This window comes from Apium graveolens, chromosome 2 (genome assembly GCF_009905375.1).
Source record: "Apium graveolens cultivar Ventura chromosome 2, ASM990537v1, whole genome shotgun sequence".
Taxonomy (NCBI): domain Eukaryota; kingdom Viridiplantae; phylum Streptophyta; class Magnoliopsida; order Apiales; family Apiaceae; genus Apium; species Apium graveolens.
In genome coordinates this window covers 89,066,263-89,210,441 of record NC_133648.1, presented here as the reverse complement: position 1 = coordinate 89,210,441, position 144,179 = coordinate 89,066,263, and the positions used below count along the sequence as shown (strand labels likewise).

Genomic DNA, 144,179 nt, shown 5'->3' with positions numbered 1-144,179 from the left:
TCCCAAGGTTTTATGGAAAAACCAGATGGAGCTCAAGTTCTTGGAGCTAAAGCAGAATAACTTATCTGTTGCAGAGTACGAAGCAAAATTTACTGAGTTATCAAGGTTTGTGCCGAAGTTTGTGAGCACCGAGGAAAAGAAAGCTAGGAGGTTTTCAGCAGAGACTGAAACCGTGGATTCAGAATAGGGTGGTGTTAGTCCCTTAACAATATAACAAGAATTACAGAAGGGGGGTTGAATGGAATTCTTGAACCTTTTTCTCGAAATAAAAATGTTCAACTCGAATATAGATATAATGTTTTGATTAGCACAATGCGGAATAAAAACTTAATTGAATCAAAACATAAGTAATTAAAACAAGAGTCTTTAAAAACTTTCTGGTGGATTTAAACAATTCCACCAGAGATATATATAATATATCGAGAGGACTCTGTGTGCAAGAATGCTCACAGCTGCTTACAAAAGGAACTACTGAGAATACAGGAAATGCTAATGATTCTGCTTACAAAGATTTCTCTGTTTTTGTGTTTCTCAGCTATCTCAGTTGTTATTTCTATTTGTTACACTCTTGGTTTATATAATACCAAGATTACAAAGTCAAAAAGACTGGACAAATATAAAAACTATCAGTCTTAAGCTTTGCTGCTTTTCGTCCTCTATTACCCAGTTAATGGGCTTCCACAGTGTATTTGTATACATCTCGACGGCTGTGTGTCAGCTTTCACTGTTCAACTGCTGTTTGAATTTTTCATATGATCATCCGTCGATTTTCAGAACATCCATTGATGGTTTAATTGATCATCCGTCGACTGCTATATTAAACATCCGTTGATAGTCACTTGATCATCCGTCGATGGCTTTGTTAATCATCCTTCGGTAGCTATTTTGGCACTTGACTCTATTTCACTTATGCAGAATTACAAGACATCATTTATGTACAATTAATCAACCTATTCTGCATATCTAGTTAAAGTCAACATGACCTATATGCTACTACAGATTCTATACAAAGGTGCATACATAACTGTGCTACAAACTTATTATTACATAAGCTACTCACTCGATGGATAATAAGTTAATCATCCGTCGGGACTATAATGAGTTATCCGTCGGGACTATAATTCTTATCCGTCGAGTGCTACATAATTTCACTAAGTAAATTCTACTTAGATGTTTTGTTTATGTAATCATCAAGTACACAACATATGCACAACAATCTCCCCCAATTTATGTCTACTGGAATTGTAACCATAAATTAAGAGATACTTGATGATAACAAAACATCCTGAACATACATCTTTAAAGATAAGTAGATAAACTGAAAGTGCTTCAATTAAACAAAATGTACAAGGTTTGGCTCACAGTCAATTCAAGATGCTCCTCTAGCCTGAGCAGATTTTTCTAGTTCCTTGAAGGTCTGGATCTTCTTCCAAGCTTTCTGTTATTTTCCTCAATTTGATTCTGGAGCTGCCTGTGGAATTCCAGTTCATCAGATTCTGAGAGATCTAGCTTTCTTGCATTTCCAAGAGAGTCTCATTGCTAGAGATACTCAGTTGGTCTTCTAATCTGAAGATCTTCTCACACCCTTGTCATCCATGAACTCCATCAGCCAGTAGGGCCTTAGATGCACTCTTCTCCCTGTATATGGGATGATTAGTGTCTTTGGGAGTGCATCCTTAGCTCTAACACTCCTTAGCTCTTCAATCTTCTTCAATACTAGTCTTCTTGCAGTTACATTGAACCCAAAGTTTTTCTTGAAGGATGAATAGGCTTTAATCAACACAGCTTGGCTTTCTTGAAGAATCCTGTGAAGTGGCCACTGAATCTCCCTTCCTCTTTTGTACTTGAACACCAAACTTTCAGGTAGCATCAATTGCCCTTACTTTATCCAGTTCATCCAGATAAAGATCTGAAAATTCTTTGATGTCACACAAGTACAAGTAGTCTCCCTTGTTGACCTTGGGTTGAGCATTAACTATCTTTAGTTAGGTAGTTCTCCCGACCGTAAGACCCTTTATGAGTAAGGGGAATCGAAGGCCGGGGAATTTGTATTGGTGGCCAGTTCCCCTTCTCTTCCAACCGTAACGTAGATTTGTCTGACTTGGATTTGAGAGGTGACAACTTCACTTTCTTGACTGCCCTTGACTTTGTCCCTTTTGGCTTGCTAAGGATTGGTAAGTTGAAGTCAGGATTTGGTATGTTATCCCACTCTATTGGCTCATCCTTTGGCACAATAGGTTCACCATGTATGTTCCTGTAGGGATCTACCACCCTTATGTCTTCAAATACCACAGAGGGCTTTGATGCTTGAGTTGTAGCTGGTGTGGATTCCTTAGGAAATTGATCTTCCAATTCCTTGTCAACAACATCCAGTTTCCTTTTTGTTCTTCTAGCCAATTCTTTCTTCCTTGGGGATTTCTTCTGTTCTTCAATTTTCTTCTTTGATTCAGCAGCTTCAGATAGTTGAGAGGGAATTTGTTGAGAAGAGTTTACAGCCTGTAGCTTGACCAAGATAGCAATCTGTTCTTTCTTTTGTTTAGACTTCTTTGCATCTAAAGCAGCTTGCCTCTTTTCCTGCTTTAATCTGGCTTTTTCTTCTTTCTTTGCTTGAGCAAATTGTGGATGTCCAGCTACCACACAAATTTCCTTTTCATTTCTGAATATCTTAGCAATTCTCCTTTTTGAAGCTGAATCAGCTGGATCTTTATAGAAGACAATAGATCTTGACAGAAGCTTCTTTTTATCAGGCTTGGGTGTCTCATACACAGTATCCATAGGGTTCTTCCAAGATGATTTTGGATAATTTGCCCTTGGTTTAAGAATTGTTTCAGCCTTTGGAGACTTGATACATGAAGATTATCCTTTTTCCAGATAGTTCATGCTCATCTCATTCACACTAATTGGCTTGACATGAGAGTGATGGATGGCTGACTTAACCGGCTCCTTGACTAGTTCAAACTTTTTCTGTATCTCCTCATCAATCTTATTCCAGTTGATCAAACTCAACTTTCCTTTTTCAGCAACTTTCAAATTTGTTGCTGCTGCTTTAATTACATATATACCATCTGCAACTATTGGCTTGGAGACAGTAATTGAAGGTACAATTACTTTGCTGATTTGTACTTGAAGTTTCTCCCCCTCAGTTGGTCATTTCTCCCCCTTACTTGATTCTCTCTCCCCCTTTTTGTTATCATCAAGTTGAGGAGTTAGGCCTTGTGCTTTAGCCAGTTGCATGAGAAGATTTGTCTGAGTCTGTTGATTTTGAAGAAGGATAGTCACTGAATTCTCAATAACTTGAACTCTGTCTTCCATCTTGGCTAGCTTCTTTTCAGAATCTGATTCTCTCCTTAGTCTCATTAATAGATCTTGCATGGTACCATATGGCATTACTGAATCCAGCTTCTCAGAATTATAAGTTTTCAAGTCAGCTATATCTCTTTTTAGTTCATCCAAACTCAGATTCTGTCTTAAGTGCTGGATCTTCATAAGATGTAGAGAGTCTAGGTGAGCTTGAAGAATAGCCTTGGTACCAGCATCTGAAGTTTCCTGAAGGGCCTTTTGAATAGCCATCACTTGCTTGACCAAAGATACACCAAATTGTCAGCTTGAGAAGGCATCCTATTGACAGCAGCTTTATCTCTTTGAAGAGATTCTGAGGTGTGTACTAAATTCAAAGTATGTTCAGCCTCCACATTACCCTGAGCAGCCAATAATTGATAGGCTGACACAGGATGAGTATAAGTGTCAGCATCCAAGGAAATGTTATCAATTTCAGCTTTGTAATGTTGCTGAAATTGTCTTCCCTTTTCAGCATCATCCACAATCATTGACTCACTAGCAATGGATGGATCCACCCTTATTTCTCCTGTACCTACCTTTCTCTCATAATCTCTCTTTTGTTGCATCAAGCTCTCACCCTGGCTCCCCACCCTCACACCCTCACCTTCACCTACTAAGGTGGGACTCCTCTCACTCACTTTTGCCAATCCTGAATAAATGGATTGCTGAGATTCACTCTTTTCCTCTCCTTTTGCCTGAGAGCAACCCAACCTCTCACTCAATTCACTCTTCTCTCTCAGTCATAAGAATGACTGTATTACCACTAAATCTTCTGCACTAGAAATAATTGAAGTTTGAAGTTGTGCAGAGACACTCGACGGATAAGTGATATCCATCGGGTGAGTGGTAAAGCTATCCGACGGATAACTGCTGTTAAGCTTATCCGTCGGGATACAATCACTACTCGACGGATGAGAAATATCCATCGAGAGAGTAGAAATGAATGAGGTGGGAAGAGAAACTATTGTTGACTCTGTGTTGATTGAAGTTATCTGAGGCACAGATGTCACAATAGTATCTGAAAGAATTGGCAAGTGAGCCAACAAATCATCTAAAAGATGATGCTTACTTGCACTAGATTTTGGCTTCCCCAACAGAGTTAAAGAAGGGGAATCAGGAATTGAAGTGTTTATCATATCCACTTCCAGTGAGTTTGTTGGTGAGTATGGTGTTTCAGAGGCTTATATTATAAGAGATTTTGGCAGTGACTCCACATTTATTGGAGCCACATCAAACTGAATTTGAGAAAGTACAGGGACTGTGTCTTTAGCACCAGTTTGCACTGTGTGTGCCCTGTGCATCCCCAATGGTTTTGGATTTTTTCTTTCTTGTGTAAGTTTGGGGTGAGCTTGTGTCCCAAACCCTTTTGGCCTGTGCTCTTGGCTGAGAGCTTTGTTTAATAGCCACATCCTTTTGGGAGGATGCAGCTAGAAGTGAGCTTTTGTCCTTTTTAAGCACTACAGTTTGTTGGGAAAATGCAGTGTGGCTAGGCTGGGATTCACTCAACTCTCCAACCTTATCCTTGGGGCTTCTTTGATGTTCACCCCTTCCCTCACCAAACTGACCCTCCTTCACACTCCCCTCTTTGGCTTTGGTAGATTTTTCAACTGGTACCTTTTGAGAGATACCAGAGGGGGTTTTCTTTGACTTGGATTTAGAAATTACAGTTGTTTTGGCAGCTTTGGTAGGCAACTGTTTGGTCATTGTCACAGTTGCCATAGTTACTCCTGAACTCAAAGAAATTGAGGAGATTGGAATAGTTGAGGGTATGGATGAACTTACCTCACTTACCTGAGGTGTCTACATTACAGGAAAGTAGAACATTGGCACATCCCTATGATGGTTGGCTCTGTTCAAATCTGCAATGATTCTTCTCTCTTGAACCCAACAAGCTAATTTATTGTTTGGGTTCTCAAGTACAATCTCTTGACAAAGATGGTTAGCCAATATCATGAAAAATCTAGCAGAATATACATTATTTCCCCTTTTGGCTAACTCACCAAGTTTAAAACCTAACTCATACAAGACAAGGTCACTGAAATTGTAAAATTTATCTGTAACTAGCATGTATAGCATGTTAAGCATGGAAATGTTCACAGAATCAAAATTACTGATTTTTCCAGAGAAAACTTTAGTCACAACATCACACATGAAACTCCATTCCTTCCTAAGACCCAATCTCCTAATATCACTTAGCTTAGTAGTAGGAAGTGCATAATGCATGGAATTAAGCATATTGATAATATCAGTGTCATTGTGTGGTGAAGTTACATTATCATCAGGAATTTTGAAACATGCTTTTATCACATCACTATTGATACATAACTCATTACCTTTGATAGTTAGAGTGATGGTTTTGTCAGTAGAGTTATAGATTGCAGTGGTCCACATCTCTTCAACAGCTTCACAGAAAATTGTGGGTGATTCAAGCATGGCATAACTTAACTTGCAGTTCTTCACGAAGTCCATCATCTTGTGATAGTCTTCTGATTGCTGAATACCCTTATTGACCAAAGCAGTGAAGTTGTTCTTCTCATAAATGAACCCAGTCTGAGACATAATCTTTACTACAGATGCCATTGTTAGAGGATGAAAGCTTGAAGAGAAAGAGAATATTTGCTTGAGAGAGAATGAAATAAGAGCAGTTGAATTTGAGAATGATAAAAGAAAATAATTGGAATGAAATAAGCTTTTATACTATCTCAAAAACAACGGATGAAAATAATAAAGAAAAGTAAATTACCCAATAGAAATTGCCTAAAATAGCCGTTTTAAAAATAAATTGAAAAAATTCCACCCATTATCCGTCATGTAATGCTTACAACTGTAAGTATACTTGATGCATAATGTTCAGGGAATTAACGGTTAAGATTTAGATAATTTGACGGATGAGGATAAACTGTTATCCGTCGAGTTTAAAAGATTCCAGAAAAGTAATTGATTTTTATTTGCAAATAGTATATCGACGGATGACTCAACTCGATGGATAATGGTCATCCGTCGAGATGCAAATTTTGACTTAGCCAAAATTTCATCCATGACTAAAAATCAGCTAAATTTCTGGCTACATTTCAACTTGCAAAATAACTCAGATAAATTCAAAAGTAATTAAGCATACCTAACTCACTTACCAACCTTGAAAAGGTGGATTCATCCAGTGGCTTGGTAAAGATATCTGCAAGTTGCTTCTCACTTGGAACAAAATGTAACTCTACAGTACCATTCATTACATGTTCCCTTATGAAATGGTATTTGATGTCTATGTGCTTTGTCCTTGAATGTTGCACTGGATTTTCAGTGATGGCAATTGCACTTGTGTTATCACAGAAAATAGGAATCCTCTCAACTTGCAAACCATAGTCTAGCAATTGATTTTTCATCCATAAAACCTGTGCACAGCAACTGCCAGCAGCGATATATTCAGCTTCAGCTGTAGAAGTAGAAACTGAAGTTTGCTTTAACTGTGCCAGGACACAAGCTTGTTTCCTAGAAATTGACAAGTTCCTATTATGCTTTTTCTGTCAATTCTGCAACCTGCATAATCTGCATCTGAATAACCAGTTAGATCAAAACCAGAATCTCTAGGATACCAAATGCCAAGTTTTGGTGTTCCCTTGAGATATCTGAAAATTCTCTTAATAGCTATCAAGTGAGATTTTCTAGGATCAGCCTGAAATCTAGCACATAAACATGTAGCAAACATTATATCTGGCCTAATAGCTGTTAAGTACAGAAGTGAGCCAACCATGCCTCTATAGCTTGAAATATCCACAGACTTTTCAGTAGTGTTTAATTCAAGCTTAGTTGTAGTGGTCATGGGAGTTTTGGCAGATGTGCAATCCATTAGATCAAACTTCTTTAAAAGATCAAAAATATATTTATTTTGACTAATGAATATTCCATCACTAACTTGTTTAACTTGTAAACCAAGAAAGTAAGTTAGTTCTCCCATCATACTCATCTCATACTTACTTTGCATTAGTTTGGCAAACTTTTACAAAGTTTCTCATCTGTAGAGCCAAAAATAATATCATCTACATAGATTTGAACAAGTATGCTAGAGCCATTAACATTTCTGAAAAATAAAGATTTATCTACAGTACCTCTTGTGAAGTGATTTTCCAAAAGGAACTTTGATAAAGTGTCATACCAGGCTCTAGGTGCTTGCTTCAGTCCATAAAGTGCTTTCAGTAGATAATAGACATACTCTGGAAAATTTGGATCTTCAAAGCCAGGAGGTTGACTAACATACACTTCTTCCTCCAAATCTCCATTAAGAAAGGCACTTTTGACATCCATTTGATAGACCTTGAAATTGGCATGGGCTGCATAGGCTAAGAAGATTCTCATGGCTTCAAGTCTTGCAACAGGAGCAAATGTTTCATCAAATCTATTCCTTCTTGCTGGCAGTAGCCTTTAACAACCAATCTGGCTTTGTTCCTTACTACTATGCCATTTTCATCCATCTTGTTTCTGAATACCCATTTGGTGTCTATTGGATTCTTTCCTTTAGGCTTGGGTACCAGCTTCCATACTTTATTCCTTTCAAATTGGTTTAGCTCCTCCTTCATAGCTAAAATCCAATCAGGATCTAACAAGGCTTCTTCTACCTTCTTTGGTTCTTCCTTTGACAGAAAGCTGATGTATAGACATTCTTCCTGAGTTGCTCTCCTTGTTTGAACTCTAGAAGAAACAACACCAATAATCAGTTCAAAGGGGTGATCTTTTGTCCATTTCCTTGGTTGAGGTAGATTAGCTCTAGATGAAGAGACCTCATTGTTATCTTGATTGTGATTGAGTTTTGATTGCTAGAAACTCCCCCTGAGTTTGTGGATCTTTGATTTGAGGAAAGGGGTACTTTCTATGGGTGATCTACCTTGACTTCCTGCTCCTTTTGATAACCCGACGGATGGTGAATTTTGAGTACCGACGGATGAGGCAGGTTGTCTTCTGACAGATAACACAGATTGCCTTTCGACGGATGAAGCATTATGCAACTCGACGGATGTGAGTTTTGTGCTTAATTGGTGGTAGATTTGTCTGCATTATCCTTAGACACTGTTTCTTGATCACTCTCATCATCACTTTCATCACTGACCATCTCAACATTGTCGAATTTGAGGCTCTCATGGTAATCTCCATCTTTCAGTCCTTCAATCTTTTTATCATCAAACACAACATGTATAGATTCCACTACAATGTTGGTTCTTAGATTGTAGACTCTATATACTTTACCAACAGCATATCCAACAAAAATTCCTTCATCTGCTTTAGCATCAAACTTCCCATTTTAATCTGTTTGATTTCTCAGAATATAGCATTTACAGCCAAAGACATGAAGAAAGTTAGAGTTGGCTTCTTGTTCTTGAGCAATTGATAAGGAGTCATGCATCTTGCTTGATTAATCAGAGAGATGTTCTGAGTGTAGCATGCAGTGTTTACAGCTTCAGCCCAGAAATATGTTGGCAATTTTGATTCTTCAAGCATTGTCCTTGCAGCTTCAATAAGTGATCTGTTCTTCCTTTCCACTACTCCATTCTGTTGTGGAGTCCTTGCTGCTGAGAACTCATGTAATATTCCATTTTCCTCACAAAATGCTCTGATGACATAGTTCTTGAACTCAGTTCCATTGTCACTCCTGATTCTTCTAACTTTGAAATCAGGATGATTGTTAACTTGCCTTATGTGATTGATGATGATTTCACTAGCCTCATCTTTAGACTTTAAGAAATATGTCCAAGAGAACTTTCAAAAATGTAATAACCCCAATTTTTGGAAAATTTTTGAAACCCTTATGAATAGTGTTTTGCTGAATGAGAAAACTTTTCATGCCACACTAGGTAGGGGTTCTTTTATGGATATTCTGAGATTTTATTGGCACTTTATATGGTATATAAGTGTATGTAAAGATCGTCAGAATCCAAATTCCGAACACTTTGATTTTTCCCGGAAATCCACTAGATACGGAAAGAATTGAGTATAAGGTAACATGATAAAAAGGATTTAAATTAAAGGATTATAAGAGAGGATCATAAAAGGAATACAATATATTGAGAAAGGTTAAGGGAACCTAAGTAATAAGATCCCGGGTATGATCCCTTAAACGATAAACGAAAACGAAAGTTAAGCGAACCGTATAACAGATCAGCGGTCATTAGGCAAACAATTAGAACCTAATCAAAGAGATTAGAAGGGATGATGACATAGCAATGTGACATAAGCATGACATAAGGGGAAGGAGATGTGGTTGATTTAAAACCACACAAAGTCAAGGCTAGAAAGGTAATTAACCAAAAAATAAGACAAAAAGCAACCAACCAAGCCAAAACATTTCATTTTCATCAAAAAACACAAACCTCCATTTTCTTCATGAAGCTCTCGGCCCCTTTTCTTAAAAAATGAAGATCCAAGCTCCACCACTTACTATTTAGCAAGTTATTATCTAAGCTTCCCCATGGATAGTTACATACTTCCTATAAGTTTAAGCTTCTAATTCCAAGCCAATCTTTTTCTATAAATCATGGAAGAAGATGGTGAATAGTACTTTCTTGAAATTAATTTTTGTGTTCTTGATTTCTTTGAAAGAACAAGCTTGTAAGAGGTTAGATTAAGGCTTCCATGGGCATTTCAAAGGATCTTTCATGGATTAAAAGCTCCAAGGAAGGTATAAACTCCAAACCCTAGCTTTGGTTTTGAGTAATTAGGAATGAATATGATTGATATAGTATATGTGAAGCATGAGGCTTGTTTGTTTAAAGTTTGGTTGAGTTTGTAGAGATTAGTTGGTTTTGTGGTGTTTTTGGAGTTGTAAATCTTGTTAATTAGTTAATGAACTTAAGTATAGCTTTTAGTTCATGTTTGAGGGTAGTATAAAGTTGATAATATTGAGTTGTTGGGGCTGTTGGAGTGTGTTTTGTATGGATGTTGGTTGTATGATTTATTTGGGGTTGATTGGTGGTTGTTTTGGAATGGTTTAAATTTGGGAAATCGCGTAAACATAGCCGCCATAATGCCCGATTTACCGTAGACTGTTTTTGTTCTTAACATCAGAACCCTTGAACTCACTGCTAGGTTTTGACCATTGCCATATTTAGATAGTTCATGTTACGAGCTTCGTTTTGATATGTGGTTCGTTTGATTCCGATGAACGGTTTAGGAGAAACGGCCGTTTTAAGTAACGACGTTTCGCGAACGAACCCTTACCCCTCGCCTTACTTCGAAACATAGGTTAAAGACCTTAAAGGACTAATTGAAGTATGAAACATTTATGTAAGGTGTAATAGGCAGTTGGTAAGACACTCGTGAAGGAATCGCCTTAAAACCCGTAATGGTTAATTTATTAAAAATGGTGGAGCCGAGGGTACTCGAGTGACTTAAGAGAATCAGTAAGCGCAAAACAAGCGTTAGAGTCTAAGTTGGTTAATGTATAGAGTTAAAAGTGACTTTGGCTTAATTCCAACTTACTTGTTGTTTATAGGTTACCAGACTCGTCCCGAGCCATTCGTAACCCCCAGTCGCTCAGGCAAGTTTTCTATCCCGTTATACTGTTGTTGTGATGTATACTATGTATATGCATTATCTTGTGATAGATGCATGACGGTTACATTAGCAAATTCTTGCGATATATTGTAGCAGTTGATATGGTACATATGCATGCCTGTTTCGTATTCTTGCCATATATATCTGTTGGTTCAGTTGATAATACCTATGCTAGAGAATAGCGGTAATTTGCATATACCCTTAGTATAGGGACCCAAACGTGAAAATATTTTCTAAAACCGGGAGTCGAGGATCCCGAGTAGATTTTATATATATATATATATATTTATATATATATATATGGTTATAGTTTTCAAAACTATTAATCGAATAAGGTTTATTCGATAACTTTATTTTATTAATGAATATTATCTTGAATATTCATTCGAGGACTTATGACTCCTTTATATTATTTATTGAATATTACTTGGATATTCATTTGAGGATGTATGACTCCTTTATTTTATTTAATGAATATTATTTATAATATTCATTCGAGGTATTATGACTCAGCTTATTATTTAATGAATATTATTTCGAATATTCATTCGAGGGCTTATGACTCAGCTTATTTATTTATTGAATATTATTTCGAATATTCATTCGAGGGTTTATGACTCAGCTTATTTTATTTATTGAATATTATTTCAATATTCATTTGAGGATCTATGACTCCGATTATTTGCTGAGATATATTCCTTATTTTATTAAAGAATAAGGTGTCGATAATCAAACTCACTTTTGATTATTCAAATAAAGATAGTACTTTCGTATAGGTATATCTTTGCATATTTAATATTCATTTCAAGTATAAGTTTCAAAACTTCTACTTCAATTATTTTTATAAAGATTATTCTTTATGGAAATATTATTTAAATAATAATATTCAGATATTTTCTAATATATTGGGACTGATTTATTTTGTTAAATCAGCATCACTCCAAACATTCTTAAAAATGTTTTGCGAGTCTTCAAAATGATTTTTAAAAGTTAGAGTGGATCCCAAAACTAATTTTTATATTTAAGATCCTCCTTTCGAAGGGGATTTAAATACTCGCTCAAAACCTGAGGGATCCGGCTCTGTGGTGTGTTTTATATTCGCAACAAGGTTGTTGTTTTGTTAAATGAATCGATTACTTACCCAACACTCGGGAAGTAAAATTCTTGGAACAAGTTAATCCATTAACAGGCATCGCCTGGGAAATATCGGTGAGTTCTCCTTTCCAACTAGATATGACTTCTTGGTGGAGTCGTATCAACAAGTTTCTACTTGGGGAAAGGGGGAACGAGCTTTACGTTTCAGAGTCATGGATTTCATCTGAACTAGGAGTGGCGTAAGTGGTCGAGTGGCGCCGGCCCAGCCTTATTATATTGGCCCAAATGGCCTGGAAGTTCCGCTAAGGCGGTCCATTCCTTAGGAGTTCAGTGTTCGGTTGACAAGTAAATCCGACAGGTTCTCCTCTACATATAGAAAATGGTGGGGTTGCACTACTACGACTGATCATCGTAAGTGGTCTTCCTGGCGCGGCAAACTCCCGTAATGAGTTCATCATCCAATTGGATATTTCTGCAACACTACCCAGAGCACTTCGATAGAAAGGCTACGGTTGGGCGATTGTTGAGTGTTGGCAGGGTCAAGTTTTCAAAATGATGTTTGCATCAAATGAAGTATCTCGTAACTTTATTTTATTTTGATGATATTTTAAATATTTAATCTATTCAAATCTGGTCTTGTAGTCTCATCTACGTGATGACTTTTGAAACTAATTATAACTTAAACGGTGGTAGTTCAAGTAGTATTTGGAAAAGATATAAGTATATTGGAGTATCTTGTAACTTCATCTTTTAAACTTATATCTAGTAAATGATTATCTTATGCATGACAAAGATTTTCAGAAAAAACGTTGAGACAAGGTTAGATATATGAGATCACCTTGCAACGATATTTTTATACAGTTATACACTGGAACTCTGTGTATATTATGCATGGAAGAGGACTTCCAAGATTTTGAAAAGTATATATGTATATATATTGAATATTTTGCGACTTCATCGCATTAAGATATCAAACTTGGTTCATTTCTTTTGACCAAGACTTTCAAGAGTACTATGAGAAGGCTCATATATTGTAAATTATTATACATATTATTTTGGTGGGGTTGCTGCTCACCCTTGCTTTCTTCTTTCATCACACAACATCAGATAGACAAGATGAACAGGACCAAGCTCCCAATTCGCGAGCGGATAGGAAACGTTCTGCAGCTTCCTATAGGCATTGAAGTCGCTGTAGCTAAGGTGGGAACTACCAATAGACTAGGCTTCAACTTTTGATGTACCAGATTTATGTATACTTATGAATTGTAATAATGGCAAAGAAAATGTAAATTTATTCAGAAAACCTTTTAAGGTGTATTGGCAGATAATTGTGGAATAAAATGACTTGTGATTATTTTTGGATGTTCATCTCTGAGACTATAACGTGTGGTGTGTGTGTTTATTGTGGGGTCACAGTACAGAGTAGTTGATTAATTATTAAGATTGGGTGTTATTAAGGGAAATGGAAATCGTGACAAGCCGGATCCCCGACCCCGGATTTGGGGGTGTTACAGAAGTGGTATCAGAGCTAAGTGTTATAAACCTCAGAGATGATGCGACGTTAAGATAATAAGTTCACTAAGATAATAAGAACTCTTGCCAAGTTCATAGTCGGGCTACCTAACGTAGTACTGACAGTTAAAACCCTTATGGGAACCCTTATAAATATCGTGATAGAAGCGTAGTTCGTTATCGTATATGGTAGCGGGACTCCGAACCCTGAGGTTGAGGAGCAACAACGCGATGATGTTTTATTACTTATTGGAGATCAGATTATGGATCCGATAGAGCGTCCTAACGCGGGATCGGATGATGTTCATATTGAGGATGTAGCGGTTGAGGATGTTGTCCTAGAAGGGACAGTTGCTGAGGAGGATCCCATGGAGGATCCTGACAAGAATGAATAAAGGACCACTGATGAATTGATGACCATGGTTAGGTCGACTACCAGAGGTAGGATTGGTCGATCACTACCGGAGGTTCGTTCAAGTTTGTAAAGATAGTAGCCCCCTTTAACGTGGCTTACTCGTAAGACTGAGAAGTTTGAATGGACAGAGAAATGCGAGAACAGCTTTCAAGAACTGAAGCAAAGGTTGGTGACGGCCCCTATATTGGCGTTGCCGGATGGAAAAAGGAGATTTTGTGGTTTGTATTGACGCTTCGCATAAGGAATTAGGGTGCTCTTATACATCACAACAAGGTACTCGCGTACGCGTCAAGAAAATTAAGGGAATATAAAATTCGATATCCCCACCTATGAGCTTGGGTTCATGGCAATAATTTTACCCTAAAGATTGGAGGCACTACTTGTATGGAGAGAAGTGCGAGAATTACCTAAGCCATAAGTGCTCTAGTACATTTTCACACAGAAAAGAGCTTAACATGCGCCAAATGAGGTGGTTAGAGCTAATCAAGGATTACGATTATGAGATTCTTTATCATTCGGGGAAAGCCAATGTGGTGGATGATGCCCTTGGTAAAAAGGAGAGACTCAAGATGATAATGTCTTTGAGAGAGTTTATAAGAGATTTTGAGAAAATGGAAATAGAAGTGAAGGTAACCGGAGCCGATACCGAAAAGATGTTTGAGATTGCAATACAGTCTGAATTATCGGAAAAGAACATATTGTGCCAGAAAAAGTGATGAATGAAGGCAGAAAGCCAACAAATAGATATGAGATTAATACTGAGAAAGATGATAAGGGAATAATGAGGTATTCCTATAGAATTTGGGTTCCAAATGTTCAAGAGCTTAAAGATGAGATCTTAGATGAAAGTCATAGTTCAAGGAATAAGATTAAGGGCAAACCCTGAATGTTATAGTCAGGGAGGTTGCCATCAAGAAAGAAAGAACCCATAACATAATAGAGTGGAAAAAAAGGTTTTTAACGTATAAGATAACCCCGATTACGGGAGAAGGTTGAAACATTTCATACTAAGGAAATAGAAAGTCGAGTAAGGAAAGGAGACCCGAGATGGTACTCATATACGACAATTTATGGACCTGTCTAGACAGATATTAGACTATTATCCCCAACCACCACCCTGAGGAAACAATGCGGTGAGAAATTCTTTCAGGACCTTTAAGTCGCTAAGCTCTCAGAGTTCCAAGGAACAAGCTGACCTAGTCGAGGCAAGAGCCTGGCTAAAGGAAATACAGGAATCATTTGAGATTCTAAATGATTGACGAATCACAAAAGACTATTTTTGTCACTTACCCTCCTAAGAGAGAGGCCACCCACTGGTGAAAGACCAAGGAAGGCACGGAGCAAGAGATTATAATAAACTGATTTAAGTTCAGTCAATTGTTTTTAGGAAAGTACTTCCCAAGGTTAGGGAGATAGTGTAAAAGCTTTAGAGACAGAACAAAGGCAGAAGAGTATGATGAATTATGAATCTAAGTGGTAAAAGTTGTCAAGATTCGTTCTGAGGACACGAATCCAGAATGACGGGATGTTTGAAATCGATGCTTATGTTGGGTTGGTTCATGAAATAATGATAAGAGAAAGGAAAATAAAAAGAAACTGAAGTGGAAAGGAATATAAAGGCAAGAGAGTTTGAGGAATGATAAGGGAGTTGGGTATGAGGAAACCCTAAAGACTCGTAGTAATAGAAATAGAAAAGTATGTAATCGTCAGGATGAGGGTGATTCCCCATGAGTTAAATTGATGGTTGAAGGTATAAGAGATACATATATTTCATCCAAGGATTCGAGGAAACCTTGAGATAATTCGAAGGATAAATAATGAGACGCGGATAGACTGAGGAGACAAGGAAGTAAGAAATTAGGAAAAATTGGATGAAGGAAGTGACCTTCAAGAATGTGAAGTGTAAGACCGGTGGCTTGATACCCAGAAAGGGAGACGCCATGTATGAAAGATATCCCAACATTGAGGTGACTGTTAAGATAAACAACAAAAGTAAATAAGGAATTATTAAGAAGAGGTTCACGTTGAACACGACCAATATCTTCCAGAACATCCTTGTTATCGTTACCAAATTAGGCAAGAAAAGTGGATAACCGTTGTTATCTTTTGAAGGCCATATGGGTTGACCTCAATTTGAATACAGATGTTATTATGAAATTAGACATGTACTATCGAGGTGGGAATGATTGAATAAGACACCCTTATCAGGGATATATGACTTGAGTTATCCATGGAAGGATGCAGGTACCTTTTAAAGGTGGAATTAAGGATAGAACATCGGTAACTTAAAATGAATCCTAGGGGAATGCATAAAGGTTGGCATTTCACCCTTAATAGGGATAGTATGAGTTTTGATAGTATAGAATGAAGGATTAAGGTAACAACAACCTTTAAGGATCAGTGGAGAAATTTTTCAGAAGTATATAGACAATGGTTCTAGTATTAGTAAATGGTATTTTGATATGCCCTGTATATAGGGAATACGGGAGGAATGATTGAAGGATAACCTTAGAGGTTTTACAAGGAGAAAGGTAATATTCAAAATTCTCAAGAATAAAAATGTTGATAAAGGAAATATGACGTAATTATAATGATGCCAAGTGGGGCACGTGTTAAAGCACGAGAAAGTATGGATCGAACCAGTAAAGGTCGAATTTGTTCCAGGCAATTAGGACCTAAGATTAAAGATGTTCTAAGTATGATTGAGAGTCAGTCGTGACAGTGATTAACCTCTAAAGACTGAGGCAATAACTTATGGAAAAATGGTGATTTTTTTTTCTCATCAGATTTTAAGGAAAACATCTTCACATAAGCTGTGATTGAAATGAGGTAGAAAATTTATTTGGAGGTGGTTAAAATGACATTGACTGTAAGGAAATTTTACTATCAGGAAAGGCCAAAGAGGTGGCCGACACTTTAAAGGTAAGAGGATAATTATAGGCGCTTGTGCCAAAGGAATACAGTGATGATGGTTAAAGCTATGAAGGTTGTATTATGGTTTGGAAGATTGACATTCCTTCTGATGACTGTGCAATACCCAACCGTAATAGTAGTTGGTAAAGGTTTAATTCGTGTAATCGCCATGAGCGGTCTATCTATCTCAGAAGATACTATCTTGAGATAAGCCAGGACCATGTTTCAAAAAGGACTAGACGAACCCTTGAGTTAAGTCTTCTATTTAAGGCATATGATTAAGAATGGTATTAACCTGCTATCGTTGCTTTGACTGAAACTCTTCTGCAATTTTATCTACTTCATGTCATGAAAGTACGTCAGAGTTTGGAGTGTTCTTCATGAATTATGATTGGTGATTATGTTAACTCCTTAGAAGTATTCTATACGACATGTATGGACTCCATATGGTTAGATATTAAGATTTCATGGAAAGTGAATGACGACAGTAGGTCGGTGGTGGACCATAGTAATGCAGCAATGATTCTGCGAGTAATGAGCTGATTACAACCGTGAGAGTTGTATTGGAATGGATGTTGAGATTGAGTACCACTAATCGGGTCGTGGTAGTGTATAAGTTATCATTGATAGACTAATTAAGTAGAGTATCTACCTATTGAATATTTATTCCCTCTTATGAAAAGAGAGTCGTATTACTATATGAGGAAGGTTGCGGTGCAAGCATAGAATTCTAGTAACGATGATGTCTAGAATGAGATCCCAGATTCGATTTTCGATATCGAGGGAGTTTCAAAGGTGATTGTGTATAAGCTCGAGGAAGAGCATGGGTCCATAGAACGATGGACGGAATAGCAAAAATATTTAGGCATGTGAAATGCGATGCGATAATACTTGATATATATACACATATGTTTTATTCTCCTATGACAAACCTCTACAGTTCAGAGGTAGGTTCCAAGCCAGATATTTTGTGGCAGTATATTTTTTTCATATATACAATTCTCTTCAATTCGTTCTTTTCTCTTCTTTTCATTTCATATAAACTGAGAAGAACAACCCTTCCAGAAGGGGAGGTATTGCCGAATGACTATCTATCTTTGTGATAGAAGCCTAGTAGGATACCACATGTTGTTTAATTGCTTGTCAAGTACTAAAGGCTGGCCACCTTCTGTACTAACTATGCGATATAACAAGTGTTCATGATCATAGTGATCTCTCAACAAATTCCTTTACTTCTATATGATTGATCAAATTTTGGAAAATAGAAACAGCTGAAAAAAGAGTAATAAAGTTGTGGTAGTATTCGGAATGGAAACCCATTTGTGATACTAAGGTTGACGTGGTTGTTAAAAGGTTATAGAACGCTAACGAGCAAAAGTATAACTAGAATAATATTAGGAACGGCAGGTAGTAGCGATTACGAACTGGAAAAGAATGGGTATTGAGAAGCAAAAGCTCTAATGTTAAAAGCTATAATGAGAGTCTGTGCAATAGACTTGAAAGAATTTGGAATGATCACTTAACGCGGATTAAGTTATCTTACGACAATAGATCATATGTCAGTATTGAGATATCGCCTTAGGAGATCCTTGAGGGAAGACAATGTCGATCTCCCTTATGTTAGGATGAAGTTGTAGAGCGCAAGATGCTCGGACCAGCAGTGGTCCAAAGGACCAAGGATATGATAGATCTAATCAGAGGACGGCTGGTAGTAACCCAAGATGGACATAAGAGGTATGCTGATTTGACTCAAAAGGACAAAGAGTATGAAATAGGGGACCTAGTAATGTTATAGGTATCCCTTGGAAAGGATTGATGAGGTTCAAAAAGAAAGGAAAGCTAAGCCGACGAATTGTTGGACCCTTGGATGTATTAAGAAGTATTGGGAAGTTAGCATATGAGCTAGCCCTACCGCCGAACCTGTAGCAAGTTCATAACGTGTTTCACGTATCAATGTTAAGGAAGTGTAATTCAGATGCCAGATAAATAGGGGCATATGAGCGCATAGACATGCAACCCGACGTAACCGATAGGGAGCAACCAGGAAGGATTATAGAGTGAAAAGGAACAAGTGCTTAGGAGAAGGATTATCAAACTAGGTAGAGTTGGTGGTAGGACCACAATGTGGGAAAATTTACTCGAGAGTTAGAAAGTGCAATGCTAAGAGAGTATCCCTATTCATTTTCTATCTGATTCCGGGACGGAATCCTTTTAAGGAGGGGAGACTGTAATAACCCCAAATTTTTTTCGAAATTTTTGAAACCCTTATGAATAGTGTTTTGCTGAATGAGAAAACTTTTCATGCCACACTATGTAGGGGTTCTGTTATTGGTCTTTTGGGATATTATTGGTACTTTATGTGGTATATAAGTGTATGTAAAGATCGTCAGAATCCAATTCCGAACACTTTGATTTTTCCCGGAAATCCACTAGATACGGAAAGAATTGAGTATAAGGTAACATGATAAAAAGGATTTAAATTAAAGGATTATAAGAGAGGATCATAAAAGGAATACAATATATTGAGAAAGGTTAAGAGAACCTAAGTAATAAGATCCCGGGTATGATCCCTCAAACGATAAACGAAAACGAAAGTTAAGCGAACCGTATAACAGATCAGCGGTCATTAGGCAAACAATTAGAAGCTAATCAAAGAGATTAGAAGGGATGATGACATAGCAATGTGACATAAGCATGACATAAGGGGAAGGAGATGTGGTTGATTTAAAACCACACAAAGTCAAGGCTAGAAAGGTAATTAACCAAAAAACAAGACAAAAAGCAACCAACCAAGCCAAAACATTTCATTTTCATCAAAAAAACACAAACCCCCCATTTTCTTCATGAAGCTCTCGGCTTCTTTTCTTAAAAAATGAAGATCCAAGCTCCACCACTTACTATTTAGCAAGGTAATTATCTAAGCTTCCCCATGGATAGTTACATACTTCCTATAAGTTTAAGCTTCTAATTCCAAGCCAATCTTTTTCTATAAATCATGGAAGAAGATGGTGAATAGTACTTTCTTGAAATTAATTTGTGTGTTCTTGATTTCTTTGAAAGAACAAGCTTGTAGGAGGTTAGATTAAGGCTTCCATGGGCATTTCAAGGATCTTTCATGGATTAAAAGCTCCAAGGAAGGTATAAACTCCAAACCCTAGCTTTGGTTTTGAGTAATTAGGAATGAATATGATTGATATAGTATATGTGAAGCATGAGGCTTGTTTGTTTAAAGTTTGGTTGAGTTTGTAGAGATTAGTTGGTTTTGTGGTGTTTTTGGAGTTGTAAATCTTGTTAATTAGTTAATGAACTTAAGTATAGCTTTTAGTTCATGTTTGAGGGTAGTATAAAGTTGATAATATTGAGTTGTTGGGGCTGTTGGAGTGTGTTTTGGATGGATGTTGGTTGTATGATTGATTTGGGGTTGATTGGTGGTTGTTTTGGAATGGTTTAAATTTGGGAAATCGCGTAAACATAGCCGCCATAATGCCCGATTTACCGTAGACTGTTTTTGTTCTTAACATCAGAACCCTTGAACTCACTGCTAGGTTTTGACCATTGCCATGTTTAGATAGTTCATGTTACGAGCTTTGTTTTGAGATGTGATTCGTTTGATTCCGATGAACGGTTTAGGAGAAACGGCCGTTTTAAGTAACGACGTTTCGCGAACGAACCCTTACCCCTCACCTTACTTTGAAACATAGGTTAAAGACCTTAAAGGACTAATTGAAGTATGAAACATTTATGTAAGGTGTAATAGGCAGTTGGTAAGACACTTGCGAAAGAATCGCCTTAAAACTCGTAATGGTTAATTTATTAAAAATGGTGGAGCCGAGGGTACTCGAGTGACTTAAGAGAATCAGTAAGCGCAAAACGAGCGTTAGAGTCTAAGTTGGTTAATGTATAGATTTACAAGTGACTTTGGTTTAATTCCAACTTAATTGTTGTTTATAGGTTACCAGACTCGTCCCGAGCCATTCGTATCCCCCAGTCGCTCAGGCAAGTTTTCTATCCGTTATACTGTTGTTGTGATGTATACACTTGTATATGCATTATCTTGTAATAGATGCATGACGGTTATATTAGCAAATTCTTGCGATATGTTGTAGCATGTGATATGGTACATATGCATGCCTGTTTCGTATTCTTGCCATATATATCTGTTGGTTCAGTTGATAATACCTATGCTAGAGAATAGCGGTAATTTGCATATACCCTTAGTATAGGGACCCAAAGGTGAAAACATTTTCTAAAACCGGGAGTCGAGGATCCCGAGTAGATTTTATATATATATATATATATTTATATATATATATGGTTATAGTTTTCAAAACTATTAATCGAATAAGGTTTATTCGATAACTTTATTTTATTAATGAATATTATCTTGAATATTCATTCGAGGACTTATGACTCCTTTATATTATTTATTGAATATTACTTGGATATTCATTTGAGGATGTATGACTCCTTTATTTTATTTAATGAATATTATTTATAATATTCATTCGAGGTATTATAACTCAGCTTATTATTTAATGAATATTATTTCGAATATTCATTCGAGGGCTTATGACTCAGCTTATTTATTTATTGAATATTATTTCGAATATTCATTCGAGGGCTTATGACTCAGCTTATTTTATTTATTGAATATTATTTGAATATTCATTTGAGGATCTATGACTCCGATTATTTGCTGAGATATATTCTTTATTTTATTAAAGAATAAGGTGTCGATAATCAAACTCACTTTTGATTATTCAAATAAAGATAGTACTTTCGTATAGGTATATCTTTGGATTTTTAATATTCATTTCAAGTATAAGTTTCAAAACTTCTACTTCAATTATTTTTATAAAGATTATTCTTTATGGAAATATTATTTAAATAATAATATTCAGATATTTTCTAATATATTGGGACTGATTTATTTTGTTAAATCAGCATCACTCCAAACATTCTTAAAAATGTTTTGCGAGTCTTCAAAATGATTTTTAAAAGTTAGAGCGGATCCCAAAACTCATTTTTATATTTAAGATCCTCCTTTCGAAGGGGATTTAAATACTCGCTCAAAACCTGAGGGATCCGGTTCTGTGGTGTGTTTTATATTCGCAACAAGGTTGCTGTTTTGTTAAATGAATCGATTACTTACCCAACACTCGGGAAGTAAAATTCTTGGAACAAGTTAATCCATTAACAGGCATCGCCTGGGAAATATCGGTGAGTTCTCCTTTCCAACTAGATACGACTTCTTGGTGGAGCCGTATCAACAAGTTTCTACTTGGGGAAAGGGGGAACGAGCTTTACGTTTCAGAGTCATGGATTTCATCTGAACTAGGAGTGGCGTAAGTGGTCGAGTGGCGCCGGCCCAGCCTTATTATATTGGTCCAAATGGCCTGGAAGTTCCGCTAAGGCGGTCCATTCCTTAGGAGTTCAGTGTTCGGTTGACAAGTAAATCCGACAGGTTCTCCTCTACATGTAGAAAATGGTGGGGTTGCACTACTACGACTGATCATCGTAAGTGGTCTTCTTGGCACGGCAAACTCCCGTAATGAGTTCATCATCCAATTGGATATTTCTGCAACACTACCCAGAGCACTTCGATAGAAAGGCTACGGTTGGGCGATTGTTGAGTGTTGGCAGGGTCAAGTTTTCAAAATGATGTTTGTATCAAATGAAGTATCTCGTAACTTCATTTTATTTTGATGATATTTTAAAGTTTAATCTATTCAAATCTGGTCTTGTAGTCTCATCTACGTGATGAACTTTTGAAACTAATTATAACTTTAACGGTGGTAGTTCAAGTAGTATTTGGAAAAGATATAAGTATATTGGAGTATCTTGTAACTTCATCTTTTAAACTTATATCTAGTAAATGATTATCTTATGCATGACAAAGATTTTCAGAAAAACGTTGAGACAAGGTTAGATATATGAGATCACCTTGCAACGATATTTTTATACAGTTATACACTGGAACTCTGTGTATATTATGCATGGAAGAGGACTTCCAAGATTTTGAAAAGTATATATGTATATATACTGAATATTTTGCAACTTCATCGCATTAAGATATCAAACTTGGTTCATTTCTTTTGACCAAGACTTTCAAGAGTACTATGAGAAGGCTCATATATTGTAAATTATTATACATATTATTTTGGTGGGCTTGCTGCTCACCCTTGCTTTCTTCTTTCATCACACAACATCAGATAGACAAGATGAACAGGACCAAGCTCTCAATTCGCGGGCGGATAGGAAACGTTCTGCAGCTTCCTATAGGCATTGAAGTCGCTGTAGCTAAGGTGGGAACTACCAATAGACTAGGCTTCAACTTTTGATGTACCAGATTTATGTATACTTATGAATTGTAATAATGGCAAAGAAAATGTAAATTTATTCAGAAAACCTTTTAAGGTGTATTGGCAGATAATTGTGGAATAAAATGACTTGTGATTATTTTTGGATGTTCATCTCTGAGACTATAACGTGTGGTGTGTGTGTTTATTATGGGGTCACAGTACAGAGTAGTTGATTAATTATTAAGATTGGGTATTATTAAGGGAAATGGAACTCGTGACAACCCGGATCCCCGACCCCGGATTTGGGGGTGTTACAACGCACATCCTCCATTTCCCATTCGACTTCTTCACAACCACCACATTGGCTAGCCAGTCGGGATACTCGATTTCTTCGATAAATTTGGCTTCTAACAATTTTTCCACTTTGGCTTCTATTACCTTCTGTCGTTCGACTGCAAATGTCCTCTTCTTCTGCTTTACCGGCTTGGCCTCGGGCTGCACATTCAAGCAGTGCGTTGCCGTCTTGGGATCCAATCCAGGCATATCTTCCGGCCCCCAGGCGAACACATCATGGTATTGCCGGATGACAGCTATTACCTTTGCCTTCAGATCCGCCCCCATGTTTTTTCCAATCCAAACCATCTTTCCCGAATGGCCCGCGTACAATTCCACTTCTTCGGTCTCTGCTGCGGGTTCGGCAATTGGGCTCGAGAGATCGGCCCCAAATTTTTCCAGCTCGATGATCAATGTTTCCCGGCTTCCGCTGGGTTCGGATTCTTCCCGCTTCCTCTTCCCGGTTCCATCTGGCCCTTCATATTCCTGATCCTTCTCAAGGTCTTCGAGCATTATGATTCGGGCGGTTTTCTGATCGCCCCTCATTTCTCCTACCCCTTTTTCAGTGGGGAACTTGAGTTTGAGGTGGGGTATAGACTCCACTGCTTCAAAGGTTGATAAGAAGGGCCTGCCAAATATTGTATTGTACGGGCTTTCAATCCGAACCACATAGAACTTCACCAGCTTCTCGACGGTATACGGCAACTTGCCCAGGAGGACCGGAAGAGTAATCGTTCCTTCGAACTGAATAGGATGTCCTCCGATGGCATAAAGGGGAGCCTCGTTACACGGCTCTAGTTGCTCTCCCGCCAAGTTCATCTTGCAGTAGGTTTTGTGGAACAGTATATGGGTCGAGCTGCCTGTGTCCACCATCACTTTCCATATCTTGTTCTGCCCGATGATGGGATTGATGATTAAAGGGTCCTCATGCGGGCGAATGACATCCTCGTAATCTTCAGTGCTGAAAGTCATGGGCATGTGGGGTTTTGCCTGTCCGGATTGATACAGTTTGTACACCTGTCGGGCATACTTCTTCTTTGCAGTCTTGCTATCCTTATCCAGGATGCTTCCCCCAGATATAGTTTTTACTTTGCCCCTTATCCTGTCCCTTCGCTCTGGCTCATCGGCCTCTACTTCCTCCTTTTGGTTCTCCTTCGGCCCCAACCTATCTCTCAGATCTCGGAGGAACTGATTAAGCTCGCCGTCTTTGATCATGCACTCAATGAGCTTTTTGAGGTAATAGCATTCATCGGTGTTATGCCCCTTGTCCCTGTGATAGTCGCAGTACTTATCGGGGTTTTTCTTGTGGTTCGGTGTAACACCCCTAAATTCGGGGTCGGGGATCCGGGTTGTCACGAGTTCCATTTCCCTTAATAACACCCAATCTTAATAATTAATCAACTACTCTGTATTGTGACCCCACAATAAACACACACACCACAAGTTATAGTCTCAGAGATGAACATCCAAAAATAATCACAAGTCATTTTATTCCACAATTATCTGCCAATACACCTTAAAAGGTTTTCTGAATAAATTTACATTTTCTTTGCCATTAATTTATAAATATACATAAATCTGGTACATCGAAAGTTGAAAGCCTAGCCTATTGGTAGTTCCTACCTCAGCTACAGCGACATCAACGCCTATTGGAAACTGTGGAACATTTCCTATCCGCTCGCGAATTGGGAGCTTGGTCATGTTCATCTTGTCTATCTGATGTTGTGTGATGAAAGAAGAAAGCAAGGGTGAGCAGCAAGCCCACCAAAATAATATGTATAATAATTTACAATATATGAGCCTTCTCATAGTACTCATGAAAGTCTTGGTCAAAAGAAATGAACCAAGTTTGATATCTTAATGCGATGAAGTCGCAAAATATTCAATATATACATATATACTTTTCAAAATCTTGGAAGTCCTCTTCCATGCATAATATACACAGAGTTCCAGTTTATAACTGTATAAAAATATCGTTGCAAGGTGATCTCATATATCTAACCTTGTCTCAACGTTTTTCTGAAAATCTTTGTCATGCATAAGATAATCATTAACTAGATATAAGTTTAAAAGGGTGAAGTTACAAGATACTCCAATATACTTATATCTTTTCCAGATACTACTTGAACAACCACCGTTCAAGTTATAATTAGTTTCAAAAGTTCATCACATAGATGAGACTACAAGACCAGATTTGAATAGATAAATCTTTTAAAATATCATCAAAATAAAATGAAGTTATGAGATACTTCATTTGATGCAAACATCATTTTGAAAACTTGACCCTGCCAACACTCAACAATCGCCCAACCGTAGCCTTTCTATCGAAGTGCTCTGGGTAGTGTTGCAGAAATATCCAATTGGATGATGAACTCATTACGGGAGTTTGCCGCGCCAGGAAAACCACTTACGATGATCAGTCGTAGTAGTACAACCCCACCATTTTCTACATGTAGAGGAGAACCTGTCAGATTTACTTGTCAACCGAACACTGAACTCCTAAGGAATGGACCGCCTTAGCGGAACTTCCAGGCCATTTGGGCCAATATAATAAGGCTGGGCCGGCGCCACTCGACCACTTACGCCACTCCTAGTTCAGATGAAATCCATGACTCTGAAACGTAAAGCTCGTTCCCCCTTTCCCCAAGTAGAAACTTGTTGATACGGCTCCACCAAGAAGTCGTATCTAGTTGGAAAGGAAAACTCACCGATATTTCCCAGGCGATGCCTGTTAATGGATTAACTTGTTCCAAGAATTTTACTTCCCGAGTGTTGGGTAAGTAATCAATTCATTTATCAAAACAGCAACCTTGTTGCGAGTATAAAACACACCACAGAGCCGGATCCCTCAGGTTTTGAGCGAGTATTTAAATCCCCTTCGAAAGGAGGATCTTAAATATAAAAATGAGTTTTGGGATCCGCTCTAACTTTTAAAAATCATTTTGAAGACTCGCAAAACATTTTTAAGAATGTTTGGAGTGATGTTGATTTAACAAGGTAAATCAGTCCCAATATATTAGAAAATATCTGAATATTATTATTCAAATAATATTCCCATAAAGAATAATCTTTATGCAAATAATTGAGGTAGAAGTTGTAAAACTTATACTTGAAATGAGTATTAAATAACCAAAGATATACTTATACGAAAGTACTATCTTTATTTGAATAATCAAAAGTGAGTTTGATTATCGACACCTTATTCTTTAATAAAATAAAGAATATTAATAAATAATAAGCGGAGTCATAATACCTCGAATGAATATTATAAATAATATTCATTAAATAAAATAAAGGAGTCATACATCCTCAAATGAATATCCAAGTAATATTCAATAAATAATATAAAGGAGTCATAAGTCCTCAAATGAATATTCAAGATAATATTAATTAATAAAATAAAGTTATCGAATAAACCTTATTCGATTAATAGTTTTGAAAACTATAACCATATATATATATATAAATATATATATATATATATATAATCTACTCGGGATCCTCGACTCCTGGTTTTATAAATGTTTTCACCTTTGGGTCCCTATACTAAGGGTATATGCAAATTACCGCTATTCTCTAGCATAGGTATTATCAACTGAACCAACAGATATATGTATGGCAAGAATACGAAACAGGCATGCATATGTACTGTAACACCCCCAGATCCGGGGTCGGGGATCCGGGTTGTCACGGTCTTTCTTTCCACAATATCACTTCACTTAATTAATAATAAATAACCTCATGCTGTGACCCCACCCTAACACACACCACAACCCGTTATAGTCTCAGAGATGAAATTGAAATAAGTACAAGTCTTTGAATCCACAATTTAAAATTATTACAACCCAAAATGATTACTTGATAATTTACAGTTAATTGCCATTATCTGCCACAAGTTATAATTATACATAATTTGATTCTCAAAAGTAGATGGTCTGAACTACAATGGATCTACCTCTGCAGCTATAGCAGCTACAACATCATCGGGAAGACGCGGGACGCTTCCCACGCGCTTGCGCTGGGTCTGCTGGAGTCTGGCCATCTCTCCTAACTGTTGTTGTGTGATGAAGAAATAAAGCAAGAGTGAGCCTTACAGCTCGCAAGATAATACATAGTGATAACAATAATATAAGTATCTAAATGGATACTCACTAGAATCTTTATCGTGTGTAAGATAATTACTTACTAGATATAATGTAAAAACAAGGAATGAAGTTACCAATACTTCACCACACTTATATCATTTATAAAGCTACTTGAACTACCACCGTTCAAAGTATTATAAGTTTTAAAAAAAAACATCCCATAGATGAGACCACAAGTTAAGACTTGAATAGATTCAATCTTTGAAATATTATTGAATGAAAAAGTTATGAGATACTTTATTTAGTCCCGATATATATATATCCACATATATATATCTCTAAAACATTTCCTGGAACCTCTGTTATGTAAAGTATGAACAGAGTTGCAATATCCAATGAATTTGGAAGGAAAAGAAAACCTTTGGCATAAACCAGATATCTTGCTGATCAGGCAAAGATACCCATAAGTAACCTTTTCTACTAGTAGATGGACGAATTCCCCACTGGTCATCACCCTGGCCGCATTAGGACCTATGCTGGACTGCCACTCAGCCACTTATGCATTTGATGGACTCCCACTGAGCCACTTACACTATCATGGACGCCCACTGAGCCCATGTTGCTTATGCCGACTCAATAGATGGACTTACTTCCCGAACGATGGGCAAGTAATCAAGATGTTTTCTCAAAACAGCAACCTCGTTGCGAATGTAAAATACACCACTGAGCCGGATCCCTCAAGTTTTGAACGAGTATTTAAATCCCCTTTAAAAGGAAGATCTTAAATATAAAAATGAGTTTTGGGATCTGCTCTATCTTTTAAAAATCATTTTGAAGACTCGAAAACACTTTATAGAGTGTTTGGAGTAAAGCTGATTTAATGAAGTAAATCAGTCCCCAGAATATTTAGAAAATGACTGAATATTATTAATTAAATAATATTCCCATAAAGAATAATCTTTATAAAAATAATTGAAGTAGAAGTATTGAAATTTATACTTGAAACGAGTATTAAATAACCAAAGATATACTTATATAAAAGTATTATCTTTATTTGAATAATCGAAAATAAGTTTGATTATTTACACCTTATTCTTTAATAAAATAAAGAATATATTTCAGCAAATAATCGGAGTCATAGATCCTCAAATGAATATTCAAAAATATTCATTAAATAATATAAACTGAGTCATAAGCCCTCGAATGAATATTCAAATAATATTCAATAAATAATATAAAAGAGTCATAAGTCCTCGAATGAATATTCAAAATAATATTCATTAAATAATATAAAAGAGTCATAAGTCCTCGAATGAATATTCAAAATAATATTCATTTAATATAAAGGAGTCATACGCCTTCGAATAATATTCGAAATAATATTCAATAATAAAATAAAGTTTAAAGTTATCGAATAAACCTTATTCGATTAATAGTTTGGAAAAACTATAACCATATATATATATAAATATATATATATATATCCATATCCATATATACAAAATGTACTCGGGATCCTCGACTCCCGGTTTTAGAAAATATTTTCACCTTTGGGTCCCTATACTAAGGGTATATGCAAGTTACCGCTATCCTCTAGCATAGGTATTATCAACTGAACCAACAGATATATATTCCAAGAATATGAAACAGGCATGCATATATACCATATCACATGCTACAATATATCGCATCATTTGCTAATTATCCAACATGCATCTATCGCAAGATAATGCAAATACATATATTCATCACAACAACAGTATAACGGATAGAATACTTGCCTGAGCGACTTGGGGGTGAGAAAGGCTCGGGACGAGTCTGATAACCTATAAACAACAAGTAAGTTGGAATTAAACCAAAATCACTTGTAAATCTATACTTTAACTAACTTAGACTCTAACGCTTGTTTTGCGCTCACCGATTCGCTTAAGTCACTCGGGTACCCTCGGCTCCACCATTTTTAATAATTTAACCTTTACGAGTTTTAAAGCGATTCCTTCGCGAATGTCTTACCAACTGCCTAACACACTTACCATAAATGTTTCATACATTAATTAACCCTTTTTGGTCTTTAACCTACATTTCAAAGTAAGGCGAGGGAAAAAGTTTCGTTCGCGAAACGCCGTTACTTGAAACGGTCGTTTCTCCTAAACCGTGCATCAGAATCGAACGAACTACATATCAAAACGAAGCTCGTAACATGAGCTATCTAATCATGGCAGTGGTCATAATCTAGCAGGGGGTTCTCGGGTCCTAATGCTATGCACAAAAACAGTCCAAAGAAAATCGGACGTTACGACGGCTATGTTTACGCGATTTCCAAATTTTAAACCATACAAAACCAACCACAAACCAACCTCAAATCCAACATACAACCAACATCCATCCTTATCACATCATAACAACCCCAACCAATTCAATTTAATCATTCATACTTATGCTTAAACTTAACTTTAATCATACTTAAGTTCCTTTAAATCAAAACCACAACAATTACCATTCCATTTCACTACCATTCCAAATCCCAAACTCTAAATCATAACAACAAGCTACAATATCATCCTACTAATCAAAATCATCTTATAATATATAGGAATCTAGGGTTTGGAGATGGTATACCTTCCTTGAAGTGGTGGGTGGAGCTAGGAAGCCTTAAGAAGCTTTGAGAAGTCTTAAGAATGCTTGGATCTTCAAGAAAAACAAGAAAAAGTTCAAGTTAAAAACTTGAAAACACTATTCATTGTCTTCTTCTTTGATTAAATGAAGAATATTGAGAAAGAATTAATGGCTTAAACTCATGATATAGTCCTAACTAAGCATGAAGATGATTAGGGAATTATCTTACCAATTTAGGAAGCTTGGATCTTTGAGTTTTGAAATTCTATGCCTTTAAAAAAAGCTAAAAGCCGAGAGCAAATGAAGAACTCATGCCTTGGTTGCTTTTGATTTTTGATGAGAATGATTTTTACTTGGCTTGGTTGACTTGTTTTGTATTTGATTTAGTCAATTACTTTCTTGCCCTTGAAATTGTGTGGTTACAAAGCTACCACACCTCCTTCCTTCCCATGTCATGCTTATGTCATCCTCATGATGTCATCCTCCCTTCCTTGTCCTCTTTCTATTGGTTGGATGACATCCTTCCCACTAATCCCTTTGATTAACTTCCTAATCGTTTGCCTAATGACCGCTGATCTGTTATACGGTTCGCTTAACTTTCGTTCTCGTTTATCGTTTGAAGGATCATACCCGGGATCTTATTACTTAGGTTCCCTTAACCTTTCTCAATACATTATATTCCTTTTTATGATCCTCTATTATAATCCTTTAATTTAAATCCTTTTTATCCTGTTACCTTATACTCAATTCTCTCCGTATCTTGTGGATTTCCGGGAAAAACCAAAGTGTTCGGAATTGGATTCTGACGATCTTTACATACACTTATATACTTCATAGAGTACTAATAATATCCCAGAATATCCATAACAGAACCCCTACATAGTGTGGCGTGAAAAGTTTTCTCATTCAGCTAAAACACTATTCACAATGGTTACAAAAAGTTGAAAAATTTTGGGGTTATTACATGTACCATATCACATGCTACAATATATCGCAAGAATTTGCTAATATAACCATCATGCATCTATTACAAGATAATGCATATACAAGTGTATACATCACAACAACAGTATAACGGGTAGAAAACTTGCCTGAGCGACTGGGGGTTACGAATGGCTCGGGACGAGTCTGGTAACCTATAAGCAACAAGTAAGTTGGAATTAAACCAAAGTCACTTGTAAATCTATACTCTAACCAACTCAGACTCTCACGCTCGTTTTGCGCTTAACGATTTACTTAAGTCGCTCGAGTACCCTCGGCTCCACCATTTTTAATAAATTACCCATTACGAGTTTTAAAGCGATTCTTTCGCGAGTGCCTTACCAACTTTCTAATCCACTTAACATAATTGTTTCATACTCCAATTAGTCCTTTAAGGTCTTTAACCAAGGTTTCAAAGTAAGGCGAGGGGTAATGGTTCGGTCGCGAAACGCCGTTACTTAAAACGGCCGTTTCTCCTAAACCGTTCATCGGAATCAAACGAACTACATATCAAAACGAAGCTCGTAACATGAACTATCTAAAAATGGCAATGGTCAAAATCGAGCAGGGGGATCTCGGGTCCTAATGTTATGAACAAAAGCAGTCTAAAGTAAATCGGACATTACGACGGCTATGTTTACGCGATTTCCCAATTTTATACCCTTCCAATTCAACCCATAATCAAGACACAATCACATCCCAATCCAAAATCCATCCATACCACATACTAACAGCCCCAACAACTCAACATTAACAATTTATACTATTCTTTATCATGAATTTAAACTACACTTAAGTTCATTAATCAACAACCAAGATTTACAACTCCAAAAACATCCCAAAACCAACTAATCTCTACAAACACAACCATCAAGCCTCTCATGGACTATAATACTCATATTATGCTTTTAACATTCAATAACAAATCTTGGTTAAGAGATTATACCTTCCTTGAAGCTTCTTAACACAACACAAGAGCTTTGAATGCCTAAAGAACCTTGATCCTTGCTTGTATAACCTTAATCTTTCATAAAAATTCAAGAAAACTAAAGTTATTTCTTGAAGGTTACTATTCACCATCTTCTTCCTTGATTTATTGGAAGAGATTGTGAAGGAATTAGGAGCTTAAACTTATAGCATATCCATATCTATGTACAAGGAACCTTAGATAATTACCTTGTGATTTAACAATGCTTGGAACTTGATTTTTGGAAATTTCTTCTTTGAAAAAGAAGAAAAGCCAAGAGCAAGCTTGGAGAAAGAGAGATTTTTTTGTGTTTTTGCTTTGATTTGATTCTTTGTTTGGTTGTTTTTGATTTGTTTTTGGTTAATTACCTTATTAACCTTGAAAATTATGTGGTTAAAAACCAACCACACCTTCTTCCTCCCTATGTCATGCTTATGTCATCATGTGATGTCATCATCCCCTCTTTGTCCTCTTCTCATTGGTTGGATGACATCATCCTCTCTAATCTCTTTGATTAGCTTCTAATTGTTTGCCTAATGACCGCTGATCTGTTATACGGTTCGCTTAACTTTCGTTTTCGTTTATCGTTTGAGGGATCATACCCGGGATCTTATTACTTAGGTTCCCTTAACCTTTCTTAATATATTGTATTCCTTTTATGATCCTCTCTTATAATCCTTTAATTTAAATCCTTTTTATCCTGTTACCTTATACTCAATTCTTTCCGTATCTAGAGGATTTCCGGGAAAAATCAAAGTGTTCGGAATTGGATTCTGACGATCTGTACATACACTTATATACCCCATAGAGTACTAATAATATCCCAGAAGATCAATAACAGAACCCCTACATAGTGTGGCATGAAAAGTTTTCTCATTCAGCATAATCTGCAAAATCACTATTCATAAGGGTTTCAAAAATTTCCAAAAATTGGGGTTATTACATTCGGGACCTTCATCTTGGCGGGACGAACAAACCCTGGCTTGCCCTTTATCTCATGGAGAATCTTGGAGATCGGCGCATTCAAAGGAGTGAACACGGACGAATCTCTATCTCGACGCCGTTCGGCCCCACGATCTGTTTCTTTTCTTCCTTCTTTCGTGATATCCCTCCGGTCAGATCCTGATCTTGAGCCCCCGTATCTATCGACTCTCTTTGATCGGTCGTCCCTTCTTGAGTCTTTATATCCTCCAATACTTTCCATCTTTCGGCGATTATTCTCGCCTCTTACATATATATCATTCAGGGATTTTGGGGGAAAATCGTAAAGAGATGAGCGAAGCTTTTTACCTTTATAGGGGTCTAGCCCCGCCGTTAGGAAGCCCATTGCTTTGATTTTGTCCAGGTTAGTGACCATCCCCGCTTCTTCCTTGAACCGAGCGAGATAATCCCCCAGCTCTTCATTCGCCCTCTGTCGACAGTGGACCAGGGCTTCAGTATCCTTTGCCTTTCGGCATAGGTGCGAGTAGTACTTTAAGAACTTCCTCTTCAACTGCTCGTAAGACCCGATGGACCGAGGTTTCAGGGATTTGTACCACATCGAAGCAGATCCTTTGAGATAAGTCTTGAACATTTTGCACAACATGATATCATTGTGGCCCATCCCAACCATCAGGAGTTCATACCTTTCACAGTGGTCCTCGGGGTCTCCCTTCCCGTTGAACTCGCTCATCTTGGGGAATTGTCTCTCTTCGCCCGGAGGGGGTTGATACAGCTCAATCTCTTGTGTTATGACAGGTTCTCGATCGGGCCTCCTGTCACCGAACAAAGCCTTCTCTAAGCGATTGAGCCTGAGGCGGGATCCATCGGGCTCCTCATCAGAATCAGAAGAGTAAGGTTGCTTAGTCCTCTTCCTTCGGGGGGGCGAATCAGAGTCAGACTCATCTTCTTCGTCATATGCCCTACGTTCCCTTCTATCTTTATGTACTCTGCCGGTCTCGTCGGCTCGCATTGCCTCCCTCAAGGCTCGCTCTTGCAGCTCAATCTCCTCCCTCTGCAGTTGCAGGGCTTTCAGTCGGAGCGCATCAGCTTCTCTTTTCTTGGCCTGCGCTTCTGCTTCTTTGTCAATCTGATCAACCTTGGCCTTACCCTTCTCCGCGGCCTTTACTGTCAGGGAGGAGGGTTGTCCTTTGTCAGCAAAGCCAGATGGCAGTGAATGTTCATGAATTGTTTCTGTCATAGTCTCGTTCTCAACTTGTAACTCGTATTTTCCCAAAGACGGCGCCAAATGTTACGCCCAGATCCTTTCGGTCGCTGGAACATGTTTCAGCTGGATTGAAGGTGGCTTCGGCCTTACCTGAAAGTAAAGAGAATGCGAGGGTTTTTACCCCCGATTCACCTCCGGTGTAAGAATCAGAATCTGACTGTAAAAGTAGGATAATAATACAAAAAAAGCAGAGTGTTTACGAGAATGTCTCTATCCTGTCTTACTTTTCCAGGGTTTTTATGTAACACCCCACTTAAACAAGTAGATGCTACACAAGCTAAGTCTTATTTATTAATGAAAGCAAAACAAGCTAAACATAATTTATTAAACTAATAAAAGTTCAAAATCTTCAAAATTAAGTTCTCTAACAAGATCCCAAATAATATGGAATAAAACATGTCCTTGACTTTATTTTCAACTAGATAACAAGCTAAAATCTGGGCAGCACTCATCACACCCCCGCTTTACCCCCGACTACCTGTGGAAAGAAATAAATATGAGTGAGCCAAATGCCCAGTACGAATATATCAATAAAAGGTAAAGCAAAAGAATATATTTGATTTTAACAATTAGCCAAGAAGATGAGTAATATGACAGTAATTATTTAGAATCAAGGAACAAACTAATCCAAACAAAATCAAAGAAATGGCTGAGAACAAGTAAGGTGGGTACTAATAAGGGCATCTTATAAAACCTCTGCTTTCTAGTAAACACCAAGCAAAGCACAGTGCAAACAGTTCCTTCTCCGGTTATCCACAAGAAGGATAAAATGAAATGTATAAAACATTTCCCAAACAAACAAAATGATCATGATCTTAATCATGCCTCATACCCCAGAGACATGCTCGTATACTCATAGCACTTATACGAGTTAGTGCCGAGAGCACCAAAGACTGCAAAAACTCCATGTGTCTCGTCTGTGATTTACCCACACAGATAAGTTTAAGAGCCCTAACAAATAGATTACAAAGTTGTTTTCCAAGTAGTCAGAATGAGATGGATCCAATAAATAAACAAAGAGTCAGCTATAATCTCAAGGAAAATATATGACGGAGGGGTATACAAGGTGTAGCAAAAAGTCACAGTTTATAGAAATATAACTGAGGAGTATAATGGAAAATGTATATAATTTAATAAAAAGAAAGGGAATAGATATCCGTACCTGGAATCAATCTAGAATATTTAATAATGCTGACACAACTCCAATTCAACCTCCAAATCAATCTGTAATAAAAAAAATACATTTATAAATAGATGCTCACTGTCTTTCTAAATGCTTAGCAATATAAAAATATAATTATATATGTATGCTCACTGTTGTGACAGTGACTACTGTTAGATATATTTGATAATGTCATGGCTAATATGTTTTATGTTTAGATTTCAGATCTTATTTGAACAGAACAAATCAGTACTTAACTGATCAGTACTTATACTGGAAGTCAGAACTTAAGGGATATCAGTACTTATGTCATCAGGAGATAGATATCAGAACTTAAGTGCTGAAGGACGATCAGATAAGGACAGTAGCTGATTAAAGTTAAGAAGATCAAGATAAAAATAAGAAGAGATATGCATGAAGAAGGAATTCCGTGAAGAATGGAATACTTGGAATAGAAGATATCTGATTGATATATTTTAGGAAGCAGAATTATATTCCATATCAATTAGCGAATATCTTGTAACTGTGTAGTATATAAACACAGAAATAGAGTTTACACTATAAGTGTTATCATTATCGAAAATATTATTTAATATAACTCTAGCAGCTCTCGTAATATTTTGTTCATCACTGAGAGATAACAGTTCCAGATTGTAACAGAGTTTATTGTTTAAATAAAGTTTGTTTTCTGTTACATAAGTTCTTGAAATTTGATTTGATTGTAATAAACACTGTATTCACCCCCTCTACAGTGAAAGTGTGACCTAACAAGTGGTATCAGAGCTATCTGTTAACACACATACAGTTAAAGATCCAAACACAATCATGTCTGACACAGAAACTCCAACTAAGCCTACCAAAACTGAGGAATCATCAAAGACATCAACTCAGAGTCGATATGAGACTATCAGAGTTCCCATATTGAGACCATCTGAATATCCCATATGGAAGGTAAGGATGACCATGTTTCTGGAAGCAACAGATCCAGAATACCTTGATAGAATCAGGGAAGGGCCTCACAAACCTACCAAGCTCGCTGTTGTAGTTCCAGGTGAAGCAGCAATGACCGTACCAAAGGAAAAGAATGATTATACTGCTGAAGATATAGCATCTATTGCTAAGGATGCCAAGGTACGTCACTTATTGCATAGTGCCATTGATAATGTAATGTCAAACAGGGTAATCAACTGCAAGACTGCTAAGGAGATATGGGATGCACTGGAGACAAGGTGTCAAGGAACTGAAATAGTTAAGAAGAACAGGAAGACAATACTCACTCAAGAGTATGAACACTTTGACTCTAGGACTAATGAGTCATTGACTGATGTATATGATAGATTTGTCAAACTCTTGAATGACTTGTCATTGGTTAATAAGGAGTATGATCTTGAAGATACAAACCTTAAATTCCTGTTAGCTCTTCCTGAATGTTGGGATTTGAAGGCAACAACAATAAGAGACAACTACAATCTTGATGAAACAACTCTTGATGAAATCTATGGAATGCTCAAGACTCATGAACTTGAGATGGAACAAAGAAGCAAGAGGAAAGGAGGAAAGTCAAGGACAGTTGCTCTCAAGGCTGAAGAGGAATCCCCCAAATCACCTTCCTCAAAGAAAGACAAGGGTAAAGCTCTTATCATAAAGTCTGATACTGAGTCATCAAGTTCTGAGAGTGATGATGACTCAGATTCTGAAAGCTTGCCTGAAACTGATGCTGATGAGGAGATAATGAAGCTGTGTGCTCTTATGGTGAAGGGAATCACAAAGATTGCATACAGAAAGTTCAGGAAGGGAAAGAAGTTTTCCAGGAAAGGCATAAGTTCTGATAAGAAGAATTTCAGAAGATCTGAAGCAAGAGGAGGAAAGTCTGACAGAGGAGATTACGCCAATGTTAAATGTTATAATTGTGGTGAAAAAGGCCACATATCTCCTGATTGCAAGAAGACCAAGAGTGACAAAGGCAAAGCTCTTGTCACAAAGCAGAAAAGCTGGACAGACACCTCAGACTCTGAAAGTGAGGAGAACTATGCATTGATGGCAAATGCTGATAAACAAAGTTCTGAGAGCAGTTCTGAAGCTGCTGAAACAAAGGTACCTCAGACTACTTATGCTTTTCATACTGATGATATTAATGAGTTGAGAAGATATCTTAAAACCATGTTTGTTAGTTATAGAGATCAAACTTTAACATGTGAAAGATTAACTTCTGAAAATCTTGATTTTAAGAAAAGAAATGATTTCTTAGAAAAAGAGTTAGTTATGTTCCATCAAACTCAGAAGGATAGAGATGATGCTTTTTATGTTAGGGATGAAGTGCTAAAAATGAATGAATCTCTAAAAACTGAGTTAGAAAAGGAGAGAGAGATTATCAGAACTTGGACTAACTCTGGCAAAACAACTCAAAATTTGCTAAGCAGTGGAAACTGGAAAGAGTGCTTAGGTTATGGAGAAAATAATGAAAAAGGAACTGAAGAAATTAAGCCTGTTGATAAGCAAAAGCCGAAGTTAAAACCTGTTAAGTTTGTAACTGAAAAATCTGAAAATAAGAAATCAGAAGTTAAAAAGGAATTAGCTTCTGACAAACTAAAACAGGAAAAGACAGCTGAAGTTAACATAGGCTTAATGACAAAGAAGCAGCTTAAGCATAAGCTGAAAGATGTTAAGAATGCAAACAAGGTAAAATCACCTAGGAAAAACAGGAATGGAAAGGAAGGTGTGAATAAAAGCAATAACTATAAATCTGTTCCTGGTGCTCCTAGGAAAGCATGTCATAACTGTGGAAGTTCTAACCATCTGGCTTCTTTTTGCAGGAAGAATAAGAATATTAACTCCTTATCTACAAAGTCAGGAGTTAAGAGTCAGTCTGTTAGATACAAACCACAAAATCCTTGTTTTCATTGTGGTAGTTTATGGCATTCCATTTATACTTGTAAGGAATATCATAGTTTGTACTATGATTATTATCAAATAAAACCTTCTTTAAAGAAAGTTTCTGTTGTTCCTTCTAGTGTAAGTTCTGATTCAAAGTCTGGTAGTATAAGTTCTGATAAGAAAACTGTTAACATAAAATCTGATGCTAAATCCGCTGCAAATGTTAACAAACCTAAAAAGGCCAAAGGATCCAAGCAAGTCTGGGTCCTTAAAACTAATAATTAGTGGTCTTTTTGATTGCAGGGCAACAGGAAAAATATTTTAGTTCTGGACAGTGGATGTTCAGGACATATGACTGGAAATAAGGCCCTGCTATCAGACTTTGTGGAAAAAGCTGGCCCAAGTGTTTCTTATGGAGATGGCAACATTGGAAAAACTTTGGGATATGGCAATATCAATCTTGGGAATGTCATCATTAAAGATGTAGCTCTGGTCTCAGGACTTAAACACAACTTACTGAGTATAAGTCAAATCTGTGACAGAGGTTATCATGTTGATTTCTTTGCAGAACATTGTGAAATAGTTAGTAAATCTAAAGGAAAAATTGTTCTGAAGGGATTCAGGCGTGGTAACATTTATGAAGCTAAGCTTTCAACAAGTTCTGATGGTTCTGCAATCTGTTTAGTGAGTAGAGCCTCAACTGAAGAAAGCTGGAATTGGCACAAGAAACTCTCTCATTTAAACTTCAACAAGATAAATGAACTGATCAAGAAAGATCTTGTGAGAGGACTGCCAAAATCAGTGTTTGTTCCTGATGGTCTTTGTGACTCATGTCAGAAGGCTAAACAAAGAAAATCTTCATTCAAGAGCAAGACTGAATCATCAATTCTTGAGCCTTATTATCTACTTCATGTTGATCTATTTGGTCCAGTGAATGTCATGTCTATTGCAAAGAAGAAATATGCGTTGGTCATAGTAGATGAGTTCACCAGATACACATGGGTGTATTTCTTGCACACAAAAAGTGAAACTGCATCTATTCTGATTGATCATGTCAAACATCTGGATAAATTGATCAAAGATTCTGTGAAAATTTTGAGGAGTGATAATGGCACTGAATTCAAGAATCTGATAATGGAAGAGTTCTGCAAAAATCATGGAATAAAGCAGGAATTTTCTGCTCCTGGAACTCCACAGCAAAATGGAGTTGTTGAAAGGAAGAATAGAACTCTCATTGAAGCTGCACGAACAATGCTTGAAGAAGCAAAGCTTCCAACCTATTTCTGGGCTGAAGCTGTGCAGACTGCTTGTTTTACTCAAAATGCAACACTCATTAACAAGCATGGAAAAACACCATATGAGATGGTGAAGAACAAGAAGCCAAATCTCAAATACTTTCATGTATTTGGATGTAAGTGTTTTGTTCTCAAGACTCATCCTGAACAGCTATCCAAGTTTGATCTAAAAGCTGATGAGGGAATCTTTGTAGGATATCCACTTTCTACAAAAGCCTTCAGAGTCTATAATTTGAGAACAAAAGTGGTCATGGAATCTATAAATGTCTCTTTTGATGACAAGAAGATCACTGGACTTGAAGATTGCATTGATCATGATCAGCTGAGATTTGAAAATGAAGATTCATATTCTGATACCTCAAGTCCTGACAATCTAAGTCCTGATACTGTAATTTCTGATGGATTAAACTCTGATGTTATTGAAACTGTGGTGACTACGTCAAAGGAAGATGCACCAATGCAGGGGGAGCATACTCAAGATATTATCACATCTCAAGAAGCATCAGAACATACATCTGGCTCTTCAAATTCTGATTCGTCAAGTTCTGATAAGCCAAGTACTGACAGTGCTGAAAATCTAAATACTGAAGGATCAAACTCAGAGAGCATAGTTTCAGGGGGAGCATCAGAAAATGAAATCGAATACAGCATGAATCATGGGGGAGCATCCAGTTCTAGAGAAAATCTTTCATCTGCAAGGAAGTGGACAAAATCACATACACCTGATTTAATAATTGGAAATCCTGAGGCAGGTGTCAGAACTAGAACAGGTACTTCGAATGAGTGTCTTTACAATTCTTTTCTCTCTCAGTCTGAGCCAAAGAAAGTGGAAGAAGCTCTTCAAGATGCTGATTGGGTGCAAGCAATGCAGGAAGAGTTGAATGAATTTGAAAGAAACAAAGTCTGGACCTTAGTGCCAAGACCCAAGAATAGATCGGTTGTTGGTACAAAGTGGGTATTCAGAAACAAAACTGACAGTGATGGCATAATTGTAAGGAACAAGGCAAGGCTGGTTGCAAAAGGATATTCTCAACAGGAGGGAATTGACTATGATGAAACATTTGCTCCAGTTGCTAGGTTAGAAGCCATAAGGATATTCATGGCTTATGCTGCTCACAAAAAGTTTACTGTCTTTCAAATGGATGTGAAAAGTGCTTTTCTCAATGGAGAATTGGAAGAGGAAGTATATGTTGAACAACCTCCAGGCTTTGTAGACTCCAAACATCCAGACTATGTCTACAGGCTTGATAAAGCACTTTATGGACTTAAGCAAGCTCCTAGAGCATGGTATGAGACTTTAGCTCAGTTTCTTCTGGAAAGTGGATTCAACAGAGGAACTATTGACAAAACATTGTTCTATCTCAACCATGACAAGGACTTACTTCTGATCCAGATTTATGTTGATGATATTATTTTTGGGTCTCCAAATGACAAACTTTGCAAAAAGTTTGCCAACCTAATGCAGTCAAGATATCAGATGAGTATGATGGGAGAACTTAGTTATTTTCTGGGCCTTCAAGTCAAGCAGACTGAAGAAGGAACTTTTATTTGCCAATCTAAGTATACCAGAAACTTGCTGAAGAAATTTGGAATGCAAGACTGTTCAAGTGCATCCACTCCCATGGCCACTGCAACAAAACTGGATAAGGATACTGGTAATTCAGTAGATATTACTGATTACAGAGGTATGATTGGCTCACTTCTCTATCTAACTACTAGTAGACCAGATATCATGTTTGCTACCTGTCTTTGTGCAAGATTTCAAGCAGATCCAAGAGAACCTCACTTAACAGCTGTAAAAAGAATCTTTAAGTATCTTAAAGGAACAGCTGATCTAGGATTATGGTATCCTAGAGAATCAGATTTTAAATTAATAGGTTACTCAGATGCAGATTTTGCAGGTTGCAAAATTGACAGGAAAAGCACAAGTGGAAGCTGCCAATTTCTTGGAGGCAGGTTGGTTTCTTGGTATAGCAAGAAACAAAAGTCAATTTCCACATCAACTGCAGAAGCAGAGTATATTGCTGCAGGAAGCTGCTGTGCACAGATTCTCTGGATGAAGAATCAGTTACTGGATTATGGGTTAACATATTTCAAAATCCCTATTTACTGTGATAATCAAAGTGCTATTGCTATGACAGGTAATCCAGTTCAACACTCTATGACAAAGCACATCAGCATCAGGTACCATTTCATCAGGGAACATGTGGATGAAGGTACAGTGGAATTGCATTTTGTTCCCACAGATCAACAAGTAGCAGATATCTTCACAAAACCACTGTGTGAAGCTACCTTTTCAAAATTGGTAAATGAACTTGGAATGATTTCAGGTTCTTTCTCTAAATCTGCTTAAACTTGTTCAATGTTATCAGACTTTATGATCAGTATTTACAGAATTAATCTCTTTGTGTATTCTGTGCTTAATTGATAAATGTCTTTAAGTACTGACTGTTGTCTGATATATGTTTCTACACTCTGATAAGTGATATGTCTGTTTCAGTAACTATTTAATCCTATGAGGATAACTGTGCTAGATACTGACCTACTAGTCTTCAATAAACACATGATCCCATGAAAGAAGTAATTATTTCTGTGGAAATCTTATGACACAAGCAAATTCTGATAACTGAGCTTAGTTAAGTTTACTTTGTATATCTTATTACTAAGTCACAAATTAGAATAATGCTACTCATCTGTTTAAGTTCTGATTCTAGTAAAACTGCTGAATGTACTAAGTGTTGATAAACCTCACTTATCAAAAGAAAAAGAAAAGAATTAAAGAATAATATCAGGTACTCCTTTGAGATCTAGAGTAAAAATATGAAAGGGACGACCCAAGTGCATTGCTGGTATTAAGTAAATATGCATTAGAAAAGCAAAATATTTTCTTGGTGACTGTTCACACTCTATGATTACTGGAGAAATACTCTGATAATAGCATAAATTCTGATAAACAGTCGTGACTCACTTACACTGAGAAGCCACTGTAAAATAGAATTTCAAAAGATGCATAAAATTAGCACAAAAACAGTTGAGGTGGACTCATGCATGAACTCATTTATCAGTAGGTTTCAGGATAGTGACAGCTCTTTAGCAAAATTTTTAATTATGACTTATTTCTAAGATGTACTGAAGTAGATCAGACTTTACTCTTTGTCTGTTATTTAGCTTAATGCACACACACACCACTCCATATGAATGATGAAATTTCTGTGGTGGTCTATGTTATTTTAGATAAACAGTCATTGTGTCACTAATGCACAAATTCTGAGGACAAGTTCTAGTTACACGTTCTGATGATTAAGTTCTGACGTTCATAACTAAGAACTTGTATGAGTATTTACTAAGATAGATATTCCTTGTTCGAGTTAAGACATTATGTTCTGATGACTGTTAAGTTCTGGTATAGGTCTAAGTTCTGATTTTTCAGTCTAACCCTTTACTTGACTTATCTGTGAATAAAATTTGGTAACAGTCTCAGATTAATTTCGAAATGTTGAAGTGGAAGATTAATAGTCTATGGTTAAAACAAAATGGCACTCGTCCTTGAACAGTTCACTCTAGTTACATGTGCACATTCCTTTTCCAATGACTGTTATTCTTTTTCAAGGTCTAGGGAGACGAGGTAGATTTAATTCTACCTATCTGCATTAAATATCTTTGCGTCTCTTGGCATTCTCTTGCCTATATATGCAATCACTTCACATCAGTCTTTCCATCACACACTTATCCTCCTTCTTCTGTCAAAAACACAATGGTTCGATACAACATGTTTTTGAACACACAAACCTTCACAATGGAGCTCAGTTGTGCTGAGTGGCAGCAGGAGTGGCATATAACAGCCATTCCTGAGGAGATCTGGGACTCTGTCCCACAGGAGGTGCTGGCTCACCTTCTATTCTTCGAGATGGATTACTATCGCCATCTGGAGCGCCTGGAGGAGGAAAGGCGGGAAGCTATCCGTCAGCAAGAGCGAATCATTCGACTCGCCATCTTGTTTGTCGAAGATAGGAAGAGGAAAATGACTTAATCTCGTCTTCTTCCTGTTCTTCTTCATCCTCAGCTTTGTCAGGCTTCTTAGCTAGGACTAAAGCTGTTGACGTTAGGATTAGAAGCTTAGGGAAAATCTTGTATTGATGTAATTTCTATTTCATATATGTATTGACTTGATATATTAATGAAAACTGTTTTTACTTCAAGATTTTGTCTCTGAGTTATTTTATCTTGTGTTGATAAATCCTGATTGATATTCTGATGACCATTTAAATTTTGTTTTTATTTAAGTTCTGATTCTCCGTCAGCACTTATTCATAGAAATTATCTCGGTCATTTTTAACATGATTCATTTTCAGAATATTAATGTTGCAGTGAAAAACAATCCAATCAGTGATAACGGGTTAAAATTTGAATTGTTTCCCTTGATAAAAGGAACAGTTTTTTTTTCTTGAAACTCGGCAAATGGGTAAGTCATGATTACTGTTTTCTTGAGCCCAGTAACTATCCGTTATTACTGCATGTCTGACAGGTGTCCAACGGTAATATTTTTTGTATAAGTACATCAGAGAGAAGATTTCTTTAATCTTTTTAATTTCTTCATCTTCTATCTCTCTTCTTACTTTTACTCTCCTTCACTTTACTATTTCCGTTGTTTTCATACAGATATTATATCAAACACCTATCAGGCATACTTAACTCTAAATTTTTCACATGGCACCAAAGGATTTAATCATTGATGGAGCAAAGTTTGTTCCAAACAACTATGCTGCAATTCTTGATCATACTGAAGCTCCATCTGAATTGCATTTTGTGCAAGATCTTCTTGCACATAGTGAGGTTGGGTACGCCTTAACTCAGCCTGAATTCTTTTCAAGTCAACAAGTTCTGCGGTTCTGGAGGACTGGAGTTTTTGATGATGGTGGTAAACGAGGAACTCCCAGTATTATCTTCCAAGTGGGTGATTCTTCCTATGTAGTCACTCCTGGTACAGTACGAAGAGCATTACATCTTCCAGAAGATTGTACCTTCTCTATACCAGAGGAATCAGAACTTCGGGGGTTAATGACTGAATTGGGATATGAAAAGAGTCTGACGAAACTTGGACAATTGAAACGGGCTAATATCAGAAGAGAATGGAGTTTCTTCTTCGATTGCATCACCAAGGCTTTTGGCAACAAGTGTTCAAATTTTGATGCCATCCCAATTTTGAGTCAGCACATCGGGTATGCTATTATCCATCAAACTCATTTTGATTTTGCAACTGGAATAATTGGTTTTATTGGGGATAGGATGACAGAGGATCGAGATGTTGTTTATTTTGCGAGATTCTGTCAACTTATTTATACATATTGTACTGATGAACCCCAGTTAGTCAGCACTCAAACCCCACCTTTTAAGGTTGCAAAAAGGTACTTTAACGACCTGATAAATGCTGACACAAAGAAATCAATGGTGAGACAATTACAGATCCCTCAGTCTGTGAAACAGATTCTGGTAAATGCTGATCCTGCTACTTACAAATCTGTTTACTCAAATGTACAACCAACTCACCATAACCAAAATCCATCAACCTCAGTCCCTACCTCTCATTCTACTCAACCTAACCTCAGAACTTATCTCAAATCCTATCTCTCAACTTCACAGACTGCTCAACCTTCTTCTTCAACACCTACTGTGAAGCCTACATCCTCTAAGCCAAAGAGGACAAAGACTGTTCCTCAAACATCTCAGAAGAAGAGGAGGATTACTTTGAGAGATGAATCAGATTCTGAGGATCAGATTCCATCTTCAGAACCTATGATAGATGAAGCTGAGAAGGCAACTTCTCAGAAGGATTCTGAAATTGGGGGTTCTAGGCTTCTCAAGAGGCTTAGACGTATGACGGTTTCTGCAACTCCCAAGGAATCCAAATCAACAAGGAAGTACAAGAAACAGAGGGCACAGAGGCCAGTTTCAGATGATGAGGAGGAAGCAGCTAAGGAAGGGGATCAGGAATCTCTGATCTCACAAGACAAGGAATTTGCTCCAGTCACTTCTTCTCCATCAACTCCATCTCAGGAACCTGTATCTGACAAGGCTAATTCACCTTCTATATCTCTTGTTGATCCAGGCACAAGTGCTGAAATTGATATTCAGAACTTGGTTGTGCCTGAAATACTTTTCTTAGAAGCTCCAACAGTAAATAATCCTTCCACAACACCTGTTACTGATGCTGTTCAAACTCCTGAGTTATCACTAACATCTTCTCTGCATCAAGATGATGATCAGATTTTAGGTGAGCATCAGGATATGGCTGTTGATCAGAACTTAGTATCAGATCAGCAATTAGAGGATGTTGAAGCCTCCATTGCTACTCATACAGTTGTCTTATCAGAAGATACTGATTCTGTAAGTTCTGATGCTGCAAATGTTGGAGATACTGGTGAAGCTGCTACAACTATAGATGCTGATGAAGCAGGTCCTTCAGGACATACTCCTCCATTGACTCTTCCTAAGTCTGAACTGCTAAAGGAGTTTGTTATCAGGGATGCACCAGTACCTTGGAGTGAAACTCCTGCAGGACAGGAGTGGACTAAGGAATGGAACTCAGTTTCATGTGTTCCAAATGCTTTACATCTTGCTGAGCACTTGACTAAAGCTGATGAAATGCTAAATTCTGATGATTTTAAAGCCCAGCTTAGAGTCACTGCATTGAGTACTAAACATCTACAAGGTCTTCATTCCAATACTCATGCAGAGCTACACAAGATTCAGGAGAACTTAATTAAACAGGAACAAGTTTGGAAACTTGATAAGAAAAAGTTCTTCCAACCTACCATTGACAGGATTGCTTATATTGAGAAAACTCAAGAGAAGCAACAAGCTCAGATTGATCAAATTCTGACAAATCAAGCTTCTCAGCAATCACAACTGACAGAAATCCAATCTTCAGTGGAATTGCTTATCTCTCTTCTACTTCCTGCTGATGCCAAAAAGGGGGAGAAAGTGATTAAGTCCAAATGCAAGGATGACAAGACACTGCAAGGAAATGATGATGGAAAAGATGACCAAGGAAACTCTGGAATGGGTAGTGGTCATAGTCAAGGTAGAAGGTTTACATCAAGACAAGCTAGTCACAGAACAAGTTCTGATACTGGGAAAAGAATAAGTTCTGCTGCTGGTAAAAGGATAAGTTCTGATGAACTTCTAGATCTTGATGAGGAAATGTCAAGACAGTTATTTCTTCAAGAAAATCCAGGGATGGACTTGGAAAGTTTAAAGGAAGAAGAAGCCAGACTTAAATCAGAGAAAGTCACATCTAAATCTGAAGCTTCTGGTAAAAAGTCACTTCCAAAACTGAAAGGTATTGTGATTAAAGAAAAGGCACAAACTGAAGCAACATTTGCTAGATCACAACCACAGATAGATCCAAGATCCAAGGGTAAAGAAAAGGTTGGTGAACCTATCAAGCCTTATGTACCTCCTGAGGAAGAAGAAATTACTGATGGAAAAGATAATCTTGCTCTGACTTCAAGAAAAATTCTTAAAACAACCTCTGACATGGCTCAAGTTGTTCAGAGTCAAGAAATTGTAAGTTCTGATATTCAGAAGAAGCAAGTAACCTCTGACAGTGCTCAAGTTAACTTGATATCAGAAATTAAATCTAAAACACTCCTACCAGGATTCACTAAAGCAAAACAGACTCAATCTTTGAAGACTACTTCAAGTGGTTTTGAAGCAAGAGTAGTTACTGGAAAGGAAGCTAGAGATAAAACTGGATTGGGAAGTGCTGATGAAAGAAGAGTACACAACACTACTAATGATCTAACTTCCTTGAGTGAACCAGGTATTGGAGCAACTCCTGAAAGATTGAATCAACTAGAATCTGTACAGATGGTTTACCATACCTACTTGAAAGAATACATCATGTTGTATTTCATGACAGATGGTAGGGTTTATCATATAAGACAAAATGCCATTCCTTTGAAGTATTTTGAAGAATTGGAGCATGTATTGTTCTTACTTCAAGTGGATGACAGAATAACAGAGACTGCTGCAAACTACTTAAAAGAACAGATTCAGAGACAGAAAAGACTTTATTCTGTTAAGTCTGACAGCAGATATGTTCCAAAGTACAGAAATCACAATGGTGATATTGTTGATATGAAGCCTAATACTGCACAGATCAGAACATATCTTGGTATTAAGGGGCTTGAATTCAATCTAGAGTCTAACAAAGCTTATGTCATAAGACTAGATCGGGAGTTGGGAAAAGCAAAAAATTAATGATCTCAGAGCTGCAATATTTCAAACTGGTGAAGATACTGCAGAGTTTAAAGATGTTAAACGGAGAATGATTGATGAACTCAGATATGCTGAGAAATGTTTGTTGAAGAATTATCTCAGAACAACTCCTGACATTAGAGAGATCAGAAAATGATGAAGCCAAGTCGAAGATCTACAACTGCTTAAATTCTGATATTTATACAGATTGAAGTTGTTATCAGAAGCTGAATTGGTAAAAACTTTAAGGACTGTAAGTTGTAGTTATCTTGTCTATTTCTCATGCATTTGTACTTAATGTTTTTGACATCATCAAATATCTGTTAAACTTGTATATTTTGTTAATTTACAAGTTGGGGGAGATTGTTAGATATATTTGATAATGTCATGGCTAATATGTTTTATGTTTAGATTTCAGATCTTATTTGAACAGAACAAATCAGTACTTAACTGATCAGTACTTATACTGGAAGTCAGAACTTAAGGGATATCAGTACTTATGTCATCAGGAGATAGATATCAGAACTTAAGTGCTGAAGGACGATCAGATAAGGACAGTAGCTGATTAAAGTTAAGAAGATCAAGATAAAAATAAGAAGAGATATGCATGAAGAAGGAATTCCGTGAAGAATGGAATACTTGGAATAGAAGATATCTGATTGATATATTTTAGGAAGCAGAATTATATTCCATATCAATTAGCGAATATCTTGTAACTGTGTAGTATATAAACACAGAAATAGAGTTTACACTATAAGTGTTATCATTATCGAAAATATTATTTAATATAACTCTAGCAGCTCTCGTGATATTTTGTTCATCACTGAGAGATAACAGTTCCAGATTGTAACAGAGTTTATTGTTTAAATAAAGTTTGTTTTCTGTTACATAAGTTCTTGAAATTTGATTTGATTGTAATAAACACTGTATTCACCCCCTCTACAGTGAAAGTGTGACCTAACAACTACATATTAATAATACTTAATTAAACATGTAAAGTAATAACTAAATAGTTTATAAAAACAATTTCATATATTTGTAAATTTTGTAACAGTGACAATAAAGTATAAGAATTTTAACGTAACACTAAAATGCACTTATTACCTTTTAAGGAAAATGCAACATAATAATAATAATTATTACAACAATAAATATATGACTAACCTAATTATTTAATAATAAAAATTCTATAAATCTTAATTAATAATTGAGATTCTCATGTACTTTAACACATGCATAATTATAATTAAACTAATGCCTCATATTTCATCAGTTAATATAATTATTTAACACCAATTTATTTTTACACAATTTCCTTATAACTTAAGTGATAAAATAAAATTATAATTAATCATATACTAGAATGATACTCAATTAATCATGATATCATTAATTTATCAAAATTTATACTATTAAAACTCACCTACTTAATATGAATAAATAATTTATAAAAAGAAGTACATATTCATATTGTTACAAATTTGATGAAATCATAAGTATTGATTCAAATAATTAACAGATATCTTAAAAAATTCAAATTGTAGATAAACAGTTAACTAAGTTAAATAATATCCATATTTCAAAATTTAAAACTTTACTAATAAAATATCTACTAATTAATGCACCAAATAATGCACCAAATAAAATATGGGGTATTATATTCTCCCCCCCTTAAAATAATTTTGTCCTCGAAATTCTAGTGATGTACCTGATTCGTAGAGGTATGGATATCTTGCACGAACTGAATCCTCAGTTTCCCAAGTAGCTTCTCGAACATCATGATTTTTCCATAAAACTTTAACAAAAGGGATTGTGTTCCTGCGCAATACTCTCTCCTCCCTTGCCAGTATAGCTTCAGCTTCTTCTTCACAAGACAAATCTTCACGAAATGCGTCTAAGGGATACTGAACAACATGATTAGGATGATATACATACTTCCTCAGAACCGATGCATGAAACACATTGTGCACCCGTGACAATTGTGGCGGTAAAGCGACTCTATATGCCACAACTCCAACCCTCTCAAGAATCTTAAAAGGTCCTATATACCTCGGACTTAGCTTACCCTTCTTACCAAATCGTTGAATGCCTCTCTGAGGAGATACCTTAAGGAAGACCTTGTCTCCTGCTTTAAATTCATATTATCGCCTACCCTTATCAGCATAACTCTTCTGCCTAGATCGAGCTTGTTCAAGTCTTTCTCGAGCAACTACTACCTTATCTGTAGTGACTTGGACTAGATCGGGACCTTCTAAAAGCTTTTCTCCTCTTCATTCCAACAAATAGGTGTTCTACACTTGCGCCCATATAGTGCCTCAAAAGGAGCCATACCAATGCTGCTCTGCCAACTGTTATTATAAGCAAATTCAACCAAAGGCAAATAGTCATCCCAATTTCCATACCACTCTAATGCACATGCTCGCAACATGTCCTCCAAGGTCTAAATTGTCCTCTCTGACTGCCCATCCGACTGTGGATGAAAAGCTGTGCTATAGTTCAACTTGGTGCCCCATGCCTTTTGAAATCCTTTCCAAAATCTTGAAGTGAATCTGGGATCTCTGTCGGACAGGATCGAAACTGGAATCCCGTGTAGTCTAACAATCTCATTCCTGTATAATAGCGCTAAGCTCTCCAAGTTCATGTTCTCACGGATTGCCAAAAAGTGAGCAGATTTAGTGAGTCTGTCTACAATCACCCATATCGCATCATGTTTCTTAAAAGTCTTAGGCAGTCCTATGACAAAATCCATACAAATATTCTCCCACTTCCAAGTAGGTAACTCCAATGGTTGTAATAAGCCACTTGGCCTCTGGTGCTCAATCTTCACCTGTTGACAAGTCAAACACTTCGAAATAAAATCGGCAATATCTCGTTTCATGCCACTCCACCAAAAGCGTTCCTTTAAATCTCGATACATCTTTGTCTCACCTGGATGAATAGAAAATGGTGATCTATGAGCCTCTTCCATCAATTCCTCCCTGAGTTCCTTGTTAGCAGGCACACATAGACAATTATACATCCATAGAATGCCATGATCATCAAAATAAAATCCTGGTTGCTTTTCAGGATCAATATTCTGGACAAAAGACCACAATTCTCCATCTCCATCCTGAGCTGCCTTAATCCTAGTGATAAGACTAGGCTCGACATGCAAACTTGCTACCATACCAACTGTATTCTGATGATAAAACTCCAAACCAAATTTCTCAATCTCACGTTGAAGAGGTTGTTGTTGCGTCACCAAAGCGGCCAAATTTCCAAAATCTTTCCTGCATAAAGCATCTGCAACCTTATTAGCCTTGCCGGGATGATACTGAATGCTCACATCATAGTCTTTCAATAATTCAATCCATCGTCTTTGCCTCATATTAAGCTCCTTCTGCGTGAATATGTACTTCAAACTCTTGTGGTCAGTAAAGATCTCACACTTATCACCATACAAATAGTGTCTCCATATCTTCAATGCAAAAATGACGGCTGCAAGCTCTAAGTCATGTGTCGGATAATTCACCTCGTGAGGCTTTAATTGTCTTGAAGCGTAGGCAATCACCTTTCCATGTTGCATTAATACACAGCCAAGTCCCTTCTTCGAAGCATCGCTATAAATCACATAGCCTCCCAATCCTGATGGTAGTGTCAATACTGGTGATGTCACAAGTCTCTTCTTCAATTCTTGAAAACTAGTCTCACACTCATCGGTCCATATGAACTTGTTGCTTTTTTGAGTCAACTGTGCAATGGCATCGCAATTGTCGAAAAGCCTTCTACAAATCGGCGATAGTAGCCCGCGAGTCCCAAGAAACTCCTCACTTCCGTCGCAGTGCTAGGTCTTGGCCAATTGGTAATAGCCTCAACCTTGGCCGGATCCACCCTGATTCCATCTGCTGATACAATATGTCCCAAAAATGCAACTTGATCAAGCCAAAATTCACACTTCTTGTATTTTGCATATAATTTGTTATTCTGTAGTATTTCCAACACAATTCGAAGATGCTCTTCATGTTCCTACCTTGACTTTGAATACACCAATATATCATCAATAAACACAATCACAAACTTGTCCAGAAAATCCTTGAATACCCTGTTCATTAGGTCCATGAAAACTGCAGGTGCATTTGTCAATCCAAAAGACATAACAAGAAACTCGTAGTGTCCGTAACGAGTCCTGAATGCTGTCTTCGGAATATCACTTGCCTTCACTCTTAGTTGATGGTAACCTGACCGTAGATCAATCTTCGAAAAGTATTTTGCTCCTTGAAGCTGATCAAATAAGTCATCGATCCTCGGTAATGGATATCTATTCTTCACTGTGATTCGGTTCAACTCTCGATAATCAATACAGAGTCTCATCGAACCATCCTTCTTCTTCACAAATAGAACTGGTGCTCCCCAAGGCAAAACACTGGGTCTAATAAAACCCTTATCAAGTAACTCCTCCAGCTGTTCTTTCAGCTCTTGTAGCTCTAACGGAGCCATTCTATAAGGTGCCTTAGAAATAGGTTGTGCATCTGGTAACAAATCGATAGAAAATTCCACCTCTCTTTCTGGAGGAAGACCCTCCAAATCGTCGGGAAATACATCTGAAAACTCACGAACAACAAGAACATATTCTAAGTCTGGCTGCACCTTGGACGTGTCAATCACATGAGCCAAAAATCCTTCACATCCATGAGCAATCATCTTCTTAGCCTTGATGGCCGAAATGAATTTTCCACAACCACTAGGCTTAGAACCCTGAAACACGAACTCGGGCGAATTGGAGTCGCCAAAAATTATTCTTTTTCCTGGACAATCAATTGTAGCTTTGTGTCGCTCCAGCCAATCCATCCCCAGTATAATATCAAAGTCCCTCATCTGAATAGGTAAGAGATCTATAAGTAGTTCTCTATCGTCTACTCTAACTACACAATCAAAATATTGAGTATTCACAAGTATAGTTACACCCATAGGAGTGCCAACAGAAAAATCCGATATAAGTGCAGTGGATGCAATGTCTAAGTGTTTAGCATAAAATGTAGAGACAAATGAATGTGTAGCTCCAGTATCAAATAAGACTATAGCATTTCCATTACCGACAGAAAGTGATCCTGAAATGGTACCTGGAGTACTTGCAGCATCTTTTGCAGTGATGGAAAACACACGACCGGAAGTCTTCTGGTTGCTTTTCTCTCCCTGATCCTTAAGATCCCAAGGCTTCTTTGGTGGCATCTGACAGTCTCGAATAGTGTGACCCTTCTTTCCACAATTGAAGCATGCTCTAGTATCCCAATAGCAAGTGCTTCCTCCATGCATCTTTCCACAATGCTCACACTTAGATGCTTCCTTATTTCCAGTTTGGTTGAAAGACCTCTTTTGCTCATTTCCTTGATTTCCATTCTTTTGCTGAAAATTCTGAGTATTATACCTCTGATCATTTGGTTTGAATCCACCTGAAGAACCACCATTTTTCTGAAATCCATGTTGACGCTCGGAAAAGTCATCTTCTCTTTTTCTTTTCTGATTTTGCATGTCTCGTTTCTTGAGAAAGTCAGCCTGATGAAGCTCTTGATCTCTGGCACTGTCAATCAAGGTGTCCATAGATGTATAGCGGTTAGAAATAATATGGTTGCGGATGGAATTCTTCAATGCCCACTTAAACTTCATGATTTTATCCGCTTCTGACCCAGCCACAGATCTTGCATAACTAGCTAACCTCTGAAATCTGACTTGAAAGTCTGCCACCGACTCATCATCTCTCTGAGTAATACTCTGATACTCCCTTACATATTCCTCACGTATGCTGGTTGGAAATTACCTCTGGTCAAACTGAGTTTTGAATACCTGCCAAGTAAGAGTATTTTCATAGCCAGGTGCATGCGACGCTACCACAGACTTCCACCAAGTATTAGCATCCCCCTCAAGACGATAAGTAGCAAATCGAGCCTTTTCCACCTCTGAACACTCCAAGACCCTGAAAATTTTCTCCATGTGATCTATCCAAGCTTCAGCATCCATGGGAGTCTTGGCCTCCTTAAAACAATTGGTTTTTTGCTTCATAAAACGATCAAACATAGTTTGACCATCTCGATCTTGCCCGTTAGCAATGGGATTCTGTCCACGTTGAACTTCCCGCAACATCTCCATAAAAGTACTCCTATCCATAACAATCTGTTGATTATCATTCCCCCCAGTATTTCGACTACTGCTACTGATAAGTGGCATTTTATACCACTTAGAACGTCTTAAAATGGCTTAAATTGGTGTCTTGAAATCAAGTATTTTGTGTATTTGATGCGTTTTTCTAGTGTTTATGCATTTCAGGGTTTTAGTTACATTTCGGGGGAGGAATCATCAAGAATAAGCCTTGGCATGTGTTCACCATTGCGAGAGGAAAGAAACAGGCAGATTACGGCGAAGAAACGGAGCGAAATCAGAATTTTTCCAGTAGAGGTCTGAGCGCTCGCTCAGCATTGCTGAGCGGCCGCGCAGGGTCGGGAAAAAAGACAAATTATTTTAGGACTTCTACTTCTGTTTGGTTTCCACTTCTATGTAATCTGAGTTTTATGGGACTATTATATAAGTAGATTTGAGATGTTTTCACAAGTGTGGATTGAAGAACATTGTGTTTTTACGCAAGGAGCGAAGGAGATAAGGAAGAAGACCGATTTAGCACACCGCAACGAAGAGGAAGCATATATTCTTGTGCTTCTTGTTTCATTGTAACGTTGGATGCTAGTTTTCTTGCTTTGAACTTATTTACTCTTGTGACGTACTCTGTTTTAATATAATTAGTTTAGTTATTATTTTCTTGTGTTTGTTTATCATGATTTCATATGAACCCATGATGACGATAAGTGCTATTATGGGCTAATCGTGATCATGGGGTTGCAACGGATTTATTATGGAATTCTTTAGTTAATTGTTTAATACTTTAGTGTGTGATGATTGCATGATATCTAGTATTGGTTGTGCGTATTCTTCTTATGTGCGTCACGAACATATAAGATAGGGTGTTAATCTCTTGTGAAGCGACGGTGGATCTTGAGATTTAGAACTTGCCATGCTAGCATAGGTTCATGTACGTTGTGCATGATTAGTGGGTAACTCTAACAGTTTTATTTGCCCTATGTAATCAAAAGGAATAACTTGTGCTTAAATCGTTGTGTTGTCAATTTCTGTAGACATATGGGAACTCAACATAATTGATGACTATTCAACTTCTATCTTAATTGTGGATGCTTGGTAGAATGGTATTAGTACAATGAAAGTTGGCTTTCATCAGTTTCGTGTTATTCGATTAATATCATCACTATCACATGCTAAAGGTAATAACAATGGCTATAGAAGGAAGTAATAATGAAGTTGTGATCTCATGAGTGTTTTATTATTGATAAATTGAAGTGTTAGTTAAGTGATTAATTAAGTAGTTAATTATAGTTAATATTTAATCAACAATTTTAAGTGTTAGTATCTTAACATTGAGAAGTAATCATACATTGGTGATTGAGTTTAATTAGACAATAATTTAGTCTGAGTCTCTGAGGGAACGAACTAGAAAGTATTCTATATTACTTGCGAACGCGTATACTTGCGTGAATATTAGTGCGTGTTTTCGCCCTAACAAGTTTTTGGCGCCGCTGCCGGGGACTCGGCGTATTTTTTTAGTTTATGTACTTACCATCATTGGTCATTAGGACTCAGTGATTAGGACGTAGTAGTTACTTATTTTTTTTCGGTTGTGTTTCAGGTACTTTAGCAAGCATTTATGCAAACTCGTTCTCGTGCTCGCAAGAGGACTTTAGATACAGCTGAGGAGACAGACGAAGTTCTTGATATTTCGGAGAAGTTAGATTTTGAGGATTCGGATTCAGGAACTGAGCAGAAAGAACCAGTAAATATGGGAGATCGTATTGTTCAAGCTGATCCAGCTCTTATGGATTTTTCTCGGCCTAAAATTGATGACATTCAGTCAAGCATCCTTCATCCGGCTATTCAAGCTAACACCTTTGAAATCAAGCCGGGCACTATTCAGATGGTGCAGAATTCTGTTTCTTTTGGAGGAGCGACAATTGAAGACCCCAACATGCACATAAGGAATTTTGTCGAGATCTGCAGCACTTTTAAGTATAATGGCGTGACTGATGAGGCTATCAAGTTGAGGCTTTTCCCATTCTCACTGAGGGACAAGGCTAAAGACTGGTTACATTCTGAACCAGCTGGGTCCATCACTACGTGGCAAGATCTTGCGCAAAAGTTTCTGGTGAAGTTTTATCCGATGGCAAAGACTGCTGCCATGAGGAGTGCTCTTACTCAGTTTGCGCAGCAACCTACAGAATCTATGTGCGAGGCTTGGGAACGCTACAAGGAAATATTGAGAAAATGTCCACATCATGGAATGCTGGATTGGATGGTGATCACTGGTTTCTATAATGGTTTGGGGGCCCAATCTCGGCCCATGCTCGATGCAGCAGCTGGAGGCGCCTTATGGGCTAAAAGCTATACTGAGGCGTATAATCTTATAGAGACGATGGCTGCAAATGAGCATCAAAACCCAACTCAGAGGATGACGTCAGGCAAGGTAGCAGGTATTCTGGAAGTTGATGCAGCCACCGCTATTGCAGCCCAGCTCCAAGCGCTATCAATGAAGGTTGATTCTCTGGCTACGTATGGAGTTAATCAAATAGCTATGGTTTGTGAGCTTTGTGCAGGTTCTCATGCTACAGATCAGTGTTCTCTTGTCAACGAATCTGTTCAGTATGTGAATAATTATCAGCGACAACAGCAGCCTGTGCCAGCGACCTATCATCCTAACAACAGAAATCATCCAAATTTCAGTTGGGGGAATAATCAGAATGCTATTCAGCCACCATATCAGCAAGGAGTGAGTAAACAGTTTAACCCACCTGGATTCCAGCAACCGCAACAGTATGCTACAAGGCAATCATATCCTCAACAGGGAAGTGCAGCTGCACCTACGAGTGCTGATTTTGAGGAACTTAAGCTGTTGTGCAAGAGTCAGGCGGTTTCTATCAAGACCTTGGAAAATCAAATCGGTCAATTAGCCAATACAGTGCTCAATCGTCAACCTGGCACTCTTCCCAGTGACACGGAAGTACCAGGCAGGAAGGAAGCTAAAGAACAAGTCAAGGCTATTACCTTAAGGTCTGGAAAAGTAGCTGATTCTGAAAAGGCAAAAGAAGTAGAAGCTGAAATTAGAGATGAAGAATCTAAGCAAAAGGAGAAAGCGGCGGAACCAAGGAAGACTACTGTTGAACACACTCTTCCTGAGGCTAATACAGGGGAGAAACAGCTCTATCCTCCACCACCTTTTCCTAAGAGATTGCGGCAACAAAAGCTGGATAGACAGTTCGGGAAGTTTCTGGAGGTGTTCAAGAAACTTCACATCAATATACCTTTCGTTGAGGCTCTTGAACAAATGCCTAGTTATGCGAAGTTTATGAAGACTATTCTTTCAAGGAAGGTGAAACTGGATGACCTTGAAACCGTTGCTCTCACGGAAGAATGCAGCGCTGTTCTGCAGCAAAAGTTACCACCAAAACTGAAAGATCCAGGAAGCTTCACCATTCCTTGCACCATTGGAAATCTGACTTTTGACAAGTGCCTTTGTGATTTGGGAGAAAGCATTAATCTGATGCTGTTGTCGATCTTTAAAAAGCTGGATCTGCCTGATCCAAAACCCACATACATGTCGCTACAATTGGCTGACCGTTCCATTACTTACCTAAGGGGCATAGTTGAGGATGTGCTCGTCAAGGTGGATAAGCTCTTCTTTCCTGTAGATTTTGTTATTCTGGACTTTGAGGAAGATAAGAAGATTCCCATAATCTTGGGAAGGCCTTTCTTGGCTACTGGCCGTACCTTGATAGATGTGCAAAAAGGTGAACTTATTATGCGGGTCCAAGATCAGGATGTGACCTTTAACGTATTCAAGGCAATGAAATTCCCTACAGAAGATGAGGAGTGCTTAAAATTGGATGTGATTGATTCTGCGGTTACTTCGGAACTCGATCACATGCTAATGTCTGATGCATTGGAAAAGGCCTTAGTGGGGGATTTTGACAGCGATGTTGAAGATAGCAACGAGCAATTACAATATCTGAACGCTTCTCCCTGGAAGCGAAAGCTGGACATACCATTTGAATCTCTTGGTACTTCTGACCTTAAGAATGCTGAAGGGAAGCTCAAACCATCAATAGAGGAAGCACCTACCTTGGAGCTCAAGCCATTACCTGAGCACTTGAGGTATGCTTTTTTTGGTGATTCATCTACGTTACCTGTTATTATTTCATCTGACCTTTCAGGTAGTGAGGAAGACAAGCTCTTAAAGATTTTGAGAGAATTCAAATCGGCTATAGGATGGACCATCGCAGACATCAAGGGGATAAGTCCTTCATATTGCATGCATAAAATTCTGCTAGAGGAAGGTAGTAAGCCAACTGTGGAACAGCAGCGAAGACTGAATCCCATCATGAAGGAGGTGATGAAGAAAGAAATTCTGAAATGGCTAGATGCAGGCATCATTTATCCTATTTCTGACAGCTCGTGGGTGAGCCCCGTACAATGTGTACCTAAGAAGGGAGGTATCACTGTGGTCGCAAATGAAAAGAATGAGCTCATCCCTACTCGAACAGTTACAGGATGGAGAGTATGCATGGATTATAGAAAATTGAACAAAGCCACAAGGAAGGATCACTTCCCTCTTCCATTTATTGATCAGATGCTTGACAGATTGGCGGGTCATGAGTATTTTTGTCTTCTGGATGGTTATTCCGGGTATAATCAGATTTGTATTGCACCAGAGGATCAGGAAAAGACTACCTTCACTTGTCAATTTGGCACGTTTGCTTTTCACAGAGTTTCGTTTAGGTTATGTGGCGCCCCGGCCACCTTTCAGAGATGTATGATGGCTATATTCTCTGACATGATTGGAAATAACGTCGAAGTGTTCATGGATGACTTCTCCGTCTTTGGACACTCATATGATGAATGTTTGAATAATCTGCGCGCCGTACTCAAAAGATGCGTGGAAACTAATTTGGTGCTCAATTGGGAGAAATGTCATTTTATGGTGCGTGAAGGCATTATCCTTGGGCATAAGGTCTCTAGCAAGGGTCTGGAGGTGGACAAGGCCAAGGTGGGAGTCATTGAAAATCTTCCCCCACCTAATTTTGTGAAAGGAATCCGTAGTTTTCTTGGTCATGCAGGTTTTTATCGGCGATTCATCAAGGACTTTTCAAAGATATCTAAGCCGTTGTGCAATCTGCTTGAGAAAGATGTGCCTTTCAAATTTGATGATGAATGTTTGGCAGCATTCGAGACTCTCAAGAAGAGTTTGATCACTGCACCAGTTATTACAGCACCAGATTGGACAGAACCGTTTGAGATGATGTGTGATACAAGTGATTATGCGGTAGGTGCAGTTCTGGGACAGCGCAAGAAAAATCTCTTCCATGTGGTCTACTATGCGAGTAAGACTTTAAATGGTGCCCAATTGAACTACACCACTACTGAGAAGGAGCTTTTGGCTATAGTCTTTGGTTTTGAGAAATTTCGATCTTATCTGCTTGGTACGATAGTAACAGTATTCACTGATCATGCAGTTATTCGCTATCTGGTTTCCAAGAAGGATTCGAAGCCGAGACTCATTCGTTGGGTGCTTTTACTTCAGGAATTTGAGTTAGAGATCAAAGATAGAAAAGGTACTGAGAATCAAGTAGCTGACCATCTCTCTAGGTTGGAGAATCCCGATTCTACTTCACAAGATAGGACGTTAATCAATGAATCTTTTCCGGATGAGCAGTTGTTTGCAATTCAGGAGGAAGAACCATGGTTTGCAGATATTGTAAACTATCTCGTCAGCAATATAATGCCTCCTAATTTGACATCCGCTCAAAAGAAGAAGTTTCTGCATGAGGTGAAGTGGTATATGTAGGATGAACCATATTTGTTTAGACAGGGAGTTGACCAGATCATCAGGAGATGTATCCCGTTCTGTGAGACGGAGGGGATATTACGAGACTGCCATTCCACGGTTTATGGTGGACACTATGGCGGTGAGAAGATGGCAGCTCGTATTCTGCAAGCAGGTTTTTTCTGGCCTACTTTGTTCAAGGATGCTCATCAGTTTGTTTTAAGGTGTGATCGTTGCCAAAGAGTGGGAAATTTGTCAAGGAAGGATGAGATGCCATTAAATGTGATGCTTGAAGTCGAGGTCTTTGATGTGTGGGGAATCGATTTCATGGGGCCTTTTATCTCGTCTTGCAATAATCAGTACATCTTGCTGGCAGTCGATTATGTCTCAAAATGGGTCGAAGTTAAAGCTTTACCGACAAATGATGCAAAGGCAGTGCTAAATTTTCTTCATAAGCAAATTTTCACAAGGTTTGGCACACCTCGGGTAATCATAAGTGATGAAGGATCGCATTTTTGCAACCGTAAGTTCACTTCTATGATGCAGCGTTATAGTGTGAATCATCGAGTAGCTACTGCCTATCATCCGCAAACAAATGGTCAAGCGGAAGTGTCTAACAGAGAGATAAAGCGCATTCTAGAGAAGGTTGTTTGTCCGTCAAGGAAGGATTGGTCTTTAAAGCTCGATGAAGTTGTTTGGGCTTACAGAACAGCATACAAAACTCCACTTGGGATGTCACCGTTTCAGTTGGTGTACGGTAAAGGATGTCATCTACTTGCGGAGCTTGAGCATAAGGCCTACTGGGCATTGAAGAAGTTGAACCTGGATTTAGATGCAGCTGGTAAGAAAAGAATGCTTCAGCTTAATGAACTTGATGAATTTCGACTTCAAGCGTACGAAAATAACAAAATGTATAAGGAAAAGGTGAAGAGGTGGCACGATAGGAAGCTACATCCAAAGTTATTTGTGCCAGGGTAACAAGTTCTCTTATTCAACTCTCGGCTCCGACTTTTTCCTGGGAAGTTGAAATCAAGGTGGTCTGGACCTTTTATTGTCAAAAATGTGTTTCCACATGGAGCGGTGGAAATTTTTGAGAATGATCCGGACCAAGCATTCAAGGTTAACGGTCAGCGGTTGAAGCACTACTATGGGGACATGGCAAACCGAGAAGTGGTTAGTGCCATTTTGTTGACTACTTGAGAAGGGTACGAAACGTCAAGCTAATGATGAAAAAGAAGCGCTGCGTGGGAGGCAACCCATGAATTGTTGTTACAGGAACCCTTAGAAGTTAATAACCTATCCAAAAACACAAAAAAATCAGAAAACAGGGGCTGAAAAAAAAAATTCCAGTGACCCCCTGAGCGCCCGCTCAGCTTTGCTGAGCGACCACGCAACAAGCTGAGCGCCCGCTCAGCTTTGCTGAGCGACCGTGCAGCAAGCTGAGCGCCCGCTCAGTTTTGCTGAGCGACCGCTCAGGGGTCGAGTACCAGAATTTTTTTTTTACAGTTCAGAAAAAAAAAAAAACAAAACACACAAAAACAGTTTTAGCCCATAAACCCACGATTTGTTCCCACTACCCCATCATGTTACCCCTTAATTTCCAAACCCTAATCTAATCCACACCCTATATATACATACACCTATCCTACATATCTCCCACAAAACTTCCTACACTTAAACCCTCTCACAAACATCAAAAATCAGTTCTTACACACTTTTATTCACGAATCAATGGCACCCAAGAGAGCACGCACTATTGACAGCAGCAGCACAGTTCCTACTGCTGATTCATCGAGGGGTACTGCTGCAAGGCCTCGGTTAACTGACAGAGCCGCGGAGGAGGAGTACACTAGGCTGTTGGGGAAGCCGATTCTGAAGGAGAGGGGGTTTTTACCATCGGGGAGGGATGGTGAGTTGCTGCCCATGATTGCAGAGAAGGGGTGGATAGCTTTTTGTGAGTCACCCGAAGCAGTACCGATGAGCGTTATTCGTGAGTTCTACGCGAACGCGAAGGCCGAAAAGAATGGGTTTTCTGTGGTCCGTGGGCTGACAGTTGATTATCATCCTGCGGCGATTCGCAGTGTGATTGGACAGCGAGAGAGGAAGCCCGAGGAGGAGAACTGGAATGAAAAGACTGCTGAGGATTTTGACTTGGATTTGATTTGTGCGACTCTCTGTCGACCGGGCACAGTTTGGACCAGCAGGACCGGCACTAATGAGTATCGTCACTTTCCGGCGATCGCCATGAACAGGTATGCCCGTGCATGGAATGCATTTATTTGTGCTAATATTTTGCCTTCTTCGCATGAACACGAGGTCACAGTTGAAAGAGCACAGTTGTTGTGGGGAATTCTGAATGAGGAATACTATGTGGACCTTGGTGAGTTTATCTACCAAGGAATTCTGAAGTTTTTGAGGGGAGCGAAACATATGAACATCCCTTATGCATATACGGTTATGAAGCTATGCCGAGCAGTGGGAGTGAACTGGCCGGCTCATGAGCAGTTGCAGTTACCAGCAGCTCCGATTGATTCTGGCACTCTAAATGGGATGCAGGAGTGGACCGGTGGTGAGCCTGAGGAGCATGGGCTGGGTTATCATCTTCCAGGAGGGCGTCCAGCACGAGGTGCTACTATGGCTAGGCCAGGGCGTGATGAGGCTGGTTCTTCGAGAGCTCGGGAGGGTGCTGGGATGGTTGATGCCCAGTATAAGAGGCTTTCACGGCGGATGGATGCCATGTATGAGACGCAGAGCAGGTTTGCTCAAGAGCTCACCCTTGCGTTAGGGACTGCTTTTCGAGGCCTTGGAGCTGATATCCAGTGGCCAGTTTTTGGTGAGGACTCTGCATACCCGCCGCCTGATACTCCACCCACTGAGGGTGATGATGATGATGACTCCGAGTAGGTATACCCTGTGTTCCTTTCTACTACTTTCACTGAGGACAGTGAAGATTTTTAGTTTGGGGGTGGTAGTTAAGGAATATTGTGTGTGTGTCATTTAGTTGCATATTCATGATAGTTTAGTTCATATAGTTGCATAATTTATGCCATATAGTTTTTTATTTTTTTTGTTGTTTGTTATGAATGTCATGTAGCTCATGCATGTACCATGATCCCTTTTGCAATGATTTATCGACTGAATTGTGATATTAATGCGAGTGTAGTGATATCATTAAAGTGATATGAAGTTGTGTAGGTTGATATGCATGCTAGAAACAATTGTAAGTCCACTAAGTCTTAGAGAATGCGCAAGGGCTAGATTATTGTTATGATTTGGTTGTTTTCAAGGTCAATCTGCTTATTATGCTTAGAATTCGATTATAGGTTCTTAGTGATAAAGGCATGAAAAAGAAAAAAAAAATTGGAGAAAAAATATGGAAGTTGTTGCTAGTTGTGGCTAGGCGTCAAATGGCTAGTAGCCAGCTCGCATATGGTGCGAGTAGTCTAGGGTTGAGCAAGATGGAGCGAAACGCACTTGCTCAGAAGTTATAAAAAAAAAAAATTGCATAATTGATCAAGAGTGGGCTCTTTGGTATTCGAGTTATTAAGTTCTTAGGGGACTTTGTGCCTAGTGACCTAAGGATTTTAGAGTCTGGGATCCGCTAACCTAACGCTCGTTACATGGATACCATTGTATAAGTCTTTTGTGGACCTCACTCATTGCACGGTCAAATAAGCATTTGAGTTGTAAATAAAAAGCACGATTCCGTAGTAAGCTCCAGAGTTCTTGTAGTGTTGTATATCACTTTGTGCCTAGAATTTTTTTTATTCTTTGTATAATCGTAGGATTGCCTTGAGGATAGTCTAGTCATAGTAATTGGTCTAGTTCCGAAGCATATCTGTTAAGCATTTGCACACACCACGTTTCTGGCTGTATGTCCATTTGCATGAGTTTATTGATCTTTAGTTGTCTAACTGCATTCGTTGAGATGTGACAATTTGGTTGGTTAATTGTAGTAAGGGGGATCGCTGCATTTTCATATAGATTGCATTCATGCATGTTTTTATTTGTTTTTGAGTCTGTGACGCTTGAGGACAAGCATCGATTTAAGTTTGGGGGTGTGATAAGTGGCATTTTATACCACTTAGAACATCTTAAAATGGCTTAAATTGGTGTCTTGAAATCAAGTATTTTATGTATTTGATGCGTTTTTCTAGTGTTTATGCATTTCAGGGTTTTAGTTGCATTTCGGGGGAGGAATCATCAAGAATAAGCCTTGGCATGTGTTCACCATTGCGAGAGGAAAGAAACGGGCAGATTACAGCGAAGAAACGGAGCGAAATCAGAATTTTTCCAGTAGAGGTCTGAGCGCCCGCTCAACATTGCTGAGCGGCCGCGCAGCAAGCTGAGCGCCCGCTCAACTATGCTGAGCGGCCGCGCAGGGTCGGGAAAAAAGACAAATTATTTTAGGACTTCTACTTCTGTTTGGTTTCCACTTCTATGTAATCTGAGTTTTATGGGACTATTATATAAGTAGATTTGAGACGTTTTCACAAGTGTGGATTGAAGAAGATTGTGTTTTTATGCAAGGAGCGAAGGAGATAAGGAAGAAGACCGATTTAGCACACCGCAACGAAGAGGAAGCATATATTCTTGTGATTCTTGTTTCGTTGTAACGTTGGATGCTAGTTTTCTTGCTTTGAACTTATTTACTCTTGTGACGTACTCTGTTTTAATATAATTAGTTTAGTTATTATTTTCTTGTGTTTGTTTATCATGATTTCATATGAACCCATGATGACGATAAGTGCTATTATGGGCTAATCGTGATCATGGGGTTGCAACGGATTTATTATGGAATTCTTTAGTTAATTGTTTAATACTTTAGTGTGTGATGATTGCATGATATCTAGTATTGGTTGTGCGTATTCGTCTTATGTGCGTCGCGAACATATAAGATAGGGTGTTAATCTCTTGTGAAGCGACGGTGGATCTTGAGATTTAGAACTTGCCATGCTAGCATAGGTTCATGTACGTTGTGCATGATTAGTGGGTAACTCTAACAGTTTTATTTGCCCTATGTAATCAAAAGGAATAACTTGTGCTTAAATCGTTGTGTTGTCAATTTCTGTAGACATATGGGAACTCAACATAATTGATGACTATTCAACTTATATCTTAATTGTGGATACTTGGTAGAATGGTATTAGTACAATGAAAGTTGGCTTTTATCAGTTTCGTGTTATTCGATTAATATCATCACTGTCACATGCTAAAGGTAATAACAATGGCTATAGAAGGAAGTAATAATGAAGTTGTGATCTCATGAGTGTTTTATTATTGATAAATTAAAGTGTTAGTTAAGTGATTAATTAAGTAGTTAATTATAGTTAATATTTAATCAACAATTTTAAGTGTTAGTATCTTAACATTGAGAAGTAATCATACATTGGTGAGTGAGTTTAATCAGACAATAATTTAGTCTGAGTCTCTGAGGGAACGAACTAGAAAGTATTCTACATTACTTGCAAACGCGTATACTTGCGTGAATATTAGTGCGTGTTTTCGCCCTAACAGCTACCTCTTGCCATCCTGCACAAAATTTTATGAGTGCACAGACACATATATCACAAAATCATATCCAAAATCTTAAATCTACCCGTATGGAGTCAACCCAAAACTCACAGGTCAAATCCTAAAGGACAGTCTACAGAAACTATAACCTAAGCTCTGATACCAACGTTGTAACACCCCACTTAAACAATTAGATGCTACACAAGCTAAGTCTTATTTATTAATGAAAGCAAAACAAGCTAAATATAATTTATTAAACTAATAAAAGTTCAAAATCTTCAAAATTAAGTTCTCTAATAAGATCCCAAATAATATGGAATAAAACATGTCCTTGACTTTATTTTCAACTAGATAACAAGCTAAAATCTGGGCAGCACTCATCACACCTCCGCTTTACCCCCGACTACTTGTGAAAAGAAATAAATACGAGTGAGCCAAATGCCCAGTACGAATATATCAATAAAAGGTAAAGCAAAAGAATATATTTGATTTTAACAATTAGCCAAGAAGATGAGTAATATGACAGTAATTATTTAGAATCAAATAACAACCTAATCCAAACAAAATCAAAGAAATGGCTGAGAACAAGTAAGGTGGGTACTAATAAGGGCATCTTATAAAACCTCTGCTTTCTAGTAAACACCAAGCAAAGCACAGTGCAAACAGTTCCTTCTCCGGTTATCCACAAGAAGGATAAAATGAAATGTATAAAACATTTCCCAAACAAACAAAATGATCATGATCTTAATCATGCCTCATACCCCAGAGACATGCTCGTATACTCATAACACTTATACGAGTTAGTGTCGAGAGCACCAAAGACTGCAAAAACTCCATGTGTCTTGTCTGTGATTTACCCACACAGATAAGTTTAAGAGCCCTAACAAATAGGTTACAAAGTTGTTTTCCAAGTAGTCAGAATGAGATGGATCCAATAAATAAACAAAGAGTCAACTATAATCTCAAGGAAAATATATGACGGAGGGGTATACAAGGTGTAGCAAAAAGTCACAGTTTATAGAAATATAACTGAGGAGTATAATGGAAAATGTATATAATTTAATAAAAAGAAAGGGAATAGATATCCGTACCTGGAATCAATCTAGAATATTTAATAATGCTGACACAACTCCAATTCAACCTCCAAATCAATCTATAATAAAAAAATACATTTATAAATAGATGCTCACTATCTTTCTAAATGCTTAGCAATATAAAAATATAATTATATATGTATGCTCACTGTTGTGACAGTGACTACATATTAATAATACTTAATTAAACATGTAAAGTAATAACTAAATATTTATAAAAACAATTTCATATATTTATAAATTTTGTAACAGTGACAATAAAGTATAAGAATTTTAACGTAACACTAAAATGCACTTATTACATTTTAAGGAAAATGCAACATAATAATAATAATTATTACAACAATAATTATATGACTAACCTAATTATTTAATAATAAAAATTTTATAAATCTTAATTAATAATTGAGATTCTCATGTACTTTAACACATGCATAATTATAATTAAACTAATGCCTCATATTTCATCAGTTAATATAATTATTTAACACCAATTTATTTTTACACAATTTCCTTATAACTTAAGTGATAAAATAAAATTATAATTAATCATATACTATAATGATACTCAATTAATCATGATATCATTAATTTATCAAAATTTATACTATTAAAACTCACCTACTTAATATGAATATATAATTTATAAAAAGAAGTACATATTCATATTGTTACAAATTTGATGAAATCATAAGTATTGATTCAAATAATTAAATTATGACTTACTTTGTACATTTAAAATAGAAACTTAAAATTTTATTTTTTTATTTTTACATTCAAAATCTATGTTACACGTAAACAAATGATAACTTAGTAACAATATACACACCCATCAAATCAAATATATCACTTAATCTCAATAAGGATTAAATGGCCAAATTTATAAAAATAGATCATGTTATTAGCAACACATGTGATCAACACACCTTCTCACCATAATTATATTATGTACTGATGAAACATTCAAAACTAACTAAAATGCACTAAAACTACACATAAATTATAAACATGAGGATGATAACAACTAACTAATCTGGTACATGCTAAAACAAATATAATAATAAATATGAAAAGTTAACTATTTATACATGTCTAAATATAAATAAAAATAAAGAGTAGTTGCACACCTATAGTCATAACTAAATGTATGGACTGGATATTGAATAACATGCACACAGCTAAGCTGCCAAACCCAACACCTTTGATAAGAATCCAGAGATAAATTGACCGATTAATCTCCCCCAGACAAGATGATAGATTATCCTGCTATGCTAGACCACAACATCTTGGTATCCACTCTGGATTTTCAACCCGTCGTAAGCTATGTATAAGTGTATGTTGTTCTACAGCTAACATAGATCATTTTTATTTGTGGAGTTATATGACATAAGTTGTGTACATGACACTAGAGTGCAAATCTATTTATATAACAAGTGACTCCACGACTTGTAACTAATGCCCACTAGTTTCTCCACGTCCAGGTAAAATAACTTCTTATCCAACTTATCATGTAACTTTCAAATTTTAAAAAAACTAACAGATATCTTAAAAAATTCAAATTGTAGATAAACAGTTATCTAAGTTAAATAATATCCATATTTCAAAATTCAAAACTTTACTAATAAAATATCTACTAATTAATGCACCAAATAATGCACCAAATAAAATATGGGGTATTATATTTTATACACAATCCTGCTTTTAATGACAGCCGTTACCCATTATTAAGGAGGGAGTGGAATGGAGGCGTTATGTCCCTTGTTATGTCCAATGGTCTGCAAATAGTGGGTCTCGGCCCGGACGTTTATGGGTCTTCGCCCAATGGGCCTGGATGGGCTTATAACCAACAATACAAACCAAGAATAATTCATGCCGATTAATCTGATTTATTTGAGAGTCGGATTGGCGATATACCTTCTAGAATTATTACTCCGTAATATATAAAATCATAATTTTAAGAATGAAAAAAACTTACCAAACGGCCCAAGATATTATTCATTTCTCTTTCGTAAACAAACACCAAAACCCCCAAAATCTAAATCTATCCACTCCATCCTCCCCCAAAACCCTAAACCCACCCGTTTCTCCATTTCATCACTCACCAATGGCCGCCGCTCTCGCCCGCTCAATCCTGACCGTCCGATCAATCTCCCTCTCCTCCTCCTCCATCATCTTCCCCAAACGCTTCATCTCCTTATCCTCCACTATCTCCAAACCTCCCCCACTAGCCGGCTTCACGCGCCCCGCGCGTTCCACTATCTCGCTCACTCACTCGCTCAAAGTCTACGCTCCTAGCGCCGTCCGACTCAATCAGGTGCGATGCAGAGTCAATCGGTCAGGCGGGGCCTACTCGCCGCTTAACTCCGGGAGTAATTACAGTGACCGACCGCCGACGGAGATGGCGCCGTTGTTCCCAGGGTGTGATTATGAGCATTGGTTGATTGTGATGGATAAGCCTGGTGGAGAGAATGCGACTAAGGATGAGATGATTCGGTGTTATATCGATACCCTATCTAAGGTTCTCGGAAGGTATATTACTCCCTAATTACTCTTTGTTTACCTCCTATTTCACATTTATATGTGTGTATGATTGTTTAATTATGTCGTGGACTGTGTACTCGAACACTAGCTAAGGAAGGTCAAATAGAAGTTAATTGCTACTACCGTGTATTGTATTCTGGTTGATTAGATGAGCTGAAACACTTTGAGCTTTTAATACAATGTCCCAGATGATCTCGGTGGTGTTTGTAATGAGATAGTTTGTATTATGTTATTAATTGATCAAAAAATGTAAAATGTAAATAAAAACTGAAGATATACTGATTAAACTATATAGTTTCTGTTATTACGGTTGGATTATAGGTTAATTGATTAGAAATGGAGAAATTAAGGACATATTACAGAATGACATGTCTTGTCATATTTTGGGATTGCCTCTTGATCACTGAGAGATGATGTGTTTTTGCCTTAATATAGTTTAGAGGTTAATTATAGACAGGTTTATGCGATAGTTGTGATGTTACTATGGGAATTGAGGTTTATGTGCATATACAATCTGTTTTAGTTTTACTGCATCTCTGTGCTTGTTTTGGGAATGATGAAAGCGTATTTCATTTTAGACCGTTTTATATAAATTCGAGTTTTTAAGTTAATGTAATTTCAAGATATTGATGCGAGTTACAAATTTTTCTCAATGCAATTAATGAAAATGTATTGTATCTGAAATATTGTCATCATTCTTTACTTATTTTCTTGATGGTCCTGTGTGTCACAAGTAATTTGAATTTGACAATTTAAGTCAAAATGAGACTTCTCTTTGTATATAAGGGGAGTAATAAATAGAATTCTTGGTGAAGTTGTATTAATTATTAACAAGTATAGTGGCGGATTATTATGAAATGTTTGATCTATTAGTGAGGAAGAGGCAAAGAAGAAGATTTACAATGTATCATGTGAGAGGTACTTTGGATTTGGGTGTGAGATTGATGAGGAGACATCAAATAAGCTTGAAGGTACATTTCCTTGTATTTTGAGCTTAATGTTTTTTGGTTGCATCATCTACTTTATCTGTTGTGATATGCTTTACAGGTCTGCCTGGTGTTCTTTTTGTCCTTCCTGATTCTTATGTTGATGCTGAGAACAAGGATTATGGAGGTAAGTTCATTTCATTTTTTTTACGGGTCTCTTTATGTTTCTACAACTGTAAACTGTTGCATGTATTAGAAGATACAAATAGTTAAAAAGATACTTCATCACCATGTAGATTCCATTTATCTAAAGGTGTTTGTCTGTGTTTTTTTAAATGCACCATTTTAGCGGTAAAAAAATGCACCATTTTACGTAATAGTTGGTGACTTGGTGGTGCAACTTAACAACTCATTCTATATGAAGAAATCATATGGCAGTAATATGCTTGGAACATACATCATTGTCACTTGAACATTTGTGTGTCCAAAATTATGGAATTTGATTTTGGTGTTGATGAGACTAGATATATTTTGTCTGGGTGGTTAAGCAGAATGGTTGTGAAGAAGTATTTCCATTGTGGGGGTAATAATAATTTATACTACACTAAGTCATCTTTGTTATGATTTCCCAGCTGAGTTGCTGGTAAACGGTGAGATTGTCAAAAGATCTCCTGAAAGAGAACGCAGAGTGCAACCAGTGCCTCAGAGAGCTCAGGACAGACCAAGATACAATGATCGCACCCGCTATAATAACCGACGCCAGAACATGAGGTAAGTGGCGGGGAAACTGTTGATAGCAGCGCATCTGAAAGCGGAGTTAGTTTTATGGTAGATCATGTAAGAAACGTTTTATGGGGATCACTTGTATCTAGATGTCATGTTGATGAAGTGTTGTGCACTTCCGTTTTATTAGGTTGTGATGATAAACTGAATGAACTTGGTATCAGTTAATTTAATTGTTGTGGTTGAAGTCGCAATCTATTATCCATTTAACAATTGAATTCTATCAGTGGTAGGCTGAACTTTAATTGTGAATCTTTTGGCCGGAGGAAATGTGGCTTTTGGATTGACTAACTAATTCTCTTAAACTTAAACAAAAGTCTGTTTTGATTTGGAAGTAGGGTATGGGGATATGAGATGTATACAGATCTTCCGTCCCTTTGCGAGTGCTCTTTGTTAGGATCAGAGGGAATTGTTTTTATGAAGATATGTTTTGTAAATGTTGAGAACTATAGAAGTTTCTTGAGAATATAATATTTTCTTACTATAATGGCCAGTTACTGGTTCATAAAAATGTAACAAATATATACATGGTTCTTGGGATTCAGAATATTGTTGACAACTTCCAACCTTTTTTTACAAGATATTTTATTTGTGTACAACGTTGATTGTGAAGTGGTAACATTAAATTATGAAAGGATCTTAATTTTTTTTATTACTTCCTAAAGGTATAGGAAAATGTTGTTTCTATATATAGTAGTTTACAAAATATTAAATCATTTAATCTAATCTGACTGTTCAAATGTTCGAGATTTGTAGTTTAGCTTTAGCACCTCAGCCTAGTGTTAAAGCACCAGCCATTCTTCATCGAGAATGGTTGGCAAAGAATGATAATTAGTGATTCAGGGAACACCATCCCCCGGAACAAATATCACAGGGTTCACTCCCATTGTCAACTGCTAACAAAAATATGATTTGCAAAATGAGATGCTTATAAAAATTATACAACTCGCATGAATACGGGAAACGGTATATGTTCATGGATTCTCATAAATTTCTACTTAAGGTAAATTTGGATGATATTTGATAATCCGTCTATTCATTTCTATACATTTTCCTTGTTAGGTTGTCATATTCAATTTTATACATTTCAAAATTTATCAAAAATAGTAAAATTTGTATAATATAGTAAAAATTAACTACATTCATTCACATCCGCTACTTTCTTCTTCTATACTAACTTTATAAATTAAATTTTAATTGACCCCACCATTTAATTTTTTATTATTATGTCTAGAGATGATATTATTATTATTATTATTATTATTATTATTATTATTATTTTGTCTAGAGAAGTAATACAAACTATTCATGAATTCACCCTAATTTTTACTCAATTAAATTAAATTTGGATTATATTTGACACCTTAACTAATCAAAAGGGTGGAAAGTACATAATTTTAAGTGGGCAATTTTATAAAATAAAGGGTGACAAAGTATAAAACATAACTGCAGGGGCGACCTTGTCCAGCTCGGTACATACAAGTTATAAGAGTAAAAATCTTTTTTTTTTTGCTAAATATAAGAGTAAAATTCTTACCACAAGGTAGAGTATAATTAATTTAAAAATGGGTTTAGAGTTTTTAAAGATCATTAAAAGAAATTTTTTTATTAATGCGGTCTATAATTATATTTAATGAATGTGTTTGAAGATCAACTTTCCGAATTTGAAAATTAAGTCAAAATATTATTTTAGCAAAAATTTCGTGCAAATCTAAGTTGTATAACATTGATTTTATAATAATATTATTTTTTATACAATGTTAACGATAAATATTGAATATTTGTTTTTTGTTAAAAAATGATTGACTCAAATTAAAAAATTATTTAAAAAAGCGTCTGCTTATTTATTTTCATTAGATATTTATATCCGTATGATTAGATTTTTAATTTAATATTTTAATATTATAAATTTGAGGTGCATTAATCGAATAATTTTCTATTATGGTCTTTAAATACTTTTTTTCCTTTAAAAAATATGAGATTTTTCATGTTAAAGTTTATACAGATATACTTTTTTAAGATAAAATACTAAAAATTGACTTTTCATAGTTGACGAAACAAGAAAAAATGGAGCACTCCAATATGCATGGGGTGAGATCATGATTTTACGGTCAATAACTCAACAATAATAACAACAATTGTTGTTTACAATCATTTCCATACAGAACTGTACTATAAATCTCCCCATCCAAAAAGGTTTTTATAGCAAACCCAAGCTCAAAATCATTACATACAAACAGATGAAAATACGAGTACTTGTATTGGGTTTTCTTGTCATCGGAGCTCTATACAGCTGCGCCGTCAACGGCAGAGCTTTATCCGGAAATTACGGAAAGCTATCGGGTATAATTATACCTGGGTTTGCTTCCACCCAGCTCAGAGCTTGGTCTATTTTGGATTGTCCATTCTCTCCACTTGATTTCAATCCTCTTGATTTAGTTTGGCTCGACTCCACCAAAGTAACTCTCTCTCTCTCTCTCTCTCTCTCTCTCTCTCTCTCTCTCTCTCTCTCTCTCTCTCTCTCCCTCTCTCTCCCTCTCTCTCCCTCTCTCTCTCTCTGCCCCCTCTCTCTCCTCCTCCCTCTCCCCCTCTATTTATATTCTTTGTATATATTTGTTTTTATATTTTGGGTTTCTATATTAGGTAGTACATGTGTCAAGTTTTGGTGTTATGGTTGGACAATGACAAAATTCATAGAGGTGATGATGTACTTCTGTATGAATAAAAAAGGTTATGCTTTTTCTATAAAGAAGTTTTTTGGCCGAGGACATGTGTGTATAAAACATGTTCTTTATAGGGAAAATAGGAAATTCAATATTATTATATTTTTAGAAATTTGGAATTGATATAGGTAACTTGATCTTGAAGTTATTAGCAAAAAAAAAAACTTGATCTAGACCAAGAACTTCAAGACAAATTTGTATACTCTGGGAAATCTTTGGAAGACATTGCAATAATCTGTTGTAGCACGTGTTATGTTGATCAAATACATTCACCAAATGATGCTAGATACTGAACTAACTTGGGAGTTTTCTTTTTAAAGTATGTGAGATTATTAAAAGTTTAAGAGACTTTATAACCTATAACTACTAGATGTAAGAATGAAGTGAACCATGAAAGTAGGTATGTGTGTTTATTTGCATTAGGCTAGAGATCTGGTGTCCGTGACAGTGGACATCATATCATTACTACAGTGCAATGTCTTGTTTCTTGTAATGGTTGCCGGTACACTGCAATATGTAGCCACATATAGTACATATACTTGTAACTTTGCGAAAGAAAATGAAGTGCGTCATGTTAATTTGAATAGCTAATTTAAAAATTCTTTATCTAAGCTGAGGCATACACAAACTGAATGGTTCGATAAAAAATTGGTTGATACAATATTTGAATTATCTTTTCAAGTGTTAAGCAATATATTATCTCAATATGCTAAATTTTCGCATTTGTTGTCGAATATATCCATGGAAGATTGAAGAATAATGCTATCTATTGGGCAGCTTCTTTCTGCTGTGAATTGCTGGCTTAAGTGTATGCTTTTGGACCCTTACACCCAATCAGATAACCCTGAGTGCAAGTCTCGCGCTGACACTGGTCTTTCTGCAATTACGGAGATTGATCCAGGTTATATTACAGGTATGAGTGCCTTGTTCTAGTCTTGACATGTTCATTTTTGCTCGATATTAAGTCGTCATTAAAACTGCATTTTTATATGTTACCTCGTATATCCGGAGAGCAGAAGGAAGAAACATCACATTTTAAAAAATATATAGGGGCTAGATTATCAAAGGAAAAGGGCAAAAAGAGATCATACTATAGTGATTTTTTTCTAAGTGCAGTCCTTCCATGCACTTAGATTCAGCTACGACAGATATCAAAAAGGGACCAAAACTTTGTCAATATATGAGAGAGTGATCGATTCTTCCCTAGCTTTTTAAAAATTCTATTGTCCTGCTTGTTGTCCGGGAGACAGTGTCCGTCTCGTTGTTTCTTAGCTAATAGGCCATTAGTTTAGTTACCTGCTTGTTATGAGAGGATACGATTACAATCAATGGGATTGCTCAGTCCAAACTTAATTAACTTTTATTCAAGCTTGACCGAGATGCTTTACCTTGAGACCTATATAAATCTTTAATCTGTATCTTTTAAATCTTCCTAATTCATGATTTAATATAGAAGAATCTATTCTGCATGCAAATAAATCTATATTTTGGAGGAGTTGTCATATCTATCTTTTGAATTTAATGCATATTCAATGTAGCCAGATCGAGATGGTATGTGTGGCCAAAGACCAAAGATAAGTCTGAGGACATTTGTGATTTTTTTTATTGAGTTGCTAAGTTGGGGCTCTCCTTGCTTGATTAAAAAAAAGGGTACTGTCTAGTACTATAGATGGAATTAATATTTTTACATTTAAAACGAATTCAAATTAAGTATTACACAATCCTTTTCATGCTGAATGACGTATCGAGAAGGCATTTTATCTTTTATGCCTTTTACATTAAATTACGTTCCTTGAATAAATTTTATGGTAATCAGGTCCTCTTTCATCTGTGTGGAAAGATTGGATTAAGTGGTGCATTGAGTTTGGAATTGAGGCCAATGCAATAATTCCTGCTCCATATGACTGGAGGCTATCACCATTAAAGCTTGAGGAGCGAGACCTCTACTTTCACAAGCTAAAGTTCGTATAAATGATTGCATCACTGTTTAATTTGTTGAATCAGTTTTACTTACAAGTGCATCATAATTCATCATCATCAAATCTGAGGCCTACTTCTAGGGATTGTTCTGTCCTATTGGACAATCATCTTACAGCAACCCATGCACAATTTATATACAAAAGTAATATAACACTATAGTTGTTACTCTAGTTTTTGATTCTCAACTCACTCATGACGATTTCCATCTCTTCTTGCCTATCGTGGTTATTAATTTAATTTTTAAGTATTCATCCAATTTTTTAAAAAGTAATTTTTCTTTTATGCGGCCAAAGTTTGGAACAGAATGAAGCATATAGCTGATGACATCCTTGTTAATTTTTGATTGTGTAAATCTTTTTTCTGTATTTTATATTTTTGTTTTTATTCTGCTGGTGCCTCGGACTCGGAAAGTAATAATGAAAATGGAAGTGACATGAGATAATTAGCTCATTCCTTATGGAAGTTTAAATGTTAAAAAATAATTTTATTGGAATTTACCTGTTTTTTTTAAACTAAAGTAAATACAATTCAGGACCCACGCGGGAGGGATCAATTTTATTGTTGCACCTCTTTCTCTTTGAGAACCTTATATTTCTACCTGCGACAGTGAACATATATTTTCCAGTTTCAACTTTCAAGTATTCACTTGTATCTGCAGATAGATTAATTTCTCAATCAGGTCTGATAATGTTATTGCAGGGCCACTATTGAAATTGTAGTTGAACTCTATATGTTGTTGCAGGCTCGCTTTTGAAACTGCACTTAAACACCGTGGCGGTCCCTCAATAGTTTTTGCTCATTCACTGGGCAACAATGTCTTCAGGTACTTTTTGGAGTGGCTGAAGCTTGAAATTGCACCCAAAGCATACATTCATTGGCTGGATGAACACATACATGCTTATTTTGCTGTTGGTATATACCTATCCGAATCAGAATCCACTTTCTTAACAGGTTTTATCAGGGAAGTAAAGCACACAGTTTAATCAGACTTTGTGCTGTTAATCTGATTTCAGGATCACCTTTTCTTGGTTCAGTTCAGATGATTGAATCAACACTTTCTGGAGTGACATTTGGTCTTCCTGTTTCTGAGGTTATTTTTTGTATTCTTTTTCAATATGTATATTGAATGTCTTCTCCATAATCTGTTCGTTAATTTAAATGCAGTTTACATCTCTTATCAGCTGCTAGCCAGCAATCTATCACATCTTAATAAGAGGTCGTTCTATTTAAATAGATCAAAAAAAAATTTACTCAAATTAACTGCCACTCAATTTATATATCTGTATTTCCATGCATTTTCACTATTTAAAATTAACTGATAATCTTGTGCAATTTATTCATTCGTCGCCTCCCTTATTTAAAGATGATGCAAAATTCTCTTTAGCCTTTTCAGATATAGAATAAGTGGAAGTGTTGTATATTTTACCTTGGAAACTTCTTCTCGTGATTATTATTTGATGAAGTTACTATTAACATCTTATTGATAAAATAATTTGGCAAGATATCAGGGGACAGCTCGATTGATGTCCAATTCATTTGCCTCTACACTTTGGATGCTGCCATTTTCAAAGTATTGTAGGTCTGATAATATGTACAGAAAGCATCTAGCTGGTAATAGCAAAAAAGGCCAAAAAGTGTACCATTGTGATGTAGACAAATTAAAGTGCAATTTTTCTGGGTGGCCAACTAATGTTGTCAACATTGAGATTCCTTTTCGGGGTATTTTTTTTTTTTTTTATAAAAGCACTAGGTTTCTTGTTAGTAGTATATTACTTGAATATGCTCATAGGCTTTATCTGCGATTTTAGCAGGAGGTGATGCTTATTCATCCTTTTTAGATGCTGCACAGGGAAACTTGTCTAGCATGGAATGCGGACTGTCAAACCTACTATCCTTCTCTGCCCATGAAGTATCAGATGGGACATTTTTCGAAGCAATAAAAGATTATGATCCTGATAGTAAAAGGGTCCTGTACCAACTTAATAAGTAAGTAATCTCTATGACATGTGATTTAATGGCATTTTCGACTTAGAAGTCAGCCTCATCATATCTCTTGATACAAATTCCTGATTTTCTTCTAGCGGCAATCTCATAATATAGCATTGTGTTGTATTATTACGAGCACACGAGTATATTCACTGTATCAATCAATGGGTGAATAGATGCTTTTAGACTTGCAAACTTCGGTTACTAATTTTATTATACATCAAGTTTAAATATGTGATGTATATTATCCTTATATATTTCCAACATATTATCAAATTTGCATGGCAGTTCGTATCATAGTGATCCGATTCTTAATCCACTAACACCTTGGGAAAGACCTCCTTTAAAGAACATCTTTTGCATCTACGGAGTTGATTCAAAAACTGAGGTACAGCAATTATTCTTCCTCCTTGACCTCCTAATTGATGCTTTTATAGTTTTAATTCTAAGACGGTTATGCTCTTTTCATATAACTGCTATTAAGAGTCATCATTGTACTCTTTTCCTTTATTGCGTTTTTATGTATGTAATATTGTTGATTTTACCTACATTGTACTCTTTTAAAGCATTTTAGGTTTTGAAGAAGCATATTAGTGGCTATGCTTGTAGATTGTACTCCAGATTCGTTTAAAATCTGATTCTGATAAGCTAAGATCATTGAAGTCTTTTACTTGCCCAACAAGTTGATTTTTGTAGAAACAATTCAGTACCACTTCAATGTTTGATCAGCGTACTTGTATAAAATTTTCCGGATCGATCATTGCTATTGCATAGTGCATACTTATATAATTTGAAAGAAACTTAAGTCTATGCCAAATTCATTAACTTCTTGCTCATCAACTATTTTTCTTTGTTTAATTTTGTAAAAACATGTATCATTTCTTCATTTTTTCTGGAATAGCAATCATTCGTTTCTTGGAAATTTAATTATCTATGATTACCTAGCATTCATAAAAAGTTGGCAAAGCAGGTTGGATATTATTTTGCACCAAGTGGCAAGCCTTACCCTGATAACTGGATCATAACTGATGTGATATATGAGATTGAAGGATCTTTATATTCCAGGTAACTGCAAAAGGATCCTTGTATATTATTATAACCTAATTGTGGTAGCTTACGTACATGGTACTTAATTTGATATGCCCTATTTCTTCTCAAAAGTGTTTTCCTCTTAATTCTTGATACAGAGCTTTCAACTCCCACAATTGGTTTGGGGGTAGGAAGTTATAATTATTATATGATTAAGCCCATTATTATGCTGAACTCCTATATTTCAATGTTTCATTTTGAACAATCTCCTTCTTGAAATAAAGCAAAAGGGACTAAGATATGGTGTACTCATATTATGTTTCTTTGGCCCTTTTGGTTGAGAAGTTGATAAATTCACCTACTAAAGAATGAGAATTGTGTCTTATAGCAACCTGTTATGTTACCAAAAGATATTCAGATTTTTTGCAAGAAATAAATAGAAGATATGAAATCTAAGAGTGGTCTTATATAAGATTACAACACCAGACTGGTAAATAGTCCAAGCTTATTGTTGTATCTTTAATATCTGATATAATAACCATAATTATATGCATCCCTGTCTCAGTTGAGGTAAATGGTTTTAATCATGATCTTTGTATGTCCCTCCCGGACTAACGTTCTAATTACATGTAGAGTTGTAGACACTTTCATCCATCAATCCAATGTTACGGGTGTATTGAAACAGGATACTTTGCTCTGCAGCAATCTAGTTCAGAATGAAATAAAAGGCCTCCTGACAACTTGTTAATAGAGAGCAAGATCCGTGGAAAAGTTAATTCAAATTTCTAAAATGTACAGTGAATTAATATTGCAGAAATGTTTTACATGTTAACTATACATGCTGAGTCCCCATCTATGACCAATTTTGGTTCTATACACAAGGATACTAATTTTTTAAGATTAAGAATCTAACGGATCAGCACCCGTGTCCGTCCCCCTTACCAGAGTCCGGGTAACATATATAACATTTGAAAGTATATAAATCATAATCCTCCTCTGGTGGAGGCTATTAAGTATGCATCTTGCAGTTATTATTTCACATGTTCTGTTTGTAAATAGTCTCAATATACACACATAATTCTTACAAAGTTCTACATCCATTTAGGTCGGGTAATCTTGTTAGTGGAAATCCAGGAGCAACAAGTGGTGACGAAACGGTATGCTGGAAACGTACATTTGCTTGAATTTCTTATTGAATAATATGTATGAACATTTTTAGCCTAATTAAACTTTCTCAATAAATGATAAGAATTGACAATCTTGTCTGAAAACAAACTTTGACCTAAGGGTGAAAATGGGAGCAATGAACTTCAATTTTTACTCGACGCCTTGCCATTTCTCCTATCACTGGGTTTTCTTGAGTTCTGTAATTGTATACCAAAGATGCGTCATTTTAGGTTCAGGGTATTTGCATCATCCTCGTGGATCATAGAGATGAGCTCTCAGTTGTGCACTCTTATTTGTTTTTTTACTTTCCAACTGGACTCTGAAACTTGATACTTTTTTGGTAAATAAACTTGATGCTTCCCTAAAAACTAAACTCAGTAGGGTTTTTATTTTCCTTCTAATATTAAATGTATTTAAGTACATCAATTTTCAGGTGCCTTATAATTCCCTGTCTTGGTGCAAGACTTGGCTGGGGCCAAAAGTGAATATAACAAGGGCTCCACAGGTACTCGGCCAGAACACCTAATAATAACATTTTTAACTTTTGTTTGAAGAACTGTTACTGTAATTTTCAGGGGGATTTGTATGACATTTATAAGTCATTTCCAGAGGATCATGCATAACATCAAATATCTATTCTTTGATTTCATTCGTATATTATTTCTTTCTTGTTTAGTGTTTGTCAAATTCTAAAGATGAGGCAACGATACCTTTCTCTTCTGAACAAAACCTTCTCAACTATTTCAGTCGAACCTTTCATTCTATTATAGTATCAGGTTTACCCTAGATCTTGATGATCTCATATTACTAAAACACTAAATTGATGCAATGTCAGTTCACAATAAACTAACATTAATTATAGTTAGTCCTTTTGATGAGCCCCATATCTTTGCATTGTAATGTAGGCGCTCTTTGTTTGCCGGAAAATAACTTGATATTGGAAAAAACTTTTCAGGAAAGTGAATTCTGGGAAAGGTTTTCTCAGAAAATAATTTTCGGGTTAATGTTTCTATCATTAATCATAAATTCATAATAAAAAATAATAAAAATGGTGAGAAATTTTTCAATTTGAATTTTTTTTTCTTTTGTAAAGGGTAAGTCATTTCACTGAAACTTATAATTTTTTCTAAAGGAATTTTCCTACTTTAGAGAAAAAAATTATTTCTAGAAACGAAAAAAATGCAGAAAATTCTTGAATATATTTTCAATAAATCAAACAAAAGCAGGAAAATTAAAAAATTCTGAAAACTTTTCTTCGAAAAAATGTTTTCGTGAAACAAAGAGTTGTAATTTGGTCATTTTTTTCAGGATCTTAAATCTTGCTCAATGTCAGTTTAATGTTACTCTATGAATATTTTATAAATCTAAAATTTTGTAATAATTTCCATCTTATATGGTAGCTTTTTAGAATTCTGCTCTAGGAAGTATTTATATTTACTTCTCAACATCTCCCCAGCTTCAGTATTTTGAGAGCTACTTATTAGTAGTAGCAGTCAAGAATTTGACAAAAGAGCATTTTTTTGATAATTTATTGCTAGTTTTATCTTTGATTCCATACATCTCAAATGAAGGGTATTGAAGCTCATGCATCGAAAAGAATGTTGCCCCATCTTACCTCGCAGTCATACTGCTGAACCTAAAAACATTTAACAACCAAATTGCTATCGCAAATTTACACAATTGTTCATTGTAATTGTTGATTAGAATATGGTTTTACCCTCCCTGTGCTTATACTCTCCTTTAACTGTGTTAGTCGGAACATGATGGATCAGACATACAGGTGCAGCTAAATGTTGAACACATTCACGAGGGGGATGTTGTTGCAAACATGACAAGGTCTCCGAAGGTTAAGTACATAACCTATTTTGAAGATTCTGCAAATCTTCCAGGAAAGAAGACAGCCGTTTGGGAACTTGATAAAGGTATTAGGTTTATACAATATTAAACTATGTGAAGAACCCTTGTATGTCCTTCAGAGTTTCATTCTTTTTACATAGATAATATTGAGGCAAAGATAGCTTGGTGTCTCAGTATAAGGAAGAAGTAAAATGATGTTTATCAATTACTTATATAAGCGTCTCATCTAATCTTCACGACTATATTATCAGCGGTTGCCCTCTTTCTGCACTGCTTCTGGATAGTTGCCTCTCTCTTTTTTTTCCTATTATGTTTTAGCAATAGTCATTAGCCAATTTCATGCTCTAGAATGCGCTGCAAGTAATGTAACTATCTAGTTTGTGATTACCCATAAAGAAGTATTGATACTGTTATTCAGCATGTATTAGTCCATGAGAGCTTCTAAGATCATCTACAAGGAGTAGCTTAATTGTATAGGAATTGCATTTTTCATTTAATAAAGGAGTCACTCACTGGACGCTGACTCCGCCTCTTTGCAGCAAATCACAGAAATATCGTGAGATCCCCAGTTTTGATGCGGGAACTGTGGCTTGAGATGTGGAATGATATTCATCCAAATAAAACAACAGATTTTGTCACAAAAGGTACCATCTTTTTACTCAACATCTCTAGTTAATTAAAACTTACCGCATAATTTCGTTGAGACAGCTAAGCGTGGACCATTAAGAGACGAAGACTGCTACTGGGATTATGGGAAAGCTCGTTGTGCCTGGTCGGAGAATTGCGAATATAGGTTTATTTACTTTCCTTTTGAATATGACTCTCTTTCACTGGCCATACACTAAACTATGCAGTAATACAGGTATGTGTTTGGAGATGTTCACCTGGGTCAGAGCTGCAGGCTTAGGAGTTCTTCACTCAATCTTCTTGCAAATTATGTATAACTTGTCGGGTATATTTCTCTCGTTTTTTTATTTAAATTATCATTACTCTTCTGAATTTAGAAGGATAGGTCACAGTTATGACTCCACTCGGAATGATGATTACATGTATATATATAGACAGAGAGGAGTTGTAGGAAGCGTATCATGTCTTACTAGTTAATTGATTGTATTTACGAGATCCAAATTTATTACTAGCCACTTCCGGTAAAATGTTCTGCAGCTACTTGTTTAGGTTTCAACTAATTTGATCATTGAACCCTGTGCCTATCTTTTTATACTTGCTTCTTCTAAATCCTGTTACACTAGTTACCTAGTCAGAGGCGGCGTAGTATATGACGAGTGGGGTCTATAGCCCTCACTGGATTTTCAAAAAACGTTACTAAAAATAGAAATTTATGTATGACCTTATTAAAGTTTAAATTCCTCCTAAGATTATAAATTTCTCTGTTATATCTTATCTCGTATGGTGTAAATACTTGTATATGGGGTAAACTTAACTTCAAATTTATTAAAATTATAAATTCTTTTGTCATATGATAGATAATTTTTTTTTATATAGTTAAACTCGCTTAGAGAAACCAATACCTCAACCACTGCACCAAACCTTTGTTGATATAATAGATAAAATTTCGTAATATATTTAAATTTTTTATTATATTTATTGATTAGCCCCTACTGAGATTTAGGGTCCGCCCCTGTACCTAGTGATAAGTTTTTGTCTCTGCTTCTTCAGGTGTAACTGTGTTGATTACAACTCCTTAATTGTGATTCTAGGCGTATGAACAAATCTGTAAGTTATTTATTTCATCACTAATACAGATTTAAATTTTAATTATACATGATTTTGTGTAGACATGTAATTGGCATCTTTTTTGTTCGTATTTATTCAGTTGATTCTCAGAAAATTCATTCCTGGCCCTTATATGAGCGCACTTCAGTTAATGATTCTCAGCAACTTCATTACACGAGCATTGAACTTGATGCAGATAAATATAGATACAATTAGAAAGATAATTGGACATCTGAACCTGGTGGAAATTAGAGTTCTGCCATTTTCGAATACAGGTAAGGCTGATTTATACATAGATATTACACTTGACATTTAAAACTCATGATTGTCTCAGAGATTAACTGAATACATGCAACCGAACTAGGCGCTTCAAATGCTGAATGTAATACCGATATATGTACATGTAATGTCAATTGAAATGAATAGTTTTTGTTGTGTTTGGATTTTGGAGAGAATAAAATTTTGCAGCAATTTCTGTAAATATCTTTTCGTCATCTGGTCATTCATATACCATATCCGCTGCTTTTGGTATCATGAAAAATAAAATCTGATGTTGCCACAGGGGAACAGACACATATTTAGCGTACTTTGACAACAATTTAGCTGCATTTAGTATTGTTTTTAGTAAGAACTTGTAAACATACTAGCAATATGTTCCATTTTTTCATCTGCAATAATATTTGTGAGATTTAGCCGTTCAGGGTTGTGCTCTTTTAAACTGCTAAATCAATGTCGAAAGGCTCTACATGAAGAACAACTAATATCGATAAAGTGTTAAACAAGTCGAGTATGAAGGTAGAAAGCATTATGATAATATTGATTACCTTGATCTCTCAATTGTGAATAGTTTCTGTTCTAATATGAGAGTACGCTTAATATTTTGCTAATTAAAACCACACTAATGACACGTTTTTAGATCTAAATTCTAATCACCCCTTCTATTCTTCATTCCGCGGAACTACAGTCCCCTTTCACGGTTTAATCATTTTCACTCTTCCATCCTTTATTTTATTTTACCGTTTTTTCAAAAAATTTGAATAAATATCATTTTTGGGTGAGATTTGTTTGTACCTTGTTATCAAGGTTGTCCCAAATCTTCTTGGGTATGAGTATATTTGGTTTAAAATATTTGTGTGTTTTGGTGTTGGTTTCGTTGGAAAGGATTTTATGGCTTTTTTGGGATATCTGGATTTCTTGTATCGAAATTGAGACGGTGGTACATATTACAAGAGTTTATTTTTCACAACAAAATATTATTCATAGTCTGAGGGCATTTGTTTCTCTGAGTTTAGTAGATAAAACTAAAAATTCTGAATATTGGGCTACATATGACATTTATGTGAAGGTCCTAACTTGTGGGTTGGTGTTGGTTGGATTGGTGAAAAAACTATTATAATCCTTTTTATTTCAAAGAATTTTATTTTATTTGTTAAGCAATATGAAATCAAAAGGACTATTAGTTTGGTTCGCTTATTTGTTTCCCAAACAGGTTGTATTAATGGTTCACATGTTTGTTCCAACTGTCTTCCAGTGTTTTAATGAATGCATTTTATTTTTGTTTGTCAAAAAAAATATGAGAGCCCGTTTGAGTAAACTTAACTCAAACTTAAAATAATTGATTAAATTAGAATTTGTGATTACACTCGAAGTTGTTTCAAATAAAAATCATAAAATTTAACTAATTATATGTTTGAATCATATTGTATATATAGCGTTTACTCGTGCTATGCACCGAACCACAACAGATCCACAATTATCAATTGTTTGTGCCATGAAATAATATTAAAAGAGAATTATGATTCAGAGGTTAATTTTAGGATATTGTTTGTGGAATTAGGAGAAAACATGTAAAAACTTAATGACATTTATTTACTATCTTTATGCTTAATTTTAATTAAGGAATTGAATATTAAAATGTTTAATAAAATAAACACATAAATCAATGACTACCTTAAAAAACTTTTCTTGAGCTCTACATCTAGATTTTTAAACTCACGTAAATAGAAAAAATATGATTAATATTCAAACACAAATTATGAAAAATTGATAAGTAAATATATACTATTAATAACCTCTTCACTCTTCAATATTTATTTCTACGTCCTGAAGCCGAACAGTTCGTCCGATCATCGATTCATCAATTTCGTATTTATCCTATTTATCCCTATATTTTTAGATATTTTTTATGAAATTGATATTTTATTTGATGTGTTTTATTTTTTTATTGTAGGAATGAAAAAAATAATGGATTGGATCTTAAATTGAATCTTTTAGAGTCAATTCATTGAAAATTCGAATTTTTGGACAGGATTTGCGCTATTTACTATTTGGGCTATGCCGGGAGTTCTACAAGTCTGTTTTAGTCCCAAAAGAAGTCATTGGAAAATTTGAAAGAGGCCCACAATTCTGTCTTGGGCCTTATATTTATATCTGCTCAGAAAAACAATGAAGTCATCCCACGAATTTCCTATTAGAATTTTATTCAATTTAGGATTAATTTTTTTTATTCATGGCATTAAATTCACTTGTATTATAATATATTTATCAGTTCGACACGTCACAGAGAAGTTAGAGAACATATAGTTTTAGAGAGAGATCGAGAAGAACTACCGCGAGACACTTGGAGAAGATGCAGAGATAAAGATTAAAGCTACTTCACAAGTTTTTATCTTTTTTTTCATCTTCTTTATTCCTTTGTTGTGCTTTCTTCAAGATGTTGAACTAATTATTATTCTAGGACTTTAACGGATTCTTAAGTTTTTATACAAGTATTATTTTTAATTCTCTGTTTTATGTTCATTATAATTGATTATATTAATTTTTGTGTAATGCTTTATCAAGAGTAATTAACTTTGTAATTGAAATGGTATTCTAGGTGATTGAAAGAGACAACCTAGATGAGATCCAGTCAATATAACTCGTGATTAACAATGATGTTAATTTGTGTTTAGGATAGGATTATACCTAATCACCACAAGTATTTAAATTAGGGCAATATGTTAATGCTGCTCAAGGATTTAAATTTTGTATAGGAATATGGGAGTTAATCTTATGAGTTAGAATTACTTCAGAAGATCCTTGATGAAATTAGAGACGAACACGCATTTCATCAAACATGTAATAAACATTATATTAATTATAAAATGTCAATTAAGAGTGTGAAAAAATAAATTAAGAACCAATCTATTTAAATTATATATAGGAATATCTATAATCTTTTGTATTTTCAATTCGTTAATGGCCACAACCCGAAATAATAAAATAATCATCGCTAGTTAATGATTCAATTAACTCTTTAGTAGAAACAAGAGAAGACATTAAAGATAGTGTGAATGTGAAAATATGGGAAAAGTATACTGAAATTAAAATTCAAAATTTGAAAATATTAATAAGCCGCCTAACACAAATTATTAGTTTCGGTTTGAATTTCAAATTGAGATTGAATTGTAGCCAAGCATTTCAAATTTGAGACAGAAGATGCGGGCATACGAGGTGTTCATGTGCAAGTGTTAGTATATTATATGTAGTTTGTAGATCATAATACACATATTGTACTAATTACCTCCGTATTGCAACTGTTTCAATGACAATTTTATGTTGATACGTTCCAAGGTCAATGGCTGTTAGTAATTTCAGAGTGTAAAAGACTTCAGACTTTATACTCTTAAGTAGATTAATAATTGAATTAATAAAATTAATTTTATAATACATCTGATTTTTAAATCGAGAACCCATTTTATGTGAATTGGTAAATTGTCCGAGTCAAATCGAGTTCTGACTTTTAGAACACTACAAATTTATCACAACTACTACTTTAATTTTTATAAATTTATCGGGTAAATTTTGATCATTCTCAACGCTTTACCTATATTTTGAACTTATTTAATATTTTATACATTTTTCCTAACATCACCACACAATCTAAATGTAAATAAATAGAAGAATCAAAGTCGAATTTACCAATTTTGTTCTAATATCACATTTTTAAACCAATTATCCAAATATTGCAAGTACATACATTTTATGACAAAAAGTTTTTTAAAAAAAGAAGGGTAATGAGATTGTTCGAGATAAAACAAATGAAAATATATATCTTAAATAATTAGGATATAATAATTTGGAGTATTATTTTCAAAAAGAATGGTACAGTTAAATCTCGATAAATTAATAATCGATCAAATAATAACCTCGCTAAAATAATATTTTTTTCCGATCCCAACATAATGGACTTAATTGTTTTTTTACTCCCGATAAGTAATAAACTCGTTAAAGTAATATTTTTTTTTGGTTCCGATCCTATTACTTTAAAAATATTTAACTGTAGTGTAGGTAATAGTAGAAGATGGTTAATTTAAGATACATGAATGAATGAAAGCAACAGTACGCGTTGGGTTGGGTGGGAATTTAACAATTCAACCCCATCAAATTTTACCCAATTAAATAGGATTTTTGAAATTGCAGGGCAACCTAATTATTCATTACTAGGAGTTAGAATGGCGATCGGGTCACTTCGGTGCCAGAAAGTGCTATTCCTGCCCCCGATCCCCGAACCCAAAACCGATCTCCGAACCCGCCCCGATCCCCGAATAGAAATGGGAACGGGGATCCCCGTGGGGATTCGGGGAATTTCTTTATTTTTTTCGTTTAATAAAAATTGAATAATATTTTCAATAAAAATTCACATTGTAAATCATAATATATAGTTTTTTTTAAAAAAATTTAATATTAATGTTTAACCTTAATTTGAGTTATTATTTATTTCTAGTATATTAATAAACAAAAATAATATTATTATACTGAAATAATATTACGATAAGTAAATTTAAATAATTTAGGAGATAAGAAACTGAAAATAATAATATATTGTATTCAATATTTATTTGAGATATTTATATATATATATAATATTATTTTTATTTAAAATAAGATTCGGGGTCGGGATAGAGCCCTCGTCCCGAGCCGATCGCCGAATTTTTTACACATATCTCTCGGATCCCCGTACCGTTACCAAAAAAATCCCCAAATCCCCGATTCTCCGCTCCAAACGGGACGGGATCGGATGGGGCGGTGCAAATGACCATCCCTACTAGCAGCCTTCTTACCAAATAGCAAATGGTAAAAAAGTATAGATGGGGGGGTGAAATAAATGTGCATTTACAAAAATAGTTGGTGCTGCGCACAGGGCATGTTTGCCATATATATTTAACGCAACGTAAATGAGGCTACCTATTTGTAGTAACAAATATCAACCGTCCATTCCATTCTCATCGGGGCTTTCTTCTTCTACTTGACTAATTTCATAAATTTGGAAAAATGCAAATGCAAGAGTTGTTGTGATAAGAAAATGGTGAATCCATGGCTCCTTCACCCCCACAACCTCTCTTTAGCTCTCAAATGCCCTTTCTGGTACTTTCTTCAAGTCCCGTCCCGTCCCATTTACATTGTTTTTTGTATACACATTATTATTCTACCTGATTCAGATTCTACACGATGCATGCGTTTAATTTGGCTACACTTCTGACTTGGTTCAAATTAATTGCCTACTTTGTCTTTTTTTTTCGAATTTCTGCATATTTTGTGTAGCTAGTTTTTCGTGCTACAAAACAAGCAACATATACACTTTTGCTTACTGATTTTATTATGCTTTGTCATATTTATTTCGCAGCGAGGAGTTGCTCAATCAACCCACTTTGCTCCCATGTGATCATTTGTTTTGCAAGTAATTTACTCTTTCCAATTTAACCGACTACTTTGAGCTACTTTGTTACTACTAATTTTGATTTACTCAAGTAATTTTTTTTATTTTTTAATTGTGTAAGCAGTTCGTGAATTAATAACGTGACGAAACATGGTTCCATTTGTCCTGCGTGCAAAACACAGTTTGTTTATCGAGGTATGGAAATTTCAGATGAAGATTAATGTGGAGTTTAAGTTGTTGGTTGTGGTTTGTGTCGTTATTTAAATCCACGACATGGTTACATTTCAAATGCCAGAGATTATAATTACTTTTTAGTCCTAAGGGATGAGATGGCACTACTGAGTTTCAACAAGTATAAATCTACAATCACTCATCAGATTGTAGCGTTGAATCTTGAAGATGTATGTCATCAATCATCGTATTGCAGAGCTATTAAATTTCTTGAACTATCACTCCACAAATAATGTAGCTAGCACACTTTGCTGCAATTGTAGGATTAGTTTTACTTGAGACTGATAAATGCTCTTAGCTCTCTCTCTGCTACTTTTTAAACGCATAGTGTATAAGTGTTTTGATGTCAAGTGTTAGAAGTCAAAACCACTTCTTCTTTGGTTTTAATTTGTCTTTATGAGGCAGAGACACGGCCAGCACTTTATACGGAAAATATAGTAGCAGTCTTCAAAAGCTTGTGTTTGACTTCACTTGCTGACATATATCCGCTTGCTTCTGGTAAGACAATTTACTATAATTAAAACATATGTGCAGTGTAATGACCTTCGTGCTGCGGTTTTGACCACAATTTTTCTTGTTCAGTCGTGAAAGATGTAGCAAGGCTGTCAGAGCAGTCTCCTGTGTCAGATATAACAAATCATGGGATAATGAAGAAGCATGTTAAGCCACCTGCAAAGGAAAATTATATTAGTAGAAAAGCTAAGAGTTTTCTAGATCATACTAAACCAAATGTACGAATTGGATTAAATGAAAATCAGCGTGGTATAGAACAGGACAAGTCGACACAGTCTCAGCCTCCGGATCGGCTCGGAAATGGGAATCTAGTTGAGATTGCAGTTAAGACATTAAACATGAACCAAATGAAATGGTTATCAATAGGTAGGACTCGTTCCTTAAGAGATATATATAAGGATGCCAAAAGACGGAAGATATCAAATTCATCAGAAGCATACAATGACAAGTGTGGTCTTGTTCATACTTTTGAAGTGAGTGATGTGATGTTAGTACTAATTCCTAAACTTACATTTTAAAAGATTTTAGTTTCAGTTTCCTTTAGCATACTTGTGTAGTGACAGTGTGAAACTCTGTTAGTGTTACATAGAGACTACCTGCTTCTAGAAGAAATGATCTTCTTTTCATAAATCTATTCTTGCTGAACATATAATTGTTTGCAGGAACCTGGACAAAATTTACATAATGCCAACCAAGAGTTAGTACCAGGAGATTTGTCCACCTCTAAAGTCACAAACATTGACAACATCTGCATTGATTGGTAAGTGATCTTAAGAAACTCTTCTGGATTTGATCCCCCTATCAGAAAAGTAAATTAAATGAAAGGCCAAATTGTAGACCTTTCCATGTCATACAGGTTTATTTGGATCTTGTCTCTTCCATATCTTCTGTATCTTGCTTTTTCTAATATTTATTGTTCATTGACATGGTTGGAGTCTTGGAGACATTATATCTATGCTTATATAGATTTTAATATATCTACAACATGCAAATCCAAATAAACACTATTATTTTTTTGGTGCCAAAATGTAACTATTTTTCCCACTTCTCCCTCGTGCATGATATGATTTTGTTGTAGTGCAAATTCTTTTTATATATATTCCCAATAGAATTTACCTGGAGTTCTAATTTGTTGAATAATATTTTTTCTGTGTGAACACAGGATCCCTACGCAGTCAGATTTCTGGTCGACATCTTCTCATGGAACAGAAACTTGGGTATTCTGTGGATCTGCTCTGCCTTCCAAAGATCTGGTTGGTTCTAACTTTGAAGAAAATTATTTTTGTAGACAAGTTGCAACATCTCAATGACATGCTGTTGCCTTAAGCAGTTGTGACTTGTGACCTGATGACTGGACAGACCAATATGACAATATCATTGATTTTGAGCAAGAAAGTTATCTTGCATTCCTGTTGTTGATTTTACATTATATAAATCTGATTGATATCACTATAAAACACTTCTTGGTGTGCATGTATGCTTGATGATATGTCTTAACTCCTTTCTTATTATCACATTCATTTTTTTGGTTTTCTTCTTGGCATACAGTGTTATCTCGTCAAGTTTGCTAGACATTGTGGTGCAACTGTGGCAAGGTTTTGGAGACCAGATATAACCCATGTAATAACTGCCACAGATGCAAGTGGTTCCTGTAGGAGGACAATGAAAGTCCTCATGGGAATTTTATACGGACGATGGATCATCTCTATGAACTGTAAGATTTATTTTCTCCTTTATAAATTTTTCACCGCAAAAGTCCTCTAGTATCTTGTTAAATTGTTGTTCGTAGGTACCGAATGTGGGTTTCTATGATTTTATTCAATGATTATGCAACTTGCAAGATGTTTGCAGGGATAAAATCTTGTGCGGAAGCAAACAAACCGATCGAGGAAGAACCTTTTGAAGTTACCCTAGACAATCACGGAGCTCGCGATGGCCCAAAGACCGGCAGACATCTTGCTTGGGATAATGCAAGTGAAAACCTTTACTCTAAAAGAACTTTGCGTAATTAACAGGTTTCTTTCCCTGAAAACAAGAAATGTGTCGATAACTAGATAATTCAGTTCAATTAAAAGATTTATAGTCTTCAAAAGTATTATAGATTCTTTTCATGTTTTTTTATTACTATAAACAGCTGATCTCCATTACTTTTCTTTATTGAGGGACCAAAACTTTTTGGTAGCCTAAGATTCTACTTCAGTGGAGATTTTGAGTCGGGTCTTATAAACGACCTCAAAACTTTAGTTCTTGCTGCTGGTGGTATTCTTTTTGAGAACAAGGAACGCCTTATCTCAAAAAAATTTGTTGCCAAGGAGACCTCGAAAACTCTAATTGTGTATAACGCGGATCTCATAGATCATTGCAGATCAGGAGATGAAGATTCCCATGTGCTGGAAATACTAGAAACTGCAGAAGATCTGGCTCTAAACACACATGGATCTTGGAATCAATTGCAGCATGTAAGTTGCAGCCTTTGTCCTGCTATTAATAAATTTTCAACGGGGATGGCCTATTGCCAACACGGTAAGATTCATGTGCAACTATGCAGTGTGTTGGTATAGTTTGTTTTAGTATAGTTATAAAAGACATGATGTCTCAACATATGCTGACTTATAGTAAGCATTTACTTGCTCACTATTTGGTTGGAGGAGATGAATATAGGTGGGATGGGAACGAAATTTTGAACTTTGTAGGCATATGTTCATAATCGCTATTCCTTTCTCTGTTCGGCTAATACAATTTTAAGCTAATGCTCAATCCTAAAAATTATTAGATGAATGCTCAAATGAAACATGTGACATTGTGATTATATTACATTTTACAAAATGCAGCAAGTCTGTTCTATGTCTATATACATTTCACTGAAATAGCCACTAACAGCAAGTTTACAGTCCAGAATAACATTACATTGGAGTAGAAGATTATGAAGGATCTGCAACTTTACCAATGCTATGTACTTCCTACAACATTACGAGTACTAGTATACTAATCTGTACGTTCTTTTGATCTGAAACTGTTGGGCTAAAAGTACTCGCGTCGATTATAAATTTAGTTGCAAACAATCAAGATTCAAGGGGGTCAAAATCCTTGGCCAATAAAGTAAGTTGGGTTCCCTGTTCCTTTCAAGTTTCAACTAAGAACGTAAATTCTCTCATGAGAATCCCAAGGAGAATGAAATTCTTCACCAACAAAAAAAGGAACATGATTTGCATTATAATAATTGGTTCGGTTTCGATTTTATATTGTATAATTTAACGCAAGATCGAAACCGAAACCAAAATCCTAGTTAATATAGTTCAGTTTGAATTCAGACCATTTTTAATATGTTCGAATTTTAACGATTTCGATTCGGTTTCTAATTAATTACGATTTCTATACTCCACCCTGTTTAGGACCCATGCTGTCTTAACCTAGCTTACAATGTTATGTGTTATATAAAGTAGTATACATAAAATTGGCCAAAAAAAACTAGTATATATAAAAAGTATTAGATTTGAAACAATTATTTTAAAATTTCTTGTTTGATAATTATAACAACATCGAATAGATTGACACTTGAGTGTGTGCATTGCATGGGGTAGCAAGAATTAACCAAAAACAGTGAAGGTCTTATAAGGGAATTGTATAAAAGTCTTCAAAGTGTTTGTCCTTTTGTTCCAAATTAGTTATAGTGTAATAAATACTGACAGCTACAATATACTAAATCAGCATGGCAGATTGGCAGTTAGTTAAATCCTGAGACAATCTTTGTATCCCCAATGCCAACGCTTCTCTTCTGACTATCACTCTCACTCATTCACCCAAATCATCGTTTTCTTCATTTTCACTAGAAATTCTCATCACATGGGTAATAAAGAAACTGCAAATCTTGATCAGTACTCATCGTATTTTCGATACAATTCTCCATTGGTTCAAGTGATCCTGATTGGTTTGGTCTGTTTTTGTTGTCCTGGAATGTTCAATGCTTTATCAGGCATGGGTGGCGGCGGTCAAGTCGATCCCACCGCCGCCAACAATGCCAACACTGCATTGTACACAACCTTTGCTGTTTTCGGAATCTTGGGTGGTGGGATCTATAATATTTTAGGCCCTCGTCTCACTCTTTTCACTGGTTGTTCTACTTACATTCTCTATGCAGGTTCTTTCTTGTATTACAATCATCACAGGCACCAGGCGTTTGCTATTGTTGCTGGAGCTTTTCTCGGTGTTGGTGCTGGCTTGCTATGGGCTGGACAGGGTGCAATTATGACTTCTTATCCGCCATCTGGTAGGAAAGGAAGTTATATATCTATGTTTTGGAGTATTTTTAATATGGGAGGTGTTATTGGTGGTTTGATTCCGTTTATTTTGAATTATAATAGAAGTGAAGCTAGCTCGGTTAATGATGGAACTTATATTGGTTTCATGGTCTTTATGGCTGTTGGAACTATTCTTGCTCTTGCTATCTTACATCCTAGTCAGGTTATTCGAAATGATGGTTCTGTGTGTACTAATATTAAGTACTCTGATGTGAGGACTGAGTCGTGGGCGATTTTGAAACTCTTTTTGGATTGGAAAATGTTGTTGATGTTTCCGGCTTTTTGGGCTAGTAATTTCTTTTATAGTTATCAGTTTAATAATGTGAATGGAATTTTGTTTAATTTGAGGACTAGAGGTCTGAATAATGTGTTTTATTGGGGAGCTCAGATGATAGGGTCTGTTATGATTGGCTATATTATGGATCTTAGTTTTAAGAGTAGGAGGATGAGGGGTTTGGTTGGTATTTCTATTGTTGGAGTTCTGGGGACAGCTATTTGGGGTGGAGGGCTCGCGAAGCAGCTTGAATATTCTCGCGATGACAAGCCTGTGAAACTCGACTACAAGGATTCTGGTTCGGATTTTGCTGGACCATTCCTTCTGTATTTTAGTTATGGATTATTGGATGCTATGTTTCAGAGCATGGTTTATTGGGTTATTGGAGCTTTGGCTGATGATTCTGCTATACTAAGCAGGTTATATATTAATCATTAGCAAAGTTAAGACAACAAAATTCAAACCTCGCTTAAATATAATTTTTACTCATGTGATATATTCAATCTGTTGCAGATATACTGGATTTTACAAGGGAGTGCAGAGTGCAGGAGCGGCAGTTGCTTGGCAAATCGATACACATAAGGTGTCATTCATGTCTCAGTTGGCTGTGAATTGGGGACTCTGCACAATAAGCTATCCGTTGTTGGTGATTTTAGTAGTATTGGCTGTGAAAGATGAGGGTGAAGTTGAAGAGCAAACCAGCAATGAAGTTTCACTTTCAGAAATGATACCAGGGTCTATGGACAATGCATGTGGTGGGCTAAGCAACTCATCTTAATTTGGAGTACCGTGTTTCTTTAAACATTCTGGTGTTAAGAGAATGTTACTATGAAACTCACATATTCAATAAAATTATGCTTCACAATGTAGTATCGGGTATACAAAAGATTCAGACTTGATGTGGTGTAGTGTCCTGTATATAGGTAATAGGCATGTCCGATTTTATAACTGACTTGAATAACATTAGGTTCCTTTCATATGTTTTAAGGCTTTAGCCTTTAAGTATTCTGAACTTCAGATGTCTACATTCACAATAACTGTAATTAGACCTGCCAATTTCGATGCCAAATCCAAAACCTATCGTTTAGGATTCGTGCAATGTCGCGTCGTGTAGCGTTTTCGTGTAAAAATAAAAAATAATATAAACTTAATTTCTTAATTAAATAAATAAAAATATAGGAATTTTTGGTAAAAAAGTTTACAAAATATATGAAACATATATATTTAGACCATATTTATATATAATATTATAAAACCAAGTATTATTTTAAAATAAATATGCATTATTTACTATAAATATACATATATTCAATATAAATATTAATATTTAATTATAATATTTATTTATATCGTGTTGTGTATTTAAAGGATAAATATAAAACCGACACTGAATCGCAACCGTTTACTTTCATGTTAGTATATGTTCGTGTCGTGTACTAAAAAGACAAATACAAAATTTTCGTGTCTTGAGCACGGTTGGATAGCTCAAGTGGTAAAGGGCTTATCCTCTGTCGTCCCAGATCCTGGGTTCGATCCTGGCTCACCCCGAGAATTGTTGAGAACAGATACTCATTTGTAAGGCTATAAGCCAAAATTAGTAAAAAAAAAAAAAAAAAAATTTCGTGTCTTGTGTTGTCTCTAAAATTGCTGGATCTAACTTAATACAAAGACCGGTGTTGCCAAATGAGGAAAAGGCCGAACACCCTAAATATTATTGCAATTTTTTTTCCAAATACTTTAAAATGAAAACTTTCTCCATAAAATATAGGATGACGCGTATATAAACTTTAATGTATAGTGTCACATATTAATAAGAAAAATGTATCTGAGTGTGCCCAAGTACAAGATTAAGAAAGAGGAAGGAAAGTTATACGACAAAGTATATTTTATTAATATTTTTGTAATTTTTTAAATCAAATTTTGCAAATTACAAAGATGACTAGTACATTTTGTATTAAAAATTCTTCATATCTCATCCATTACGTATTAAGAAATATCAAACTCTAAATAATAACTAATATACTATAATATATAAATTGTTTGAAAAAGAACTTAAAATATATCATATTTTTTATTTTTATTTTTATTCAAACTAGAACAATAATTTCACTGTTTTCACCAAAATTTTGTTTATTAATTACTAAGGATTTGTTAAGTTGATTTAAGTGAGGAAATTAAAATGAACAAGAATCAGAAGGTAAGGTCTCATTTGTTAACATGTGAATGAGTAACTATGAAGTGAACCATTTTTTTCCCTCTATTCAGATTGTTTGATTCAAATATTATGCATCTGGACGACTAAATGAACAAGTGCTGGACGAGTGAGCCTCTAAATTTCCACTCAACCAGTCAAATTATATTTATATCACCTTTTTCCAATTCTCATGTAGCAATTTTATATTTTGTCATTTTACTTAATATTATTGATCTTTTATTAAAAAACAATCTTCTTGTCCTCCTAGTAGTATGCAAACACATGTAGTGAATTTTGTGACTAAAAAAATTAATAAATTTTTAAATTTCATGTTTTGTATTTAGAAAATAAAAGTTTAATTTAAATTACTTATGAATGAATCAAAAATAATTAAATGTATAATTATTTGAATTAAAATAGAAAAATACGTAAACTTTATTTGAAGCTTATATATATTGGGGATGTCCATACATGAAGTACTTTTTATATAGAGATGAACTATTATTTAAAAATATAAATACATAATTTATTTCATTTTTCATCATATATAGTTTTTGTTAGGTCCCAATATGTTTGTAGAAGGGGGGTTGAATACAAACTATACCGTTTAATCGAATAAAATGCGGAATAAAAAAGTGAAACAAAATTCAAGTTAAATAAAACTATTATTAAACTTGAAAGGTGTTATAACAACAGTATCGTTTACAAGTGATTAATCTCAAATAAATTATTCCAAATCTAGAATAAATTCGACATGAACTTTTTCTATTTTTGAAATAAAAAGATCAAATGCTTAAAGCAATTTGAGATTAAGTTCTAGGGATTTTGATCCGCTAGATAATTACAGAACAACAAGATAATGATTTCTAGTGGTTTGAAATTAATGACTAGAAATTAATAGGCTCTGAATGCAGTTGAGAGAGATGAAATGCTTCTGATATTTTCTTTCTTCAGGTTGTTGTTCTCTATTGAATGAGCTTCTGCTTCTGTCTTGTTATATTCAATCAACAGAATGAATTGAACTAGCATGACTATCTGTGAGACAATCAATTGAGCTAGCAAGACAATTCCACCAGCTGATAAGACTTTCGGTATGACAGTTAAATGAACTGGAATGACAATCCCAACAGCTAGTAAGACATTCGGTAAGACAATCAAATGAACTGACATGACTTTCGGTATGACTATTGATTGTCATACCGATTGTCATACTAGTTCAAAAGATTGTCTTGCTGAATTAATATTGAATTTAAATTCAAAATTAATTCTGAAAATTTATAATATTAATTCAGAATTAATTAATCAATTAATTCAATTAATCAATAAAATTAATCTTTGCAGATATAATTTATTTTCTTAATTAAATTATACGACTTAATTAATTAATAGAGAATTAATACTACTCTTGAATATCAACCATTCTTCTGAAAATCTTTTGATAATTATGAATCAATTCCACCACTTCAATGTTGACACTCAATATACTGTCTGGTTCATGAGTGACTAACTTCCGTGACGTTTCTTCATGTCTTGACTTTAATAACTTGATTTTCTTCAGATTAAATCCCTGTAAATATTTGATACCCTGACGAGATCTCTGTCACTTGATTAAATCCACAATATTGATTTATATCACCGAGGCTTGATCAATTTCTTGAACTTCTTCCAGTGAAGTAATTTCTAAAGCTGCAGATGAACATTGATACTAAATCCTTTGACAGATGTTATTTGGAGAGATCTCTTTGACTGTGGATCTACTATTTACTTATTACATTCTTATTTGAGTTGGGTTAAATCATCGAATAAACAAATAGGCTATGACATATGCTTTTCAATCTCCCCTATTTGTTTGTTAGACAATAACAACAAATACCTAGAGGATAACTCAACTAACAAATAAGAAAAAAATATTAATAGAAATGCAAAGTAAATAGCAGAAAAGTTCTGGATTATATTTAACATTTTCCAGATTCCAAAAGAAATTTACAAGTGAATACAAGATAGATGTTCCTCTAGTCTGAACATATGAATACATTGGTCTATCTTGATTCATAAAGCTCTAAGCATATTACATTAAGTTTTGAGCTATTCGAATTCAGTGATCTTCCCTTCCAACTTCACCTTCTTCCAATTCTTGCAGCAATTCCTTGTCGAAGACACGATCCTTTTCTATAGAGAGACCGCCTGGTTTGACTGGTTGAACCCTGACTGAACTTAGCTTATTCTTAAACTGATTGTACCTTTTGATGTTCTTTTCACAGTAAGCTTGAATCAGATCAGCAGCTTGAGTTTTTAACATGGATGAGTATCCGACAGTTCTTAAGTGATGTTCCATCCAGACAAGATGCTTAGCAGATTAGTCTTTAAGAGATTGTGCATCGAGATGGCAGATTTGAAGACATTCAGACTTAAAGAATCTTACCTGACGAGGATTGTTGACCACTTGAGGACTAGCCCTACTGGCAAACTCTTTGAGCCTTTCTCGAAGAACTTCATTCAATTCTGAGCTTCTTTTTACTTTGTTGAGTAGAACCCAAATCTCAGATAAAGAACGATTCTCAAACAAGTGAAGTGATACTTTAAAAGATCCTTCATTATGACAATATACAAAGATGCTCATTTCATTTAAAGATCTGTCAAAGGCAGCTGTGATCCTTGAGACTTCAGTCTTGATAACATTCATGTACACGTCATTGTTTGGATTAGAGATTTCCAGCTTGTCAAGAAGGTGTAGAAACTGCCTATCATTGTTTGTGCTCAGCTGAGGCATATCAAGTACTCTCCTAGCTTCATCCTATTTTACACCAATCTTGAGATTTACATCTCTCCTCCTTTCTTCAGCTTTGATGTCATGAAGACGTTGCTTTTCAAGAGTTTCTGTTCGTTGGATTTCCTTCCTCATGTCAATGATCTGAGATATCTTTTGAAGTTCAACTTCTTTTCTCTTCAACTCCGACTGCTCTTTCGGGAACTCTTTCTCAAAGACATGGTCCACTGATGCTTCCTCTTGCCAGTCTTCAAAATGACTTTTCTCTTCAGCTTCAAAGATACCAGCTTTATCTTCCATGACTGGTTCAGTGGTAACAGTTGGAACATTAAGAATGTCAAAGTCATCTTGTTCTCCACTATAGTATTCATCATCAGCCTTCCTTGTCCTTCCAACATCAGAATCTTGAACTTTTTCTTTTCCACTTCTCCCCTGTTTCTCCCCCTTAGTTGAGGAATCCTCTACAGCTTTACCTTGAGACCCCTCATGACCTCCATTTCCTTCAGAGCCCGAGCCTCCACCAGACGACCCTTCAAAGAAAATCCTTTGCTCTTTATTAGGGCAGTGAGAATTTTTTATCATGAAATACAAGTGTTTCATCCCTTCATTGAGATGTTCCATGCCCTTTTCTAACTTCACAAATCTGGAAGAGTCCAGTGAATGATTCATTTCAACCAGGTCTTCAAGAGAAGTCATTCTTGTATGGAGAGAGCAGAAGTTTGAAATGTCTTCAGCTGATAAAGTTGGAGATGCCTGGATTGAGTTAAGCTTTGGTACAACAGGGGACTTCAAATCTGATATCTCAGTCCTGATGAGTGCCAGCTGATTATTGACAGAGGTAGAAGAAGAAGAACGTTCTTTCAGCCTGACTTTTAGCAAGTTGGTGATGCCTGGATTGAGTTAAGCTTTGGTCATTCTTGTGCTTTGAATGTTTGAGCCTCAGCCTGACTTTTAGCAAGTTGTTCTTTCAGATCAGCAATTTGAGCTAACAGATTTTCAGTGTTTGTGTCTGTGTGTGCGCTCACCTGAATATCTCTCCTGTTTGGTTCACTCAACTCACGTGCTTGTGTTTCTCTCAATATAAGTGCTCGTGAGGAGCCATCCTGTAGCTGGTCTTCTGTACCTGCAATTGAAATCACCCTAGCCTCTTCAAGAGAGGTCAGTGGTGGTGCAATGGGAATTCGCGAGTCCCGATCCTCAGTCAAACCTATCTTTTCATGTAAACTTGATGTCTGAATTGCTTCAGTGATAGATTGACCGAGTTGCCCTCCACTTTCTCCAGATAAATTTGCGAGTGAAGAATCCCGTGAGGGAGCCAGAGGTGCTGGATCTGGGAGGGGAGAAAATGACTCTATTAGAGGTGGCTAAGAGTCAGATTTTCCCTCTGAAGCATGTGACTGCTCTTCTGCTGTAACTATGGTAGGCACTGTAACCGACTCAATGTGCACTCCTATCTCTGTGTCCTGAGAATCATCTATTGGTCTATATGCTTCCATTGTGAGTAATAGAAGTGTGCTTGACTCAGTACAAGATGCCATGGCCCTATGGCGAATTTCAATAGATTCATCCTGTTGAGAGAATGTCTCTAGTAACTGTTCACTGGCCATATCAAAGTCCATGTCCTGTTGGGAGGACACGGATGGGCTTTCAGATGCCTCAGTAAGTGTTTTTCTTTTCTTGGGAGGAGGCAGAGCTGAGGGTTCATTCACATCCAACAACATACTACTTCCTACTAACCTTCTCGGTAACATTTTAGACAGTGGGGGAGAGGTTGAGACTCTGTGTTTGGCTCTATGACCTGGGATTGAAGCTGCGGTTCTACAACTTCATGGTCAGCCCTATCAACCACTGGGGGTCTTTCAACAGAAGTAGGAATGGTGTGAGAGTGAGGAATTATTACCTGCAGTGGAAGAGCATCTGATGTTTGAGCCTGGGTGGCTTGAACCACTGGAGGTTGAGCTTGCTGTTCATGACCGGGAAGATTGAAAATTGGTAAAGGAATGAAGGTGGCCATGAAAGCAGATACAAGTACTGGAACTTGCATGAATTTGAAGGAAATGTCTTGGCGTGTGTAGATCTTTTTACTTATGGGAGGGGGTTCGGCTACTGATGAGTTAGCAAAAAGAGCCTTATGCTCAGGTATGAGAAGATGTTCTGCTATAAGAATGAGAAAGCGAGCGTAATAGCAAGAAACCCTACGATTTGTGGAATGATCACACTTAGCTAAAATGAGACGTCTCAGAAGAATAGGTAAAAGTAATTTGCCAACATTGATCCTTTGATTGAAAACAACCGCAAGACCAATATACTGCAGAGTGGAAGTGATGTTGTGAAAATTTGATTTAGTGCAGTTGACAAACACTTTGGAAAGAGTATCAAAGAAAATGTCCCATTCAGAAACCAAATTGGATTTAGAAAGCTTAGTTAAATTAATCACCCCCTGATAGTTAATAGCAAGGAAAAAATTTGAAATGTCATCTTCAGAGGGTAAATTACAGAAATTGTCTATTGGAAAATTTAACGCTCGATTATTGACTGTTTCATCAACTACATACTGTGTGTTGGCCACGGTGAATGAAAAAGAGTTAGAATGCAAATCAGTCTAAGCAGATCGACATTTAATAGAATATTTGATTTAATAACAGAGCTAACAATCGAATGGTCATTTAAAAATCTAATCCACGGCTTAAATTTTTCCACATTACACTTTTCTGGATTAAAATAACCAACATGATTATGCGAGACAATTTGGAAATTTTGAGCCATTTTAAAAAAAAATTCAGTAAAACACACAATTTCAGAATTTTAAGAATTAAATTAAGAGAAATTCGAATTAAAAATAATTAATAATTCGAATTGATTTAATTATATCCCATTTTTTTTAAAAAAAAGTATATCTAGTTGATTTATGTCCCACAAACACACTTAAAACAAAACAGATTTTATACGCACCCAATAACACAAAAAAATTTAAAATCCTTGAAACAAAACGGGCAGCACTTCTGTATATATACACGCGTATGTATATATCACAGAAGTGGAGTTTTGTGAAGCTGAGTAAAAACTCGAGCGGAAAGAAAACTAGTAACAATGGCGACTGTTGGATAATTGAAGAGAGAGAGAAGACAAACAGCGGTTGAGAGAAGGAAGAAAATGAGGAGGCTTTTAAAAATGATTTTAAAACTAAATACAAACGCAAAAACTATTAAGTAGGATAACTGGTATGACAATCGAGGATAGTCATACCGATTGTCTTCCCGATTGTCCTACCAGGCAAAACAGAACAAAAAAAATTTAAAAACAAAAACAATTAAAACAAAAAAAAATGATTAAGTATAACTGGTATGACAATCTGGGATGGTCTTACCGATTGTCATACCGATAGTTATTCTAGTGCAAAACATAAATATAGAAATATAAAATAAGTTTTATAACTGGCATGACAATTGATTGTCTTACCGATTGTCATGCCAGTATGTTAGGTCACACACACTGTAGAGGGGGGTGAATACAGTGTATAGTACAATCAAATCAAACTCTAATAACTCAAGTAACAGAAAACAAACTTTATTCAAAACAATAAACTCTGTTACAGTATGGAACTGTCCTCTCTCAGTGATGAACAAATATCACGAGAGCTGCTAGGGTTACAATGAATAATCTTCTCGATAATGATAACACTTATAGTGTAAACCCTATGTCTGTGTTTATATACTACACAGTTATAAGATAATCGCTAATTGATATGGAATATAATTCTGCTTCCTAAAATACATCAATTAGATATCTTTTCTTCCAAGTATTCTATTCTTCATAGAATTCCTTCTTCATGCATATCTCTTCTTACATTTGTCTTGATCTTCTTTTCCTTTAATCAGCTGCCTTCCTTATCTGAATATTTCCTTTAAGTCCTGATATTATGTTCTGATAAATATCTCCTGAACTTTAAGTACTGATGACTTAAGTTCTGACTTCAGTATAAGTGCTGATTTCAGTTAAGTACTGATTTGTCATGTTTAAGTAAGATCTGAAAACTAAACATAAATCATATTAGTCATGACATTATCAAATATATCTAACAATCTCCCCCAACTTGTAAATTAGCATAATATACAAGTTTAACAGATATTTGATGATGTCAAAATCATTAAGTATAAATGCATGAGAATTTGACTAGATAACTACAACTTATAGTCCTTAAAGCTTTACCAATTTTAACTTCTGATAACAACTTCAGTCTGTATACATATCAGAATTTGAGCAGTTGTAGATCTTGACTTGGCTTCACTTTCTGATCTCTCTGATGTCCGGAGTTGTTCTGAGATAATTCTTTAACAAACATCTCTCAGCATATCCGAGTTCATCAATCATCCTCCTTTTAGCATCTTTAAGTTCTGCAGAATCTTCACCAATTTGAAAGATTGCAACCCTGAGATCATTAATTTTAGCTTTCCTTATGTCCTGATCCAGTCTGATCAAATATGCCTTTTCAGACTCAAGATTGAATTCCACAGCCTTGTAACCCAGAAAGGTAGTTATAATCTTAGCAGAGTTAGGCTTCATCTTAACAATATCACCCTTGTGATCTCTGTACTTTGCAAGATATATGCTGTCAGGCTTAACAGATAAAGCCTTTTCTGTTTCTGAATTTGACTCTTCAAATAGTTTGCAGCACTTTCTGTTATTTTGTCATTCACTTGAAGTAAGAATAATACATGTTCCAATTCTTCAAAATACTTCAGTGGAATGGCATTTTCCCTTATATGATAAACCCTACCATCTGTCATGAAGTACAACAAGATGTGTTCTCTCAAGTAGGTATGGTAAACCATCTGTACAGATTCTAGTTGATTCAATCTTTCAGGAGTTGCTCCAATACCTGGTTCACTTAAGGAAGTTGGATCATTGGTTGTGTTCTGTATTCTTCTTTCATCAGCACTACCCAATCCAGATTTATCTCTTGCTTCCTTTCCAGTAACCACTCTTGCTTCAAAACCACTTACAGCAGTCTTTAAAGGTTGAGTCTGTTTGGCTTTGGTGAATCCTGGTAGGAGTAACTTTGAAGGTTTAACATGAGCAATGTCAGAGGTTTCCTTTAATTTATCTTCTGATATCAAGTTAATTTGAGTTATGTCAGAGGTTACTTGCTTCTTTGAGATATCAGAACTAACTATATCTTTACTCTGAACAACTTGAGCCATGTCAGAGGTTGTCTTAGAAATTTTTCTTGAAGTCAGAGCAAGATCAACATCTTCAACAGTAATTTCTTCGTCCACATGAGGCACATAAACCTTGATAGGTTCACCAACTTTCTCTTTGCCCTTGGACCTTGGATCTATCAACAACTCCATTTTGCTGTGGAGTTCCAGGAGCAGAGAATTCCTGCTTGATTCCATGGTCTTTGCAGAACTCTTCCATTATCAAATTCTTGAACTCAGTACCATTATCACTTCTTATTATCTTCACTGAAACTTTGATTAATTTATCCAGTTGCTTGACATGATCAATCAAGAGAGATGCAGTTTCACTTTTTGTGTGCAAGAAATACACCCATGTGTATCTGGTGAACTCATCCACTATGACCATAACATATTTCTTCTTTGCAATAGACATGACATTTACTGGACCAAATAGATCAACATGTAGTAGGTGATAAGGCTCAAGAATTGATGGTTCATTCTTGCTCTTGAATGAGGATTTCCTTTGTTTAGCCTTCTGACAAGAATCACAAAGGCCATCAGGAGCAAATACTGACTTTGGCAGTCCTCTCACAAGATCTTTCTTGACTAGTTCATTTATATTGTTGAAATTTAAATGAGAGAGTTTCTTGTGCCAATTCTAGCTTTCTTCAATTGATGCTCTACTCATCAGACAGATTGCAGAACCATCAGTACTTGTTGAAAGCTTGGCTTCATAGATGTTACCATGCCTGTATCCTTTCAGAACAGCTTTGCCTGTAGATTTACTAATAACTTCACAGTGTTCTTCAAAGAAATCCACATGATAACCTCTGTCACAGATTTGACTAACACTCAGCAGATTGTGTTTAAGTCCCGAGACCAGAGCTACTTCTTTAATGATGACATTCCCAAGATTGATATTGCCATATCCCAATGTTTTTCCAATGTTGCCATTTCCATAAGAAACACTTGGGCCAGCCTTCTCCACAAATCTGATAGCAGGGCTTTATTTCCAGTCATATGTCTTGAACATCAACTGTCCAGAACTAGGATGTTTTTCCTGTTGCCCTGCAATCACAAAGACCACTATTGATTAGTTTTAAGGACCCAGACTTGCTTGGATCCTTTGGCCTTATTAAGTTTGTTAACATTTGCAGCGGATTTAGCATCAGAGTTTATGTTAACATTTTTCTTATCAGAATTTACACTATCAGACTTTGAATCAGAACTTACACTAGAAGAAACAATGCTAACTTTCTTTAAAGAAGGTTTTATTTGATAATAATCATTGTACAGACTATGATATTCTTTACAAGTATAAATGGAATGCCATAAACTACCACAATAAAAACAAGGATTTTGTGGCTTATATCTAACAGACTGAATCTTAACTCCTGACTTTGAAGGTAAGGAGTTTATATTCTTATTCTTCCTGCAAAAAGAAGCCAGATGGTTAGAACTTCCACAGTTATGACATGTTTTTCTAGGAGCATCAGGAACAGGCTTATAATCATTGCTTTTATTCACACCTTCCTTTCCATTCCTATTTTTCCTAGGTGATTTTACCTTGTTTGCATTCTTAACTTCTTTCAGCTTATGCTTAAGCTGCTTCTTTGTCATTAAGCCTACGTTTACTTCAGTTGTCTTTTCCTGTTTTAGTTTGTCAGAAGTTAATTCCTCTTTAACTTCTGATTTTTCATTATCAAACTTTACAGCTATAAACTTAACAAGCTTTAACTTATATTTTTGATTAACAACTATAGGCTTAATTTCTACAGTTCCTTTATCATTCTTATCATCTCCATAACCTAAGCCCTCTTTCCAGTTTTCACTACATAACAAATTCTGAGTTGTTCTGCCAGAGTTAGTCCAAGTCCTGATAATCTCTCTTTCCTTTTCTAACTCAGTTTTTAGAGATTCATTCATCTTAAGTAATTCATCCCTAACATAGAAAGCATCATCTCTATCTTTCTGAGTTTGATGGAACATGACTAACTCTTTTTCTAAATAATCATTCCTCTTTTTACAAGCAAGATTTTCAGAAGTTAATCTTTCACATGTTAAAGTTTGATCTCTATAGCTAATGAACATGGTTTTAAGATATCTTCTCAACTCATTAATATCATCAGTATGAAAGACATAAGTAGTTTGAGGTACCTTTAACTCAGCAGCTTCAGAACTGCTTTCAGCACTTGCCATATCAGCATTTGCCATCAAGGCATAATTCTCCTCACTTTCATAATCTGAGGTGTCTGTCCAGCTTTTGTTCTTTGTGACAAGAGCCTTGCCTTTGTCACTCTTCACTTTCTTGCAATCAGGAGATATGTGGCCTTTCTCACCACAGTTGTAGCATTTGACATTTGTATAATCTCCTCTGTTAGACTTTCCTCCTTTGCCCTCAGATTTTTTGAAATTCTTCTTATCAGAACTTGCACCTTTCCTGGAAAACTTCTTTCCCTTCCTGAACTTCCTGTATGCAATCTTTGTGATTCCTTTCACCATAAGGGCACACAGCTTCATCATCTCTTCATCAACATCCGTCTCAAGCAAGCTTTCAGATTCTGAGTCATCATCACTATCAGAACTTGATGACTCAGTATCAGACTTTGTGAAGAGCGCTTTACCCTTGCCTTTCCTTGAGGTGGCTGCCTTGGGGAATTCTTCTTCATCCTTAAGAGCAATTGTCCTTGACTTTCCTCCTTTCATCTTGCTTCTTTGTTCCATCTCAAGTTCATGAGTCTTGAGCATCCCATAAATTTCATCAAGAGTTGTTTCATCAAGATTATAGTTGTCTCTTATTGTTGTTGCCTTCAAATCCCAGCTTTCAGGAAGAGCCAACAGAAATTTAAGGTTTGAATCTTCAAGATCATACTCCTTATCAACCAGTGACAAATCATTCAAGAGTTTAACAAATCTATTATATAAATCAGTCAATGACTCATTAGCCTTTGAGTCAAAGTGTTCATACTCTTGAGTGAGTATTGTCTTCCTGTTCTTCTTAATCGTATCAGTTCCCTGACATCTTGTGTCCAAGGCATCCCATATTTTCTTTGCAGTCTTGCAGTTTATTACCCTGTTTGACATTACATTATCAATGACACTATGCAGTAAGTGTCGTACCTTAGCATCCTTAGCAATTGATGCGATATCTTCAGCAGTTAGTCACTCTTCTCCTTTGGTACTGACTTTGCTGCTTCACCTGCAACTACAACAACGAGCTTGGTTGGTTTGTGAGGCCCTTCCTTGATTCTATCAAGATATTCTGGATCTGTAGCTTCCAGAAACATAGTCATCCTCACCTTCCATATGGGATATTCAGATGGTCTCAATATGGGAACTCTAATTTCCTCATATCGGCTATGGATTTGTGTCTTTGGAGGTTCTTCAGTTTTGGTGGGCTTAGTTGGAGTTTCTACTTCAAACATGATTGTTTTTGGATCTTAAACTGTTTGTGTGTTAATCGATAGGCTCTGATACCACTTGTTAGGTCACACACACTGTAGAGGGGGGTGAATACAGTGTATAGCACAATCAAATCGAACTCTAATAACTCAAGTAACAGAAAAAAAACTTTATTCAAAACAATAAACTCTGTTACAGTATGGAACCGTCCTCTCTCAGTGATGAACAAATATCACGAGAGCTGCTAGGGTTACAATGAATAATCTTCTCGATAATGATAACACTTATAGTGTAAACCCTATGTCTGTGTTTATATACTACACAGTTGCAAGATAATCGCTAATTGATATGGAATATAATTCTGCTTCCTAAAATACATCAATTAGATATATTTTCTTCCAAGTATTCTATTCTTCATAGAATTCCTTCTTCATGCATATCTCTTCTTACATTTGTCTTGATCTTCTTTTCCTTTAATCAACTGCCTTCCTTATCTGAATATTTCCTTTAAGTCCTGATATTATCTTCTGATAAATATCTCCTGAACCTTAAGTACCGATGACTTAAGTTCTGACTTCAGTATAAGTGCTGATTTCAGTTAAGTACTGATTTGTCCTGTTTAAGTAAGATCTGAAAACTAAACATAAATCATATTAGTCATGATATTATCAAATATATCTAACACAGTATAAAACTATACTGAATAATTTTAAACTAAGCGCTGTTAAACTACAATGACTTTCAGCAAGACAATTGTAATAGTCTTGCCGATTGTCATTGTAGTTACAAGACAATTACAGTTACAAAAACACAGAATTCAGAAAATAATTACAGAAAACTGAACTAAAGACTAATAAAACTGGCAAAAAATATTTACAAAATTAAAATATTTCATAGATAATTATATTTTCAGTCCAAAAATAGATTTCTTTTGAATTTTAGCAAATAAAATTCATAGAAAAATATTTTTAGAGAAAATAAAATATTCTGAGATATAATAAAATTAACAAGTTGAATAAATAAATAAGATAAGATAATAACAATTTCATAGAATTAAGCAAGAATTATGGTAAATATGATAAAATAAATTTGCAAATGAATTTTTCATTCATGAAAAATTTATTTGTAAATTCATTCAAGAACAGATTTCAGATATTAACAAGTTTAATCAATAAAGCTATTCAACATACCCAATTTACCAACTAATCTGGTAAATGTGGATTCATCAAGAGGTTTAGTGAAAATATCTGCTATTTGTTCTTCTGTTGGAAAAAAAATAGTTCAACAGTACCATTCATGACGTGCTCTCTAATAAAATGATACCTGATGTCAATGTGCTTGGTCCTTGTGTGCTGCACAGGGTTATTGGTGATGGATATTGCACTTGTATTGTCACATAGAATAGGGATTTTGTTCAATACAGAGCCATAGTCCCGTAGCTGATTCCTAATCCACAAGATCTGAGCACAGCAGCTTCCAGCAGCAATATATTCAGCCTCGGCCATTGAATTGGAAACTGTTTGCTGTTTCTTGCTGTACCATGAGACTAGTCTGCTACCTAGGAATTGACAACTCCTTGAGGTGCTTTTCCTATCAACAACACTTCCTGCGTAATCTGAATCTGTATATCCAACAAGGTTAAAACCCGATTCTTTAGGGTACCAAATACCTAGATTTGGTGTTCCCTTAAGATATCTCAAGATTCGTTTAACAGCAACGAGATGAATATCTCTAGGATCCGCTTGGAACCTTACACATAAGCATGTAGCATACATAATATCTGGTCTACTTGCAGTAAGATAGAGTAACGAGCCAATCATACCTCTGTAGCTTGTGACATCTACCTTAATGGAGTTTTTACATGGTCCAAGCTTGACAGCTGTAGATGACGGAGTCCTTGCTGATGCAGAATCCTCTAGATTGTACTTTTTGAGGAGGTCCTTGAGATACTTGGATTGACAAATAAATATTCCATCTAACCTTTGATTTACTTGTAATCCAAGAAAGAACTTCAGCTCTCCCATCATGCTCATTTCAAATTTGATGTGCATTAACTTAGAAAATCTCTTACAGAGACTATCATTAGTAGACCCAAATATTATATCATCCACATAGACTTGGACTAATATAGTATCATTTTTATGCTTTTTGGAAAAGAGAGTTTTGTCTATGACACCTCTAATAAAGCTATTTTCAATAAGAAATTCAGAGAGAGTGTCATACCATTTTCTTGGAGACTGTTTGAGACCATAGATAGCCTTGAAAAGAAAGTAGACAAAATCCAAATGATCTGGATCTTCAAAACCAGGAGGTTGCTCTACATACACCTCTTCATCCAGCTTTCCATTCAGAAAGGCACTCTTGACATCCATTTGATAAACTTTAAAGTTCGAGAATGCTGCGAATGCCAGAAATATCCTGATGGCCTCTAGTCTAGCTACTGGAGCATAGGTTTCATCATAATCAATGCCTTCAGCTTGAGAATACCCTTTAGCAACCAGTCTAGCTTTGTTTCTTATAACCACACCATCTTCATCTAGTTTATTCCTGAATACCCACCGAGTACCAACAACTTTCTTGTGTGTAAGTCTAGGTACCAGTTTCCAGACTTGTTGATGTTCAAACTGATCGAGTTCATCTTACATAGCAATCACCCAATCTGGATCAGTCAGTGCTTCTTCAATCTTCTTAGGTTCCATCTCAGAAAGAAATCCTGAGAACAGACATTCATTTTGAGTAGCACGTCTAGTTCTGACTCCAACATCTGGATCACCAATAATCAACTCAAAAGGATGAGCTTTATTCCAGACAGTCTGTCTTGGAAGATTTGATCTTGATGATTCGCCTCGAAACATATTGGGATTTTGTGTCCTACTAGTTGATCCTTCAGCATCTCCCCCTGAGTTGTTATCAGGTTGACTTGATGATTCTTCGTCAGTAGCAGTGGTATCTCCATTATTGCCAATGTTTCCATCACCATTACCTTGAGTATCATCATGATTAACAGGTTCTTCACCAGCAACAACCTCAGATTCTTGATCATGTTCTGTTTCTGAATCTGACATATCATCAAACTTCAGTTTCTCAGAAGGATCTTCAGTCTGGATACTAGGGAGTTTAGTGTCATCAAATGTAACATTGACACTTTCAGTTATTTTGTGTTGATCAATGATATACACCCTATATGATCTTCTTCCATATCCAACAAAAATACCCTCATATGCCTTTGCCTCGAATTTACCACGACGATCATCTCCATCCTTGAGCACGAAGCATCTGGCACCAATTACATGAAAGTATTTGATAGAAGGTTTCTGTTCATTCATAATCTCATAAGGAGTCTTCATGAAGTCTTTGTTGATTAGAGTTCGATTCTGAGTATAACATGCAGTATTGACAGCTTCAGCCCAAAAGTACATTGGAAGACCTGATTCACTTAACATAGTTCTTGCAGCTTCAATCAATGTACGATTCTTCCTTTCTACCACTCCATTTTGCTGAGGGGTTCTAGGAGCTGAAAATTGTCTGGTAATCCCTTTGTCTGTACAAAATCCATTGAGAAGTGAATTCTTGAATTCTGTTCCATTATCTGACCTTATTGCTCTAACAGGGACATTAACATCTAACTCGATCAACTTGATATGATCAATCACAAATTGTGGTATTTCATCCTTAGAGTGAAGGAATAAAACCCACGTATACTTGGAATAGTCATCAACTATCACAAGACAGTAACACTTCTTTGACATCGAAAGAACATTAACTGGTCCAAATAAATCCATGTGCAACAGTTATAGAACACCAGTTATGGAGGATGTGTCAGTGCCTTTGTAACTTGCTTTCTTTGACTTTCCTTTCTGGCAAGCCTCACACAGTCCTTCTGGGGAGAATTCTAGCTGAGGCAGACCTCTGACCAATTCTCTTTTGACAAGAGAATTCATTGTTTTGAAATTGAGATGGGAAAGTCTCTTGTGCCATAGCCAACTCTCATCTGACGATGCCTTTGTATAGAAACAATTGACTTCAGGATTGCTTCCAGAGTTCATGTCAGCTACGAACAGATTTCCTTTCTGGATTCCCATCAAGGAGGGTTTTTCACTTTTCTTGTGCAGAATCTGACACTTCAGCTTGTCGAATAAAACATTGTAGCCGTTGTCACAGAACTGACTAATGCTAAGCAGATTGTGTTCAAGTCCTTGCACAACATACACATTTTCAATGATAACATTACCAGCTTGCAAACAACCATATCCCTCAGTTAAACCTTTGCTGTTATCTCCAAAGATAACCACCGGGCCAGCTTTCTCAACAATATTTGATAGCGGGGCTCTATCTCCGGTCATATGTTTTGATGATCCGCTGTCAAGAATCCACACTACCGGTTCCACCTGTTTAATGCCCTGCAATACAAATGGATTAGACCTTCTTCGGAACCCAAACTTGGTTGGGTCCGACATACTTGTAGAATTGGCCTTTATCAGGCAAAACAACATTCTTAACTTTTATGTTCTCAACTTTCTCAACGACTGGACATTTGACCTTGTAAACAGCCTTGACAAATTTCTGTTTAGGCTTAGGCACAAATGTCTCCTTTCTAGCTTTAGGAGGACTAGCAGTCTTAGACCTATTATGCTTCTTATTATTCACATGCTGACGAGGAGTAGTCTTATCACTAGAAACGTGCTTACCATTGAAATAAGCAACCATCAAATTAAAAGCACAAGACATGCAATTAGGAACACCACATACTTTATGAGAGGAATTAGCAACAGAAAAATTATGCATGGTAGGCATGGCATTTTTGTTATCCAACTCAGGTGTGTCTGAGTTAGTCTTAGTTGCTTTCACAACTTTGACTGGAACTTTCGACACACTTGACTTGGAAATAACCTTCTCATTAGCAAGATCTTCAGCACGTATTTCTTCTTGAATAATAAAGGAGGTCTCATCAAATGGTTCAGCAATTGATTCTTTATAGAGGGGTTTATCAACACCCTTAAGCACATGTGGTACTTCCCTACCTTTAGCACAAACATGAGGAGGGGAGTTTATGCCTAATTCTCCAATAGAAACATTGTAATCATAACCTACTCCAGATGTTTGATTAATAACTTGCTTATTGTAGAACTCTTTAGCCTTAGAGCAAGAATTAAAGTAAGCTTTGACCTTAGTCTCAAGATCGATGATCTTGTCTTTGAGAATAGTTTCAAGTTGTCTATAACAGTCAACTCTATTCTCTAGAAAAGATACTTGTTCTTTTAATTTTTCTTGATTAATGTGCACAAGTCTTAATTCATTGACCTCTTTCTCAAGGTCTTTGATTTGTTGAGTTAATATTTCATTATCACGATGAGCATAATCTAAGGAGCCTCCTAGATGATAAACTAATTCAACATCAGTAAATTTTACCTCTTTTCTTGACGATGAGGTGTTTGCATCACTAGCCATAAGAGCAAGATTCCCAACTTCTTCATCTTCACTGTCAGTATCATCCCAGCTTCTTCCCTTTGCCAGGTAAGCCCTTTCAGATTAAATCTTCCAATTAAAGTCATAAGAGTTCTTCCTAACTTGCTTTGGCTTTCTGCATTCTGTGGCAAAGTGTCCCAACTCATTGCAGTTAAAGCATTGAATGATGCTTCGATCAACCATCCCTGTTTTGTATCCACCACTGCTGGTGTTAGAGGATGAAGATCCACCTTTCTGGAATCTGTTGTAGTTGGACTTGTACTTGAACTTGGGATTCCTCTTGAATCTGACATTGGAGAATCTCTTGACAATCAGGGCCATTGACTCATCTTCCAATTGCTCCAGTTCTTCCAAGGAGTAAAAATCATCTCCTGATTGATTTGTAGTAGGAGGATCAAATTCTGCTACTATCACATTTTCTTCAGCCTTGGAAGACTGTACCATTCTCTCTGACTGTTGAGATTGTTGTTGTTGTTGTGGTTGTTGTTGTTGTTCTTCAGCTACTAGAGCAGTAGATGTGCTGTCCACTCTTCCTTTCCCGTAGACTTCCTTCTGCTGAATCTACTCCAACTCATAGGTTTTTAGCACACCATAGAGCCTTTCCAAAGAAATCTCATTCAGATCTCTCGCTTCTCTTATGGCAGTGATTCTATGTTCAAGATGAGTTGGCAGTGTTAAAAGGAACTTTTTGTTGACCTCCCTGATTGAATAATATTTTCCATTTATGTTCAGGTTGTTGATCAATGCATTGTACCTCTCAAACACTTTAGTAATTTCTTCTCCTGGATTGGATTTAAAATGTTCATACTCAGAGGTTAGGATCTATAACTTGTTCTCCCGAACTTCCTCTGTGCCTTCATTAATCACCTCAATAGTTTCCCAGATGTTTTTGGAATTTTTACAGTTCATCACATGTCTGTTCATCAAGCGATCAAGGGAATCAACTAAAATTAATTGAAGGCTAGCATCCAAGGAGGCTTCTTCTTTTTTAGCAGGAGAAAAATACTCAGGATATTTTACATAGGTTCTAGCTTTGGTAATTACAACATCATCTTCTATAACCTCTGGTTCAATAACCATCGGAATTTTTGGACCCTTCTTTAACATGTCCAGATATTTGGGATTTGCAACTTGTAAAAACAAGAGCATCTTCTTCTTCCACGTAATATAATTTTCTTTATCGAATAGTGGAATTTAAACGGTTCCAACTTTTTGTGTAGTCATTATGAATTTTTGAGTAAATAAAAATTCAAGGAGTGGAAGAATCACAAAAGTCTAGGATCTTGATTTTTCGTTAATCAGAAGGCTCTGATACCAATTCTTAGGTCCCAATATGTTTGTAGAAGGGGGGTTGAATACAAACTATACCGTTTAATCGAATAAAATGCGGAATAAAAAAGTGAAACAAAATTCAAGTTAAATAAAACTATTATTAAACTTGAAAGGTGTTACAACAACGGTATCGTTTACAAGGGATTAATCTTAAATAAATTATTCCAAATCTAGAATAAATTCGACATGAACTTTTTCTATTTTTGAAATAAAAAGATCAAATGCTTAAAGCAATTTGAGATTAAGTTCTAGGGATTTTGATCCGCTAGATAATTACAGAACAACAAGATAATGATTTCTAGTGGTTTGAATTTAACATTAATGACTAGAAATTAATAGGCTCTGAATGCAGTTGAGAGAGATGAAATGCTTCTGATATTTTCTTTCTTCAGGTTGTTGTTCTCTATTGAATGAGCTTCTGCTTCTGTCTTGTTATATTCAATCAACAGAATGAATTGAACTAGCATGACTATCTGTGAGACAATCAATTGAGCTAGCAAGACAATTCCACCAGCTGGTAAGACTTTCGGTATGACAGTTAAATGAACTGGAATGACAATCCCAACAACTAGTAAGACTTTCGGTAAGACAATCAAATAAACTGGCATGACTTTCGGTATGACTATTGATTGTCATACCGATGGTCATACTAGTTCAAAAGATTGTCTTGCTGAATTAATATTGAATTTAAATTCAAAATTAATTCTGAAAATTTATAATATTAATTCAGAATTAATTAATCAATTAATTCAATTAATCAATAAATTAATCTTTGCAGATATAATTTATTTTCTTAATTAAATTATACGACTTAATTAATTAATAGAGAATTAATACTACCCTTGAACAACAACCATTCTTCTGAAAATCTTCTGATAATTATGAATCAATTTCACCACTTCAATGTTGACACTCAATGTACTGTCTAGTTCATGAGTGACTAACTTCCGAGACGTTTCTTCATGTCTTGACTTTAATAACTTGATTTTCTTCAGATTAAATCCCTGTAAATATTTGATACCCTGACGAGATCTATGTCACTTGATTAAATCCACAATATTGATTTATATCACTGAGGCTTGATCAATTTCATGAACTTCTTCCAGTGAAGTAATTTCTAAAGCTGTAGATGAACATTGATACTGAATCCTTTGACAGATGTTACTTGGAGAGATCTCTTTGACCGTGGATCTACTATTTACTTGTTACATTCTTATTTGAGTTGAGTTAAATCCTCGAATAAACAAATAGGCTATGACATATGCCTTTCAGTTTTAAATTTTAATTACCAAATTAATGATAAATTGCACAATTTTTTATTTAAAAATTATTGTAATTTGATGAAATTATTTAAAATGGTTTTGTAGTAAAATCACAATAAAATCACAGTTATCCAAAATTATTGCACAATAGAATCAAATTTAAAATCATTTTTTTTTAAATTTCAATTATTAAACTTTTTATTATATTTAAATATATAATTATCATTCTACGTTAGCAATAAATTTGATGAAATTTTATAATAGAATCAAGGTATAAAAAGGGTATTCTATTGAAAAAAACATATATATATATATTTACAAAAATATTTTCATTTTTAATATGTTGTATTATCTTAAGATTATTAGTGATTGTAGTTATTTACGGTCTAGTTTTAAAGTTGCCTAATTATTATAAAATGATAAAATTTTAACTTATCAAAAAAATATTTTAATTATATATATATTTTAATTTAAACAACTTTCAATAAAAATAATTATTGAACATTATCAACCACTCAACCACAAACAGGTTAATGTAATCATTCAGAAATTTATATAATTTTATCAAACGGTCTTATTCATTACTGTTCAGATTATTAGTGATTCAGAAATTTTAACTATTCAGAAAATTCTGTTCAGATTTAACAAATGAGCCCTAAATAACACAGGAACTTTGATAGATGTGGAAAATTTGTGATTGGGTAAAAATTACGGATGGGATTATGTACCCAGTCTAAAGAATTTACTATTTTTTGATATCGATTACAAGATGGAATTTGAGCTACATGCTAGGCTTTTTGTACAAAATTCATGATCATGTTCATGTATATGTGTAGACAATGTGTATGGTTTCTGTGTTGTGAATGCTTCTGTGTTATGCGGAGTGTTTGTGTGTATTCTTTTATCTTGCTGAGTTCATCCCCTTCCTATCCTCTCGATTGTTCCTCCTTTTTAGTTTCAGTTTTTTAAATCCATGGTTATCCATCTTCCTCCTTTTTCTCTTCTAACGGATCATGGTTAAAGATATGGTCTTTGTTCTCAACCGCAATTCAACTCGAGGTAGTTATGGACTCAGTCTTCTCGTCCATCTAAGCAACACACTGTTTAAGTTGTCTAAGACTCTTCTCCCGTCCGACGTCTTCTACTCAAGTCCTATCTGTCCTCATCGATCAGTAGGATTTCTTATCATGTCATGACAGGAAAATTGATAATAACAATAGCCCTAGATTTTGTCATTTTAATTATTTAATTGAAAAAATCTCCAATAATTTTATGATAATGCAAAATAAATAACCTTTAATGCTGACACTTATCTCTAGCATGGACTGTTTATTTAACCTCCTCGGGCCTCGTGTGATTGTCCAACTGATATACATGCATTGGTCGTTCATTTATCAAGAAAACCCCTTCACTACCCTTATCAGGACTTTGATAGCCCCTATATACTCTCTTCGCACAATCTATCTGCTATACTTTCTTCCTTTCTCTCATCTTTCAATTCTCTTCTTCCTCTTTGTCATTTAACAATGGCCAAGAAACACAACAAAAGCTCAGAAAGCCGCAACGACGAAAACCCCATCTCATCTCTCGATTAGACCAACCGGGTTTCTACCACTCTATTAGACCCCTGAGATAATAACCACAGTGGAATCAAACCTGAGAGATTCGAAGAAGCCAAACTGTTGTTCCGTACTAACGTCGTCTCCATCATCCCAGATGCATTGGTCCATGCTAAATTTTATAAGAAAGGTTGGGTTTGCTTTTATTACTACCCCTTCGACATAGGACTTACTTTTTCCTTTTCCAAGTTCATTGTTGGCATGTTGGGTACCTTGAAGGTGTCTCCTAGACAACTCATGCCGTTTGCATGAAGAGTTTTGGCTTGTTTAGACTCTATCGAAGAAAAGCACAATCTGGGTATTGATGTGGAAGTGGTCAAACATTCTTACAGTTTGAAGAAGTTCAGTGGTTACAAGGTTGGTTTTACCAACAAAGATACTGAAGACCCTCTAAACCTCAATAACGATACCATCAATGATCGAAACTGGAAGAAGGACTACTTCTTTGTTGATAAAAAGAGCTTGGGGAATGATGTCGAATATCTTTTGGATCGTTGGAACAATACTGGTAAAATTTTAACTCCCCTTTATTTATTAACATTATTTTTGGTCTTTATCTTCAATTGCTCAGTAGATCCGTTGTTCCTTTGTCATGCATGTTAAATATTGTATATTCGGTTTTTGCTCAATAATGAACAAATTGTCTTATAATATGTTTGGTATCTTTTTCTTCCCTATGTCAATACTACAAGAACCACCCTGATAGCTTCTATATTTTCATTATGATTTAATCCCATATATTTTCAAATTGTACATCGTTGTGTTTAAGTAATATCCTTTATGATTGCAGATTGTGACTTTAAATTTGATGAGGATAATGCTAAGGCTAAAACTATTTTTGATAAAATGCGTGCTTTGGCAATTGGAGAAAGATTGTGGCCAAATTGTTTGGGTAAACCTATACGCAATGTCAGCCAAGTTAATATCGATGACTTTTCCTTGGGCATGAAGAAATCTCAATCAACACATGATGTCAGCACTTCTAAAAAGTCATCACAGAAGACTGCTATCAACAGGACTCGTAGCAAGCAACTCTTAGCCCAGTAACTAAGCCGTCTCATTCTGCTTTGAGTCTGTCTTCTGAATCTCAAGACAACCCCAAAAGTATCAGAGATGGTGAGATGAGATCTAGGAGAATCTATGCTAAAGGTATACGTCGAGTATCTTCTTCTTTGACGTATTTCCTTTTTACGTTCTGTTTATCCCTTGTTATATGAACATGGATCGAATCCTTTTTCTTCATTATATAATTTAAGCCTCCTGTGATAAAATCCTTGATTATTTCTAGTAAGGATCTGTTTTCCAAAAGAGCCCATGACAATAAGTCCACGGAGACTGACTCCTCTAAAGCCCCCATATTGTTGAGCCCCATAAACAGTCCTCTTTACAAGAAAGTTAGAGTTGATCCATCTGTCACAACCTTTAAGTCTGAGTCTATTGTGCCTCTTTCTATTCAAAATTATGATATGGATTCTGATCCTTGTACTTTCGCTCATATGCTAAATGACATGCTACTTCCTCAGTCTATAGAAGCCCTTTCTGCTAAACGAGTTGATTCCATTTTGAGTGATACTGTTGGCTATTCCTTCCATGTAAGAGTTACTATTATTCCTTTTATCGTGTTTATTCTGTGAAGCTCATTTACTTATCTCCTCGTTTAATTGACGATTATGAATTAGACCCTCCAAATTATCATGGTGGCCCGTGAAGTCTATGACCATGAAATGAAGAAACTCAAAGACTTAGAGGATGACCACAAGAAGTGTGCAACCAAGATTCAAGTAACTGAAGAGTTGGCATTCAACAACTTGAAAGACATGAAGGATGTTCAGAATGAACTTGAGGAGTTTATGTCTAAGGTTCAATCTTTGGAGAAGGATATGCATGGTGGGGCAGAGAAAGTAGTTCATCAGCAAATCATACGAACCCGAGTGGATATGATGCTGGAATACCACAACAGTGAGTGGAGTTCATGGGACGTTACTGAGACTGTTAAGATCTACAATGAATCTTTTCCTAATGATGCTTTTCCCATGGACGAGTTTGATGCTCCTTCCAACGACGTTGCTGAAGTGAAGTCCCCTAAAGGCAATACTCGTGAAGACAAGTGATAAAATTCTCGTGTTCCTGCTTTTGTTTAAGTATTTCGAACTATTTTTTTTATCCCTGAACTTATTCTCTTGTATTATCATGTTGATTTTGCTATATTCGATCCCTGTTTGGCTTTATAGCGGGGGATCATGGTTTACTTTTTGTTGGTTTTTGTGTTGAACATTTAACGTACTTTTATGTACGGTATTATGAATTTTATTTCCATCATCATCATAAAGCTTATTTTTACTAATGTGTTTTAAACGTATTTTTGACTCACTTCTTGTTGTCAGTTATCGTCGTTTTCTTTATGAGATGTAGCATACATGACTTAGCAATTTGTGAGTTTCCTAAATGTTGGCTACTTGAAAATTTTGTGAAACAAAATTCACCTAAGTGTTGTCATTCAAAAATCGTAAACTCGTACTCAACGGGAGATTTTTCGTTAAATGTTGTGATCAATTGCTCAACATATTGAAAAAAAATTGTTTATGTAATCTTGAACTAATAAGCATTCATCTTGTCACCATAATATATTATAATGGCTTTGATTCTTTCTTTCGTATCTAATCATAATTGTCAGTCAGATTTTTGATATGTTACTATACGTCGGTGCATGCACTCGTAGAGTGGTTAAACGGTCTTTATCCCTCTTGAAACTCACCAATTTTTATTTCATTCATTATTGTAATGTAAACATATAAGTGTCATCTATCACATTTATCAGATAAATTTTTATAAGACGTTCACGCCGATTGAGGTTGCTGTTTGCTTATATTACTTTCGACTTGAAGCAAAATAATGTAGTAGGGTGATCAACCCTTGTACTTGTAATTAAAAATTTTATGTTATTTTAAATTGGTGTATAAGACTATTATAAAAGCAATTTTAAATATATCATGGTAAAATGAATGAAACTTTTTCAAGTGAAAAGTCATACTAAACATGAATGAAATTTGATAATCAACTATTGCTATGTCCTAACGACTTATTCATAAAACATTGCCTAATGATAGAAATAACGAGAGAGATTTAGAGAACTTTACACGTGATAAAGTTTCAGGTGCAAAGCATTCCAACTCCTCGGTACTTGAATGCCATCCAAGCTGGACAATTGATAAGCTCCATGTCCGACGACAACATCTATAAGGTAGGGACCTTTCTAAGTGTCCGCAAAATTTCCCATTGTCGCATTCGCGGTGTTCTGAAATGTCTTACTTAACACCAAGTCGTCAACATGAAATGCTCTCAAATTAACATGTTTTTTGTAAGTATTGGCAACACTTTGTTGATAGGATACCATACATATCCTTGCCATTTCTTGAAGTTCATCCACTGTGTCTATGTCATGTGCCAATTCCTTATCATTCATGTCTGTTGTCAATAACCCATATCTGGCAGTGAGCATCATGACCTCAGTTGGAAAGACGGCTTCGGTTCCATAAACCAAGCTATAAGGCGTTTATCCTGTCAATGTCTTTAGAGTAGTCCTGTCTGACCACAATACCCAAGGAAATTCTTCAGCCCATTTTCCATTGCATGATGTCAGTCTTTTATTGAGGCTGTTGATTATAATTTTATTACTCGATTCAACCTGTCCATTATCCCGGGGATACCTTGGCGTCGACTTGATCAAGTCGATATTCCATTATTTGCAAAATGCTTCCGTCTTATCACTTATGAACTGTGATCCATTGTCAGAAATAATTTCAGATGGCACACCAAATTTACGCAGGATATTCTTCTTGATGAAGGAGATCACCTCCTTTGACGTGACTTGTTTGAACGCCTCTGCTTCAATTCATTTATAAAAATAGTCTGTCATGGCTAGCATTAAAACTTTTTGTCCAGATGCAGGTGGCATCTTCCCCACAATGTCCACCCCCCACTTCATGAAGGGCCTAGAAAAAATGGACATGTTCAGGTGATCAAATGGTTGATGTATCACGGGAATGTGCCTTTGACAGGAATCCCACTTCTTTGTGTACTCCAAGTCATCTTGCCTTATTGTTGGCCAAGAATAACCCAAGCGTAGTATTTTTAATGAAAGATTTCTCCCATTCGTATGATTTCCACATTCTCTTTCATGTACATCTCTCAAAACCATGTCTGCCTCATGTCTTCTCAAACATCTTTGAAATTATCCCCTACAAGACTTTTTGAACAACTCTTTGTCCATAACAGTGAACCTTGAGGCCTTCATCCTAAGGATCCTGGCTTTATTGTTGTTGTTAGGTCTGATTTCATGCTACAAGTAGTCCTTATATGTTGGAATCCAGCTGTCTACTACTTCATCTACATTGTTGTCCAGTCGATCAAGGACCAACACCTCCGTTTTATGAACCAATCTTTCAACATCAGGTTTCATGATGTGTATAACTGGGATGTTGTTCAAACCAAGACCTTTGAAAACTGCCCCAAGCCCAGCTAGCACGTCAGCTTGAACATTGTTCTCCCTGGGTACCTGTTGTATGTTGAATGTGTTGAAACAACTTGTCAATCTTTTAGTGATATCTAAGTACGTAATCATCTTAGGTTCTTTGCTTCATAAGAACCGTTGACATGATTGACATCAATAGTGAGTCATAGTTTATATTGATGTGTCTAACCTTCATGTTTTTGGTAGTCGTTAATCCCAAGATCAATGATTCATACTCAACCTCATTATTAGTAGCTTTAAACTCATAAAATATTGAATATGCTACTATATCCCCCTGTGGAGATTTTAGTATAAGCCCCAATCCGGTTCCATTCATATTTGAAGCTCCATCAGTGTAGAACGTCCATGGCTTGACGTCTGTCCTTGAAACGACATGTTAAAATTCCTCCTCAGCTGTTGTTATTTAGCTTGGACTGAAATCAACCATAAAGTCAGCTAAGGCTTGTGATTTTATAGCAGTCCTAGTGTCATATGTGATGTCATATATGCTTACACGTATGGCCCATTTTTCCATCCGTCCTGTCAAGTCAGGATTACTCAAAACATTCCTCAAAGGAAAATTTATCATAACATGTATTTTATGAGATTCAAAATATTGTCTTAGCTTCGTTGAATTCATGACTAATGCAAGTACTAGTTTTTCAAGAGATGTGTACCTTGTCTCTGCATCTACTAGGCTTTTGCTAACATAATAAATGGGTGACTGGACACCTTCATGTTCTTTGACAAGTACTCCACTCACAGCGTGATCAGTGATAAATAGGTAGATATAAAGGTCTTCACCTTGAAAATGTTTGGATAAGAGTGGGGGAGTAGTGAGATAATTTTTCAAGTCATCCAACGCAGCTTCATGTTTGTCCGTCCATATGAACCCCTTGTTCTTTCTCAAGACATCATAGAAGAGCTTGCACCTATCTGATGATCGAGAAATGAATCTATGCAGTTTCTGGACGTCTTTAATTTTAGATGGAATTTTCAACTCGAAGGTCGCTTTAATATGTTCTGGGCTAGCCTCAATTCCCCTTCTTGTCACCATGTATCCAAGAAACTTTCCAAAAGATAGAGCAAAATTGCATTGGACGGGCTGAGCTTCATATTGTATGATCGTAATATATCAAACACTTCCTGTAAATCAGACGTGATTCTCAGCATTCACTGACTTGACCACCATGTCATCTATGTAGACTTCTATTATTTGACCTATCCGATCTTTGAACATCTTGTCGACAAGTCTCTGAAATATTGCACCAACATTACGTAGTCCAAAAGGTATGGCTAGATAACAATATATCCCCATGTCTGTGATAAACGATGTCTTCTTATAATCAGAGGGTTCCATTTGTATTTTATTGAAACCACTTAACGCATCTAAGAATGTAAGCAACTCGTGTCCAGCCATCGAATCTACCATGGTATCAATATGGGGTAACATATAAGGATCCTTGGGGGCAAGCTTTGTTCAGGTCTGTATAATCAACACAAACCCTCCATTTTCCATTCTTCTTTTATACTATAGAATGTTAGCCAACCACTCAGGATAGTTGACCTCTTTGATCATTCCAGCTTTCAAGAGTCTATCTACTTCATCATTGATTATGTTGTTTCTTTCTGCTGCAAACTTCCTTTTTTCTGTTGGACAGGAACATAAGCTGGATCAACATTTAACTTATGTGTGATCATGTTGGGATCAATTCCCGTGATGTCATCGTGTTCCCACGCAAATGCTTCAATTGTTGGTGATAAGTCTTCTCCAATTAAACTTTATTGTCTCATATCTTTAAGTCAACCTCATCCAGTTTCTCAGGTCCTATAATTATGGCTACATGCATTTCATTCCCGTGATGTTGGATAGTCGGCTTCAAACACGTCTTATAACATTCACGTGTTGTGTCTTGATCTCCTCAAATTTCCTGTCTACAGTGGCAAGCCCTGTCTGCAGCCCCAGCTAAGACAAACTTGTAAGGTTTTTCGATCTTGTAAGGTTCCTTCAAATAATAGAAAGTATTGACATGATCAAATGCATCAAGGTGAGCATCCGATGGGAATTCATCCCCCTGGTGTTAATCATGTCAATCAAAGATGAGTATCTTGAACGGATAGAGAACTCATTGGATTTTTTGGCCACATTCATCTTTCCCAAGCGAAGAGCTTTTTCATCAACCATCTAAAAAACCCATAAATTATGAAAATTATAAAATGTGAAGTGAGAAAAATATTAATCCTGAACATCCTATTATATAGGTTGATTATTGAAGAGGAACCGTCTTGGGCTCAGAATTGAGGTAAAAGGTAAAAAAGCCCATTATCTAAAACACTCTTTGAAAATTCAAGAAAAATATCAAAAATTCTAAAAAAAAATCAAAAAAAATCTTTGAATAAATAAAATCCAATACAATATTGGGCCTAGTACAAAGTCCAATACAATATTTGAGGACAATAAGGCCCAACTCCAATTAGGATTTGGAAAAAAGGCAGGCCCGAATCCAATTAAGATTTGGAAAAAGGCAGGCCCATATCAAATTAGGATTTGGAAATGGGCCAAGCCCAAATTAAATAAGGATTTAAAGTAGGGAAAAGCCCAATAAAAATAAATCTCAACAAGTGACCATAATTTTGACTAGAAACCTAGTCGAAATCCATTTCATGGTTTGAAGTCGAAATTAATCGACTAGAGACCTGTAAACGATCATAATTTTGACTAGAAATCTAGTCAAAATCCAGGTAATGGTTTGAAGTCGAAATTAATCGACTAGAGACTGTAAATGATCATTATTCGACAAGAAACCTAGTCAAAATCCAGGTCATAGTTTAAATTCGAAATCAATCGATTAGAGACCTATAAATGACCATAATTTTGACTAGAAACCTAGTCGAAGTCCAGGTCGTGGTTTGGAGTCGAAATCAATCGACTAGAGACTTGTAAATAGGGGTGATCATCAAACTGCGCAAACCGCAAAAACTACCCTCACCACCCCACACCGCACCGGAAAATACAGTTTTTATTTTTATATGGTGTGGTTGCGGTTTGAGTTTTTTGACAAATCGCGCGGTGCGGTTTACGGTTTGACATGTTAACATTGCGGTTCAAATCGAACCGCACCGCAAATTTTATATATATATATATAAATTTATTTATTATATATATATAATTTAATGTATATACAAATATATTTATATATTATAGATTCGTTTCTTGTTTACTATAGTTTTACCTTATAAATGCTAGCTCATATTTAGTAAATTACCGACGTTTTTTATTTTTAAATGAAAATATATTATTTTTAGATTTTTTAGTTAAATTTTTAATATATTTGTATGTAAATATTAAAAAAAAATTAAAAATAAACCGCACAAACCGCACCGCATTTTTATGGTGCGGTTTTTGAGGTTACGCGGTGCGGGTGCGGTTTGGAAATTTGATCAAACAACATGTGCGGTTTGGTTTGCGGTTTGAGGAAAAAATCGCACCACCCGCACCTCAATCACCCCTACCTGTAACTGACCAAAAATTCGACTAGGATCCTAGTCGAAATCCAGGTCGTGAAGCTTGGTCCAAAAACTTTGACTAGGATGTAAAAGCTTGCCAAAATATCAAGCAGGATCCTAGTCAAAATCCAGGTCGTGAATCCTGGTCAAAATAACTTCGAGTAGGATGTAAAAGCTGGTCAAAATTTTGACCAGGATCATAGTCAAAATCCAGGTCATGAAGCCATGTAAAAATAACTTCGACCTGGATATAAAAGCTGGCCAAAATTTTGACCAGGATCCTAGTCGAAATCCAGGCCGTGGATCCTGGTCGAAAAATAGCAGAAAAACTGATAAAAAAATTAGAAAAAATTAGAAAAATGGAAAAATATTCTAGGAAAATATTTTTTATTTATCTGCAATGATAACTGGAATGATAAGAATAATTATATTTGGGGAGCTGAATAGGTCGCGAAGCTCAAATATGTTTTGCTAAAAGGGACACGAAACCCCTCTCGAGAATCTTAACATTCTTTGAAGAGAGTGCAATTCGATTTGGGAAAACATAAGTAGCCTCAAGAGAGGAAAAATCGGTGTACATGTGTAGGTCGCTCACACTTTACGTTAAAAATGATACCTTGCAAGGGCATATAGAAACTTAACCTCTACAAAATCTTATACGTTTTCCTAGAAGTTGGGGGCAAATGATAGGGAATAAGAATAACCCTAATTGTGTAATAAATATCGTATTATTTGGACCTGATTTGGTCAAAAGTCGAAATCAGATTACCTTTGGGAAGGAGCAGCTCGAACCCATGCTATTTGAAAGTGGAAAAAAGATTGAGGTCTGTCAAACAATATCTGATTTTGAAGAGTATACTGAGGAATCTTCAATAATAGCTATCTTCTAGTTTTCATTAAATTAGATCATATTTCATATGAAGGTCCATTGGAGCAACACATGAATAACCTCAATTTTAGGTCTACGAATAAGGAAGAGGAGCATGTAATCTTGGTGGATGTTGAGTCATAAAACACAGAAATAGTGAATTGTTTTGAATCACTTGAATTACTATCTATAGAAGTGAACCCTCCAAAAGCATCTACTAATGAACCACCCGATTTGGAATTAAAGATACATTCTCATTCTAAGGAAATTATTTGAGCTCATCTCCGAATTTGTCCATCATCATCTCAACAGATTTACCTCCTGATAAAGACGAACTATTTTTGGAGGTTTTACCAAAGCACAAATCAAGCAATGGATGGATGATGACTTTTTGGGATATTATTATTTGTTTGAGTATGTATATATGGCGTGGGGATAGTATCAAAGACTCTTTTGATTAACGGAAAAAGCTAAAATTGCTATTAAATACGTGGTCTCGAGAAAGATTTTTTGATATCTTAATGGACTACCAACTTTTGGAGTATTGTACCCTAAAAATAATGTGCATAACATGTTTGGATATATAGATCTAGATTACGCAGGTTGTAAGAAAGACAGAAGAAGCATCTCTGGAAGCTGTCAAGTTATATGACAGGAGAAGTATCTCAGGAAGCTGTCAACTTCATGGAAGAAGATTAATTTCTAATTATGATAAAATATAACTTCAACTCCAACAACTCTGTGGAACACTCTAAGGTTATGTTCACTTGGTGGGAATGGAATGAGGAATGAATAGAATGAAAAATTATATACAAACTTTATGAAGAAAAAAGTATATATGAGTGAAATTATGAATGAATATAAGGTAGTCTAAATTTTCTATGATGAGGATTGTAGGAAAATTGATGCAGAAATGGAATGAGAATTCCTTCCAAAACATGTGGGTTAGAATTCTAGTTCAAATAGTTTGGAATGGAAGAAGGAATGAAAATTTTAAACATTTTCCTTAACCTCGCCCAGATAAGAGTTAAAATTTCATTCCATTTTCCCCTCATTCCATTCCATCAAAGTGAACACATCTTAAGTCAATGCACCTTGACACCAGGTATCATTTTTTTGGAGAACATTTTTTTAAGTCAAAGAGTTACTTGTAGAAATATTTACTAAATCACTTGATTACATTAATTTTTCAAGAGTGGTTTGTAAATTTTGGATATTACTTATCGCATATTAGTTGGAAATCCCACTTACAAGATTTTTTTTTAAAAAAAGTTCACAAGTATTAAATCTTTAATATTTAAAGAACTTGTGAATTTATCAGTGACCAGTACCTCGTACTCAGTGCTAGTGCCTTATTTATTATGAATACAATGCCATATACATTTGTAGTAATTAAGTCTTCTAGCATTAAGTTTGAATATTACTTTAATTATTTTAAATTATGATGGTAGACAATTACATGTCATATCAGTTTCATAATTAAGTTACATTAAAATAATATGCAATATAATTAGTTGTATAATTTACGAATAATACTATTGATGTTAGTGATATTATTTAGAATTTTTGTACTAAGTAACAAATATTTTCTTAAATTACTAATATTAAAAGTTGAAGTATTTTCTAAGTCATGTGTATTAAACTTTCAATATTTTATATGCTTGGGAAGTATTTGTAAAATTATTATTATCTGTAGAATAATTGCCATGTGTATAAGTCATATATTTTATTGGTAGTTATTCAAGAATAATAATAAATATTTAAGTGCTTGATAACTGGCATTTTATACCACTTAGAACATCTTAAAATGGCTTGAATTGGTGCCTTGAAATCAAGTATTTTGTGTATTTGATGCGTTTTTCTAGTGTTTATGCATTTCAGGGTATTAGTTGCATTTCGGAGGAGTAATCATCAAGAATAAGCCTTGGCATGTGTTCACCATTGAGAGAGGAAAGGAAGGGGCAGATTACGGCGAAGAAACGGAGCAAACTCAGGATTTTTCCAGTAGGGTCTTGAGCGCCCGCTCAGCAATGCTGAGCGGCCGCGCAGAAAGCTGAGCGCCCGCTCAGCTATGCTGAGCGGCCGCGCAGGGTCGGGAAAAAAGATAGTTCATTTTAGGACTTCTACTTCTGTTTGGCTTCCACTTCTATGTAATCTGAGTTTTATGGGACTATTATATAAGTAGATTTGGAGACGTTTTCACGAGAGAGGATCGTGGTATTAAGCAAGGAGCGGAGGAGATAAGAAAGAAGACCGTTTTAGCACACAGCAACGAAGAGGAAGCATATTTTCTTGTGATTCTTGTTTCATTGTAACATTGGATGCTAGTTTTCTTACTTTGAACCTATTTACTCTTGTGACGTACTTTGATTTAATATAATTAGTTTAGTTATTATTTTCTTGTGTTTGCTTATGATGATTTCATATGAACCCATGATGACGATGAGTGCTATTATGGGCTAATCGTGATCATGGGGTCGCAACGGATTTACTATGGAATTCTTTAGTTAATTGTTTAATACTTTAGTGTGTGATGATTGTATGATATCTAGTATTGGTTGTGCGTATTCGTCTTATGTGCGTCGCGAACATATAAGATAAGGTGTTAATCTCTCGTGAAGCGACGGTGGATCTTGAGATTTAGAACTTGCCATGCTAGCATAGGTTCATGTATGATGTGCATGATTAGTGGGTAACTCTAACAGTTTTATTCGCCCTGTGTAATCAAAGGGAATAACTTGTGCTTAAATTGTTGTGTTGTCAATTTCTGTAGACATATAGGAACTCAACATAATTGATGCCTATTCAACTTCTATCTTAATTGTGGATGTTTGGTAGAATGGTATTAGTACAATGAAAGTTGGCTTTTATCAGTTTCGTGTTATTCGATTAATATCATCACTGTCACATGCTAAAGGTAATAACAATAACTATTGAAGGAAGTAGTAATAAAGTTGTGATCTCATGAGTGTTTTAATATTGTTAATTTGAATTGTTAATTAAGTGATAAATTAAGTAATTAATTGTAGTTAATATTTAGTCAACAATTCTAAGTGTTAGTGTCTTAATATTAAGAAGTAATCATACATTGGTGTGTGAGTTTAATTAAACAATAATTAGTCTGAGTCTCTGTGGGAATGAACTAGAAAGTATTCTATATTACTTGCGAACTCGTAGACTTGCGTGAATATTAGCGCGTGTTTTCGCCCTAACAAGTTTTTGGCGCCGCTGCCGGGGACTCGGCGTATTTGTTTAGTTTATGTACTTACCATCATTGGTCATTAGGACTCAGTGATTAGGACGTAGTTGTTACTTATTGTTTCCAGTTGTGTTTCAGGTACTTTAGCGAGCATTTATGCAAACTCGTTCTCGTACTCGCAAGAGGACTTTAGATACAACTGAGGAGACAGACGAAGTTCTTGATATTCCAGAGAAGTTAGATTTTGAAGATTCGGATTCAGGAACTGAGCGGAAAGAACCAGTAAACATGGGTGATCGTATTGTTCAGGCTGATCCAGCTCTTATGGACTTTTCTCGGCCAAAAAATGATGACATTCAGTCAAGCATTCTTCATCCGGCTATTCAAGCTAACACCTTTGAAATCAAGCCGGGCACTATTCAGATGGTGCAGAATTCTGTTTCTTTTGGAGGAGCTGCGACTGAAGACCCCAACATGCACATAAGGAATTTTGTCGAGATCTGCAGCACTTTTAAGTATAATGGCGTGACTGATGAGGCTATCAAGCTGAGGCTTTTCCCATTCTCACTGAGGGACAAAGCTAAGGATTGGTTACATTCTGAACCAGCTGGGTCCATCACTACTTGGCAAGATCTTGCGCAAAAGTTTCTGGTGAAGTTTTATCCGATGGAAAAGACTGCTGCTATGAGGAGTGCTCTTACTCAGTTTGCGTAGCAACCTACAGAATCTATGTGCGAAGCTTGGGAACGCTACAAGGAAATGTTGAGGAAGTGTCCACATCATGGAATGCCCGATTGGATGGTGATCACTGGTTTCTATAATGGTTTGGGGGCTGTAATAACCCCAATTTTTGGAAAATTTTTGAAACCCTTATGAATAGTATTTTTGCTGAATGAGAAAACTTTTCATGCCACACTAGGTAGGGGTTCTTTTATGAATGTTCTGAGATTTTATTGGCACTCTATATGACATATAAGTGTATGTAAAGATCGTCAGAATCCAATTCCAAACACTTTGATTTTTCCCGAAAATCCACTAGATACGGAAAGAATTGAGTATAAGGTAACAGGATAAAAATGATTTAAATTAAAGGATTATAAGAGAGGATCATAAAAGGAATACAATATATTGAGAAAGGTTAAGGGAACCTAAGTAATAAGATCCCGGGTATGATCCCTCAAACGATAAACGAAAACGAAAGTTAAGCGAACCGTATAACAGATCAGCGGTCATTAGGAAAGCAATTAGGAGTTAATCAAGGAGGTTAGGGATGATGATATCATCAAACCAACAAGGTGTGGACAAGTGGAAGCATTATGACATGTGCAAGATGACATAAGCATGACAAGGGGTTTTGTTTTGTTGGTTGATTTTGGGCCATGTAAAATTTACCATGGTAAAAAGCTAAAACATTTTCCAAGGCCAAAAAGGAGAAGCAACCAAGCAAATATCATAAAACACAAAAATTAGAAGTTGACTTTCCCATTTCAAGAAGAAAGCTCTCGGATAAAACAAACCCAGCAACTTCAAACTGCCATATCTCCTTCAATAATCACTCAAATGTTGTGTTCTATAGCTCGTTGGAAAGGTATTGAGATGTCCTACAACTCTTGTTCACAAGTCTCTTCCAAATAAGCATGGTAAGACCCTAATTTTTACAGTTCTTTAAATCGGACGTTTAGAAACTTCAAAGCCTAACTTTGTGTTCTTGATTTCTTTGGAAAGATCAAGCTTGTAGGAGGCTCCCTAAGGCTTCCTAGCAACTTAACACCTCCCAAGGAAGGTATAAATCTTCACACCCTTTAGTAATAAGTTTGAATGTTGAAGTTTGGAGATGGTTTGGATGGATGAGTAGTAATTTGAATGATAAGCATGATTCGAGCTTAATTGTTAAGTAGTTTAGTTGAATTTGGAGATGTTATAATATATGATTGGATTGAGATCCTTGAGCTTATTATGACTGAAATCAGTAGCATTGATGTGTATCTTGAGTTGTTGTTGATTGGTAGTTGGATTGATATGATTTGGAATGGTAAAAATTTGGGAAATCGCGTAAACATAGCCGTCGTAATGTCCGATTTACTTTAGACTGCTTTTGTTCATAACATTAGGACCCGAGAACTCCCTGATAGATTTTGACCATTGCCATTTTTAGATATTTCATGTTACGAGCTTCGTTTTGATATGTAGTTCGTTTGATTCCGATGTACGGTTTAGGAGAAACGACCATTTTAAGTAACGGCGTTTCGCGACCGAACCATTACCCCTCGCCTTACTTTGAAACATAGGTTAAAGACCTTAAAGGACTAATTGAAGTATGAAACATTTATGTAAGGTGTAATAGGCAGTTGGTAAGACACTCGCGAAGGAATCGCCTTAAAACTCGTAATGGTTAAATTATTAAAAATGGTGGAGCCGAGGGTACTCGAGTGACTTAAGAGAATCAGTAAGCGCAAAGCGAGCGTTAGAGTCTAAGTTGGTTAATGTATAGATTTACAAGTGACTTTGGTTTAATTCCAACTTACTTGTTGTTTATAGGTTACCAGACTCGTCCCGAGCCATTCGTAACCCCCAGTCGCTCAGGCAAGTTTTCTACCCGTATAACTGTTGTTGTGATGTATATGTGTATATGCATGATCTTGCGATAAATGCATATTGGTTATTAGCAAATTCTTGCGATATATTGTAGCATGTGATATGGTATATATGCATGCCTGTTTCATATTCTTGATTTATATATCTGTTGGTTCAAATGCTTATAGTTGCATAATACCTATGCTAGAGATAAGCGGTATTTGAGTTTACCCTTAGTATAGGGGATAAAAGGTGAACATATTTCTAAACCGGGAGGCGAGGCTCCCGAGTATAATATATATTTATATATATATATATTGATATAGTTTTTAAAACTATTAATCGAATAAGGTTTATTCGATAACTTTATTTTATTTAATGAATATTATTACGAATATTCATTCGAGGGCTTATGACTTCTTTATTTTATTTAATGAATATTATTTTGAATATTTATTCGAGGACTTATGACTCCTTTTATTTTATTATTTGAATATTCATTCGAGGGCTTATGACTCTTTTATATTATTTATTGAATAATATTTGAATATTCATTCGAGGGCTTATGACTCAGTTTATATTATTTAATGAATATTATTTGAATATTCATTCGAGGGCTTATGACTCAGTTTATATTATTTAATGAATATTATTTGAATATTCATTTGAGGATCTATGACTCCGATTATTTGCTGAGATATATTCTTTATTTTATTAAAGAATAATGTTTCGATAATCAAACTTATTTTCGATTATTCAAATAAAGACAGTACTTTCATATAAGTATATCTTTGGTTATTTAATACTCATTTCAAGTATAAGTCTTACAACTTCTACTTCAATTATTTGTATAAAGATTATTCTTTATGGGAATATTATTTAAATAATAATATTCAGACATTTTCTAAAAATATCGGGACTGATTTACTTCATTAAATCAGCATTACTCCAAACACTCTTTAAAGTGTTTTCGAGTCTTCAAAATGATTTTTAAAAGTTAGAGCGGATCCCAAAACTCATTTTTATATTTAAGATCTTCCTTTTTAAGGGGATTTAAATACTCGCTCAAAACCTGAGGGATCCGGCTCTGTGGTGTATTTTATATTCGCAACAAGGTTGCGGTTTTGGTAAATGAATTGATTACTTACCCAACGTTCGGAAAGTAAGTCCATCTATTTGAGTCGGCATAAGCAACATGGGCTCAGTGGGCGTCCATGATAGTGTAAGTGGCTCAGTGGGAGTCCATCAAATGCATAAGTGGCTGAGTGGCAGTCCAGCATAAGGTCCTATTGCGACCAGGGTGATGACCAGTGGGGAATTCATCCATCTACTAGTAGAAAAGGTTACTTATTGGTATCTTTGCCTGATCAGCAAGATATCAGGTTTATGCCAAAATTTGTTTCCTTTCCTAATTCATTGGATATTGCAACTCTGTTTATACTTTACATGACAGAGGTTTTCAGGAAATGTATGAGAGAGATATATATAGGTGTATATATATATCGGGACTTAATGAAGTATCTCGTAACTTCATTTCATTCAATAATATTTCAAAGATTGAATCTATTCAAGTATTATCTTGTAGTCTCATCTATACGATAAACTTTTGAAACTAATTATAACTTGAACGGTGGTAGTTCAAGTAGTATTTGGAAAAGATATAAGTATATTGGAGTATCTTGTAACTTGATCTTTTAAACTTATATCTATTAAATGATTATCTTATGCATGACAAAGATTTTCAGAAAAACGTTGAGACAAAGTTAGATATATGAGATCACCTTGCAACGATATTTTTATACAGTTATACACTGGAACTCTGTGTGTATTATGCATGGAAGAGGACTTCCAATATTTTGAAAAGTATATATGTATATATATATACTGAATATTTTGCGACTTCATCGCATTAAGATATCAACTTGGTTCATTTCTTTTGACCAAGACTTTCATGAGTACTATGAGAAGGCTCATATATTATTAATCATTATACATATTATTTTGGTGGGCTTGCTGCTCACCCTTGCTTTCTTCTTTCATCACACAACATCAGATAGACAAGATGAACAGGACCAAGCTCCCAATTCGCGAGCGGATAAGAAACGTTCCGCAGTTTCCTATAGGCGTTGATGTCGCTGTAGCTGAGGTAGGAACTACCAATAGGCTAGGCTTTCAACTTTTGATGTATCAAATTATGTATATTTATGAATTGTAATAATGGCAAAGAAATGTAAATTTATTCAGAAACCTGTTTAAGGTGTATTGGCATATAATTGTGGAATAAAACGACTTGTGATTATTTTTGGATATTCATCTCTGAGACTATAACTTGTGGTGTGTGTGTTTATTGTGGGGTCACAGGACAGAGTAGATGATTATTTATTAAGATTGGGTGTTATTAAGGGAAATGGAACTCGTGACAACCCGGATCCCCGACCCCGGATTTGGGGGTGTTACAGAAGTGGTATCAGAGCTAAGCGTTATAAACCTCAGAGATGATGTGACGTTAAGATAATAAGTTCACTAAGATAATAAGAACTCTTGCCAAGTTCATAGTCGGACTACCTAATGTAGTATTGACAGTTAAAACCCTTATGGGAACCCTTATAAATATCATGATAGAAGCGTAGTTCGTTATCGTATATGGTAGCGGGACACCAAACCCTGAGGTTGAGGAGTAACAACGCGATGATGTTTTATTACTAATTGGAGATCGGATTGTGGATCCGATAGAGCGTCCTAACGCAGGACCGGATGATGTTGATATTGAGGATGTAGCGATTGAGGATGTTGTCCTAGAAGGGAAAGTTGCTGAGGAGGATCCCATGGAGGATCCTGACAAGAATGAATAAAGGACCACTGATGAATTGATGACCATGGTTAGGTCGACTACCAGAGGTAGGATTGGCCGGTCACCACCGGAGGTTCGTTCAAGTTTGTAAAGATAGTAGCCCCTTTGAAGCGGCTTACTCGTAAGACTAAGAAGTTTGAATGGACAGAGAAATACGAGAAAAGATTTTAATAACTAAAGCAAAGGTTGGTGGCGACCCATATGTTGGCGTTGCCGGATGAAAAAGGAGATTTTGTGAATTGTAGTGACGTTTCGCATAAGGAATTAGGGTGCTTCTTATACAGCACATCAAGGTAATCGCGTACGCGTCAATATAATTAAGGGAATATAAAATTCGATATCCCCACCTATGAGCTTGGGCTCATGGCAATAGTTTTGCCCTAAAGATTGGAGGCACTACTTGTATGGAGAGAAGTGCGAGAATTACCTAAGCCATAAGTGCTCTAGTACATTTTCACGCAGAAAAGAGCTCAACATGTGCCAAATGAGGTGGTTAGAGCTAATCAAGGATTACGATTATGAGATTCTTTATCATTCGGGGAAAGCCAATGTGGTGGCTGATGCCCTTAGTAAAAAGGAGAGACTCAAGATGATAATGTCTTTGAGAGAGTTTATAAGAGATTTTGAGAAGATGGAAATTGAAGTGAAGGTAACCGGAGCCGGTACCGAAAAGCTGTTTGAGATCGCTATGCGGTCTGAATTATTGGAAAATTTATTATTGTGCCAAGAAAAAGTGATGAATGAAGGCAGAGAGCCAACAATTAGATAAAAGATTAATACCGAGAAAGATGATAAGGGAATAATGAGGTATTCCTATAGAAATTGGGTTCCAAATGTTCAAGAGCCTAAAGATGAAATCTTAGATGAAAGCTAGTTTGAGGAATAAGAGTTAGAGCAAACCCTGAATGTGATAGTCAGGGAGTTTGCCATCAAGAAAGAAAGAACCCATAACATAATAGAGTGGAAAACAAGGTTTTTAATGTATAAGATAACCCCGATTATGGGAGAAGGTTGAAACATTTCATACTGAGAAAACAGAAGTTGAACAAGATAGGGAGAATCAGAATGGTACTCCTATTGGGCAATTCATGGACCTGTCTAAACAGAACTTATACTTTATTCCCAACCACCACCTTGAGGGAAACAATGTGGTGGGAAATTCTTTCAGGACCTTTAAGTCGCTAAGCTCTTAGAGTTCCAAGGAATAAGCGAACCCAGTAGAGGCGAGAGCCTGGCTAAAGAAAATATAGGAATCATTTGAGATTCTAAATGATGGATGAATCACAAAAGACTGTTTTTGTCACTTACCCTCCTAAGAAAGAGGCCACCCGCTGGTGAAAGACCAAGAAAGGCACGGAGCTAGAGGTTAGAATAAACTGATTAAAGTTCAGTCAATTGTTTTCGGGAGAGTAATTCCCAAAGATAAGGAGATATTGTAAAAGCTTTAGAGCCAGAACAAAGGCAGACGAGTATGATGAATTATGAATCTAAGTTGTAAAAGTTGTCAAGATTCGTTCTGAGGACACGAATCCAGAATGACGGGATGTATGAAATCAATGCTTATGTTGTGTTGGTTCATGAAATAATGATAAGAGAAAGGAAAATAAAAAGGAAACATAAGTGGAAAGGAATATAAAGGCAAGAGAGTTTGAGGAATGATAAGGGAGTTGGGTATGAGGAAACCCTAAAGACTCGTGGTAATAGAAATAGAAAAGTATGTGATCGTCAGGATGAGGGTGATTCACCATGAGTTAAATTGATGGTTGAAGGTATAAGAGATACATATGTTTTATCCCCTGTAAGTTGGGAGGATTCGAGGAAACCTTGAGATAATTCGAAGGATAAATAATGAGACGCAGATAGACTGAGGAGACAAGGAAGTAAGAAATTAGGAAAATTGGATGAAGGAAGTGACCTTCAAGAATGTGAAGTGTAAGAAAGTTACTTGATACCCAGAAAGGGAGACGCCCGGTATGAAAGATATCCCAACATTGAGATGACTGTTGAGATAAACAACAAAAGTAAATACGGAATTATTAAGAAGAAGTTCACGTGAACACGACCAATATCTTCCAGAACATCCATGTTATCATTACCAAATCAGGAAAGAAAAGCGGATGACCATTGTTATCTTTTGGAGGCCATGTGGATTGACCTCAGTTTGAATAAGGATGCTATTGTGAAATTGGTATAGACTATCGAGGTGGGAATGATTGAATAAGATAATCTATCAAGGATATATGACTTGATTTATCCATGGAAGGATGCATGTACCCTTTTTAAAGGTGGAATTAAGGATATAATATCGGTAACTTAAAATGAATCCTAGGGGAATGCATAAAGGTTAGCATTTCACCCTTAATAGGGATAGTATGAGTTTTGACAGTATGAATTGGAAAGGATTAAGGTAATAACAAACTTTAAGAATCAGTGGAATTTTTTTTCCAGAAGTATATAGACAATGATTCTGGTATTAATAAATGGTATCTTGATATGCCCTGTATCTAGGGAATACAGGAGGAACGATTCAAGGAAAACCTTAGGGGTTTTACAAGGAGAAAGGTAATATTCAAAATTCTCAAGAATAGAAATTATGATAAAGGAAATATGACGTAATTATAATGATGCCAAGTGGGGCACGTGTTAAACCACGAGAAAGTATGGATCGAACCAGTAATGGTCGAAATTGTTCAGGGCAATTAGGACTTAAGATAAAAGATGTTCTAATTATGATTGAGAGTCAGTCGTGACAGTGATTAACCTCTAAAGACTGAGGCAATAACTTATGGAAAAATGGTGATATTTTTTTTTCTCACCAGATTTTAAGGAAAACATCTTCACAAAAGCAGTGATTGAATTAAGGTAGAAAATTTATTTGGAGGTGGTTAAAATGACATTGACTGTAAGGAAATTTTACCATCAGGAAAGGCCAAAGAGGTGGCCGACACTTTAAATGTAAGAGGATAATTATAGGCGCTCGTGCGAGAGGAATACAATGATGATGGTTGAAGCCGGGAAGGTTGTATTACGGTTCGGAAGATTGACATTCCTTCTGATGATTGTGCAATACTCAACCGTAATAGTAGTTTGGTAAAGGTTTAATTTGTGTAATCGCCATGACCGGGCTATTTATCTTAGAAGATACTATCTTGAGATAAGCCAGGACCATGTTTCAAAAAGGACTAGAAGAACCTTGAGTTAAGTCTTCTATTTAAGGCATACGATTAAGAATGGTATTCACCTGCTATCGTTGCTTTGACTGAAACTCTTCTGCAATTTTATCTGCTTCATGTCATGTAAGTACGTCAAGTTCAGGAGTGTTCTTCATGAATCATGAACGGTGATCATGTTACCTCCTTAGAAGAATTAGATACGAGATGTATGGACTCCGTATGGTTAGCTATTAAGACTTCATGGAAAATGAATGACTACAGTAGATCAGTGGTGGACCATAGTAAGGCAGCAATGATTCTGCGAGTAATGAGCTGATTACAACCGTGAGAGTTGTATTGGAATGGGTGTTGAGATTGAGTACCACTAATCGGGTCGCGGTAGTGTATAAGTTATCATTGATAGACTAATTAAGTAGAGTATCTACCTATTGAATATTTATTCTTTCTTATCAATAGAGAGTCGTATTATTATACGAGGAAGGTTGCGGTGCAAGCATAGAATTCTAGTAACGATGATGTCTAGAATAAGATCCCGGGTTCGATTTTCGATATCGAGGGAGTTTCAAAGGTGATTGTGTATAAGCTCGAGGAAGAGCATGGGTCCATAGAAGGATGGACGGAATAGCAAATATTTAGGCATGTGAAATACGATGCTATAATGCTTGATGTTGATATATATACACATATGTTTTGTTCTCCTATGACAAACCTCTATAATTCAGAGGTAGGTTCCAAGCCAGATATTTTGTGGCAGTATATTTTTTTTCATATATACAATTCTCTTCAATTCATTCTTTTCTCTTCTTTTCATTTCATATAAGCTGAGAAGAACAACCCTTCCAGAAGGGGAGGTATTGCCGAATGACTATCTATCTGTGTGATAGAAGCCGAGTAGGATACCAGCTATTGTTTAATTGCTTGTCAAGTACTAAAGGCTGGCCACCTTCTGTACTAACTATGCGATATAACAAGTGTTCATGATCATAGTGATCTCTCAATAAATTCTTTTACTTCTATATGAAGGACCAAGCTTTCGAAGATGGAAGCAGCTAAAGGAAGTAGTATCAGTACGGTGGTATTCCGATTCTAACGCGTTCGTGATACTAAGGTTGACGTGGTTATTAAAAGGTTATAGAACGCTAACAAGCAAAAGTATAACCTGTATAATATTAGGAACGGAAGGTAGTAGCGATTATGAACTGGAAAAGAATGGGTATTAAGAAGCAAAAGCTCTAATGCTAAAAGCTATAATAAGAGTCTGTGCCATAGACTTGAAAGAAATTGGAATGATCACTTAACACGGATTGAATTTTCTTACGACAATAGATCATATGTCAGTATTGAGATATCGCCTTATGAGATCCTTGAGGGAAGACAATGTCGATCTCCCTTATGTTAGGATGAAGTTGTAGAGCGCAAGATGTTCGGACCCGCAATAGTCCAAAGGACCAGGGATATAATAGATCTAATCAGAGGACGGTTGGTAGTAACCCAAGATGGACATAAGAGGTATGCTGATTTGACTCAAAAGGACAAAGAGTATGAAATAGGGGACCTAGTAATGTTATAGGTATCCCTTGGAAAGGATTGATGAGGTTCGGAAAGAAAGGAAAGTTAAGTCTACAATTTGTTGGACCCTTGGATATATTAAGACATTTGGGAAGTTAGCATATGAGCTAGCCCTACCCCCGAACATGTAGCAAGTCATAACGTGTTTCACGTATCAATGTTAAGGAAGTGTAATTCGGATGCCAGATAAATAAGGGCATGTGAGCGCATAGGCATGCAACCAGACATAACCTATAGGGAGCAACCAGAAAGGGTTATAGATCGAAAAGGAACAAGTGCTTAGGAGAAGGGTTATCAAACTAGTCAGAGTTTGATGGAAGAACCACAATGTGGGAAAATTTACTCGAGAGTTAGAAAGTGCAATGTTAAGAAAGTATCCCTATTCATTTTCTATCTGATTCCGGGACGGAATCCTTTTAAGGAGGGGAGACTGTAATAACCCCAATTTTTGGAAAATTTTTGAAACCCTTATGAATAGTGTTTTTGCTGAATGAGAAAACTTTTCATGCCACACTAGGTAGGGGTTCTTTTATGAATGTTCTGAGATTTTATTGGCACTTTATATGACATATAAGTGTATGTAAAGATCGTCAGAATCCAATTCCAAACACTTTGATTTTTCCCGGAAATCCACTAGATACGGAAAGAATTGAGTATAAGGTAACAGGATAAAAAGGATTTAAATTAAAGGATTATAAGAGAGGATCATAAAAGGAATACAATATATTGAGAAAGGTTAAGGGAACCTAAGTAATAAGATCCCGGGTATGATCCCTCAAACGATAAACGAAAACGAAAGTTAAGCGAACCGTATAACAGATCAGCGGTCATTAGGCAAGCAATTAGGAGTTAATCAAGGAGGTTAGGGATGATGATGTCATCAAACCAACAAGGTGTGGACAAGTGGAAGCATTATGACATGTGCAAGATGACATAAGCATGACAAGGGGTTTTGTTTTGTTGGTTGATTTTGGGCCATGTAAAATTTACCATGGTAAAAAGCTAAAACATTTTCCAAGGCCAAAAAGGAGAAGCAACCAAGCAAATATCATAAAACACAAAAATTAGAAGTTGACTTTCCCATTTCAAGAAGAAAGCTCTCGGATAAAACAAACCCAGCAACTTCAAACTGCCATATCTCCTTCAATACTCACTCAAATGTTGTGTTCTATAGCTCGTTGGAAAGGTATTGAGATGTCCTACAACTCTTGTTCACAAGTCTCTTCCAAATAAGCAGGTAAGACCCTCATTTTTACAGTTCTTTAAATCGGACTTTTAGAAACTTCAAAGCCTAACTTTGTGTTCTTGATTTCTTTGGAAAGATCAAGCTTGTAGGAGGCTCCCTAAGGCTTCCTAGAAACTTAACACCTCCCAAGGAAGGTATAAATCTTCACACCATTTAGTAATAAGTTTGAATGTTGAAGTTTGGAGATGGTTTGGATGGATGAGTAGTAATTTGAATGATAAGCATGATTCGAGCTTAATTGTTAAGTAGTTTAGTTGAATTTGGAGATATTATAATATATGATTGGATTGAGATCCTTGAGCTTATTATGACTGAAATCAGTAGCATTGATGTGTATCTTGAGTTGCTGTTGATTGGTAGTTGGATTGATATGATTTGGAATGGTAAAAATTTGGAAAATCGCGTAAATATAGCCGTCGTAATGTCCGATTTACTTTAGACTGCTTTTGTTCATAACATTAGGACCCGAGAACTCCCTGCTAGATTTTGACCATTGCCATTTTTAGATAGTTCATGTTACGAGCTTCGTTTTGATATGTATTCGTTTGATTCCGATGTACGGTTTAGGAGAAACGACCATTTTAAGTAACGGCATTTCGCGACCGAACCATTACCCCTCGCCTTACTTTGAAACATAGGTTAAAGACCTTAAAGGACTAATTGAAGTATGAAACATTTATGTAAGGTGTAATAGGCAGTTGGTAAGACACTCGTGAAGGAATCGCCTTAAAACTCGTAATGGTTAAATTATTAAAAATGGTGGAGCCGAGGGTACTCGAGTGACTTAAGAGAATCAGTAAGCGCAAAGCGAGCGTTAGAGTCTAAGTTGATTAATGTATAGATTTACAAGTGACTTTGGTTTAATTCCAACTTACTTGTTGTTTATAGGTTACCAGACTCGTCCCGAGCCATTCGTAACCCCCAGTCGCTCAGGCAAGTTTTCTACCCGTATAACTGTTGTTGTGATGTATATGTGTATATGCATGATCTTGCGATAAATGCATATTGGTTATTAGCAAATTCTTGCGATATATTGTAGCATGTGATATGGTATATATGCATGCCTGTTTCATATTCTTGATTTATATATCTGTTGGTTCAAATGCTTATAGTTGCATAATACCTATGCTAGAGATAAGCGGTATTTGAGTTTACCCTTAGTATAGGGGATAAAAGGTGAACATATTTCTAAACCGGGAGGCGAGGCTCCCGAGTATAATATATATTTATATATATATATATATTGATATAGTTTTTAAAACTATTAATCGAATAAGGTTTATTCGATAACTTTATTTTATTTAATGAATATTATTACGAATATTCATTCGAGGGCTTATGACTTCTTTATTTTATTTAATGAATATTATTTTGAATATTCATTCGAGGACTTATGACTCCTTTTATTTTATTATTTGAATATTCATTCGAGGGCTTATGACTCTTTTATATTATTTATTGAATAATATTTGAATATTCATTCGAGGGCTTATGACTCAGTTTATATTATTTAATGAATATTATTCGAATATTCATTCGAGGGCTTATGACTCAGTTTATATTATTTAATGAATATTATTTGAATATTCATTTGAGGATCTATGACTCCGATTATTTGCTGAGATATATTCTTTATTTTATTAAAGAATAATGTTTCGATAATCAAACTTATTTTCGATTATTCAAATAAAGACAGTACTTTCATATAAGTATATCTTTGGTTATTTAATACTCATTTCAAGTATAAGTCTTACAACTTCTACTTCAATTATTTGTATAAAGATTATTCTTTATGGGAATATTATTTAAATAATAATATTCAGACATTTTCTAAAAATATCGGGACTGATTTACTTCATTAAATCAGCATTACTCCAAACACTCTTTAAAATGTTTTCGAGTCTTCAAAATGATTTTTAAAAGTTAGAGCGGATCCCAAAACTCATTTTTATATTTAAGATCTTCCTTTTTAAGGGGATTTAAATACTCGCTCAAAACCTGAGGGATCCGGCTCTGTGGTGTATTTTATATTCGCAACAAGGTTGCGGTTTTGGTAAATGAATTGATTACTTACCCAACGTTCGGAAAGTAAGTCCATCTATTTGAGTCGGCATAAGCAACATGGGCTCAGTGGGCGTCCATGATAGTGTAAGTGGCTCAGTGGGAGTCCATCAAATGCATAAGTGGCTGAGTGGCAGTCCAGCATAAGGTCCTATTGCGACCAAGGTGATGACCAGTGGGGAATTCATCCATCTACTAGTAGAAAAGGTTACTTATTGGTATCTTTGCCTGATCAGCAAGATATCAGGTTTAGGCCAATATTTGTTTCCTTTCCAAATTCATTGGATATTACAACTCTGTTCATACTTTACATGACAGAGGTTTTCAGGAAATGTATGAGAGATATATATATAGGTGTATATATATATCGGGACTTAATGAAGTATCTCGTAACTTCATTTCTTCAATAATATTTCTAAGATTGAATCTATTCAAGTATTATCTTGTAGTCTCATCTATACGATGAACTTTTGAAACTAATTATAACTTGAACGATGGTAGTTCAAGTAGTATTTGGAAAAGATATAAGTATATTGGAGTATCTTGTAACTTGATCTTTTAAACTTATATCTATTAAATGATTATATGTATATATATATATACTGAATATTTTGCGACTTCATCGCATTAAGATATCAACTTGGTTCATTTCTTTTGACCAAGACTTTCATGAGTACTATGAGAAGGCTCATATATTGTTAATCATTATACATATTATTTTGGTGGGCTTGCTGCTCACCCTTGCTTTCTTCTTTCATCACACAATATCAGATAGACAAGATGAACAGGACCAAGCTCCCAATTCGCGAGCGGATAGGAAACGTTCCGCAGTTTCCTATAGGCGTTGATGTCGCTGTAGCTGAGGTAGGAACTACCAATAGGCTAGGCTTTCAACTTTTGATGTATCAGATTATTTATATTTATGAATTGTAATAATGGCAAAGAAATGTAAATTTATTCAGAAACCTGTTTAAGGTGTATTGGCATATAATTGTGGAATAAAACGACTTGTGATTATTTTTGGATATTCATCTCTGAGACTATAACTTGTGGTGTGTGTGTTTATTGTGGGGTCACAGGACAGAGTAGATGATTATTTATTAAGATTGGGTGTTATTAAGGGAAATGGAACTCGTGACAACCCGGATCCCCGACCCCGGATTTGGGGGTGTTACAGGGGCCCAATCTCGGCCCATGCTCGATGCAGCAAGTGGAGGCGCCTTATGGGCTAAAAGCTATACTGAGGC

The 144,179-nt window shown here is 35.9% G+C and overlaps 4 protein-coding genes and 2 non-coding genes across 18 annotated transcripts; 4 read left to right on the top strand and 2 right to left on the bottom strand.

Annotated features, from left to right (window-relative positions):
- Positions 1-56,162: 56,162 nt before the first annotated feature.
- Positions 56,163-56,269, bottom strand: LOC141709684 (small nucleolar RNA R71). Its single transcript, XR_012570249.1, has one exon. It is a non-coding gene; the product is annotated as a small nucleolar RNA R71 (small nucleolar RNA).
- A 12,113-nt stretch (positions 56,270-68,382) lies between these two features.
- LOC141707633 (multiple organellar RNA editing factor 2, chloroplastic-like) lies at positions 68,383-70,856 on the top strand. The gene is made up of 4 exons (XM_074510912.1): positions 68,383-68,941; positions 69,827-69,924; positions 70,001-70,066; positions 70,512-70,856. Exons 1-4 carry the CDS (start codon positions 68,517-68,519, stop codon positions 70,652-70,654), a joined length of 732 nt encoding a protein of 243 aa, XP_074367013.1. The 5' UTR covers positions 68,383-68,516; the 3' UTR covers positions 70,655-70,856.
- A 1,890-nt stretch (positions 70,857-72,746) lies between these two features.
- LOC141707632 (phospholipid--sterol O-acyltransferase-like) lies at positions 72,747-83,632 on the top strand. 8 transcript variants are annotated; one of them, XM_074510907.1, is made up of 17 exons: positions 72,751-73,121; positions 74,163-74,298; positions 75,202-75,346; positions 76,108-76,277; positions 76,379-76,455; positions 76,874-77,084; positions 77,174-77,351; positions 77,640-77,739; positions 78,322-78,416; positions 79,486-79,537; positions 79,981-80,052; positions 81,328-81,469; positions 81,944-82,048; positions 82,113-82,197; positions 82,267-82,356; positions 83,082-83,138; positions 83,239-83,632. In XM_074510907.1, the coding sequence occupies exons 1-15, from the start codon at positions 72,903-72,905 to the stop codon at positions 82,346-82,348; spliced, it is 1,869 nt and encodes a 622-aa protein (XP_074367008.1). In that variant the 5' UTR covers positions 72,751-72,902; the 3' UTR covers positions 82,349-82,356; positions 83,082-83,138; positions 83,239-83,632. The 8 variants fall into 8 exon arrangements, with proteins under 8 accessions (XP_074367012.1, XP_074367008.1, XP_074367007.1 ...); XM_074510906.1 differs by having other exon boundaries at positions 72,752-73,121; positions 76,108-76,188; positions 76,317-76,455; positions 81,301-81,469; XM_074510908.1 differs by having other exon boundaries at positions 72,753-73,121; positions 77,204-77,351; positions 81,301-81,469.
- A 4,753-nt stretch (positions 83,633-88,385) lies between these two features.
- LOC141707631 (BRCA1-associated RING domain protein 1-like) lies at positions 88,386-91,866 on the top strand. Of its 2 annotated transcripts, XM_074510902.1 has the most exons (10): positions 88,386-88,544; positions 88,804-88,857; positions 88,961-89,031; positions 89,473-89,565; positions 89,650-90,053; positions 90,243-90,340; positions 90,743-90,833; positions 91,129-91,294; positions 91,432-91,595; positions 91,743-91,866. In XM_074510902.1, exons 5-9 carry the CDS (start codon positions 89,715-89,717, stop codon positions 91,590-91,592), a joined length of 855 nt encoding a protein of 284 aa, XP_074367003.1. In that variant the 5' UTR covers positions 88,386-88,544; positions 88,804-88,857; positions 88,961-89,031; positions 89,473-89,565; positions 89,650-89,714; the 3' UTR covers positions 91,593-91,595; positions 91,743-91,866. The 2 variants fall into 2 exon arrangements, with proteins under 2 accessions (XP_074367003.1, XP_074367004.1); XM_074510903.1 differs by lacking the exons at positions 89,473-89,565; positions 89,650-90,053; positions 91,743-91,866 and having other exon boundaries at positions 91,432-91,593.
- Positions 91,700-95,021, top strand: LOC141707630 (UNC93-like protein 1). Of its 5 annotated transcripts, none has more exons than XM_074510899.1 (4): positions 91,700-92,039; positions 92,472-92,572; positions 93,719-94,571; positions 94,666-95,021. In XM_074510899.1, exons 2-4 carry the CDS (start codon positions 92,527-92,529, stop codon positions 94,928-94,930), a joined length of 1,164 nt encoding a protein of 387 aa, XP_074367000.1. In that variant the 5' UTR covers positions 91,700-92,039; positions 92,472-92,526; the 3' UTR covers positions 94,931-95,021. The 5 variants fall into 5 exon arrangements, with proteins under 5 accessions (XP_074367000.1, XP_074366999.1, XP_074366998.1 ...); XM_074510898.1 differs by having other exon boundaries at positions 91,700-92,103; positions 92,477-92,572; XM_074510897.1 differs by having other exon boundaries at positions 91,700-92,103.
- A 35,118-nt stretch (positions 95,022-130,139) lies between these two features.
- On the bottom strand, positions 130,140-130,246 carry LOC141709895 (small nucleolar RNA R71). Its single transcript, XR_012570449.1, has one exon. It is a non-coding gene; the product is annotated as a small nucleolar RNA R71 (small nucleolar RNA).
- Between the last annotated feature and the right edge of the window lie 13,933 nt (positions 130,247-144,179).

Coding starts and splice junctions, on each gene's coding strand:
- LOC141707633 (XM_074510912.1), top strand. CDS start 68,517: ATGGCCGCCGCTCTCGCCCGCTCAATCCTGACCGTCCGATCAATCTCC. Junction 68,942..69,826: donor CTATCTAAGGTTCTCGGAAG/GTATATTACTCC, acceptor TTGATCTATTAG/TGAGGAAGAGGCAAAGAAGA. Junction 70,067..70,511: donor TGAGAACAAGGATTATGGAG/GTAAGTTCATTT, acceptor ATGATTTCCCAG/CTGAGTTGCTGGTAAACGGT.
- LOC141707632 (XM_074510904.1), top strand. CDS start 72,903: ATGAAAATACGAGTACTTGTATTGGGTTTTCTTGTCATCGGAGCTCTA. Junction 79,538..79,980: donor CAACAAGTGGTGACGAAACG/GTATGCTGGAAA, acceptor ATCAATTTTCAG/GTGCCTTATAATTCCCTGTC. Junction 82,198..82,266: donor TCGGAGAATTGCGAATATAG/GTTTATTTACTT, acceptor GCAGTAATACAG/GTATGTGTTTGGAGATGTTC.
- LOC141707631 (XM_074510902.1), top strand. CDS start 89,715: ATGAAGAAGCATGTTAAGCCACCTGCAAAGGAAAATTATATTAGTAGA. Junction 90,054..90,242: donor GTCTTGTTCATACTTTTGAA/GTGAGTGATGTG, acceptor AATTGTTTGCAG/GAACCTGGACAAAATTTACA. Junction 90,341..90,742: donor GACAACATCTGCATTGATTG/GTAAGTGATCTT, acceptor GTGTGAACACAG/GATCCCTACGCAGTCAGATT.
- LOC141707630 (XM_074510896.1), top strand. CDS start 93,424: ATGGGTAATAAAGAAACTGCAAATCTTGATCAGTACTCATCGTATTTT. Junction 94,572..94,665: donor GATTCTGCTATACTAAGCAG/GTTATATATTAA, acceptor AATCTGTTGCAG/ATATACTGGATTTTACAAGG.